The sequence below is a fragment of the Panulirus ornatus genome, chromosome 43 (genome assembly GCF_036320965.1).
Source record: "Panulirus ornatus isolate Po-2019 chromosome 43, ASM3632096v1, whole genome shotgun sequence".
Lineage (NCBI taxonomy): Eukaryota > Metazoa > Arthropoda > Malacostraca > Decapoda > Palinuridae > Panulirus > Panulirus ornatus.
The window spans coordinates 30,825,757-30,933,256 of record NC_092266.1 but is presented as its reverse complement, the minus strand read 5'-3'; the positions used below and the strand labels follow the sequence as shown (position 1 = coordinate 30,933,256).

At 39.8% G+C, this 107,500-nt stretch overlaps 3 protein-coding genes across 14 annotated transcripts; all 3 read right to left on the bottom strand.

The window, feature by feature from the left end:
- Positions 1–18,289: 18,289 nt before the first annotated feature.
- On the bottom strand, positions 18,290–49,527 carry Gpb5 (Glycoprotein hormone beta 5). Its single transcript, XM_071687478.1, has 5 exons — positions 49,309–49,527; positions 29,015–29,203; positions 27,458–27,541; positions 21,006–21,080; positions 18,290–20,083 (listed from the first exon to the last, which is right to left on the bottom strand). Exons 2-5 carry the CDS (start codon positions 29,195–29,197, stop codon positions 19,913–19,915), a joined length of 513 nt encoding a protein of 170 aa, XP_071543579.1. The 5' UTR covers positions 29,198–29,203; positions 49,309–49,527; the 3' UTR covers positions 18,290–19,912.
- Positions 49,528–50,482: 955 nt separating this feature from the next.
- On the bottom strand, positions 50,483–82,205 carry LOC139762501 (leukocyte receptor cluster member 8 homolog). Of its 10 annotated transcripts, XM_071687476.1 has the most exons (13): positions 82,101–82,205; positions 80,400–80,451; positions 79,365–79,584; positions 77,840–78,819; positions 77,469–77,586; positions 75,386–75,579; positions 74,313–74,573; positions 72,972–73,251; positions 72,639–72,806; positions 71,135–71,300; positions 69,634–69,841; positions 53,315–53,406; positions 50,483–50,624 (listed from the first exon to the last, which is right to left on the bottom strand). In XM_071687476.1, the coding sequence occupies exons 3-12, from the start codon at positions 79,560–79,562 to the stop codon at positions 53,358–53,360; spliced, it is 2,622 nt and encodes an 873-aa protein (XP_071543577.1). In that variant the 5' UTR covers positions 79,563–79,584; positions 80,400–80,451; positions 82,101–82,205; the 3' UTR covers positions 50,483–50,624; positions 53,315–53,357. The 10 variants fall into 10 exon arrangements, with proteins under 10 accessions (XP_071543577.1, XP_071543568.1, XP_071543573.1 ...); XM_071687467.1 differs by lacking the exons at positions 50,483–50,624; positions 53,315–53,406 and adding an exon at positions 56,537–59,426; XM_071687472.1 differs by lacking the exons at positions 50,483–50,624; positions 53,315–53,406 and adding an exon at positions 56,537–59,426 and having other exon boundaries at positions 74,313–74,534.
- A 7,755-nt stretch (positions 82,206–89,960) lies between these two features.
- Positions 89,961–100,108, bottom strand: LOC139762500 (uncharacterized). Of its 3 annotated transcripts, XM_071687464.1 has the most exons (8): positions 99,071–99,215; positions 98,822–98,935; positions 98,499–98,679; positions 97,243–97,406; positions 96,685–96,758; positions 95,427–95,627; positions 93,509–93,623; positions 89,961–91,319 (listed from the first exon to the last, which is right to left on the bottom strand). In XM_071687464.1, exons 2-8 carry the CDS (start codon positions 98,918–98,920, stop codon positions 91,143–91,145), a joined length of 1,011 nt encoding a protein of 336 aa, XP_071543565.1. In that variant the 5' UTR covers positions 98,921–98,935; positions 99,071–99,215; the 3' UTR covers positions 89,961–91,142. The 3 variants fall into 3 exon arrangements, with proteins under 3 accessions (XP_071543565.1, XP_071543566.1, XP_071543567.1); XM_071687465.1 differs by lacking the exons at positions 98,822–98,935; positions 99,071–99,215 and adding an exon at positions 100,018–100,108; XM_071687466.1 differs by lacking the exon at positions 99,071–99,215 and having other exon boundaries at positions 98,793–98,928.
- Between the last annotated feature and the right edge of the window lie 7,392 nt (positions 100,109–107,500).

Below are 107,500 nucleotides of genomic sequence, written 5' to 3'. Positions count from 1 at the left end.
TGTTCCCGTAACTCTATGTCCCTCTCTCCCCTCCTATATTATCACAGGTGTTACAGCGGTTCCCGGTGGGGGAGTTACAGACTGAGTTACACCGGCGCTGGAGGAGTTACGTACGCGAAAGATTCGGAGTTACAGAACATCGAGATGGGAGGAGTTACAGAGCTTACACAGACGTTACAAAAAAGACTTAGGCCAGTTATATAAGATGCCTAGATATGTTACAGAAACTTTAGAGAAGTTACAGAACTATGACACACACACACACACACACAGACACACACACACACACACACACACACCCACGCACACACACACACACACACAGACACACACACACACCCACACACACACTCACACACACCCACACACACACAGACACACACACACACCCACACACACACACACACACACACACCCACACACACACACACACACACACACACACACACACACACACACACAGACACACACATACGCAGACACACACAGACACACCCACACACACGCACACAGACACACCCACACACCCACACACCCACACACACACGCACACAGACACACCCACACACCCACACACACACACACACACGCACACAGACACACACACACTCACACATACGCAGACACACACAGACACACCCACACACACACACACACACACACACACACACACACACACACACACACAGACACACACATACGCAGACACACACAGACACACCCACACACCCACACACACACGCACACAGACACACCCACACACACACACACACACACACACACACACACACACACACACACACACACACACACACACACACGTCCTGTATAAGATGTTGTGTTGTGGACTTCCGACACCGGAATTAACTCGACTCTTAGAGCCGGGTCATGTTACCGAGGCCGCCATGACGGTAGGGAAAAAAATTCTCTCTCTCTCTCTCTCTCTCTCTCTCTCTCTCTCTCTCTCTCTCTCTCTCTCTCTCTCTCTCTCAGTCGTCTCTGACTTTCGCTATCTTCTCTTTGCTTGAGAGGCAATTGTGTTAGAATATATCTACGTATAACTTTAGTGGACATTATTGTATATATATATATATATATATATATATATATATATATATATATATATATATATATATATATATACAATATATATACAATATATACAATATATATACAATATATACAATATACCGATGAGAGGCAGAGAGAGAGAGAGAGAGAGAGAGAGAGAGAGAGAGAGAGAGAGAGAGAGAGAGAGAGAGAGAGAGAGAGAGAGAGACATATGCACAGGTTGAGGCACAGAGACAGGGCGGACCAGAAATAGTCACAGACGTGGACACAGACGGAGAGAGAGAGAGAGAGAGAGAGAGAGAGAGAGAGAGAGAGAGAGAGAGAGAGAGAGAGAGAGAGAGAGGCGAACCATGATCGGCCCTTCAATTTCACGCTGTATAAACTCAGGCGAGGTGTGGCGCCTGGTTCTGAGGGAGAGTCCGGACTCTCCCTCAGGACCCAGGACTCTCTCCCAGAACCCAGGACTCTCTCCCAGAACCCAGGACTCTCTCCCAGAACCCAGGACTCTCCCAGGACCCACAAGATTCTCCCAGGACCCAGGGGACTCAGTCAGGACCCAGGAGACTCTCCCAGGACCCAGAAGACTCTCCTAGGACCCAGGAGACTCTCCTAGGGCCCAGGAGACTCTCCCAGGACCCAGGAGACTCACTCAGAACCCAGGAGACTCTCCCAGGACCCAGAAGACTCTCCCAGGACCCAAGAGACTCACTCAGAACCCAGGAGACTCTCCCACAACCCAGGAGACTCTCCCACAACCCAGGAGACTCTCCCACAACCCAGGAGACTCTCCCACAACCCAGGAGACTCTCCCACAACCCAGGAGACTCTCCCAGGACCCTTGTCCCACAAATGGCACTCCAGACTCAGAGAAGTCCATCTAACTTCAAGTGTTGTTCATCAGGAAGAACATTCCCTCCTGAGAACAGGACATAACAACCCACGCGTACCACTCCCTGGGAACCACCGCGTCACCAGAGGTAGTTTAGGCTGAATTGCCTCGTTAGAAGGGAACTACCACCCTCGTAGCATAAAAGTAATTAATTCGGTAGTTAATAAAGTTTATGATGAAATACCTAATATACTTGTGAACAAAATAAGTTAAATTTTTGATAGAAATTTTGTTAGTAAGTTATTAAAATGGTTAGAGATGTTTATTGAAAAGAATCTATACAAATTGATGAAATAATGAAAATATAAACTTAGGAATTGATTCATTAATGTTTCTAGAGTTATATAGACATCTGTCTGCTTACATTACTCTGTCTCTCCCACTCTGTCTGTGTCTGTGTTTCTAAGCGCCTTTTTCTTTCTTTCTGTTAGTCTGTCTATTTCTGTGCCCCTGTCTTCTTTCCGTCCATTTCTCTGTCTGATTTTGTGCCTCTCTTTACCTCACAGTCAACACACCTCTCCATTTCTGTGTGTCTGGGGGTATCATATTCTCTCTCTCTCTCTCTCTCTCTCTCTCTCTCTCTCTCTCTCTCTCTCTCTCTCTCTCTCTCTCTCTCACACATTTCATCTAAACTACGTCTGCAGCCAAACCACCCACACAATCCCCTCTCCCCCCTTCCTCAAACAACCAATCTTTGAGTTTAAGTCATTAAGGATACCAATTAACCAGAGATTTTGTAGATCCACATGAAGCAAACATTATACAAATAATCCCGACCTGTGACTAAACACACGAGAACTAATGCAAGAAATTTTAATTGTGACACTTTCTTGACCTCTCAACAGTAACGACAATCAGGCAATCATCCCTATTGAAATTGGCCTCTCGTTAACAGGCACCCATTTGATGGGTATCTCATTCGCAAAAGAGAGTTTGCAACGACGCAGTTGAAATGGGGTCAGGAGATCCTGTGTTATTGATGTCAATGTTGCCCTAGAGAGAGAGAGAGAGAGAGAGAGAGAGAGAGAGAGAGAGAGAGAGAGAGAGAGAGAGTTCGTGTTCGTGTGTGTGTGTGTGTGTGTGTGTGTGTGTGTGTGTGTGATGTCGAACAGCAATCACGACTGCATTACGTTGTGTCGCTTAATGACCATTGCTTTGCCTAATAGCTGTGGTTAATGACCATTGACCCATCCCCATCCCATCCCTCCTTCCCTCCCTGAGCCTAATGGACCCCACTTATCGCTATCATCGCTAACCCCTTTTATCACAACGTCGGCCATGAACGTATGACGTACGGTCTTGAAGATAAACATTTTCGCTATACAACAGTGAACGAATGACATCATACCTCACTGTATGGCTTCGTTATATCACCGTTGACGACAGGCAGAGGGCGTCCTTGTCCCACACACACACACACACACACACACACACACACTTATTGCCATCTGTTCTAACGCGAGTGCGAATCGCTATGGTGGTTAGAATTTAGATTTAGACACACGAGTCTTACTTTAGAATTCTTAGATGGGTTTTCTTTTTTTTTTCCTCCAACCGAAGGTCAATATCCATTCTCAGAATTTATGGCCAGTGAGCCAAAAATAACATGATCGAGAACTCAATCTTCAGTGTTTGAACTTAACTTCGAAAGAATGTAAGACTTATAGCTCTGAATATAGCTCTGAAAGCTATACAGACGTATATATAGCTCTGAAAGCTATACAGATGTATATATAGCTCTGAAAGCTATACAGATGTATATATAGCTCTGAAAGCTATACAGATGTATATATAGCTCTGAAAGCTATACAGATGTATATATAGCTCTGAAAGCTATACAGATGTATATATAGCTCTGAAAGCTATACAGATGTATATATAGCTCTGAAAGCTATACAGATGTATATATAGCTCTGAAAGCTATACAGATGTATATAAAAAAAAGATACTTTGAACGAGGCCACAGACCACGAAAGACCATCTGAAGACCCCAAGCCCTGACAGATGGCTTCTGACAACGGGCTTGCCTATCTTGTTATTGTTGTCACAGCTGGTGTAACCAATCCAGGTGGTGACTGTCACCCAATATAACAACAACAGGGCCTTGAAACAACCCCCCGCCCCCCACACGTCCTCCCCAGGCTGACGGATTTGCATACAAATTAGCCTTGTGCGCGAGGGACCCCCTCTTGCCTTCTGCACACTGAGTCGAGTTTACTCATGTCTTGCAAGACCACAGGATGTGATCCGACTTTTCCAGGGTCGTGATTCAGTCAGATATGCATCAAGGGAAGGATCCACTCCTGTTTATCTATACTCTATGCATGTGGGTAAGTTCATATGCATTGCAAAACACACACACACACACACACACACACACACACACACACACACACACACACACACACAAAGCATGAAATTTATATATATCCTCTACACACAATGTATCTGCTCCACCCTAAACTACGCCTCACCTGCTTGGCCTTTCACCTTTTCTTAAAAAAAAAGCCAATATAACAAAGCAGTGAACCACGCCAAACAGAGCACCCAGAACAATCACTGGCTCGTTAGCAATGCCAGACAATCAACTCTCACACGATGAAACAATGATCTTCCTAATAAAGTTCTACTTCAACTTGCCAGAAATTAATTCTTTGCAACGTCATTAGACCCCTATCATGCACACCACTCCATAATTCATCTTCAAACTGCAACTAGACTATATAAAACACTTCCCTTACCTCACATGTTAGGAACCTCTGGTCGCGGGTCCCCTTCCCCCACACACCACACATCAGACATAACAGACTAAACATATATATACACACACACACACACACATACATATATATATATATATATATATATACATATATATATATATATATATATATATATATATATATATATATATATATATATATATATATATATATATATATATATATATATATATGCAACGCCTACCCTTCCAGCTCAGCTTGAAAGACTTACCCCACCTGATACATCCTTGTGAATCTACAACCCCCCAGACATACACGAGTTATTCTTTCTCGTCAACGATCTGGACATCATCCATCCTCACAACACTACAAACTACCACAACGACGACATCCCATAACACTTTCAATAACTTCTCACCCTAAAGAAATCCAAATTTCCCTGCTACGGGACAAAGCGCAGCCTTGGGATACAGAAGCCACTTGAATAATGACCTGCCTAACAACAGGACTCTCACGGAAAACTAGATCCTGTTGTAATTACAATCAGATATGTATCACAACCATCCCTGCACCTCTCCAGCCCCTGTGTATATAGCACCTTATTCCCCCATCGCCCAAGTGTATCAGACCCGAACAACCAAAAGACCCTCAACCACCTTGGAAGGTGATGGATTTTGGCATATTTCGTCTGTTTCCATTTCACGGATGTAAACACAGTCAAGATGCAGGAATTGTGACATGCGCAAGACGCTCTGAGCCGCTGCGCCACTTCATAAACTCTTCCGGGTCAGTAATCCCTTAAAAATACATATGTACATATGTACATATGTACTAAACCTTATATGTATATACACTTACTTGATTGCCGTTTCCCATTTTAGTGAGGTAGCGCCGGGAACAGACGAAGAAAGGCCACATCCACTCGCATTCATTCTCTAGCCGTCATGTGCAATGCATCGAAACCACATCTCCCTAGACCCACCCAAATTCCAAAGACCTTTCCATGGTTTACCCTCCGTCCATTGATAGCACGTCGACCCTAGTATATCACAGCGTTCCAATTCACTCTATCCCGTCCACGCTTCTAATGCTAAAATTGGACACTGCAAATGTTCTAACATGTTAAAAGACAGTTAAATCCACTTACTTCCTTTGTATGTGGTGTGTGTGTGTGTGTGTGTGTGTGTAATATAGCCCAGTGTAGTGAACAAAGAATAAAACGTGTGATGGAAGCAAGCAGTAAATATGATTCGCGACAAAATAATAGAAACCCCAGAAAATAACACATGGCTCACAGAGACTGTCACATAACTGCTTAGTGAACGGGGAACACGTAAAGCGAAATTGCCCACCACCACCCCGCACTGGCAGCGAACTAATGGAAAGTGCCAATTGTGTCTACTTTTAGCTCAGTAACCCCTCACCAGGCCCCCCCCCCCCCCGCCAGGACGAGTTTAAGCTTAGAGAAGGAGAGAGGAAAGCTTTGAACAAAGAAAAAAAAGCTTGAAAAAAAAAAGATTATAAATCAGTATAGATTCTCTCTTTTTTTTTTTTTTTTTAAGGGGGAGTTACAGAACAGTGTGTGGGTGATATTTAGAAAATGGGGAAGAACTAATGGGTGGAAATGGTGGGTTGGAAGGCACACCCCTTAACCATGAAGCTAACTGTGGATAATGGTAAGCATGCATGCAAACACACGAAGGGAGGAGAGGCTTGCATGACTACACAGATCCACGTTGGCAACACTGCCACATGGGGGAGGGGGTGATGACGTGTACACACACACACACACACACACACGCACACACAAGTACACATCAAACTAAAACGCACATAACTATCTATATTACTGAGCTATACATCCACAAACAACACTTTAGCAATATAGAAATAGAAGAGTAGATAGAAACGGATAGAAACAGCCCATCAGGATAGAAAAGAAACCTTTTTTGATGGAATTAGGTCGATGGTGCATTGCATTCAGAATACGAAGATCGTCCCTGTGTTCACAAGATAAAGGAAAAAAAAAAAGACACTCATTAAAGAAAATGTTATGCCTGTACTGTTTCCCATTTTCTAATCTCACAGTGGCGAAAACGAGCTGATGTCACTCATACGGACGGACAATATGGCTTTTAATTTAATGGAAGACTTCGTGATGTTCGCCTCAAGTGACACAACCTCTCTGGGCTCAACAAGGCGTTTGATTGGATCGTCTGTTATAAGGTGTTAGCTTAATAATCACTAATGCCCTTCTTACTTTCAAGACACGTCTTCATTAACTTGGACAATTTCTAGTTACTTAACCAGATTAGTAAACAATTTCAGAGGATGTTGGAAACAATCTATGATATATATATATATATATATATATATATATATATATATATATATATATATATATATATATTTATATAAATCTTGAGACGATTAATCATATCTACTTGCGTCTCTATTTCAAAATCACTTTTGAATCCCACACTACTTTTTATATCGACTTTCCTTCGTTCGTCTATTACACAAACCTAACACGAGAGAGAGAGAGAGAGAGAGAGAGAGAGAGAGAGAGAGAGAGAGAGAGAGAGAGAGAGAGAGAGAGAGAGAGAGAGATCATGAGAGTATGACCAGTGCTTTTAAGCAAATCATATCAACAAAAACACATACAAAACGTACACCCGTAAGGACCCACAAAAAACAAACAAACAAGCAAACAAACAGAAACAAACCCATCTTTGCTGAGGGAAAACAAATTAAAAAAAAAGTTAGAAGAAAGTACCTTGTAAACACTTGAAAAAACAATTAAAGAAGTCGAGGAAATAATTTCCTTCCAAATCAGCTGAACTCGACAACAACATTACGAGTCCTACCCACGTGACACACGATCAGCTGATCACCCAAACAACACCACGTGACACACGATCAGCTGATCACCCAAACAACACCACGTGACGGACGATCAGCTGATCACCCAAACACCACCACGTGACGGACGATCATAGACAGACGACGTTTATATAATAGTAAGAAAGGGGGGGGTTTAACCCCTCCCCCTTCCCCCAAATACCCCCTATTCCACCCCCCTCGTCATGAGAACCTGATAAATATATGCCAGCGATGTGGCAACACTTTTCCCGGAATGTTTCCATCACGTGTTCAGATAATTTTTAAAAAAAAAGTTTTCCTACTTCCAGTTGAATTTCAGATTAACGGTCAGGATTTCCTTTTAATTTTCATCATTTAAATTCTTTATGTCCCTGAAAAGTTTTCGCCAGTGATATGATTTGTTCGGAAAATAATTTAAATAATTTATTTTGAATTCCGGAGCGTTGGAAGTGGCGGGAAAAAACACGTTCGCGAGTACTTGAAAAGTTTGGCTACTCCACCTCTCTAATATAAACCGGGTATAATATATATATTCTAATATTTCCCGTATTTCCCAAGACTTTAGGTAAATTAAAAAAACAAATGCATTCAAATCAGAGAGAAACACACGACAGGTTAATCAAGAATTTTTTTGTCTTGCTCTCAGACTCGAATTTCACACGTCCATCATGGCGACCCGGAGCATGAAGACGCCTGTATCTCCTGTGATGACAGACAAGGCGATACAACCCCACAGACTTGCACCATAAGGACGGGAAATAGAGACCTACATCGCACACTCTCCCCTGCACGTCCCCGGATGTCTGGCGGGTGCTGGAAAACGTCAGAGAACCCGTAATTGGGGGTCGGAAAAAAAGAGCGAGGGAGGAGGAGGAAGAAGGAGGAGGAGGAGGGAGCGCGCCTGGGAGACGCCATACGACAGCGTGCGCGCGTTCAGGGGCGGCTGGATGTAGAGTAGTCCCTTCTGAAGGAGGACGGGCAGGTGAGGAAGCGAGGCCCCTGACTTCGGGGAGTGAGTGGGGGCAGGGCGGCGTGATGTAGGTCGTCTTGGGAAAAATATTTGGGAGAAACGAAGTGAAGGGAAAGTGTTTTTTTTTGGACGGCTTTGAAAACAAATGGCGCTGACGCACGGAGGGGGAAACGTACGTGCTTGTGTGGGAGTGGGGGTAGGTAGGGCCACACGTGCTTGAAGGGGATAGTAACGTGCTTGGAGAAGCACGCCCGAGCAAGCCCCGAGGGGGGGGGGGGGAGGATGATGCTTGGGATTCGCTGTGGGCCGAGTGCCGCGCCCAGGCATTCGAACCCATGTAAGTCTAACCCCCGGCAAGGGCCTCGCTGACTCATGGTCAGCAACGCTAATCACCACACCACAGAGGCCAGTGTGTGTGTGTGTGTGTGTGTGTGTGTGTGTGTGTGTGTGTCGCCTCTCGACAGGAAGGATCGAACCCTTTCTCCAGTCTCCCGCAACACCTGCACTCAGATTCGAACCCTCTCCTCTCGATGCTCACTTAAGAAACTATCAAATCCATCACTTTTTATTTTTTTAATTAGGAGACAAACATCAACATTAAAAATTCCTTTCCCTCAGTTGATTATTTGGATAATTCGTCTCCTAGATAATTTCATGATAACTGATGCGTTATCAGTAAAGAGATAAAGAATCGTAACTGATAAATGTAATCTACAACATAGATAAAGCATCTCTGAAATGTAATTATACACAAAATTATGTATATTGAATTATTAATTAATGGTCATACCCTTAAAAAATTAATCCTATATTCAACTATTTAAATGTTTTTTTTTGTTTGTTTTTTTGGTAAATTCCTGAACACCTAGAAAGAATCATCATTAAATTACAATTTATATGACTTAACCATCTAAGGCAATTTATACCCAAATACGAAGCAATAAATTATGAGCATATTTAATCACACAATAATTGCCTACCTCACAATCCTACCACATTAGCTTCAATCTTGGGTAACAAGATGAACGTCGACAATTCCCAACATGAAGGAAAAATAATTTAGTTCCCCCCTCATCCCTCGATAACCATCATCGCCAACAAAAAACGGGGGAAGGTCCTTATTATTGTACTGTAATATATTGGTCAGGCTAACCCAGTGTGAGGCACACACGAGAAGTGGAATGGCTAACAAACAGGGAAAATATATAATTATGATTATAATCATAATTCTATTAATATATTTACAATTACCCAAGGGAGACAATTTCTGTGAAAAAACAAAGAAAATCGGGTGTGACCCAAGACCTTTCTAAACATTCCCGCAGCCCAATACGGCGCTACTTGTCGAAGCAGGGAAACATAGTCTCTTTTGCAGTGAAAAATTATTTATTGAAGATGTACTCCAATTGATATAGCCTCATTAATTACCCTCATCATCACTTAGGAATTAATGTTCTAGGTTAATTGTGGATGTCATACGTTTTGGCAAAGTTCTTCTGTTTTTAGGGTGTTAAATGTTAAATGTTAAATGTTAAATGTTAAATTGCTTCATCTCCCACAAACAACAATGATACAGAGTGATTATCAAGGAAGGAGGATCATAATACATATATATGAGGAAATGTTAAAAGTTATATATACATTGCATCCTCTGTCATACAATACAACTATCAATTAATCAAATCTATCAAACTGATAATTCTACTTTAATTGGTTTAGAGATTATCATAAGTATATTTCAAATAACATCGATTTATCATAAGACTAAAACAAATAATTAAGATAATTCCTTTTGATAACTTTAGATAAATACGTGTCAGTTTATATTAACACCAGTGAAGCCAATCCTTTATCAAATCAATTTTAAGATATGTTAATCATATTACTATTAGACTAATATTGTTACAAGTAGATTCCCTGTCAGCTTAATGCTAATAAGGTAATTCCCCATCAAATTAAACCATTTAAAAGTGAATTCCTACGGGAGAGAGAGAGAGAGAGAGAGAGAGAGAGAGAGAGAGAGAGAGAGAGAGAGAGAGAGAGAGAGAGAGTGTGTAGGGGGGGGGGTTGTTAACTCTGGCTTCACCTAATGACCCTGAAGCTGTCAGTACCTTTATAAATTACCAGTTTGGAATCCAATAAAGTAACCATCTGACGTAATATATCATCTGTTATGAGTCTACTGGTAAACACCATTTGTATGGATGGCTTTTAAGATACGTTCTGATGTGGTGTGTGTGTGTGTGTGTGTGTGTGTGTGTGTGTGTGTGTGGGTGTGTGTGTGTGTGTGTGTGTGTGTGTGTGAGTGGGTGTGTGGGTGGGTGCGTGTGTGGGTGTGTGTGTGTGTGTGAGTGGTTGTGTGGTGGTTTTGGAACCTTCTAAATGACAATACCATCCAACTTAGGGACTTGGTCAACAGTAGAGAGAGAGATTAAATAGTGAAAAAAACACAAAAACATTCGCTTACCTATCTCAGATCTCTCTCTCTCTCTCTCTCTCTCTCTCTCTCTCTCTCTCTCTCTCTCTCTCTCTCTCTCTCTCTCTCTCTCTCCCAGGACTTCACAGGGAATGACTCCCTCCCCTTTTGTGCAAAATCAGTAACTATACACACACACATATATGCACTCCCAGCCACCCTACACGTGCACATACATTGACATTTTACCAGTTTTCGTAAATCTGCCGCCCACTACATGCCGCCCACTGCATGCCGCCCACTATATACCACCCACTACATGCCGCCCACTACATGCCGCCCACTGCATGTCGCCCGGCATGTTTTACATCACGCTGCCGTAGACACACACGAAGCTGAGATGAGACAAACCTGGCCAGCATAACACGCCTTCTGTCCAGGGTTAACTAATGAACGTCTAACGTCTCGCACCTTCTATATGGAGGGTTGAATCCTCTAAATACCTTCCATAAGGAGGGTTGAATCCTCTAAATACCTTCCATAAGGAGGGTTGAATCCTCTAAATACCTTCCATAAGGAGGGTTGAATCCTGTAAACACCTTCCATGTGGAGGGTTGAATCCTCTAAATACCTTCCATAAGGAGGGTTGAATCCTCTAAATACCTTCCATAAGGAGGGTTGAATCCTCTAAATACCTTCCATAAGGAGGGTTGAATCCTGTAAACACCTTCCATGTGGAGGGTTGAATCCTTTAAATACCTTCCATAAGGAGGGTTGAATCCTGTAAACACCTTCCATGTGGAGGGTTGAATCCTCTAAATACCTTCCATAAGGAGAGTTGAATCATTTATATATCTTCTATCTGGAGAGTTGAATCCTCTAAATACCTTCCACCTTCTAACCTATAGCTTCCAAAAGAGGACTCAACCCTTCTACATTAGACCTTTCCCACACTATCCAATACCAAGCTTCACGAAATAAGCTTCAATGTTAAGTCTGATGAAGAGCTTAATGTTGCAACGACAGGAAACGCCTTAAATAACCTTAAATACCCCAGTATGGATGATGATAACAGGGAGATACCGTGTCCTTGAACCATCTCTCTCTCTCTCTCTCTCTCTCTCTCTCTCTCTCTCTCTCTCACACACACACACACACACACACACACAGTTACCCTCACGGCAGCGGACGTATGCATGTGACATGTTGAACTCAAAGTAATCACACAACACGTTAGGGTGTAATGAGAAACGAGGAATATGTAATGAGGGAGACTGCCATGGTTAGACGGACGTGTGAGGTGCCCACTTACGACTGGCGTGGGTGATTAAGTCGTTACATTTCTCGACTTTTCTAACTTCATTAGATTACCCTTGACGCGGGTGCCACAAATGTCGAATGTTCTTGCAATCTATTTCAAAATAATTGGGTCTGATCCCCTGCCTCACTTTGCCCCGCTCCGTGCGTTCATATTTTCCCTACGCCTTTATGAAAATCTTTGTGTTTATGAAGACTTGATCACTATTCCGTATAAAGTGTATATTATCAGAACATATCCCTGAGGATGGGGGAGAAAGATCACTACCTATATATCTCCTACGTGTAGAAATAAAAAGAAAAAAAAGAAAAAAAAGAGAGTATAAGATGCAATTGTATGCCACAGATATACATACATACATTCATATCGATGATCCATACATAGAATCATAAGTAAATGCGTACATGAATAGACATACACAATCAGACATACACACATTAACAAATACAAGCGAAACTTTGAAGAAAAAAAATTGAATTGGTGAAGGCAGAGGATAATTCATCTTTCCCTAATTCATCAAGATTAATTAATTCAATTTAAAAAGAACTAATCAAGCGAAGGGATTCCGAGACAAGAATTATACAGGATGAGGTCAGGGTGTGCGACGAGCAACTGAATTAAAAGTTCAAAAGCTGTTTTTCACACTGGCAGACATTACAGCCCCAACACCCGTGAGATGGAGTGAGAAAGGGGGTCTTGGAAGGCTTTGAAATATCAAGGAAAGACTTACAGGGAATATTAATGAGCCTTACGCTATACGAAGCTCAAGATGAAATGTCTCCATACGTGCGGAGACACACCCGGAAAACCATTTGAAATGTGATTAAAGAGGTCGCTGAAGAGTAGTACCAAGGGAGTGGAAGGGGTCAACGATCATATCTGTCATTCAGAAAGGGGGCCTGAAAGAGGCGCTGAACTATACAGACCAGTCAGTCGCCTGATTAATGTGGTCCGACAAGGTACTGGCAGACAGGGTAATGTGGTCCCTTAAAGTACTTGCAGACAGGGTAATGTGGTCCCTTAAAGTGCTTGCAGACAGGGTAATGAGGTCCCTCAAGGTACTGGCAGACAGGGTAATGTAGTCCCTCAAGGTACTGGCAGACAAGATAATCAGATTGTAACACAGACGACTTTCCATGAAGTAGGAAGTGACTAAATGAGAGACAACATTTAGAAGTATGGGGGGTTGTTGGCATCGAGTCGTCTGCTCGCAAATATGACAACTTCGTTCGTGTTTATGGATCGGCCAGATACCCAGCAAGATGTCTGACATCGTGGGCCAAGACGAGAATACCTTCCTCTGGATTGAGTCACCACATTAGAACAAGCACAAAGAACTCACGGAGAAGGTCGAAAACACAACCACAAAGACTGGACCAGAGTTGATATCGAGTTACAGTGAGAGGCCAGAGGTCATAAAGCTGTCCACCATGGAAAAAGGAGGAGTTAGGGGTGACCTGATCACAACTTTATGGTTTTTAAACCAGAATGTTCACGTTGACAGTGAACAGTTCTTCGAAAGATACAAGGACAGAACAATCAGAGAACATAACTTGAAATTGAGCTGGAAACGTTTCAGAAAAGACATAAAGATGTACTTCCGTAGGAAAAAAAAAAAAGAGAAAACAGAGAATGGAATAAACTGAATGAAGAAACTTAAAAAAGTGGACAGCAAATTGACGTATGAAAAAATAATCACGTGACACTATACAATGTTCGAGATGTGGGGCCCCACGAGTGTGGAGATCCCCCTCTGAACGATACATATAGGTAATTACACACACACACACACATACACACACACACACACACGAGGGACGGGCGTTCACCCCTGAGCAAAAAGAGAAAAGCCATTTATTTTCAGAACCTTTTCAATGGCCGGAGGTGATTGAGTGGGACAATTTCGATTCGCATTGTACTGAAGACGCCTCCTTTATTCCCAGGTATCTGGAAAATGGTTTATATACACAGGAGGAATTGAGGGAACATTGTGTTCATGATAGATGTATCAATTCTCCACTCACTCCATCAACTCGTATATACCGAAAGGCACAAGACAGAGTAGCTAATGAGGACGCTCAAGATGGGTTTTTTTTTTGTATTGGCGAAGAAGATAGACAGACCCTTGCTTTTCATGCAATCGCCAATAGATTTATAACTATTTGATTATCTGATGGGAATTGCCACATGCTGTACCTGGACCTGATGGACAGTGCCACAAGGTGTTGTACCTGGACCTGACGGACAGTGCCACAAACGGAGCCTGGACCTGATAGGCAGTGCCACAAGCGGGACCTGAACCGGGATGGCAGTGCCACAAGCGGTTCCTGGACCTGATAGGCAGTGCCACAAGCTATTCCTGGACCTGATGGGCAGTGCCACAAGCGGTTCCTGGACCTGGAGGCCGACAGTACAAGGAGGAACACGATAACTCTACACCCAGCTGTGCTGATGACCACAGTGAGGAAGAAAAAACAAAGTCTTCTTTTTATAATAATCTCTTGGTAAGGCAAGATGTGTACCTTAAGGCATATGGACGTCATATATATATATATATATATATATATATATATATATATATATATATATATATATATATATACCCTAGCCTGAGCCAGGTAACCATTTCATCGACCTAATCCCTAGGGATGGATGAACAGCTGGGTTGACTGTGGACCCAATGCCGCAAACAGGATTCGAACCTATACGCACGACCCTTGGACTGCCTGTCCTTGAATGCGTCACGGTCAGGCACGCTAACCCCATATTCACTGCACCAAATATACCACAGTGTCCCCCCCCCATCCCTGTGTACTACCACACAACCACGAATCACTGCCATACCCTCTCCATCAACCACTAATTATTCCCTCTAACCACCACTAGATTACAGACGAAACACCCATGAAAGTCGCGAGGGTGAAAATTGCTAGAAGCAAAACCCACAGAAAACGGATGAGAGGGGGTTGACTTTGCTACATATATTTCACTACTACGCTCCTTAAAATTACTCGTAAAAATCAAAAGGTTTGAAATTACTCAACAAAGTCAATATGAGTTTTAGCTCTCCATTATAAACCATATTTACTTACATACAAACCAACCGTACAGTCCAATTAAGATGATATGACTAACATCAACTATCACTCTTTTTCATCAAATAATCTCTCCGACGTTTGAAAAGGTGGGAACCCTCAACTTCTTTTCATTAGACAGAACTTCTTCTTTTTTTTCTTTTTCCTCTGTCTTTCTTTCCCGCAAAGGAGGCTTTTCATCTTCAGTTGCTGCCAGGCGCCCTCGAGATCATGAATAAGTGAATGGCGCGTGTGTGTGTGTGTGTGTGTGTGTGTGTGTGGTGGAGCCGCCACCTTCTGTGGCCACCTGACCAAACACGCGAGTAATGTGGTCTTTGTTGGACGCTCAACTCCGGAGACGTTGGAGAAACATCAGCAAGGGTGTCCAGAAACTGGGATTTCCCTCCTGGCTGAAGGCTGGAGGTGTATACATATCGGCCGCTGGGGTCGAGGGACAACATGTCCTCTTCTTCTGAGACCCCAAAGTAATGTATGCATTACTGATGGTAGAGATGACTATAGATGAATATAGATAGTAGAGATAACTATAGATGAATATAGATAGTAGAGATAACTATAGATGAATATAGATAGTAGAGATAACTATAGATGAATATAGATAGTATAGATAACTATAGATGAATATAGATAGTAGAGATAACTATAGATGAATATAGATAGTAGAGATAACTATAGATGAATATAGATAGTAGAGATAACTATAGATGAATATAGATAGTAGAGATAAATATAGATAAACTGTATTAAGATATGCCACTCTTCCTATTACCATAAAACATCATGACATTAAGGTTTTCACATGTGCAAATATCCCAGCACGATTTTGATATGCGAATGTTCGCTTGAGAGAGAGAGAGAGAGAGAGAGAGAGAGAGAGAGAGAGAGAGGTGCGGGAAATACCGTTCATCTTTTCACTTTCAGAAAAAAAAAAAAAGTGTAAAATTTCTCACAACTGTGTACAAACTCCAAAGATTCAAATTCCATTAACTCGAAGCTAAACCTCCGATATATTTCCCCATCACTTGAAACAGAATTGTCAGAACCAATCCAATGATTAGGTTCGGCGACTGATTGGAAAGCGTGGGACTCCGTATTTCCAATCGCCTTCGCTGATCAATAAATCTGACTCAACTTTACGACTAGGTTCGATCTCACTCAGCTTGTTAGTAATAATCTAACAAGGTTGTTAGGAAACGATGCAAATACTGTCAACTGGTAAGTAAGATTGTGTTTCGAACGTACACAACTAAATACACAGCTAAAAGACAAACACAAACACACAAAATAGTAAAAGCTTACACACACACACACACACACACACACACACACGTTACTAACCATCTATCAGTACGGGCCAACCCGATGTCGGATCCACATGGGTTCGATTCCTGTGCGTGACAGTCGTCACACATCCAACCCAGGTGCTCATCCACCCCTTGGAGCTGTTCGATAAATGGGTACCTGGCTTAGGCTGAAGTGTGTGTGTGTGTGTGTGTGTGTGTGTACAGGTAATTGTTTACCGATACTGGTGGAAATTCCATTAAGTCAACCTCAAAAAAAAAAAATGAATTCAAGGTCATTTACCCAGAAACAGTCCTTCAAAATACCCTAACCACACAAACTGCTCGTTTGATAACTATCCATTCTAATGACACAAACGACCCACTACAGATCTACGAGATATAGAATAGTTATAAAAGAAACAACTTGTACCCATAGTTGACGTCATGTCGCCATTTAACATACGACATCACGGTAGATCACATAACCTTTTAATAGACAATGGGCGAATGTATGTATCCAAGAAATGTATTTCATACACTCGTAAAATATTCCCCCACGTCACCTACGTTCGATATTAGACCATTTCCCGTAGTCCTAAAAACCATATTACCAAAAAAAAAAGAGGTACAATCTATCTACCTAAAGAACTACAGTTGATCCCATACCTCACACCTCCCTGGAGGCTCCGAGGATCCTGCCCTCCTCCTCCTCCTTCGTCGTCCACCTCCTCCCACAGCCAGCGGGAGGGAAGCGCCCTTCGGAGCCCTCGGACACGGCAGCAGGAGCCGGGCGCCGTGGCGTGACGTGTGGACGACATCCGAGGGTTAACGAACTATCCCTTACGTCTTCTTCGTAGCGAATGATGATGATAATCACCTCGCCTCTTGCTGTAACGCCTCTCGCAGCCGGCTCAAATCCTGGCCAATCAGAGAGCAAGTAGTTCCCAAGTGTTGTGAACGACCGAAGCACCATCATGCCTTCGAGAGTGAGTCACGAGACAAAGAGGGAAAATGGCCTTTATTCCCGCATTGAATAAGGGTCAAAACATCGGTGGTGTATCGCATCAATGTTTGGTAGAGTGATATATACATAATAACCCAACGAGCACGTCTCTCATAAGGCTTATTTACCTGTATGGTATGGCCATAAATTCACCCTTAATGGCGTGCGCGTGGAGGTATGAAATTAGCTTTGTCTTGAGGAAGTAACATAAAGGCGTAATCCGTTAGCATTACCCTTGTTACAGCACCATCAATTACATTTCCCTCTTGTTTATCCCATTTTCTCTCATTTCCATCTTTTGATTGGCTTTAGCAAAGTATATATAGACATATAGCCGTTGCAGGAACCTGTCAGATAGATAGATAAATATGATAGATGTAAGATAGTTGGCAACCCTCTCATTTTAGGCCAGTAAATCACATTTGATAAGTGGCCCGTAGATCACATGTTCTATTGTGCACATAAAAGAATCCAGTGGGTTACGTACTTCTGTCACATGTGTGTGTGTGTGTGTGTGTGTGTGTGTGTGTGTCGTCAACCCAGTTTGACATAAATTTACAAATTACCTCGTGTGTCATTTACACTTTCAAAAGGAGAAAGTTTTACTGCTACTCCGGGTGTCAAAGAAAAGAGAAGGGGGTCATTGTGGATTTATTTACAAAAATAGCTAATACTTTCTTAAAGACATTTATTGAGAGTCTCGTGTCTGTAAGCATGGTAAATATATTCCCATCCAGAAGTCAATACATAACGCCATCACCAGAGGAAAATGGGGGGTGGGGACAATGAGATCGGGAGGACTAACTTAAAATATATTATAACAACATATGAAATACCAGCCCTCCCTCAGTTGTTGTGTTAAATAAAAAGTATAGATACAATATATCGTAACGAGATAAACACAAATTCGTTCATATGTTTGTATATGTATATATATACACTTATTCGAAGAAACTATCACATAAAATCATTGTACAGTACTAAATAATTTTACATAAAATTGTTGACTGAAGAACAACCTGACAACCGTTTTCTATATGGACTGAAATTTTTACCATCATTGCCAAGCATAATTAGCTTGGGGAATATCAGTTTCTTTCAGCACTCCACAGCGATAAACCAAAGACATATGTTAAACCAAATACAGAATTCTTACTGGATAAAACATGCTACATAGAGATACATAGCAGACTACAGGTGTAAATAAGTACAGAAAACAGGCTTACATATGTGTAACTTAAATTATCGAATATTTAACATACCCAAATTAGCCAAGGAGAATATCAAATAATAATTTTTCTCCTCGACAAGTTTGATTAAGCCGCCAATGCCTCTGGATATTATGAATAAATCAAATATGACGTGTTCTTTGAAAAGAATCATCCCCCATTTTTTTTCTTTTCCTCACTTCATCACAAGTGTCTTTCCACACACATACACACAAAAGAGTCATTCCTAACCCTCATATTATTGCCAAAATCGAATCTATTACACATGTGTAATCAGTCTGATCACCGTAACATAACATCTAATGATATGCCATTGAAACCGGGTTTCAAAAAAAAGGAGGTGGATTTTTCCATATTACTCGTTTTCTTTCAGCGTCTGTACAGTATGCTCACTACCGGGCTTTTGTTGACACGGGGCCCTAAAGTAAGGATAACAAGTGAGAATGAAGTCAGGAAAATTATTACGACTCGTTTATCATCAATATTTATGCCTGTTAATGCATTTAAGACTCCATGCCTGCTCAACATAAGTGTTATATCTTAACACCTGAAGTTCAAGTATATATATATATATATATATATATATATATATATATATATATATATATATATATATATATAAAGAAGTCTTTTGGCGTATTGTCGGAAGTTGTGATCGTATAGAGCGGTAGCCATCTTGGATTCTCTCAGACCCTAACCACTACGACCCCCAGTTCGATACTCTCTTAAAGAAAACGTGATACGAGATTCCCTGTAAATATATATATAGACCCCCACCCATTTTCTAAATATACATATATATATATTTCCCCGTTTTTCATCTTCTTTTCTAAGATATCCTCATCCACTGCGGGTAATCAGACTGTGTGAGAGAGAGAGACAAGGGGTCATTAATAATGCTCCCTGATTTCCCTTTTTCTTTTCTTTTCTAAACAGCCGTTGTGCCAGTGGAGTACCCTCATCATCCTGTCGGCCGTAGTGGCTAGGGGGGTCTTGACAATCCTGCGTCTTCTCCCTTCGTCAGGAGGGCTCTCAGCCCCGGGGGACGTTGATGCGTGGGGCTCTGCGGGCGCCCCTGTAGCGGAGGCCTTCGCAAGACGCCTCAGACGACTTGCAGACGGAACAGGAGCATCGCGTGGCCTCGTAATACTTGTAGGTCTCGGTGCCTGGCGCTGCCCCTTCGTCGCAGTGTCGGAGTGTCTTCTGCAGGAGCGCGAGACGCAGGGGCGAGAGAGAGACGGGAGGTCAGTTAGATGTCAGTGAGGAAGAAGGAGAAAGAGGAGGAGGAGCAGGAGGAGGAGGAGGAGGAGGTGTGTGTGTGTGTGTGTGTGTGAAGGGTGGTGTCAGGAGTGGAGGAAGGTCACACAGCAGGGGGGTGTTAAGGAGAGGTCACACAGCAGCAGGTGTTAGAAAAGGTCACATGGCGGTGTTAGGAGTGGTTAGAGGGCACACAGCAGGTGTCTGGGAGAGGTGACACAGCAGGTGTTCAGGAGCGAGGAGAGGTCACACAGCAGGTGTTCAGGAGCGAGGAGAGGTCACACATCAGGTGTCAGGAGTGAGGAGAGGTCACACAGCAGGTGTTGGGAGGTCATTTCAGATATGAGGTAGGTCGTATACTATGACAGGTGTGAGGGAGGGTTATTACAGAGGTAAGAAAGGTCATGATGGCAGGTGTGAGGGAGGTCATGACAGATGTGATGGGGGCTATGACAGGGGTGTTGAGGACATGACAGATGTGCAGGAGATGATAACTTGTGGGGCAGGAAATAAAGACGTGAGGGTTAATGGTTCCTGACAGATGTAGAGTTTACACAGAAGTTCCCCCACAGATGTGAAGGCAGTGAAACACACTAATAATGAGAATAAGGCAGCTACAAGACAAATGTTCATGAGAAATCAGATCAAACATACAAGACATGAGACAGGTGTGAATGAGACACCTCATGAATATAAATCAGATCAAGACAAATATGAACAATATGGAGTCACTCATTTACGAGTGTGTGTGAATGTGTGTGTGTGTGTGTGTGTGTGTGTGTGTGTGTGTGTGTGTGTGTGTGTGTGTGTGTATGTGTGTGTGTGTGTGTGTGTGTGTGTGTGTGTGTGTGTGTTTGTGTTTACTCACCTCAGACAGCCTGGTCTCCTCGTGTATACAGACAGGGTGATGCGATCTCTTATATGGGAACTTCCAGTCAGCAATCTGTGGTCCAGAGAGAAGAAACACGTATGTTAGAGAGACAACATTTCCATCACATGGCGGGTGGGGGTCGGGGGAAGACAGGCAGAAGATAACCAAAAATCATCGTCCACAACACCAGGAAATGTAACATTACTAAATGTAATTGTACAAATGTAACCCCAATGTATTCTAGTCCCAACATACAGTACTGGTTGCTGGCGATGTCTTTACGTCGATGATGTAGTTATAAACAGTCGACGGTCATATTCTACCGACTGGGGGGGTCAAAACCCCCCCATCAACCCTTCGAATGTACTTCTAACACCTCCTTAAAGCTGCCTTCTCCAATGGAACACTCTCCTGAAGAGGACCTGGTGAAAGTGGGTCGAGGTGGAGCCTTATATAATGTCTTCAACACCAGCAGCCAGCTCCTCCTCCTCCCTCGTCACCCACACTAGCCCACACTCTAACCTTTCGGCGGCGCCCGTCTTGTCAGATGTCCAACATCCTTAAATAGGAGGCATCAGCGATGCCTCACGAAGAAGCGTATTAATTAACGAGTCCAGCACAGTCCAGCCCGCCCGCCCAGGCAGGCAGGTAGGTAGGCGGGCGCCAAAAGAAGACAGATTTTCCAGGGCGCTCCAGTTTTGCCCTGGGAAGGAGTCCCCCTGGCACACACTGGGATGCGAAAAAGGGGCATCGGCGTGGGAGAGAGGCGTAGCTTATTACCAGTGGGCTCACAGAGCCGTCGGGAGGCATGTGTTGAGTGGAGGCGTCAAAGGACGTTTTCCAGGCAGCGCAAGAATCCTGTCACTCTGGAAAACGTAAGGGGAAGGTTGTGCTGCTCGGCGGTGGCCGGTCATGGCGTCCAGGAATAGAGGGGGGGGGGAGGGGGGAGGAGGAGGAAATGACCGGGGTTCGGAACCTGAAGGAGGACGTCCTCAATCTCGACGAGGAACTATAAGTGTCTGCGAAGAGTGAGGGTGTGTGTGTGTGTGTGTGTGTGTGTGTGTGTGTGTGTGTGTGTGTGTGTGTGTTGTTTGTTTAGCTAGGAGACACGAGTCCTCATAGATGGAGAAGGTCTTCCAGGATGAGAGAGAGGGAGGGAGGGAGGGAGCGGGGAGGGGGAGGCGCAGGCAGGCAGGAATGAAGTTCTATTCATCCTCACAACTGGTCCCCGTCCACCATTACTACAACCTCCACCTGAAGGCACGAAGCTCCTGACGAAGGCCCTGCATCATCCTGCCAGGGTGAGCAGACGAGTTAGCACCTGCCACACGTGCCTCACTCCACCTTAACTCCCTCCTTAGGAAGCGAATGACAACACTGTCGATATAGACACACAACGGAAACTCACGGAACGCTTCGTTCGCTCCGGATATATTCTACTGTTGTGTGATGACCCCACTCCCACCTCTCTCTCTCTCTCTCTCTCTCTCTCTCTCTCTCTCTCTCTCTCCTCCCCCACAGTGGCCATCAATAGCGAGTGTGCGGGTGTATGGCCTGGAGGTAGGGGAGGGAAAGAAGGGGGTCTATCTGGGGTCTCAAGAGCCAACACACACACAGAGGGAGGGACGGAACGTCAAGATGGTCTCTGCAGCTTTGGACGCTAGAGTAAGACGAGGAGGGAGACACTTGCCAATATTTCCAAAAGGAAGCATTTACCTCTCTCTCTCTCTCTCTCTCTCTCTCTCTCTCTCTCTCTCTCTCTCTCTCTCTCTCTCTCTCTCACCATCCCTCCCATTCTCACGGAGTCTCTCGTCCAAGCACCTCCTCTCAGTGGGTCGTGAGCGATGTCGTGGGCAGGGCGACCAAACTGTAGGACCAAACGTGAGCGTCTGGCGTGGAGGACTCAAGACAAGGTTCACAAACAGACGAACGAGGGAAATGATGTCGGATATTATCGCCATGTTTTGACTCGCGTCCTAACTACACCTGACTTTGGCCAATTACCACTTCTTCTTCTTCTTCTTCTTCTTCTCCTCCTTTCCTTCTTCTTCTTCTTCTTCTTCTTCTTCTCCTTTACTTCTTCTTCTTCTTCTCCTCCTTTCCTTCTTCTTCTTCTTCTTCTTCTTCTTCTTCTCCTCCTTTCCTTCTTCTTCTTCTTCTTCTCCTTTCCTTCTTCTTCTTCTTCTTCTTCTTCTTCTTCTCCTCCTTTCCTTCTTCTTCTTCTTCTTCTTCTCCTTTCCTTCTTCTTCTTCTTCTTCTTCTCCTCCTTTCCTTCTTCTTCTTCTCCTTTCCTTCTTCTTCTCCTTTCCTTCTTCTTCCTTCTCCTCCTCCTACTCGCCATCCTCCTCTTCCTTGGAGACGTGAGGAAAGAGAGAACTAAGATGGTTATGGTACACAGCTGGCTGGCTTTGATAACGGGTCGCGTGATTGTACGTGGTAAGGTGTATGGTAGAGAGGCGAGTAAGAGCAGGGTGACATGTACAGGGGTATCAGACTAGGGAGGAACACACTTGATGCAGGAATGAGTGGAGGTTATTCTTTCTTAACTTTTCCAAAATAGAGGACCAGAGAAGGGGGGCCAAGGGAGGATATTCTCTCTAAGGGTCAGTCCTCTGTTCTTAACGCTACCTCATTAACGTGAGAAATGGCGAATATATATATATATATATATATATATATATATATATATATATATATATATATATATATATATATATGCTTACGGAACTTGTTTCATAAAAAGTAATTCCAGGTTTGTAAAGACTAACAGTAACACAAAAGACAAAAAATTAAAACAAAACAGAACAAAAAAACCCCACCCACCGTCGACAAAGAACACCCACCACCAACAAACAAACAAACAAACAAACAAACCAGCGATGTGGGATTCCCAAGCAAGCAACACGACTGTCAAAAGAAACGACCTAGGAAAAGAGTCAAGGTATTCAAGTAATTACTTTCCACACACACACACACACACACACAGCAATCAGAGAGAGAGAGAGAGAGAGAGAGAGAGAGAGAGAGAGAGCCAGTAATAGAGAGGCAATTACAACCTAACAACCGGTAGGGCAATTCCCCTCAATTGAAGTGTAAGCAAGGGATCAAATTGTGTAATTGTTGTGGGATGTGGGGAGGGACCCGGACCAGATATCACAACACAAAGGCCTGTAAACTCATAGCATCTCTTATCTAACAAGACCTTTGGCTCTAGGTAATGATACTGTAGGATTATCACACACACACACACACAAAAAAGGACAAAGCAGGGACAACCTTCCTGACGAGATAAGCTAATGGCAACGGTTGGGTAATTAAGAGTAATTACGAAGGGGGGGGAGTGGGTCATCAGTTGCCATGGAAGTCATCACACTTATGTCTTGCAGATAAAGCGTTCCAATTGTTTTGTCTTTCGTTTCTATTTTTGGTCGAGGTTTGGAACACGACCATGCACACCTCACACGACGGGACGACCCCTGGCCACGACGGGGCGACCCTTGAGCACGACGGTACGATCCTTGAGCACGACGGGACGGCCCTTGAGCACGACGGTACGACCCTTGAGCACGACGGTACGACCCTTGAGCACGACGGTACGACCCTTGAGCACGACGGTACGGCCCTTGAGCACGACGGTACGGCCCTTAAGCACGACGGTACGACCCTTGAGCACGACGGTACGACCCTTGAGCACGACGGGACGACCCTTGAGCACGACGGTACGACCCTTGAGCACGACGGTACGGCCCTTGAGCACGACGGTACGGCCCTTCAGCACGACGGGACGACCTTTGAGCAAGACGGTACGACCCTTGAGCACGACGGTACGACCCTTGAGAAAATATATCGCCCCCCCCCCAAAAAAAAATACATATACTTGTCCTTAATATTTCTCTGGTCATCTGAGTGAAAGATGATGATATAAGAAATCTTTTTCTTATAACTACATCAAGATCTTAATAGTCTTATACAGAAGATTGTCTTCTTCAACTGGATTTTGATATCTTTCAATCGTTGAATTTCAGCGTGTCTTTCACTTCAGTCCTTCTTTCAAATCATTTCATTCACTCGGCAATTAAAAACTTTTTAAAGTGTCTAAAGTATTTACTTCACTTAAGAGATTATCTTCCATCATGAAGGGAAAAGCTCACTACATGATATCTTTCTAATCTGATAAGTGTATGTAATTTCACTCAAATTACCTTTTTCCTCACTCTCAAAAAAAAAAATTATGTTTATTCCTATATATATATTCCTTGTATAAATCGCAGTGTGAATTGTGTGCATGTGTATATATGTAGGAGTCTCTGTGTGTATATATATGTGTACATTGAGATGTATAGGTATGTATATTTGCGTGTGTGGACGTGTATGTATATACATGTGTATGGGGGTGGGTTGGGCCATTTCTTTCGTCTGTTTCCTTGCGCTACCTCGCAAACGCGGGAGACAGCGACAAAGCAAAATAAATGAATAATAATAATGATAATAAATCGCAATGAATATGAAGCAACCAGAGGAGGAAGCTTTAATCTCTGAAGTAACCAGATGGTGGTGGATTAACCAAGTTCTTGTTTACCAGACACCATAGTGGATTACCCAGAGAGAGAGAGAGAGGGGATTAATTAATTAGCGAGCAGTCGCTTCACTATAAAGCGGTGGATTAACCAGAAACCATGGGGTTAATTAGAGAACAATGGATAAGCGAGACCAGTGGATTAACTAGAGACCAGTGGATTAACTAGAGATCAGTGAATTACTCGAGAAGAGTGAATTAACCAGGTACCAATGGATTACCCAAAGAGCAGTGGATTAGCCAGAGGTCAGAGGATTAATCAAAGGGTAGCGACTTGAGATCAACGGCTTAACCAGACGGCGGCGGAGTAACAGGGCAGCGGATTAACCAGAAGGCAGTGGATTAACCAGACAAACACTGATTCAGCTAAAGATCAGTAGATTTACCTCGTACAGCTTAAAAAGTTAAAAAAAAAAGAAGTAAAAATCTCTTTCTTCAAGCTAACCCCCCCTCTCTCTCTCTCTCTCTCTCTCTCTCTCTCTCTCTCTCTCTCTCTCTCTCTCTCTCTCTCTCTCTGTTTCTGAGCAAGATTTGCATCCCGTTCTTCTTAAGCAGGGAGGTGGATGCGTGATGCATCTCTCCGTGGGCGGGGGCGCAGTGTGTGTGTGTGTGTGTGTGTGTGTGTGTGTGTGTGTGTGTGGTGTGTGTGTGTGTGTGTGTGTGTGTGTGTGTGTGTGTGTGTGTGTGCGCTCTCCTCCTCCTCCTCCTCCTCCTCGAAGTGGTTGGGAGGATTCTAAAAGTATTCCTATGATGTTTAGAGAACACTCCAACAGCCTAAGTAGTATAGAGAAATCCTGACACTCCACCGAGCAAAAACGTCTCCCAGAAACCTTTCCTCAGGCTTAGCTGGGCCAGGAAATGCATTTAAAGTCCTCAAGTTCTCGAGGGGGAGTGCGTAAACTTTACCCCTACGTGACCAGAATATGATCAAGAGATATTCTAAAAATTTTCATAAACATTTCTTCCTTTTTTTTCCTTAGAAATCCTACCTGTTCTAAGAGATTCGAACTGTTATCCCTTGAAAAGGTTTTCCAAGACATGTGGACTGCACAGATATGTATATCTTGAAGAATAATATGATATTTCTTGAATTAAAATTAATGGATTGTGTATTAGAGGTGGGGAATGCAATTACTTAAACTTTCACCAATTTCTAGTAAAGCAAAACACAACAATTCACCAAGAACAAGAAAATGTACGCCGGCTGAACCTCTGAACTCTTGTTGAATAATACAATACTTTGAGATGCCTCTCTCTGCAACACTTTCTCGCATTTCTCTCTCTCTCTCTCTCTCTCTCTCTCTCTCTCTCTCTCTCTCTCTCTCTCTCTCTCTCTCTCTCTCTCTGCAACACTTGTAACCCCAAAGAAATACCACAGACGAACACCCGTCCCTCGCCAGCAACACACCTCTCGTCCCTCAAATCACATGTAGCCAGCAGTAACGACACCTCTCCTCGCTAACCCAACCAGCCTTTTCCCACTCCTCAAAAAGGAACACCACTCACGGAAAGCTGTCCATAAAATTCCACAGCAACATTCCACAGAATCCAATCCCCTTCTCCCCCCCCCACCAACCCCCTTGCAATGACCCACTTCGTTTCTTCTGTAAACTCTAACATCAAGTCCAACCCCCCTCCCCCTCCTCCAAAGCAAGTCCCCGGCAAAATCCCACGGCAATTCTCCGCCAACATTCCACAAAGGGTCGTCTACCAAACTCCTCCAGCAACGTCCTACAGCAAGTCGTCCACTCCACCCCCACCTCACGCCACTCTTCCTCGTTGCGTTACTCACTCCTCCCTCCTCTAGCATCCACTACTCACCTCTTCCTCCTTGCTTTACTCACTCCTCCCTCCTCTAACATCCAGTACTCACCTCATTCGAATCGCATCGCCCCCAGCAACTCATCACGTTGATGTAGTCCCAACACACAAGGCCATTATCATCAGTCTTGTGAACCTGTGGAAGGAGAAGTAATATTCTTCAAGCTTACGGTTATTCCATGTATAGAAAACGACACATCGCGAAGCTTTATGTAAGCTAAGCTTTTAACACCAGATTACATCAGATTTAAAGATAAGGAACAAATCTCTAAACAGAAAATGCTGCCAAAAGTAAACATCTGATAAGAAATCTAATATTTATCACCTGATGAAATCACACTCACACTAATTACTATAACATACAATTCTCTATATTCAGTTTCAATAAAACCAAATAATAAATGAATTATATAAACTTGGCTTATCGCCACCTACGTGCGAATTGAGACTTTGCTGGCTGCTCAGTAAAGTAAATTCTTCCGTGTTATTCTTGCTCAGGACAATGATTGTAAGCAAACACAACAATGTCTTACAAGGGACAGAACCAATACAGGCCAGACATACACACACACGCCTAGCTCGGCTAGCACTGAGAACAATACATGGGCTGGCAGAGGAAAACGCATTCTTGTTCTAATTTATGTAAATATATTATAATTGTAAAATTATTACTAAATCGAGTCTACTGAAATTTGATCTTTTTATATTCCTAGAGCAACTTTAAAAGTAAAAAAGGGAAAACTACATCATAATGAGGGGAAACAATCCTTTAACTATAAATATTCCCGATCTATTTACTTCCTCTTTCAGCTCCGAATGGAAATGGACCAGAGACGCTTAGAACCAATCTCTCTGTCTCTCTCAGGCGCAGTAAGGGAAAACCAATACAACTTTGCCTCCTCAAGCTAGTGCCCATTTACCCGTTCCAATGTTCCTGTGTCTGTATCGCAGGGGAATACAGGAGCTAACAGGAGACGACCTTCTCTACAACAAGAAACTTTTGCAACAGAAAACGGTAACGATTATAATCGTAGAGTTTAATGATAGGATGATTTGACATATGTTCTGTTGCTGTTTGATGATTCGCTCTCATTATATACATCATTAGATACTTAATAACTTATTATTTACTCAAGTTATACAAGCAGTTATCTCGGTAATCTATTGTTCAATATGTCTAAACTTTTATGTATTGCTTATCAAACCTGTCAAAATTAGGTGTTCAAACATTTCAGCTAAATTACTGGATTATTAACAGCTTTCGTACTGAACAATGTGCATTATATTGTCCATTGATCTGCTGGTCATTCTTTAGCGATTTTTGCTTTCCTATTTCTACCATTATTTTTAAGAATCGCAATGAATTACCCTATTATAGACCAGCGACTATCTTCTTACCTGTCCTTCCCGTGTGCTCACTCCTTCCCTCCCTCCCTCCATCTATACTCCCTCACTCCTTCCAACTATACTCCCTCCTCCCTCCCTCCATCTATACTTTCCCCCTCTCCCTCCATGTACACTTCCTCCCTCCCTCCATTTATACCCCCTTCACTCCTTCCATCTATACTCCCTCCCTCCCTCCCTCCATCTCTACTCCCTCCCTCCTTACCTTGTAACTATACTCTCGCCTGTGACACTCGAGTGTGGACTGGGGGTTAATGGCAACGGTCGGCATCACCAACACCAACACGGTCGCCAACACCGCCGCCATCGCCACCACTCGCCTCCCCCCAACACTCCCTCTTCCTCCAACACCGCTCACGCTCCCGCTGCCGCCAGTGCTGCTCACCATGGCACACTGTTGGGGAAGAGAAGGGAAGAGGGGATTGTTGAAGATGGAAGACTGCTGGGGAAGGACTGTTGGAGGAGAAAGGAGGAAAACTGGTGAAGTAGGAAGACTGTTGGAGAAGAGAGGCTATTGATGCAGAAAGTCTTAGAGACAAAGGAAGGGTGTTGGAGGGGAAGAAAGACTGTTGGAGTAAAAGGGGAAAGCTGTTGGAATAGAAGACAAACTGTTGGAGAAGAAAGAAGAGGCACTTAAAGTCGCACATCAGAACACTGATTCAGCAAGCTGTTGAGATCTGCTAAATGTTAGAGAGAGAGAGAGAGAGAGAGAGAGAGAGAGAGAGAGAGAGAGAGAGAGAGAGAGAGAGAGAGGTGCAAAATTGTAAAGATGACGAAATGCAGGAAGGTGATCACACAACGGGTTACATATACATAAATTACATATTTAAATCACATACACAAGGTATTTCGTGTATATATGTATATATGTGTATGCCTATGGGTATGGATATGTATGTATCTGTCCAGCCCAGTGGACGTGGACAACTTCATGAGCGCTGCAGCAGCTCTAGTGGAGGGGATTCCTAATTCATATAAAGTAAAACTAAGACACACACACACGTACACATTATAATCATGTTCAAGGGTCGTACTGTCGTGTTCAAGGGTCGTACCGTCGTGCTCAAGGGTCATACCGTTGTGCTCAAGGGTCGTACCGTTGTGATCAAGGGTCATACCGTCGTGCTCAAGGGTCATACCGTCGTGCTCAAGGGTCATACCGTTGTGCTCAAGGGTCGTACCGTTGTGATCAAGGGTCATACCGTCGTGTTCAAGGGTCGTACCGTCGTGCTCAAGGGTCATACCGTCGTGTTCAAGTAGTTCAAGTAATTACCATGAACAGGCAGTTAAGAGGCAGTTATGCGTGAAAGGTATAACTGGCTCAGGGTCATGACGGAAATAACTACATGTTGAAGTGAAGACAATTTTGAGACGGAGCAGCAGATGGACTTAGACCAGCTGTGTGTGTGTGTGTGTGTGTGTGTGTGTGTGTGTGTATGTGTGTGTGAGTTTTGCTTTTCTTGTTTCATCTCGTTAAAACAATATCAACTTTCCCCAATGAAATAAAAGGGAAGTACCTCTCTCTCTCTCTCTCTCTCTCTCTCTCTCTCTCTCTCTCTCTCTCTCTCTCTCTCTCTCTCTCCAAAATAAAAACTCAACTTTTCATCTCACAATACAAGTTTTCAAGTTGGTGTTTTAATCAAGTTGACGTAACAGTGAAGGACTGAGCTTCATACAGGCCAGTGTTCCTTCAATGTTCCCTTTATTCTCCCTTTAATACTCCCTTTATAGTCTTTATTTATACTTTCTGTATACTCCCTTCATACTATTTTTACACTCCCTCGACCACTTCGCTTAACTGCCCGCTACCCCTAGGTGGACGTAGTTACGGGGATGGAGAAGGTGAGGGGGGGGGATGGGGGGTAAAGGGGACTGGCAAAGATGTAATAAATGAAAGGGGGAAGAGGAGAGCCAGGAAGAAGAGGAAGAAGGACAAGAAGAAGAAGGACAAGAAGAGGAAGAAGAAGAAGAAGGACAAGAAAAGAAGAAGGACAAGAAGAAGAAGGAGAAGAAGAAGAAGAAGAAGAAGAAGGACAAGATGAACAAGAAGAAGAAGAAGAAGAAGAAATGCTTGATGGAAATAGGTTAATATCCTCTCGTACCGTTAATGGCGTCTAGGTTTCAAGAGTCATTATGCCTCATGAATGTGCAACACCTCATTAACCCGTGTTGCAGGTACTCTCCATAACTCGTGCAGGCTCATGTTGCAATTTCTAAATGCCCATATAATACGACGTGCGATCTTATCATCCCACGAGTAAATGAATGCTAGAGGTATGTTCATATCACTACGATTAGAAATGCCTGCGATATATATATATATTTTTTTTCCAAAATCTACCCCAAAATTATCCATAAAAAGTTAGATAAAAACTAACAAAATGGGTACTACCTTATAGTGAAATTGAAAAAATTCGCGATATATATATATATATATATATATATATATATATATATATATATATATATATATATATATATATATATATATATATATATATTACGACTGCAGCCTTGAACTTTCTGAACTATGTAAAATGTTAATAAAATCTCTAAGTCTGACCAACGTAACATTTCCCTAACCAACCAAAATCCTAACTAAAACTTCTTTTTTTCTCTTCAGACATGAGAAAGATCAAACATGGCGACCTAGCTATTCACACATTCTCTTTACTTCGCATTGTCGGGTAACTGAAGGTCAGATATGTGAGAGATTGTCAGAATCTTTCTAAGAGGGGAATATTTTCGTCTGAATTCTTAATTTTCTTATCAGGGTACCTATTACGATGGTGTGTGTGTGTGTGTGTGTGTGTGTGTGTGTGTGAGTAAAGAGATGCTATATACAAGGTTAAGAGATTATCTTTTAAAACCTCAAGATGGTCTAAGGAATTCCTCCTTTTTTTACATCTACATATAGTGACGTCGACGCTTAAATTGATCCCGGCAGTTCATAGACCTGAAACCCAATTAACCAATAAGCTTGAATAAGAAACAATGGTAGTATACGTGTTGTGAACGCTCGTTTGGTTTTTGAATCACCTTGAATACATGTAAGTGGTGTTGTGAACTTTTTAAACTGGGTTTTATAACTTCAGTTGATGGTGTTAATTTACCCTCTCTTCCTTCTTTGACCTCCACGAACACCTCTTGCCAAAACATTGCCCAGTGCTTCACCTTTTGAACAACAAAATTGTAGGAAAAACAATTAAGAAAAATATATACACTTAACCTTAAGAAATACATATATGGAAAACTGAATATCCTAAAAGAAACATGAATGTGAAATTCTACTAATCCTTTAAGAAAGTACGGTTGTACGTAAGGAAATTCATGAGTACTTAACAATCGCACTTAAAACAAAGAAAAAAAATGCCCAGTATTTTCAGTCCCTTACAAAAGCATTTAAGCAAAAACGAAACAAAAAAAGAAAAAATTCGACCTGTATCTTACCCACCCGTTTAAAACATTCCTCACTCTTCTTCTTCCTTCCCCTATAAACGCCAGGGGGGTTATATATAGAGAGAGCAGTTAGCTGCAATGCTATTTTAGAAAAAAACGCCTCAAGCCAGTGCGACGTGATCCGATTGCCCGTCGTTTAATCTTGTAAAAGTAAATTTCTGGGAGTGGCGTGTCTGGTCAGGTCACAGTGGCGGGTATACGGGGGGACGAGAGAGAGAGAGAGAGAGAGAGAGAGAGAGAGAGAGAGAGAGAGAGAGACCACGATTAATATCTCTACCATGAGACAGGAATAGCGCGTGGTGACCATTTCAGAAAACGGGCGTAAGACATTAGTGATAAGACATGTAATGATTAGGATAAAAATGGAAAAATGAGAGAAAATATATATATATATATATATATATATATATATATATATATATATATATATATATATATATATATATATATATATATATATATATAACCCGGGAAACGATGATAAGAGAGACATTTAAAGAATTATTGACCCAAACAAGGCTGTTGCCCAACCGAGGTGCAGCCTGATTGGCCGAGAGCGGTGATTGGTTGGTGTGTGATTGTGCCAATCGTTACACTTGTGTTGCCAACTTGTAGACTATCCAATGAAGAGTTTCCCCCCCAAAAAAAATTCGTTGAACCGGCAAAAAAAAAAAAAATGGAAAAATGAAATGAAGTAAAAGATACAAAAATTAACACAATTCTGAAAACAAATTCTGTACATTTGAATCTTTTAAAAAAAGATAATCCCATTTTTTACCCTCAGATTAAAACATCCACAACGCTGAGAAAATATGATATACACGAATGAAATAATTATACAACGGAGAGTATGGGTAAACACGTATATAAATAAGGCACGAAAACAGATATTTACTATAATAATAAACATCACGTCAATAATACACCACAAATATACATTACAGACGAGAGACTGGATACATGCAAAAAAATAAAGCCATTGTTTTCTGAGTTCCTGACACCCATCTCAACGGGAAGGACTATTAAATATGGAAAATATCAATAATAATAATATCTTCCGCATATCTATGACTTCGAGGTCTCTCTCTCTCTCTCTCTCTCTCTCTCTCTCTCTCTCTCTCTCTCTCTCTCTCTCTCTCTCTCGTTTACTATGTAAGAGGTGAGAGACTTCCCTTATCCCAAAGGCAATAGGAACTTTTTCCTTCCAGTCTGATAACCCACGTCACGCCAGCAGTCCCACTGCTCTGGAGTCCAGACTGCCAATCCTTGAAAAAGAAAATAAAAAGAAACGATTTTCTACACCCCACACTCAACATACCTTAACAATAACCCGACAATTCACCACGACTATCTCGCCAACGCACCAAACCTCACCTCGCACACCTCCTCACGACAACCAACTCATAGAAAACAAACCTCATCACGACCACCAAACCTCAACAACACTCACAGACAACACCACTACGACCACCATCCTCATGACACCACTCACTACAACACAACCACACTACCAACCACCTCACTCAACACACAACTCACTCACACCAACAACCCACCAGACACCAACCTCATCTGACCAATCCACCACTCACGACCAACACCCACCAGACACTACCACTCACGCAACTCAACTACTCATGACCACCACCACTCACATGACCACCAACTCCAGACACAACCTCACTCACGAGCAACCAACCTCACTCACGACCACCAGCACTCTGACAACCACTCACTCACGACAACAAACTCACTCATGACCAACCAACCTCACTCATGACCACACTCACAACACAACTCCGACCACCAACCATCTGACCACCAACCTCACTCTCGACCAACCAACCTCACTCATGACCAACCAAACCTCACTCACGACCAACCAACCTCACTCACGACCAACCAAACCTCACTCACGACCAACCAACCTCACTCATGACCAACCTCACTCACATCTCATTTGAACATATGTATGTACTCTATTTCCTCTAACGAAGTGGTATTTCTCGTTCAAACATTTTGTTCCTTCGCGTTTCCCCCTCAGAGTAGCCGACATGTTCTCTCTCTCTCTCTCTCTCTCTCTCTCTCTCTCTCTCTCTCTCTCTCTCTCTCTCTCTCTCTCTCATACACACACACAGCCCCCCCCCGGGTCCCTCCCTTCACACCCCTCCACCCTCCTCTATACACCCACCATTACCACCTCTCCCTCCGGTCGTGTCATTACCATTACACACGCGACCCCTACATGAAACACCCACCCCAGTAACCGGCGCTATGTTTTCTGGCTTCCAGGCGATTCTTCTCCCGTTTTCTTGTTACCTGAAGATCATCATCATCGTCATTATCATCTTGTCCCTCTAGGAGGGAGGGGGGAGGATGAAGGAGGGGGGTGAGAGATGGTCTTTGCTGGAGAGAGAGAGAGAGAGAGAGAGAGAGAGAGAGAGAGAGAGAGAGAGAGAGAGAGAGAGAGACCCCGCCACTCCACTACCTCCTTGTTTACACTGATGGTTTGTCTAACATTCTCTCTCTCTCTCTCTCTCTCTCTCTCTCTCTCTCTCTCTCTCTCTCTCTCTCTCTCTGCACCGCCACCTGTTGAAGCCCCCTCTCCCAAAACTGTCCACAACTCATCGTCGCATCTCACCGCCACCTACCCTCGCCTCTCACAACCCACTAACACTTGAAATACCTCCTCCTCCTCCTCTCAGATTCGTGGGTCCTTACATGTGTACACCCTTCCCCCATTTTCTTCCGTGCACGAACTCCTCGTTTTCTTTAACACACATTCCTCCTTTTCTTTCCCTATACAATCTTGTAGTCTCAGCATAGAATTTCTCTTCTCCTCCCCTTGGATCCACCGTCTGGGATCACCACCTTCTCAAATCATCCACACACTCTCCCAACACCATATATATATATATATATATATATATATATATATATATATATATATATATATACGTGTGTGTGTGTGTGAGTTGATGTTAAAGTTTTAGACACTCTTGACATTCAAATGAGGGAAGCTTTTTATAATTACCAGCTTGAAATGCTGTTCGCCACGTCAACAACAGAAAACGAACACAGACGCGTTACGAATTACTGCCTTGGCTATGTATAGTTTAGAGAAAAAAAAATTAAATTCCTAATTATACATCATGTGTCATGTAGTTTTTAGATAAAGCTTCATACCAAAAATTTTCCTTTTTAAAAAGCAATATTCCTATCTATTTTCAGACATGGAGTAGATGTATTCTGTCCAGCTTTAGTATTCAGCCACGGGAATATTCTTTCCTTGACATTCCTATCGATATTCACAGTTGTCAGACTTTACACAATTCAATTCGCTAGTGGTTCCCTGGACTATACTGTTCTTTTACCTACGTTTCTACATAGTATCAGTCTCTCTCTTTCTGTCTATATAATATATATATATATATATATATATATATATATATATATACACACGAGGTGATAATCATCTCCCAAGGAACTGTCAATTATATCAATTATCGCCTAATTTCCACAATCACTTATCGCCCGCTAGAGGGAGCTTCCGCGCCGACTCTTTTAAACACCAGGCGATAAATAACGCGCGATATATGTGTATATATATATATATATATATATATATATATATATATATATATATATATATATATATATGACCAACGATATATTCGTCATGCGACAAATCGCCAAGTCGAAAGTTCAGCTTGGAGTGTCCGTGTTCACCGCTGGGTGAACATTCCTCTGTTCATCGCCTTCAATGTGCCTTTGTTCAACGCTGCAGATTTTCTGGGGTTTTTTTTTTACGATTATACTCACGGCTTGGGATAGGCCTACAGGAACGAGGAGAAATCATAATGCAAATGACATAATTACATTTGAGAACCGATGTAATTACATTTCAAATAATCTTTGAAAATTCATGCCTTGGGAATCGCCTATTAGTAAAGCAATGTGTGTGTGTTTTATTACTAATGCACGAATATAAAATTTATATATGTACACGAATTGATTATTAAGCAAATAGATACGAAAAACCAGATAGATAGATGGATGAACAGGTGGATAACTGATATTCGATTCGGACATTAGAAATCGTTGCAAAAAAATATCAATATTCTTCATAGTGACCACCCATACGAATAACGATATTCAGAGTTCTGAACGATTCCTTTCCATATTCTTTTTTTTTTTTCTCCTTTCCATCATACCCCCTCCCCCCCACCACCAAAAACAAAAACAAAAAAATATAAAATGTCATTTTCTAAGTTTTACATTCTTGAAAGATCACTGTGTCCAATCCCCCGTGTGGAATAAATTAGAGAAATTTCTTTTTTTCTCTTTGGTCCCTCCTGTTAAAAGAAAATGGGAAGAGCAAGGAGGAGTTAGGGATTGAGGAGGGGAAATGGTAACAGAAGAAACGGATGGATCAAACAGAAGAAGGAAAAGGTGAATAAGGCAGGGAGTTTTAGAAAACGGGAAACCGAGCCCTTGAATTGTTTTTTTGGTGAAAAACGGTTGAATCAATGGGTAAAGGGGGATTAAAGGGGTAAGAAATGGGGGTCTAGGGTAATAGAGGGAAGGAGCAAAGGCGATCTGTGAGACGCGTTTCTCAGAAGCGACTAACGAGGCTTAAAGGCCTCAGTAATTCTATTATAATCACATCGTACAAGATGCCTCGCTATCCCATCCACTCCCTCAGCTTAATGTTACGTGGAGATTCGGGGGCTACTTCCTGCTGCTACTTCAGCTGGTCTTGATGCTACTTTTATACTACTAATACTACCAATTACGCAATTACAACCATTGCTACTACTCACAACACTAGCGCCATCATTACCAGTACAACCATAACTACAACTCTTAACAACGTAACTCATTGTTAGTGTACAACATACAGTAGCCACATATGATTTGCTGAAACCACAAATTCTATTTTGAAACCTATATTTTGAAGGGATCGAATCCCATATCACTTGGCTGAGTAGACTATATTTACCGCCCTCGGTGCTGTACGATAGTTTCACCCACCCCCACCGGCAGCAGACCCATGCCTCCTGCCTACGGCATTCCAGCACACAATCGGGCTTTCAGACTGACAAACAACGAGAATATAATACTTTTCTTTTGGTCTTTTGAGCTCAAAGGTGAACAAGGAAAAGTTTACCTTCCTTTTTCTTTTAATAATCTTAAATAAATATAAGACACACACACACACACACACACACACACACACACACACACACACACACACGGACGGACGAGGCATGACGGTCACTCATAAGAACAGAAATTTTAAGACATAAGAACAGAGGGAAGAAAATGAGATACCTGAAGTTTATGCCTACTGCACGACCATGAAATGTCAGTTTTGAACATTCATCGAGTGACTCTAGTCAATTTCTGTCGTCTCCTACCTCATGTATATATATATATATATATATATATATATATATATATATATATATATATATATATATATATATATATATATATACATATTTTTTTTTTTTTTTTTTGCTTTGTCGCTGTCTCCCGCGTTTGCGAGGTAGCGCAAGGAAACAGACGAAAGAAATGGCCCAACCCACCCCCATACACACGTACATACACACGTCCACACACGCAAATATACATACCTACACAGCTTTCCATGGTTTACCCCAGACGCTTCACATGCCTTGATTCAATCCACCGACAGCACGTCAACCCCGGTATACCACATCGCTCCAATTCACTCTATTCCTTGCCCTCCTTTCACCCTCCTGCATGTTCAGGCCCCGATCACACAAAATCTTTTTCACTCCATCTTTCCACCTCCAATTTGGTCTCCCTCTTCTCCTCGTTCCCTCCACCTCCGACACATATATCCTCTTGGTCAATCTTTCCTCACTCATTCTCTCCGTGTGCCCAAACCATTTCAAAACACCCTCTTCTGCTCTCTCAACCACGCTCTTTTTATTTCCACACATCTCTCTTACCCTTACGTCACTTACTCGATCAAACCACCTCACACCACACATTGTCCTCAAACATCTCATTTCCAGCACATCCATCCTCCTGCGCACAACTCTATCCATAGCCCACGCCTCGCAACCATACAACATTGTTGGAACCACTATTCCTTCAAACATACCCATTTTTGCTTTCCGAGATAATGTTCTCGACTTCCACACATTCTTCAAGGCTCCCAGAATTTTCGCCCCCTCCCCCACCCTATGATCCACTTCCGCTTCCATGGTTCCATCCGCTGCCAGTGAATGATAATGGGGAAGGAGACAGACTTCAACATACAACAATAAACACATCATGAAATAAATGAAAAGCATATGATAAAAGTACAGTGAAGGAATAAAAACAGAAAAGTCTATTAAATTGATGTCATGCCAACCAATCCAGACAGACAGCGGGAACCCCGGGCGTCACACCCTCCAGGTACAGAAGTGATGGTGAGTCTCTTTCCTTCCCCGCATGACAGTGACATGACAGTGACATGACAGGAAGTACTGAGACGGGTCAAAAAATATTCAGCAAACTAGTAGGTTCTGTCACCGTCAACAGACGGGAGAGGAGCAGAGATTCTTTTGAGGAAGTTCTTCTCGTCCACAAATGAAGGAACCCACCTTACCATGCTTCCCCTTGGAGAGCAGCTTTGATGATGCTATATATATATATATATATATATATATATATATATATATATATATGTCTAATGTGTTGTGTTTGTTTCTTACTGTGTCTGTGTTACGATATACAAATAACCCCTCAACATTAACCAGTCTTAATAATCTGTATTTGTGACTCTAAAACTAATCATCTCTGACACTGACGCCAATCCTAATCATCTCTTTCAGATCACTCCAATCCTAATCATCTCTTACCATGAAGCCAATCCTAATCATGTCTTAAGATCACTCCAATGCTAACCCCAATCATCTCTTACCATGACGCCAATACTAATCATCTCTTCAGATCACTCCAATGCTAATCATCTCTAATAATGACTCCAATCCTAATCATCTCTAACAGTAAGTCCAATCCTCGTCATTCGACACTGTCAGTCCACTTCACGTACAGAAAAGTCTAGTGTATAGCCTTACTATCGGCCGACCACAGTCTGGCTAGTCTAACTAACGAGAGCAAAGCTTCCATTTCATCCCTTCTTTCCAATGTCTAAGACCCCGATCGCAGACCACGGTCCGCAACGAGGCCAGGCCTATGAATGAAATAGAAAACGCGATGTGATACAGAGGTAAAGAAGAAAAGAAAAGAAAAAAAAAACGTTAAAACATGTAGAGAAGGTTGAAGTCCTTCCTTTTTTTAAAGACTGGATGGTTTGGAGCTATTAAGGAGACATGATAAGGGCAAGAGTTCCAAAGTTTAGCGGTGTTGGGGAAAAAACAGATATCAAAACGGCCCACCACCCTCCTCGAGTAGTATATTTTCGTCAAAGGAATTGGTCGACCCATTTCTCATCCTTTTACCAGAAGAGAACGAAAAAAAAAAAAAAATCCTCCTCCTTACCCCAAGGGGTACAAACAACAAAGACATGAAATATCGTAGGAACGCTGGCTAAAGAAATCCCAACGTCTTTGATAGTGTTCAGAAAAATTATTCCATTTCAAAAACTCTTGAAATAGAACTGGTATGTTATTTTCCGTTGGCCATCTGTGCTTTAGGCCTACCGACTGCCGTGATCAGTAAGGCCTGTTAACGTCAAATTAAAACTATCAATCGAGAAGACCATACATGATGTCAATGTGAAATATATGGTACTTGGCTCTTGCGATTTGAAGATAATGATTAATAATAATAACAATAATAATAATAATAATAATAATAATAATAATAATAATAATAATAATGACTTATAATTTCATCCCTGGGGATAGGGGAGAAAGAATACTTCCCACGTATTCCCTGCGTGTCGTAGAAGGCGACTAAAAGGGGAGGGAGCGGGGGGGCTGGAAATCCTCCCCTCTCTTTTTTTTTTTTTTAATTTTCCAAAAGAAGGAACAGAGAAGGGGGCCAGGTGAGGATATTCCCTCAAAGGCCCAGTCCTCTGTTCTTAACGCTACCTCGCTAATGCGGGAAATGGCGAATAGTTCGAAAGAAAAGAAAGAAAATAATTATACTATTTAGGATAATCTGAAGCAGACTTAAAGCATAATTACATAAAATGTCTGGGGACGGCTTGGCTGGCTGAACACTAGGGGCAAAAATATCACCCCGCCTCTAGAGGCCGTTGGTGTCTCAACCATTGTCTGCAACATCTTCCCTAGATTGCTATTAAGCCTTCAAAAAATCATTTTTAACCCCCTTGAATGAGATCGTGGGCCCCGCTCTTCCTTCTATCCGTTTCTAGAAAAAAAAAAATTATTCTGGACTCTCAAAGCAGAAATGGCAGTCTATTTGAGCCATTAGGGTAAAACCCTAGCGAGAAGGAGTTGTAATGGTACAGAAAACGGCATTTGTCCGGGAACCTAATCTAATCTGTTGTCTTACGTCCCTCCATTGTTATTTTATGTTAACTGTTATTTCTCCTGCGAAACGAGTGCCGTGGAAATGGAGTGGTATATTTTCTGTCGTGTGTGTCGAGCTCCCACAGCACTCAAGAGGCACCTGGAAGGACCAAAGATGGAGTGGGATGCGTCCATATCTCTGTGTGAGGTGAGTACTGGAGAATATTTTTGGGTGGAGGGATGTCTTCAGCGTCATCAGTATGGAAGGTGCATTCTGGGTATGAGGGAGTCATGTGATACACTGAACCGGTGTTTGTAATGTTCTTTGTAATGAGACAGTGTGACTCGTATGTGTCTAGGGAGTGTGGTTTCAAATGAGTGTACTTCCAGTGGGGCTGGGTTCAAGACAGGATATATATATATATATATATATATATATATATATATATATATATATATATATATATATATATATACACCAAATTGTTATGCATGTATAGCTGTTAACTAATTAAAGTATTAACCTCTGGGGTCCTCCCCTTAAACCCAAATGATAACAGGTAGCTCTTGTTTTCTTCATCAACTAATAACTTTGTTCAGTGGAGGGAGAAAGGAAAAATTTATAACAATTTAATCTGCTTAGTGAAATTGGAAGCGGGTGTTGTGTGATATCTGGGGGTGTACTGAGGGATCAGTCTCTGGGGGGGTTAGAGTAATGAAGGGGTATTGTAAGGGAGGAACAAGATGATAAGAAATCTCCTGGGGTTAATTTAGAAGAAAACATGAGTGGGGGAGGCGGACCTAAAGAAAGAAAATGGAGAGAGAGAGAGAGAGAGAGAGAGAGAGAGAGAGAGAGAGAGAGAGAGAGAGAGAGAGAGAGAGTCCTAAGTGAAGGGAAGGGAAAAGTGATGAAGGAACAGGAAGGAGGGAAGTCGTCCAACGTGATGGAAGAGGAGAACGGTCCAAACGGAAAGGAAGGAAGGAGGGAGGTTTGTGTGGGTGTCGGCGCCGCCCAACAGAGATGGAAAAGTGGGATGGAGCATGGAAGTGGCTTAAGGGGATGGAAGATGGAGATTATCCAATGGGACAGATGACAAAGATACTCCATCACGTCAGAACAGGCAAACAGTCCAGAAATTTCCCCGACACCAACGGTGCGTTTTCTTTCTTTCTTTCTTTCTTTCTTCCTTCATTCTTCTTTCACCTGCCGTACGTGTATAGTTCATGTACGCATTTCATATACACCAAAGTACGCACACATTTGAGGACACAGGTACCCCTCTTAGCACACAAGCACATATGAACATGTATGTACGTATAGCCACATGGAAACCCGACTATACAGCGCCAATTAGGCATATTACCCTCTTGCCCCCAAGACGGTGCGAGCTATTGTGGGTTAAATCCCGTAATTAAATGCGGTGGAACATGACCCCAATCTACCGACCCCATTGATTTGGTCAACACACCTCGAAAAAAAAAAAAAATGGGCGGGCCTGTCTATACAGATCTCATTTTCTATATCAAAATCAATGCTCTAGTCTCGAGGGCCCTGGAATAAGCACCGAATTATACCACAACTGTGAAAATGAATCAAGATGTAAATAATGATAAAGGTATATGTAAATCATGATGAATGATGAAGGTATATTAATGTAAACATAAAGTTCAATCCCTCCGAGTATGAATTAAAAGATCTTGATTGGAATCCATCTATATAATATACATTGAAGCGTAACCTAATCACACAACGTGAGCTGATTGGATTCAATTATTAGAAAACGAGATTTGGGTACCAATTATGAAATTAACCACTCAAGAAATCACTGAAGTCTAAGTTGAAAAGTGTGATTGGATTTAGCATTGAGAGGTCAGTCGTAGATCTGACCTGAGTTGACCTCTGTGTTACCATTACTATTGTAAATGTTAGTAGTAGGGTAACTCAGAACCACTTTGGAAATAAATAGGGTATTTCACTATTCATGTAAACCACCTCAAATGCTAATCAACTTTAAGTTGTAATAAAAGTAACAGAAGATATGCTATCCATAAATTCGCTGGATTGAAAGATATCTGATCTAGGTTAAAGAAATGATCAACCCAACACCATATATAAATCCTACATATCGATTTTGGAAAGCTATGACTAATATAAACTTTAGGAATATGTATTAAAACACATCTACCTACTAGTACTAGATATTCTACGAGTTTATACCTAAATGATATATATTAGGCATATAATTCTTGGGAATCAAAATTAAATTATACTAATGAAATAAATCCTCGAGATTCAAATTAGTAAAATATGCCGGCAATCTAATTCCAGGAATTTATAATAAAATTGTTGCTTAAAATAGATCTGAGCAGACCAGTCATCTATATCTTATGGATTAATATCAAAACGGATTAATATTAGGATTAAGGGAACTGAAGGATAGATTAACATGCTGATAATTAGCGGTGTTTGGGTCTGTCCTACAGGTATATATATATATATATATATATATATATATATATATATATATATATATATATATATATATATATTTTATATATATAGATGGAAGGACTGGCAGAGATGGTGCAACAAAGATGGAGATAGACAACGGGGGAAAAGACAGTGCTATCCCACCTTAATTAGTCCAAACCCCTTCCCCTTCATTACATCAAGCTAATGATCATGACCAGGGTCATGTCGGGAGAGGTTTACTTAATCTAAATTCCTTGTAACTTGTCCTCTCTCTCTCTCTCTCTCTCTCTCTCTCTCTCTCTCTCTCTCTCTCTCTCTCTCTCTCTCTCTCTCTCTCTCTCTCTCTCAAACTTTTCTTCTTCTTCTTTCTTTCTTTCACAAACTCGTACCCAAGGAGCCAACCCACAATGCACCATACATCAGTTACTACCCACACTGCCTCATTCATCACACACCCACAATGCAACTTTGCATAACCCAGACCACGTTTTCCAAAACTTGGTCGGCTAACCCTGTGATATACACATATGCCCTTAACGAGCGCGAACTACTTCATCACACAAAGATACTGAGGGTTTGCAAAAACCAAAATAGTCAATATTAAAGAAAAATTCTGTAAGCATTCGATTTGTAACATTTTAAAAACATACCACGTTATTGTTATTCTCTCCTTTTTTTTTTCCATCTGCCTCTCTCTCTCTCTCTCTCTCTCTCTCTCTCTCTCTCTCTCTCTCTCTCTCTCTCTCTCTCTCTCCTCTCTCTTCAATTCCAACTCTGAAAGGTCACCTTTTCGACCATACGTCTTGCAAACACTTGCAAACCTCTACACGCAAGCCTCGATTTTCTTTCAGTCTTACAAATTTTACAACTTAATTTTCATTGATTTATCCATAATCTAAAATTTCAGATTTTTTTTCACAAATTTTACACACTGAAATTATTTTTCTTTACGGTAAGCACAATTCATTCAACTTTAAAGTCTATATCTAATACAATATCACTGGTACATACTAACGAGTAACTATAAATTTTTAAATTACCAACCAATGAATAATTTTTAATGGTTTACAACAGAAGTCTTCATCATCTCCGTGGTGTAGTGGTCAGCGTTACGGATCTCCAGTCAGCACGAGCCAGCCTGGGGTCGGACACGCTTGGGTTCGAATCCTCAGCGTGGCAGTCGGCCCCCACCCAACCCAGGTGTTCATCCCCTCCTTGAGGCTGATTGATAAATAGGTAAGCTGGCTTAGGTTGGTGTGTGTGTGTGTGTGTGTGTGTACATAGGACTAAGAACATAGTACATATGTGCAAGGCAAGGACGGGGGACACACAAGTGTACAACTCTCTCCCCCGTAACACAAAAATAGTAATCACACACACACACACACACACACACACACACACACACACACACGTCTTGTATAATACCGGTGTGTATTGATTTCTTGACACGCAAGAGGAAAAGGAATGTCTGATTACATGTGTGTGTGTGTGTGTGTGTGTGTGTGTGCGAGCGCGCGTTTTAGCCTCCACATCTGACCCTATGCAACAGTCGGTCGCCTCATTTCTAACAACCTCGTTTAACCCCACAACATCAACGACGCCCAACTCACACAACAACCTCACACAAATCCTTCAGCATTCACAACCCCCTCACACTACTTAACTCTACCCTTCCCTCACTCTCTCTCACTCTCTCTCTCTCTCTCTCTCTCTCTCTCTCTCTCTCTCTCTCTCTCTCTCTCTCTGCTTTGATGTTTAATGAGCCCAGACAGCCTTAAGGGTAGCCCACTTTCTGAGGAGACACTTTTATGATATAAAATTCATCTCCTTCACCAGCATCTTCATCCCACAGCCCATTTTTTTTTTTTTAAGGCCCCCGAACGAAGAGTCGTTTATCATAACGCCTGAATATCTTCTCTACTCAAACCTAATGGTTCTCCACCACCTCATTATCCCCATATGTCATAATGACACATGGGAACAGGACCACCCCCCCGCCCCCCCATATATATATATATATATATATATATATATATATATATATATATATATATATATATATATATATATACATATATATATATATATATATATATATATATATTTATATATATATATATATATATATATATATATATATATATATATATGTATATATATATATATATATATATATATATATATATATATATATATATATATATATATATAGCCCATCTCCTACAGTAGGTGTTCCCTGGACCTCCTCCCAGTATACGTTTAACGTCTTGAGCACGACGGAACGACCCATGAGCACGTTGGTACGAACCTTGAGCACGTCGGTACGACCCCTGAGCACGATGGTACGACCCCTGAGCACGACGACCTGCCCTTTGACCAGACGGTAAGGTCAAAGGCCAGTGACTCGCCAGAACGGAATGATAGGAGTAAATTCAATACATAGTTTCATGACGCAAAAAATCTGCACACACACACACACACACACACACACACACACTTGATCTTCTAAGTGTATGATGAATGGACACGTATGAGGCGTGGATAGGCGTGTGTAATGTACATGAATGCTGTATGATGATTCTTTCTCTCTCTCTCTCTCTCTCTCTCTCTCTCTCTCTCTCTCTCTCTCTCTCTCTCTCTCTCTCTCTCGCCAGACCCAGATCACCCAAAATGGTTTTTGAAACCAATCCAGAAGAGAGGCTTTGGCTTCCTTCTCTTTTTTTTTTTTTATAAGGGAGTAGAGGGGGGAGGATGGGGAGAGGGTGGTTGGAGAGCGGGAAGGAGGGAGGAGGGTGGGTGAGGTGAGGTGGGGTGTGTGGGGTGTGGGGGAGTAAGGTGAGGTGGGGTGTGTGGGGGAGCTCACTCCCACTCCTCCCCCACCACCCCGTCTCAAGCGTTCGTCTCGTATGGAAATATCAATCACTCGAGATCCGAGACACTCACTTCTGCCCAGGAAATATGAATTTATGTCCAAAATCAAGAATCCAAAATCGAGTGTCTTTTTTTTTTCTGTACAATTATGAACCCCCTTGAGCACGACGGTACGATCCCTTGAGCACGACGGTACGATCCCTTGAGCACGACGGTACGATCCCTTGAGCACGACGGTACGATCCCTTGAGCACGACGGTACGATCCTTGAGCACGACGGTTCGATCCTTGAGCACGACGGGACGACCCTTGAGCACGACGGTACGACCCTTGAGCACGACGGTACGACCCCTTGAGCACGACGGTACGATCCCTTGAGCACGACGGTACGACCCTTTGAGTACGACGGGACGACCCTTGAGCACGACGACGGTACGACCCCTTGAGCACGACGGTACGATCCCTTGAGCACGACGGTTTGATCCTTGAGCACGACGACGACCCTGAGCACACGACGGTACGACCCCTTGAGCACGACGGTTTGATCCTTGAGCACGACGGGACGACCCTTGAGCACGACGACGGTACGACCCTTGAGTTTGATGACCTGGCTTGGTTAAGTGACACTCGGACAGTGTTGGAAATAAATGCAAAACATAAGTTTCATGATGCATAAAATCTGCACACACACACACACACACACGACCTGTGCCAGTAATGGCACTACGAGCACTGAGAGTCACCGAGGGTTGGCATGGCTTGACACTGAACCATGGCCGTGCACCACACACACACACACACGGGAGTGTGTACGGTGTGTGTGTTATGATCAGCCTCAGAACCTGATGAATGAGTACATGACATTTCCACTGGTGATTTAGCTCGACCTTAACGATCTAAATGACCCCTGGCAGTTAATAGGCCTAATGACCAAACAACCTAGATCAAGGAAGGCATACGTCAGTGTTCTTAACCACTGGATACATAGCTAGGACAAAATACACAAGTCGTTTCTTCATTGTTTTTCGTTTAACTTGACACATATTAAGACGCTATTCCATTCCATTACGTTAAAAAAAAAAAAAGAAATACATATCTACATACGCTAATAGCCAGGCAGGTGCGAAATGACGTTATTCCCAAAGCGTTGTTTTAAAAGAATGATGAGCCTTTTTATGCTCCAGTCAAAATCACTCTTTTCAAAATACTCGATTTTCCTCGCTCATCAGATAGCGATATCAGACGGACGTGATCAATACCAGAGATGAGCACGTCAAAACTACACACCAGGTCATCAGGTCACACTCGCCAAACGACTGGTGACCTCATGACCTGAATTATCCCTATTCCACATCTCGTTTTTTACCCTATATATTGTCGCGATACCGTTGAGGATTTTAGACAAACAATGAAAAGAAAATGGGGGATCGGTTTTATGATTCATTCGTATTTGGTGATAACTATACGCGATACGACACAAAATGGAACTTATAGATTTAAGTAGCGAGTATGTCAGTATGATTAAAGGTGTACGTACACAATGTACAGGTGTACAACAGCCTTAAACACTCAATAAGAACGGTAGTGTACATTTTGTGTACATACGGAAAGTGATGTGTGTCTTGTCAGTTTACCGAAGACAGAGAGTGGCATCAAACTTTGCAACAATTATTAATGTTTCTTGACGTCAAAAGATGGATATTGAAACCCCTCAAGACATCTTTGGATATTCTCGGAATATTTATATATAAATATATCCAGCAATGATTCATAATGACCTACGTCTTTCAATCTCATTTTGTGGCTGAAATTTTTTTATAATGGTATAACGTGTATAACAAGGTTCTTAGCTTCTTATAACCTCAGTCCCTTACACTAAACCAACCTCACTCACACACACACTTACACACACACACACACACCCCTATGCTAGCCTTCATACTTCCCTTAAACCCGTAACCCCTTATTACCTTTCCCTTACCTATAGATAATCCCCAAAAGTCTTCAGCATGCGAAAATAAGGAGAAATGAACAGACTATCAACATGATGTTAACAACACTAACAACCCAGGCAATCTATAAAAGTATAAATAGGTCGGAACAACCAACTCCTTAACAACGAAGAAAATGTATCACGGTTTTCATATTTTCATAACTGATACGTGACGATGAATTTTTTTTTTTTTCCGCTTTGCATAATGACCAATCAGAGGTCAGAGGTTATGGCCCCCCAGAAAAAACAGTAATATCACGACTGAAATTCAATCATCATTACAGATAACGAAGGGGGAGGCAAGGGGGAAGGGGGAGGGAATGGGGGAAGGGGGGAAGGGGGGACCGAAGTAAACACGTCGCTCTGGCCTCGTTTAAGTTATGACTTTAGTATTCTGTGATGAGCTTCCACTCTCCCCCGGTAACAGACTGAACCAATCAGAGAAACAGTCCATAACTGGCGTACGACAGAATTACACGAACAGTTTATTTTTGTCTTGGTTTACGTAAGTCTGTGCAGGATAGTACATAGGTGGAGGCAAGACAGACACACACACACACACACACACAGACGTAATACAGCCAAATTCACTAGTGAACGTCTGGCGTGTCTGTAATATCCCTTCCTCCCTCTCCCCCCCCCCCCCAAGCATGATAACTTAACCTTTGACCTGACCAGGTCAGGCCTCTTAACCCCACAGTCAGTCAGTCGTACCGTCGTGTTAGCTGGGCCGTACCGTCGTGCTCAAGGATCGTACCGTCACGTGCAAGTTTTGATGTCGAAGTTATATATATGGTGTCAACACCCACAACTCTCTCTCTCTCTCTCTCTCTCTCTCTCTCTCTCTCTCTCTCTCTCTCTCTCTCTCTCTCTCTCTCTCTCTCAATAGCCTTTAACCCCCCTGTTATGTGTCGTCTGTTTGTTTACCTCACCTGTACTCGTCTGATTGACCTGTGTCACGCCTGTCATTACCCTGAGCTACAAATCCTTCCATACTTGAAAGAAAAAAAGACTAGTGTATTTAACTGCCACAGGTGGACTTAAATATCAAACTAGCGTGTATAACAACCACTAAACTACTACTAGTAGTAATAGTTTGACCTCTTTCGAAGTAATTGCCTTCATTAAAAAGGCACCTGGCTTTAAAATCCTACGCAACTGGGTAATAATAATCTGACCCCTCCAGACCCATGGATCAAAGTGACACATTTTCAATACGACCAAACATATAAACTTACCTGGATTTTCTGTGAGCGTGTGTCTGGTTAAGCTCGCTTCTTACCGGAGGTTAGGAACCACCTGACCACCTCCCGCCAGTCGTGCCAGAGGAGCAAGTAATATTAAGTCGGCGCGCCTCTCCCCCTGTGGACTTGCAACCTGGTGTCGGTAAAGTGCCCGACCGTCTACATGTTACACGGTCTCGGCAACCCTGAAGACTTCTCAATGAAATCCCTCTCCACCAACCACGGCCGCCTGTGGGTGTAAGGCCGCCGGTGATTGGTCGGAAAGTGGCGGCGCATGAGGCGCCCACTCGATGACGTCAAGGGTGGGCGGAGTCTACTTTGGCGGGAGGGATTCTTTTTTTTTTTTTTAATGGGGAAGGGGAGGGAGGGAAGGGGAGGGAGGGGGAGGGGGGATTTGGCGCACGCATGTCCCCTTCCCCCCCTGAACTGCTTTTAATACGGCTAATGTAGTCTAGATAGTGTATAAATATATGAGGAAATGTGTTCTCATGGCCAGCCCGAGTGTAAAATACTGGTTATGAATCATTACGCGCCGGTGAAATATGGGAAACAAAAATCTACCGTTCTTTTAAGAAATTCAGAAATGCAAGCGTAACCCACACACTTTACCTTGTTTTACACAATCTTTCTGATATGACAGATTCGTTACGGTAAATAATGAATTTATGTCGACAGAATTTCGGATGAAAAAGGTATTCAATATTATCATAATTATTAATCTTTAAACGGAAATCCACTTAACACAGTGTGTCTATCCCTAAAAAAAACTATTTATTCCAATACGTTTCATAAGTATAGAATTTACTAATTATTTATTTTCCGTTTTTCTACAAATTAAAAATTCCACTGTAGTATAGGTAGGTTAACTAGTACATTTTAATGTAATTTATGTAAATTACAATAACATTAATTCCCCCCATTCTTTCTGCCTAGAATTAAATAATTGGAAAACAATAATGTTATATACCTTAATGGGATTGAATCGCACTTTCCCTCGTTAACTAGAGATAATTATGACAGTGGTTGGATAAAAAAAAAGGTAGTTTTTTTTCTTGTCTACATTGGCGTGTTATATTACCGTTAAAAGATATGAAACAATTTTACATAGTGTTACATTGTTAAATGGTCATTATCAATGCAAACCTTATATTTTCATCCCGTTTTCTTTTTCTAAATGTCTTCTTTCTAACCATCAGATGGTTCACCAATTGGCCCACACGATGAACTGTGTAATTTCCTTTAAGACATCTCGAGTGATGAACTTAATGGTCATTTTGTATTTACCAATCACTTTATCTTTTTTTCCAGTTCTAAGGGGAAAAAAATGGTTTATAAGTCCTGAGATTTTGATATTTGCTTTCTAAGATGACAGGGTAATATATCAAACTATACATGGGTAATATATTTCCAGATATAACAAGGCAAATTAAAATTCTAATGACTCATTCACACAATGTCATACAGACGTCTCTTCTTGACACCCTATGTGAGAGAGGCCCGACGTTGCCCAGGACCCCTTTCCAAAGAAGCCCCTGGAGCTCCAAGGCTGCGCTACTTCCAGCGGCAGGGAAATGTAGACTCCTTTGGAGTTTTGAAGTTCTTTCAAACGACTTTTCACTCGAGCTGTAACCTCACGCACGTATCCCTGTAATATATATATATATATATATATATATATATATATATATATATAATATATATATATATATATATATATATATATATATATATATATATATATATATATATTCCTGGGGATAGGGGAGAAAGAATACTTCCCACGTATTCCCTGCATGTCGTAGAAGGCGACTAAAAGGGAATGGAGCGGGGGGCTGGAAATCCTCCCCTCTCGTTTTTAATTTTCCAAAAGAAGGAACAGAGAAGGAGGCCAAGTGAGGATGTTTCCTCAGAGGCCCAGTCCTTCGTTCTTAACGCTACCTCGCTAACGCGGGAAATGGCGAATACTATACATATAATAAAAAATTATATATATATATATATATATATATATATATATATATATATATATATATATATACGGCTGGCAGTTGGCCGAAATTACGCTTGTCTCTCATCCTTTTAGAAGATTATGGCAGAGTATCATCACCATGTCACCTGCAATGTTAAATCCCCTCAGTAAGCCAGCTTACCTCACACAGTACTGGGCGACTCACCTAAGCACCCGGGCAGAGGAACTGAGTGAGCTTTCGTCCGTCATCATTAACGTGAGGCAACGCTTTAGTTGTGCTTACAGTCGCTAGATGGTGTTGATATCAATGTGGCCTGGGACGAAACTCTACCACCATTATGTATCTATTACCATGACTTTCCGATCTTGTTAATTCTTGTACGTGGTGCTGTGTTGAAGCGTGCTACGAAATCACGCTTAATGACCTACAGATGTTTATAGGCATTGAATAAAATGTATATACATATATATACAGTATGACTACTACCCATGTACCTTCTGCGATCGGATAGGATCGGGTGGGGGTGGGTGAAAAATTTGGAAATCATCCCCTCTTGTATTATCACATCTAAAAAGTAGGAAGGAGCCAAGCGCGGAATTTTTCTCGAAGTCTCACTCATCTGTGCCTGACGCTACCTTGCTAAACTGGGAAACGTGAGTTAGTATGAGAAAAGGGAATTATGAAAGATAAATATCAACACTATAAGTCATGTTAATTGTGTTGGTATTGAACGAACACATGACATTTGCCTTGAAAAGTCCGGAAACACAGTTGTTCGAAACTGTTTGGTACGGCTTCGACTCCCTCTGTATGCCTGTTCGAGGCAGATGTTCGGTACAGATTCGAACAGGATTGTCCCAGAAGCACAATGACAGTTTGATGACCCTAAACACAAATCAAATGACGGAAAACATGGTGGTGTAAATCAAATTTAAATGCGCCGGCCAACAGCAAGAACAGATGACGCCACATTACCAACACACACAAACACACACACACACACACACACACACACGCGGGTGTAGAGCTCCCTCCCCTTACAATACACATAGGTAGTTACACACACACACACACGAAAGATACTAATTAATATCTACACTAGACAGCACACAGTCCGCTAACTACAGGTCTCCGCTACAAGATGTCAATCATATAAAGAACTTTTACTATAAACGCGGCAACGACACACACACACACACACACAACGAAGAGTACAGTGTTTTACGTCACACTTTTTTTTCTGAACGCTTCGTCAGTTCTCTTGGGCAGCGCAGACACACTCAACACGCAACCAAGTAATTTATGATAGTGTTACTTTATACGCTAGTACGCTAAACGCGTAATTTGGGTACGCGTGAGGCTATAAGTTGATGGTTTCCATGTTCGGTGGATATTAAGATGACATGCTTTTACTGAAGGTACATTTGACGGGTGGAACATCTTGGGTACAACTATGAAGGTAAGCAGCGGTGTGTCTGTGTGTGTGTGGGGGGGGGGGGGTAAAAGTTCTCTGGGTGCAATTCTAAGGTAGGAGTACAGTTATAGAATCATGGCCCATTATTACTAGAAACTGTTCAATCATGGCCTACGACTGAAAGTCATAGAATCATGGTGCATAAGGTGAAACTATTGAATCATGGCTTATGACTGAAAACTAAGGAATCCTAGTCCACTAATTGGTGTTGAATTTATTCACAAGTGTTTCCGAGCAACTATAAAAATTCATTACCAACATACTACCAACCCTCAATTAAAAATATAAAACACTTACCCCTGCATCACAACAAACACGGCACTGACAAAATACAAACGCATCGGAATGACCCTGACAAACCCTAAATATGGCCTTAAACTTTCCACGAAATATAAACCTATCTGAAGCTGTACTCCAAAAAGGTGCAAATTATTCTTTCTCCTCTGTGACCAGGAAAACTCACATTCAAACATGACAAACATCATCAACATCTCACAAAATTCCTCAAGCGCAACTTCCACGCTGAACACTTACTCCTCAATTGTATTGTGCTCACCTCAGAAAGACATAACACCATCGCTCTCGAAATGTGGTCTCGTTCAGTAGACTTGTTTCTTAAACGCAGCTTGAACCCCACCAATACAGTATCTGAAGCAGGAAAAATGAGCAAGGCTTCGTTACAAATCCTGAAATTACATTTTCTGAGAAAAACTAAACCAGTAATAGAAAGCAATTCAAGGGGATGGGAAACTAAACTTTATATCTTACTGAAAATTTTCCGCTTGAAAGGTTAGGGAGCCCACTGACGCATCAATTAGATGAAAGTTTACAGAACAATTGTTGAATACAAAAAGAGGAAGTTAATCTAGACAATTAATTTCGATTTTTTTTACAGTATTTCTTAAAAATATATAATTACTCGTGCAAAGGAATATTGATTTTCTTTGGGCATTTAAAAAACATGAAGAAAAATTTTCCCTATATTCATCGATTTAAACTTTTATCGGAATACTGTAATGTCTACGGCAACACCGAAGCTACTTTTCACCATATCTATACAAGGGGTTTCACATACCACAGAACATGGTTAGGATAATTAAACTGACCAAATGCCTAGTCATTCAGCACACATGTCGTTCACACTTTCATGATGGCTATATTAATCTGTTTCCTCTATCAACGAACTTTGTAGGAACACTAACGAGCTTCACACGACTTACAAGAGCCAAATAATGCTACTCAAGTAGAAAACTATCTTCAATAATGGATAATATACGATTGTGTTCAACTAAAACAAGATACACAAACAAACTACTCTTTCAATGTATATATAATACTCTGTGTAACTGAAAGCAGGCGGAGTCAAGCAGCACTATATATATTATCAAATGACGTTACCGGACTCTGCTTGTACATACACTAAGTAAAAAGTGAGATTGCGTATCCATTACTGTTAGAAGAGGACTACAGTCTAGTGATTTCCCTACTAAAGGATGTAGCCCAACATTGAAGCTGGGGAGCCCCGTGATCTAATTACAACCTTTGCCTTGTGGAGCACCTAATATATACTCTATGCTCATTCCATCTTAAAGTTCATAACAACCTGTTACAAAGTGTACTGCCATATTTCAGGAACCTTATCACATCTTCAGACAAAAAAAAGACGCCAGCTTCTGAGCCTCTAAAATGTCAGGTGGTGTTTTTAATCATGTTGGAGTGAAGGTTTGATCTTTTGTTGCTTGAAGCAGTAGGAAAAGCAAACAGCTTATGGGATGCTGTGTGCCTACTGACTCCCAACAAGTCCCGCAGCTCTGTAAGCTGTATAGCTGTAAATTCTGAGCATGTCAGGCTCAACTACAATTCTCATATCAAGAGATTTCATGATAATTGGCTTCTTGACTGGAGTTGTTGATTGTTGTCGTCAGCTCTCAGGGAATATATGGTTATATTGGAGCAACCTCTCTCAAATGCTTTCTTAAGTCTATACAATGAAGTGGAAGTTACACCAAATGCAACACATATTGTGGAACCAAGTATTACTCTTATTTTCTTATACGTGCCAGCTCCTTGTCGTAATGTTTTCATAATCAGGCTACTGATTTTCGTATTCCAACTTGATCAGCTTTATCATACTGTGGAACCAAGTATTACTCTTATTTTCTTATATGTGCCAGCTCCTTATCGTAATGTTTTCATAATCAGGCTACTGATTTTCGTATCCCAACTTGATCAGCTTTATCATATTACCACTGCTGACACTTGTGTCGTTCTCAGAAATATTCTGAGGAAATATCAAGTTTGTAGGAAGAACTTTGGTTGCAGAAGTATAGTTTGACTAATGCCATTATGGGTATTAGAGCTCGAGTTATTAAGGGTGTCAAAGCACTCCCCTTTACCTTAACTTCCAAGTCATTACTACTACTGTGACCACTACTATAGAGTACATGCCAAAATCAATAAAGTTCCTGGTGGAAGATTTCCCAGTTTCGTGAGTTCTAAGACACTCTTCTAATAAAGGACCTTATTAAAAAAATCTATAATGGTCAGGGTATTCATTATACAAATTTAGGCACTGTCTATAAGTAGGTTTTCTGCAAACTGCAGTGAAAATGTGCAGTCTTCAACAATGATCAAAGAATGGGATACAATTCTCCATGTCGAATCTATATGTGAATTTGGGTCCTCAAGTCCTCCATGATCTGTGGGTGTTCTAAATTACTCATAATGACAAATATGTCGACCACATAACAGTAGCAAATGGTAGAATTTCTACGATTACCTTGAAGCATACATTTTTCTAATGAAACACACGTACAAATTTCCACAGAGCTCCTCAGGGAAAACCCACTCGCAATCCTTCCATTTGGCAGTAGATGAAGCCACCAGTGCTTTGAAAAAGTGTTTTGGCCTTCAAATTCACAGTGACTGACTTTACTGTCAAAAATAATGACTAGATGCCAATGGGATGGCAGCAATGTGGCTATCAACATCAAGAGAAGCATCATAAAAACTCTTGCACCCATACAAGCTCTCCAAGTTCTGCGTAAGTCCACAAAGGAATTGGTCAAGAAGCTAACACAGGAGTTTAATGTATGAAGGTAATGCCAAATATGTTCTGAGGGTGTTTAACTTGCAAATGTCATTTGTATAAGTGGTACCTAGTATGGCTGCAGTTATGTCATGTGGAAGTCTTTCACCATTCATGTGTTAGGGAATGGTAGACATCTAGTTCATGTCTCTCTGGAGTTGTCTTAACTAGAATTGACTGGGAGAAAGCAAAGCAGCTAAGGAGTAAGTGCTTGGTGTCTACAGAGTTGACTGGTACTTACACTTTGAGCAGGAAGGTTCGTGTGTTGCACATGCATGATAAATGATATTAATGCTAAAGAGACAGATGGTGTATAACCCACATAATTGTGCTGGAAATTTCATGGAATTGACCTAATCATTGTTAACTATTTCATATTCTTATCAATGTCAAGTATACTAGAATTAACCAATTCAATCTAGTCCAGCTAAATTCGTTTTGCAAAAGATTTCTCAAATGAGACTGAAGTCTCTATTAGAAGTACCTCCTGCCTTCCAAGTCATTTGTTCATTATTGGAGGTCTACCTCTTCCCTTCATCTTAAGGCATGGATCTCCAACAATCCTCGTTAGAAAAGCATTTGACCACAATTACTATAATTACATCTGCTTAATTACACAAAAATTTTATAATTTCCAAACTACGTAATGGAAAGTACACACTTAGGCATATCAAAGTAAAGAAAACTCAATCAAATTTCATAATTTATTAACAATAGTAACTTCCTCGGTCTGTACAAAAAAAAATCGAAAAATAGGTATCTATTAAAAGTTCATATTTAAAGGAAATGCCAAATGATTAAGTATTATGAAATGTATATTGGTATTAACAAAACTGTTTAAGACTGCTATAAAGAATGCAATTTGGCAATACTAGATTACCATCTAAATTATCCTTATTTAAAACGGTACTGTACACAAAACTTTTTACATATATGATACAAAATAAACCTCTCTACTATGGACAGACTCAGTCATACTAACAACTTAAGTTATATCTACTGAAGTACCTCAAACACATATTGTAACAACAATGTGCAAAGATGCACATTACTTGTACTTTACCAAGCGCATTATCTGATCTTGACTGACTTACTGGCAAGGTAATGGGTGAAGACTGGTTTACTAAACATGAGATGGGACTTTGGTTTTTCATGACTGATGGGAAATATGCAATTCCTGATATTGTCATACTCTTATGACAGTAATTACACTGCTATATCATCACTTAACAGTGCTAACCTGCTGTTTCATTAAAAAAAATAGAAATAGTATGTTGCACAATTCAAAACATACATTTACTAACAAAAATAATCAAATGTTAAAATAGCAAGTTGGCTGGGTTGCAGAACGGCTGAACGATGATGACTGCAACACTCCCGGTCTGCTCTGGAACACTCCTCGTCGACTGCAACTGCAAACTGGAACACTGCTTATCTGCTGCAAAACGGAACTGCCCAACTTTGAAGTCTGGAACGCTGCTTTGAGATACTGTTGTGGCCAGGAACTGCTGTCTGCTGAAATACTGCTGGAGACTGGAACAATTCTGTGATGAATTTGGAACAAGATAATGTTCCACAATGATACCCTACAGGAGTGGAGGGTGCAGCAGCATTATAAACTACTGCTGCTGACAGGATTACTTGCAACTGGAGCAACCGTGTATCAAATCAGAAGATACGCTGCTGTCCCCAACACCCCATTGCCATGAAACCCATACTGCTGCAAACTGTTGCGACTTCAGTGTCAAACTACAAAACTTGCCTTGATGATCTCTCCTCTTGAGGTGTTTGAAGAAACTCCATACCTATAAATTCTGTGAAGATGGAATTACTACCACAGCAATATCAACCAATCTAGTCAAACTCAAGACTTTAAAACCCAAATTATCAAACCTGACAAATTTCTGAACGTTCACGGTCTTTTTGAATGTCCACTGTCGCTCTTCATTCCGTGTCAAAAGTTCTGAACAAGCTTGGCTTCCAATATGCAGAGTCCAATGGCACTCTTCCTGCCAGATACAAAGTTTCATAGCACTTTTTCCAGTCAATTTATCTGCACTTGCGAATCCTGCCACTTTGAACTGTACTGGAATGGCAACACCATCACCATAAGGGAAAAGAGCAAAGGTGATGAAAGGGGAACTTGATGAGGAAGATTTGGTAATGGGAAAGGAAACTCACATGAAACTGGAGTATATGAATCTTCTCTGAAGACGACGAAAATCACAGGTGTTCTTGTTCACATTTGTTACATCCCCTTCCCATGCTCCATCCTGGAAGTACCTGAAAATAGTATAAGTTAAGGTACAATTTATGGGAACTTTATGGCTATCCCATTACAAATTCCAAATCGGCCAGATGATCCTGAGTTGTCGTGAAGATCTTGTCATGAAGATCCTGAGTTGTCGTGAAGATCCCACTCAATCACTGAAGATCCTGTGTTGTATCAAAAATATTGTGCTCTCCCTCTGATCCTATGACAATCTGTGTATCGTGCTGGTGTCAGTAGGTGATTACTCTGATGATTCTGATGTTCTCCATTATCTGTTCAAATGTAGGTTATGCTCTGAACTCTTGTTGCTGCTTTCATCTTGATGGTGATGATGAGGATGATGATGATGATAATGATGATGATATGAAATGCTGCTTACAAACAATGAATGTCAAGAAATCTTCTCTCATCCATAAAAAACTTCATGGTATTCGGTAAGAGCAAAAAAAAAAAAAAACCATAACATCCATGTCAAGGTGGGGAGAAAGACAATTGATGATGTTAAGGGATATATATCTAAGCCAAACTGTAGCTGAAAAATTGGAGAACAGGATGGGTGAAGCATTCTCCAGTACAGTTCAAGTAACAGGATAATGCACGGGATCGGTTCACTTGTCTCGAAAAACTTGCTTTCCTAAATTCCAGGACAAATCTTTAGAGTCCATAGATGTCTCTATGGTTTTTCTTTAATTGTTTATGCCATGTTTATCAATTAAACGGTCACTCATAATTTTTTGTTTTAAACCTGTTCTGATATTCACTTTTCACAGTTACAACACAATAGGTCCAGTAGCAGGAATTGGTCCACAATCTTTATCCTTCAATTATAAGAAAAGGGGGTTCATGTTCGAATTTTCATCTGGTGTCTGTACGAGTACTTGTTATACTAATGTCTATGTGGTTTAACCAAGTTTTCAATAATCACATGAGGTAAAGTTGGAAAATATGTCCAAAATTCCACCTTGGTATCATTACATGAATACCAAAAACAACGACCACACACATTCAAGCCACCCACTCTCAATGCTGAAGTGATAAAGATAAAAAATTTAGTTTACTGTATCAGTTCTTAAAACACTTCCATCATGCTGAAAATTTAATATTTCACTGATTTAGTTCTCCTTGTACAGGGACATAACAATTTATGTCGCAATAACATCCGCAGTAGATTTTTTGCAGTCTATTTTCGTTTTTGACGCATCAGTATAGATCAAGCTTACGCTGCTCTCAAATTTCTGCCATTCCTCTTGTGTTCCGAGAGCCAACTCCGACCTAATAAAACTGACATCTAGACTACCCGGCCGATAGCTACAGGGAAACAAGAGGAGGGAATTAAGAAGCTGCACCATCACTTTTTCTTGCAGTTCATGCAGATAATAAGCAGACGAGCCTTCAGTATCTGCATTCAGAAGTTTCTGAAATTATAGCTGCTAAAGCACTCACTCTTCAAATCAAAAGGACTAATGGTTAATCTCTGAAAAGCAAATTTATGGCACCAAAGAACTGTGGTATAATAGCATCCTAATGAAATCAGATCATTAAAAATCTCATTACACTCAAATAGTTATCTACCTTTTTAAATATTATCATACAACCTCAGGCAACCCAATCCAAGGGCTCTTGCAGCTCCATGGCTTCACTACAATCAGTAGCAGGGATAGGATGGATTCCTTTGAAGAAGTTCTTTAACAAGTCTTCACTTTTGTAAAGTGACAAAGATACAGTCTCACCAAAGGTGACTTTCCTCTTCCAAATACCTTAAGAAGGCAGAGTCCAGTAACTACTATGCATATATATGTATAAAAAAGCATCTATTCATGCATTACTTCCTACAGGTCATCAGTTTCTGAACACTAACTTAACAACGTGGGAAAAAGCGAACATGTATAAGGATGTAGAATGTGTGTTTGTGCTGAGTAAGCTGGAGCAATGTGGTTCACAGGGGGTGATGTGCTTTCAATGGGCAGAAACAGGGGATATGAAGTGGTTGGGGAACGTCCTGGAATGGTTTGTGTGGTCTGACTGTGGCCAGGAGGTTCTAGTTTTGGTGCATCGTAAATCACAAAATATACATATGTATGTATATGCATGTGAATGATATCAACTTTCTAAGTGCCGCCAGAGCCTTATAAGAATAGAAGAGATTCTTGGTGTAGGAAGTAAGAATAACATTGCCTGCCTGGTTTTCCATCCTCTCTCAAGCAAATATAGCACAGCTGCAAACCACACAAAATAGTGCACTCCAAACAGTCACTGGCTGCCTAGCAACCACAAACATTCAAAACCTTCATAATGAAAAAGATCCTCCCAGCAGAAGTCCCACCCCCAACGAACATGATCAGAATTTAATGTTATGCAACAGCAATGGACCCTTCCCATCCAAACCACTATAACTAACCAACAACCACCCTAACAGAAATAAAAAGCTCAAAGGTCACGCCTGTCTCACAATTCATTAACTGCTACACACAGATCCCCCACAACCGACAAACATAATAATGACAAAACACACACAATGAAATAATCTCACAAGCACCAAACATCTGACCTCCCAGCTCAATCTTTAAACTCCAGCCCACCAGATATGCAACCAACAGAAATTACACTCCCCAGGCAAAAACACCAGTCACACTCCTGCCTCTGCTCTTGATGTCACCCACCACTACAATACTATAAACACCATTTCAACATATCCTAAGACCCTTTACACCCATGATGGAACTACATAAAGAAGACACCAAGCACTCCCAACTCAAGTGCCCTACATAGCAACAATTTCGGACCTGTGCAGAAGGAGCCTTAAAGGATAGAATAGACTCTTGTGGCAGGAAGCAAGCATATAGTATTATAATAATTATAATAATGTCACCATGTATGCTTGATCTGTTTATAGATAAGGATGGTGAGGAAGGTACATGCATGGTTCTTAGAGAGAAGGGTAGGTTTGCACTCTTGGGGTAGGGGGGGCCTGGGGGGTTTACTCAGCTAATGTCTGCTGCTGACAGGGCTCTGATGGAAGGCTAGAATGAGAAAATGCAGAATAGTGTGTGAAAGGATAAAGTTGAAAGTAAATGTGAATAACAGCAAGGCTATAAGATTTAGCAAAGGAAAGAACAACTTAGATGGAATGATAGCCTGAATGGGGAGAACCTGGAGGAAATGGGATGCTTAAGGAGAGGACATGGCAGTGAACTGAACAATGGAACTGCATGGATGGAAGGATTGGAGTCTAGATGAGAAAGTAAAAAAAAGGGTGAATATGATGGAAATGATATGTTCAAGGAAAATATATGAGGTAAGGTGGGTCGAGTAAGATATGATAAGGTATGAAAGACGTACCATAATATGAAGAGTAGGTTGAAAGTTGAAGGTAATGTGTTGGAATGGTTTGGACATAAAGAGTGGATGAATGAGGTGAGGTTGACAAAGAGGATACATGTGTCAGAAGTGGAGGGGACAAGGATGGAGTGAAAAAGATTTCGTTTGCTCAGAGCCTGAACATGCAGGAGAGTGCAGGTTGAGCATGGGATGGAGTAAGATGAAACAATGTGGCATAAAACTCCGCACTGTCAGAGTACATATCAGTTTTCTTATGTTTATGTGATGTGCCTATGGCAAATACAATGTTTTAATGTTGTAATCACCTAATTCATTGTATTTGTAGTTGATAATTCTAATGACATCAGCACATCTCGAAACGACTCCCTAGAATGAGATGATAATGGTACCAGTCTATATCTTCCTACTGATAATAAGGTTTCAAGGACAAAATCTATTGCTGATACTATACACACACACACACCTTTTTTTTCATACATATTAGCCATTTCCCGCATTAGTGAGGTTTCGGTGCATTACACATGACAGCTAGAGACTGAGAGTGAACAAATGAGGCTTTTTTTGTCTGTTTTCCTGGTTCTACCTCACTCAAGCAGGGGGTAGTGATGCTGTTTCCTGTGGGGTAGGGTAGTGCCAGGAATGGATGAAGGCAAGTGTATATATGTATATGTCTGTGTATGTATATGTATGTACATGTGTATATGTTGATATGTATATGTGCATGTATGGATATTCTTGTAAAGAAAAAAAGTGGAGTGCTGCCTCAAATGGGGTCCTGAGGTTGCATGATCAAAATTATATATACAAATAGATATATATCACATACAAAAATATAAAAAAAAATTCTCATTCACATATCTGTTATTGCATGAACCTAACGTAAGCTATTATCACTAGGACTAGCCTTATATTATGTTCAAATATACAACTGTAGAAATTTTAAACATCAAAGGAAATTCACACAGTTAGCTTTTATATATGTGGCATCATTTACATTCACACTTCATGAAAAAAAGAATATCAGATTATTGCAAACTTACCCAAAATTAGATGTACAACAATCAGTATCATTATATCACTCCATAAACAAAAAATAATGAAGTCACTGATTATTTCCCCTCTCTTTTCTTATCATATCGCCTCTGGCATTCATGGCCAAGTACTGCACACAGATTCTTCATCAACAACTTCAGGATTTAATCTCCATTCATCATGTGCGAATAACTCGAGAAGAATGGTTGAAACAGGTAACGGAAAAATTCTGCATTTTGACACAACAGAGGCAGTTGCCATCTACTTATCATCAAATGAAATAACACAAACAAAATGAAAGATGCCTTTAAAAGTATACAGAAGAAAAATGCATGAAGACAAGTAAAGCTATAAGTGAAGAAACAAGGATCTTGCAAATACTGTACTATGCCAATACTGGTGCATGCTATTCTCTTACCATCTATTTCATTACATTCTCATAAATAAGGAATGCATATAGTGCTAACAGCTTCACATATCACATATATAACATACATCAACTTACAGTGATGTATGTACTTCATAACAAGAAAATAAGTCTCATACAATTATTTCATTTCCCTGCTATTCATCATGCATGCATTACTTAGCAAAAGAGAAATTTACATCTCATCTTTTCACCTCAACAAACAATACATCTCGACTGTGTGGTAAGCAACGATTCTCCTGGCATCACTGCTCGATATGTGCCTAGCCCTTCAAAGGCCACACAGCAAACCTCTCAACTGTTAATCATTCTACTTGGTAAGGACTGCTTAAAAGGCAATCAAACGTATTTTTTTTATCATCTTCACAATTGTAATCTTTCATACGTGTGCCTTTCTAGCAATTCTTTAACCTATTACCGATGACCTAATTGTTTTCATTATTTGCTTAACTCTGACAATATCACACTGGTTAATCTACATTATTACTCTGGCTTATATTTATCTGTAACCTTGAAAACCATGACTTCATATCCATATAGGTGTACATGAAGAAGCAAATCCTAGATTCTGTAAGGTTCTAATACATTCTACATAACTTTCCATCCACCAAGGGCATCAGAGAACTTCAAAATTTCCTTGCATTACTCTCATACATTGGTGAATAAAATATGAAGATATTAATCACGATCATGTGTTCTTTGTTGACAGTGTCTGACCACTGAAAGATGGAAGGGCGAGTGAGCTTGGTAGAAGTATCTTCTTAATCTATGGAATACATATGGATGAGCATGCAAGAGTAGAATGCACTTGCAAATGCTTTGCATGCACATACACATGTATGCTTTGCCGAAGATTCTAAATGCTGACACACAGATAGGTACTCTTGTTAATTTTGCACTTGACAAAAAAAAGGGGTGGAGTTGGGGGGGGGGATGCACCAAACAGATGCAACACATACTGTGATGCACTTCAACTGTACCTATACAGTGTAAAAACAAATCCTGAATATCACAAAAGATTTGACAGATGTCAATATTTTCTATGATTAGTCTAATATGCTTTAAGTTATACCTAAAACACCAATTGTATAAAAAAAAAAAGTATTTCTACTCAAACAAAGACATGAAATAGCAGATGAAGAGGATCATGTTAACCCTTTGGCCATGTGATGAATTTTCAGCAGCATTTTTATCTGTCAATATCTTGGGCACCTGTTCCCTTTGCAAACTACCTCAAGGAGGTGTCCAAGGAAAGTCTCTACAACTGTTGAAAACCAGTTTTGCTTCTTCACCTTTAGTGCCTCACCCCTAACGGACCACTGGTAGAGGGCAACTGTAGTGCAGTGTTTTCAAAGGCTCCTACTTAATGTTCCCACCAACTGCTACTACATAATGTGTCTACATTAGCATCCCCTAAGTGTCAATTCTCCAGTAGCATATGAAAATGATAATTGACCCTTTTTCACTTCTTTTTTAAATGCAAAACCATAAAATTTCCATCTCTGACATTATCATTTATAAACATCTCAAAGCATGCGGGGTGGGAAAGGGAAAAAGAAAAAACTAAAATAAATTAATGGGTAATGCCTGCCGAATGATATGTTCCATATGGTCGCAATGATGGATTAACTGTAAAAGGCACAAAAAAACTAAATAGATTTAAAGTGACATGAAGCAGCACTGCATTGCAAACTCACAAGCGCTTTCTCAAAAAGAAAAAAGAAAAAATTAAGTCTAATGGGACACAAAGCAGCCCAGTGCTGCCGAATCATACACCCTTATCAAAAACATTGTATCCTATCATAATTTACGCATTAGAATACGTAACACCCTAACACCGCACACCTCAGCATCCATAAATTACCTAAAAGGGCAAAAACGAAGCAACTCAAGCCAGCCACCATGTGGTAGCAGCACATTATTTGACCCTGGCCACTATTTCTTGGTTGTGGAAATCTGTTAGTGAACAGCATGGGATGTACAAACCATTTTCTAACAGCTGTGGACTAAAGCCATATTTCACAGTAAGAAGGAACACTGTGTATCATGACAAATCATAACTTACAACCAAAGGGTTCATAAAAAAGGGGTATGAAGAGTACACTGATTACGGAAACTCTTTCGCCGCAGCCAACCCTTGAGTAGCAGCAAGATGAGCATTTCTTTTTAAGAAAATGAAGCAAATAAAATGAACATCATAAAAGCAATGACTATGACGAAAAATGGGTTTAGGAACGTGATACATAAAGACAACCAAAACAGACAAAATGCCTCGAAGTTCAAGCCACATCATCAATCACTAAAGGCCATGGGTGACTTAAAAGCCATGGATGACTAGGATGCAATTCTCAAAATATCAACTACACTCCACATAGATAAAAATCGGTTTTGCAATGGGTAAACAATTGCAAGTCTCAACTATATAAAAGTGCAAAATTTAGAAAAAATGAACCAATTCCAGAAGGCATATCAACCTAGAATGCTTTTTATGGATAAATGGTGAAACTATGGCACTAAACTAAAGAAGGGGATGGATGAAAACTATATTGTGGAAAAATTATCAGTGCTTGACTTTCCTAAGTGTGAGACCAGATATGACTACATAATACATTAAAGAAGCCTTTAGGGAGGTGGTTGGAGACCTGATGCACATTGCAAAAAACTATGCAGATGGTCTAACATTCATTTGAAGCAAAATGTCATTCACAAGACGGAGGAAGAGAGGCCAAGAACACTCCCTTAGGAGACCCCAGCAATAACATGAACAGAAGTCATGGCATAAGCATTCTACCATCCATGGAAAGCTGCAGCTGGATGAAAAAAGAAAACCATCAGGAAACACACAGGGATATCTGACAAAACGAATGAGGTAAAACACACAGAACCTTCAAAATACCTAGAATGAGGAATTTTTTTTAATCCTACAATTATCAATAACAGAATAAAAGCCAACACATGAAATCTTCAGCAGAAAAGTATGGGTGAAATCCATACTGTGTCTAAGTCCTATCGTTCTTTGTGTTGTTTAAGCTAAGACCATGACCTAAGACAATGGTAATGGATACTAGTTTCCAATTATATGGACTATTAGGTATATCTTTTAATCAATATCATTATCATCACTGGCTGTGTTCCTATAAGTTTGCTGGTGGAGGAAGCTGCTATTGAGATCAAATGTACAAAAAAGCAGCTAAGGAAGGTCTACTGCCCATTCTGGGGCTCACTTCGCAATGATAATAAAAAATGGAGACAAATTCAGGCCAGAAGTTTTGTGGGAGTTAAGATATGAGAGAGATGATGGAGAAAACAATGCAGCAGAATTCACAAGCTAACATAAGTGTCAAACTGGATGAAATGAACTAAAAATGAAATGTCAGAATTAAAAGTCCAAGTTCTTGCAAACAGGGAAAAATGCACTTTGCTGAACATATGTCAGTAGTTGGATCAAAGATATAAGATCGATGGGTTGGGAGAGTTAAATCTCCATCATCCCCTGAACTATATGATTCATCAGCTGCAGGTGGATTAGTTTTCCAGATCTTTTGAAAAAGATATCCAGCATTAACTGCTCAGGAAAGCTCTTTCTCTATCAATCCACTGTAGCTATGTAAAACATCTTTAAGCCCATTAGAGAATGTGAGGGAACACTGTATGGCTTGTTTCCATATCTTTATCATGGGCAACAACTTGTTCAAGTGTATAAACATTTCTGCCAACCATTCGGTTGGAAACTGGCATGTGGTACTGGAATCTCTTCTTCCCTTTCCTCTTGAAGTTTTCCTGCCTCCTACAGCATGAATTCCACAGAATGCAACTCAAGCTACTCAACAACATCTTCAACACTGTTAAAACAAGCATAGTTGTTGGCTTGGGTGACAAGTACCTGCATGATCTAAGGTACTGTTCCTACCTGCACATGCAGGATATTGTTTACCCTAAACACCATTCACTGTTCTGGGTATGACTTCCTCCCATGACCACAATACTGTTCACAGCATTCGAACTATTAGTTTATTCCACCATTTCCTGACTGAAGGTTAATTCTTCCAATCTGTACGTTCAAGGAGTTGGCAGAAAGTTCTCCTCAGGCAACATTCCTCGAATGTAGCAAACACATCACTGATACATGGGCTGAAGCAAGAAGTGGAGGAGCTTCACCCTAGCATTTGGGTTCACTTCAGTCAAGTGCTGAGGATGGCCTGGTGCAATACTTTAATTGCTAAATACTTATTGGCACAGTAGCACTTCACAGCTCGACAGATAGCGAGTAAACCAACACGGAAACTCTGTTTGTGAACCAAGCCTTGTCATTAGAATACTAGATCACAATTCGAAATTCGAATTTTACAAAACCCTTAATACCCCTGGTGTTTTCTGAATAAAACACATTACAAGGGCATAATCTGACAACTCCCTTTGTTTTTCCCTCCCAGTGACATTTCTGTGGATATTTGGATGCCTTAAACCCTGCAACACTATCATATTACTGGCTGACATCCTTTTCCAGAATAACTGTTTCACCAATGTCAAACATTTGCTGAGGTCTGTAACCTTCTTCCACAATAATATCCATCAAAAAATTTGAGTAAAGGTGTGCTGCCTCTTTATCAAAACTGGCAGCCTCACTAGTCATGTGGATGTTAAAAAAACTGTGACACTTGAGCCTATTAAACCACCCTCTACTTGCAATAAAAGTTTTTCTTGACTGATCTCACCAACTTCACTCGTCATCATTATATAATCACTTCACTGGCCTCTGGATAATCGTTGTAATCATGGTTATGGAGGTTTCTCATTCCGTCTATCACACCACTGCTCCTCTTACACACTATCATACACTCAATGGAGTGATAGAAAAAACATCTTATTTTTGCAATGGCCCCAATTAAGAGAGAGACCCATAGACTGGCTACAACCATGAGTTTCTTACCAGCATCAAACCTCTGAGGCATCTCTAATTTCACTTCAGTAGTGACAGCCTTACATTCTGTACTCCCCTTAAATGCATTTACATTCCTTAAATACATACTGAAATTGTTGCAAGTACTCTGGAGACAGAAAATAATGGTAAAGGGGAAGCAGTTTCCACACACAATGTCATGTGTCCAATTTTCTTGCTTACATTCAGACTGCCACCAAATAGGATACAAACATACAATGCCAGCTGGTGGGACAGAAACTGAATAGTGCTTATACAAAAAAAATGGAATTCAAATAGCAACAGAGCATTGTGCTCTCTTGTGGTTGTAAAGTCATTACAATAAGCATAATAAGTACAAAAATACTTTAAAATATCTAGACATCTATTATTAAAAATGATTATTGTACAATTACACGGATAAAAAATTCTTTTTCAAATCTGTCTCAAGTACAAGGTGCATGTCAAGTTGAAATGTACCCTAATCATCAAGCACAAAATGTCTGAAGCCAATCTATTGCAAGATAAGGGACAGTGGTAGTCCTGTATGTCTGGGATGAAGTTTCAGAATTAGGATTAGGGTTCCATTTTCATTTCTGCAAAACTTAACCCTGATAAAGACCAAGGCTGTATGCACCAAATTAATTCACGTATACAGATATGTACTTGAAAGATGACAGACTGGTATATAAACTTTCAGTATTCACCAGCCTTCTTTGGAAGAACAGCTGATCAAAGAAGCAGTTTGTGGTAAATATTTCAATATTTTCATGACATGAAAGTATTTAATGATTGTTCTGGATGTTAAACATACCTAAAGTTAAAATAACAGAAATAAGCATCATTAAGAAAGCTTCAGTAAAGTTTTGAGAACATGTAATAGCCTTAAAACATACTATATGATGATCCATTAACTCAGCAGAATGAGAAGGATCAGAAATAACAAAGATTACAGCAGCAGACATCTCCTCCTTACAAAATGAAAGCAAATGTAAAAATTCAGGCTGAATTCTGCTAGATCTTATTACTCTCACAAGATATACTGTTGTTTAAACTATATCATCTAACTTTATAGATGAGAGTAAAAGGACCAAGAATGATTATCAAAATACCACTGTCAGCAAAATGAAAGATGCAAGAGCATGTGGGTGTGTGTGTATTTGTGTGTCTCTCTGTGTGTAGCATATGCGTGCAAGTCTAGAAGCTTTGTGGAATTTCTGAATAGTGATTGACGAACTGCTATGAGCACTGATGGCAAAGAAATTGATAGACAATGACCACTGGCAGCTGAACACTCCAAACACTATACAAAAGAACTTAAATGATAATTTTCAATGTAACGTAGGTTCAGAAAACACATGCCAAGTTGCCCATGGGCTAAACTAAGAATGAAGCTACAGCAAAGAATCATCAGTGGGAGAAGAGAAGCTCTTCCTTCCCATGTCATGCACCCAATGGCAATCACAGCCGATATACAGGTTAAAACTTGTATGCTGCTACTAGGAGAACAAGAACTGCAGTTAATCATCTGAACCTTGAACTTCATTATTCATATAAAGATAAAAAATGTACCAACTTACCAACATATCCTATTTTGGTTATTAAGATAAATTTAAGACACTACAATGACACCATTTATTATGATAATTAAGTAGCTTACTTTACTAAGATCTGATATGGGAGGAAATCCAAAAAATCAATTTCTATCTTGAATCAAGGATGATAATTTTGGCTCACACTAACAAAGCACGTAAAAATAACAACAATAATATCTAATACCAGTATTAGTAAATACAAACCCTTTAATCATTGCCCTTAATGCCTGTTTTCTTTCTCTTTCAGTAAACCAATCAACTAAGTAGCCAGCCATCTTGGGAGCATTGCGATATAGGTGAAAGAAACGGTGGTAGTTCCCAAGTGACCAGGCCGCTCGTAGCTTCAGAGAGAAACTAATGCATTCATCTTCCTTCTGCTCAACTGTTAAACCAGCCATAAGGGAGGTAATATCTGGAAAATATAAGATGGGAGATGTATCCTTACTTATATAAAGCAATCCTGCCATTTAAGCTGAGCTGGCATTTTGTTAATCCATTAATTATTTGAACATGTGAGGGTACTTATGCTCTCCCAGTATTCTGACAAAGAGATGTGACATGTAATCTTTGTTAACTGTTTCCTTGGAGGGTTTGTTGACAGGTTAAGGTGAACAATAAGAAGACTGCAAACAGCACTAATAAAAAGGCCAGGGATGTTACTGTATGTTACAGTTTCAATTAAAGTTACAGCAATGATACCTCTAAATCTCTTTCACCCCTTCCATCTTCCCCTTGATCTCCACCTCCCCCTCTCCTTTCCACCCTCTGCTTGTGACAAAGAGATCTTAGTTTTTTGCTCACCCTAGCTGTATATTCTCACCCTTTCAACACATCCTGGTATGCTTTCTTAATCAGACTGCACTTAAGACCTCATCTCTCCATTAGTCATTCCTTACAAAATCAACCAGCTCCACACTACATTCCTCAACTCTCTCCCATTCTTTTACTTTTAGGGAACATATCACATCTATACATCACTTTTGGGACTACTACTAAACCTAAAAAATACCCATCTCTGTTCTAAAAGACAATGACCTTTCCCATGACAAATTTCTCAATACACCTGGGACCTGAGCCTCCTCTTCCCCAGCATGGAGAGTCAGGTGCTGCTTGCTGATGACACAGGTCTGGTGGACAATTTGAAGGACAACTTCATAAGTTGGAGTCCGAGTTTGGGAGAGGAGAATGTCAAGTGCTAAGATTAATAAGTTTGCTAACATTCACAATTACTCTCCCCTTTCTCATCCAGATGCTTTCCTAAACTCAGAAACCAATTTCTGCAGTTTCTCACTTGAATCTACTATCACTGTCATATCATCAGCAGCTGACCCACCTACCCCAGCCAGCCTGTAAACTATAAATCTCCCCTAGAAACTTCCATTCACTTCCCTCATCATCCCATCCATAAAAGGACTGATGAGACATGGTGACATTACACACCCCTGCCACTGACACATCCTCTCAATCAAATAACTCTTCACCTGTGTATCAAAATCAGTGAAAAAAAATTGTTTCATGCCCAACATGAAACATACACAAAGAGACAGTTCTGCACTAATCACAAAAAGACAAACACGTAACCATATTTCTTGACTTGTGGTCCTCCACAGTGGATGAGCACTACAAGTGTACAATAGAAAGAGGTCCAGGAGCAGGAAGATTTGGGAAAATATGTAACTGAAGATCACAGCATATAACAACTCACCTAATGTGTTTTTCGTGAAGATGTAGTACAGGAGTCTGTAGGCGATAAACTCGAGAGCATTTTCCCCGCCTACCTCGCTGTAAAGCTGCTTAAGTTGACTCTGGCATTGATTGAACTCTTCATGGTCACCCTTCTCTAAGGCTATTCGGGAATGTGTCTCATACACCTGTGATATGAATGTCTTTGTAATTCTTATCAAAGAGGCAAAAAAATCATTATCTACTTCACTAATCATAAATTTGTAGGGCTGTTCAGTAACATACAGATTCTTTAACATAAATAACACATGCTTCTAAATTTTTCACTTTACACCGAGCTGACTTGTCAAAAGTAACTGATGCTTTCCTTGAAAGAACCTTCAAAATTCTGTTCCTTTTCAAAATCAATTTTGAAGTAGGAATATCCCATTCTAAGCCAAATCATGACACCAAGCGTTTCCATCCAAGGATACACTAACTTGGGAAAACCTGATGCTGAATTGGTAAATTGAAGACCTTTCTTAAGTTGTACTTTACATTATGATCTGACTTGCTGTTGTGGAGTTTGTAAAGAGCTATAACCCATCGGTCATTCAACACAGCATGAGAAAGATATAGAAAAAACTTTTCATTATTAACATAAAAAGATACATTTTGCCTTCCTTTTAAAGATATCTAAAACTTAAAACCTATAAATGTAAAATTATAGTTTGGCATTCCTTAAAAAAAAAAAAAAGACATTGGCCTACAGTATCTATAATGACAAGTATCATTAATGATTTCTCTATCTATTTACTTTAAGTTAACGAAGATGGCACAGACAACCTGGATTAATAATCCTTTCTCAACTGGAAGGTACTGACCCATTATAACAGAAAGACAGCATGAGGAAGGCTTAGTTTAGTATTGTTTGCATGCAAAAGATTAATAATTCATTTTTTTTTTTTTAATTTTCCAAAACAAGGAACAGAGAAGGGGGCCAGGTGAGGATATTCCCTCCAAGGCCCAGTCCTCTGTTCTTAACGCTACCTCGCTAATGCGGGAAATGGTGAATAGTTTGAAAGAAAGAAAAAGAAAAAAGAATAAATCAAAGAAATTTCTATACAATAGAATAACATAGACCTTTAAATGATGTGTTAGACTACTTTAACAATAACTTAGGGTTATACTATACAAGTTTTGTAAATAGTCCCTTCGGTCCATAATATTTATTGTGAACAGATTTCAAAGTTTATCTACACACAACTAAAATCCTTGATAATGAGCATCATAGTTTTGTATGTTTGTTTCTATTCCAAGTTCCGTGAAACAAAACCAAATTCAGTGACAAGACTGTCTACATTTAAGACTGATTCCTTTGCAATTCATCCAAGTAATGAAATGAAAAAATAAAAAGCCTTTATGTGATATCACTAAAGATGCTTGTTTCAAGTCAGCACAATGGATATGGACTGATGTAAAGTTGACTGAAAAGCTGTACACACCATATCCACTACCACAACAGAGCCAAATTCATAAATACTAACCTGTACTGTAAAGTCATCTCTGACACCCTGGATAGTCAAGTCTTGTCGTAATGATTTAAGCTGGTCACAGGCATATCGATAATCCTGGTTACGCACCCACTGACGTTTGATATGTTCCAGTGATCGTTTTAAGGTATCCACTGTTCGAACCGTAGATGGATCAGGTGCCTGAAAGTATGCAAGAATAATCAAAATAGCTTCACAACAAACATTCTAAAAGCATCAACTTTGTACTGAAATGGTATGAATGCTTTCTTCTATAAAATGCAAAAGTTCCAATTCTGTATAAGTTTGAACACAAGTAAACTGCACAAATTATGCACATCCACTCACTGCTGTCAGTCGAAGATATGGTTTCTCTAAAGCAGTAGATGTTCCTACTATGTGCATGGAGGTCCAGTCAATATCATCTCCATCAACAGTAAATGTATTGCTAATTGTTTTTGTAATGTTGAGTTGTTTCTTCTTCCTTTGAGGTCCTGGGGCTGGAACTGGACCCACATTGCCTGGAGTACTGAAGCGAGCTGCTCTCTTCTGCAGTCGCTCATTGGTGCTGAACTCTGGATCAAGACTCATGCAGCCATGTTTAGAGTAAAAGTGGGACACAACTGCCCTGAAGAAGAATATTTTCAGTTAGGTTTTGATACACATTTGCATGTGGGAGTGTTCATTCTTTTTCTTCACACCTAACTACCACACAGTGTTTCAATAGGCAGCAACAAGAGCAACTGAACAATGGTCTCATGATTACATATCTAAAGCTATGAGTTACATACCAAAACTAGAGCCTACCATCCAAAGACAACCTCCCACACACTACCATATGGTTTTAACTTGACCACCTCACATGCTGAAGTTCAGCCCAGTGACATTCCATACCCCCCATACACCACATCAATCCAATTCATTCTAACCAGTGCATGCCACTTATTCCTAAATTTCCGGGGCCCAATATCTCAGAGCCTTCTTCACTCCATCCTTCCATCTTGCTTCCCCTTAGTCCAATGCTCCATCTACTTCTGACACACAGATCCTATTAATCAGTCTTTCTCCATTAATTATCTCCTATGCCAGTCGCTCCACAGCCAACCAAGTTGATCATCCACCCCAAAGGGGTGATTGATAAAATGGGTACATGGCTCATGCAAGGGCATATATATATGTGTGTGTAGCATTAATGGGGTGGCCCTGATTAGGTCCTCAGTTACCCATGCCATCTAAGCTAAGGAACAATGTGTCTACCACTTCAGCACACACCTGGTTGGCCCTCTCATGAATAAGCCTCTCTTATACACTAACCATTCCTTACACAATCTACCTGCCTCCCATCACATACTATGCATAAGCATTCCATTTACAACATGCCCACTGTCTTTTTTTATTCAGCATTCATGGCACAAGTAACACAAAACATCCTTTAAGCATAACCACCTTCACAAGTGCAAAACTCCCTTCCCATAATATAAAAAAAAAAAATGAAATCTCCATGCAATAGTCACTTCACTCCCAAGTATACCTTATCAAAGAATTACCATCCTAATTCTTCTCCTAACACTATTCTTTCCCATCCTAAGCAGCTCTATACTTATTGCAAAATCTTTACTAATGCTGGGGGAAAACACACTATACAGTATACTTAATCTAAGGCATATCTTACAATAAAAAGTCACTCACTTGTTCTTCGCCTTCACCTTCTTGTTGCCTTTGCCTCGAACACTCACTGGGCTTCTTCTCCTTTTAGCATTTAAGCGAATGAAACCCTTGTTATCTTCTTCTGAGCCTGAAGAGGAATGGCGACGTTTGCTATCACGTCTTCCTCTTCTGTACATGGGGGATCGAGACCTTGATCTTGAATAAGACCTTGATTGAGAGCGAGATCTCGATCGAGAGCGAGATCTTGATCGAGATACTGAATGAGACTTTGAACGATGTGACCTGTTTGTACCAAATAATTACCCAACATAAAACTCATAGACTACTGTTTTTTGTGGGAAATCATATCATTTCATACAAATTCAATTACTACACACAGTACTTAGCTTTGTTACATTAAGGTTCTCAATAGGCCACGACATACTCATTTCTTACAATATGGATATAAATGAATGAAAGTTATCATACTACATCCTTCATAGAATAAAATCTATATTAATAACCATTTACACACTTCCTGCTATAAAAACTGAGTGGCTGTGGGCATTACTGGTAGAACTTAAATCCAAATCCCATGGGCCCTGGAAATATTTAGATTTTGCATTTTTCCAGTTATAGGTACATTACCATACTTTCAGAGGAGTTTTTTCATATGCAGAAAATCTTTGTAAGTAATATATGTAAATAAATATTAAACATCCATAAACATCGATTCATTTCATCCATCAATAGCTGACACTCTCATATCTCATCAATCTTAACTAACATTATATGTACAACTAGGTTAAGTGTACAAATTACATAGAAACTGAATTTCAATGGGGTGAGCACCAAAAAGCAAAACTAAGTCTGGAAACTGATGCATCCTTCGAACAAGAATTTTCATTATATGGGCTTTCAACATTTAGATATTTTCAAATTTAAGATATTCTGATTAGACTTCTACCTGTATTACTACATCGCTAACCCTGAGACTGATACACAAATTGTGTTGTAACAATATATCAACAGATATATTACAAAATAACTCTGGGAGGATAGAATAAATATTGAAAAAAATGAAAAAAGAAAACTCAAAATCTGGTGGACATTACCTTACTCCCCGTGCAGAGTATCCTGGCGACATCATAGGTTTCTTATAGAGCACTTTCTTGTCCTGCTGCTTCACAGGGGTAGTGGAGCTTGTATCTGACCCACAATCACTGGCTGCACTCCAATTCTTCATATGTGGTATCAGGTTAGCAGTAGATTCACTGTGTATGCTGGGAAGTGATTCTTCATCCCAGTTCTGAGAAATAATTGCAAATGTGATCAAAATAACAAATAAGCTATATCTTACAAAGAATATAATACCAAAAAGTAAATCTTTTCAAGAGAAAGCATTTTTGACCCAACAGGTAATGTATGCACTACAGTGCTCATAAACTTTGCGTCTGGACCAATTCCACTTTTTGCACCTCCAGAAATCCTGCAGTCTGTCACATCCTTTTGCATCATCCTGTATGAAAAACTTAACAGTACTGTGCCAAAGTCTGTTATCAACTAACAGTAGTATCTATACAAACAAAATTTTGAAAAAAAATTTTCAACATTTTCCTGAATGAAGAACCCTCTAAGTAATACTTTCTGGGGCCCTAATATTCTCAATCTATTCCTTTGCCTTCTATATTAAAGTCTGTGACAAAAAGTAGCCAATTTCAGGTCAAAAGAGCTCAATTTAGGCACTCTTGGGTTCTGAGAGCCACATTTGAAAAACTGCCTTTCAACTTTTCACTTCAAAGTGAAGACCATCTACACTATTAATCCCACTTTCCTGATCAAAGATGTTCCTCCATTCTAACACCAAAAGTACAAAAAATAGACAAACATCTAAATTCAGTTTTGGCTGCAAGTCCTTAAACTTCTCCACATTCTCTATACCTGAACCTCAATCACCAAATTGTAATAATGTCTGAATCACCATAATCAATGGCAATTATTGCCAATAACTGTCATCTGTATTGTGCAAGAACACCAATTAAGTATACCCATATCCAATGCCCACACCAACCATTAATAGGAACATACCCATACAGGTCACTATTCATTATAAAACTGTTTTCTTTATGTTAAACATCAACTGCACTAACAACAAACATTATATGACAAGGATGTGTGAGAGTGTACATGCATTTGATCTATCTCAATGAGAATAAATATAAAACTAACATACACATATCAACTACTGTACTTCATAATCATGTTTAATTACACCACTCACCTACAACTGATTTAATAAGTATTCCCAACATTAGCATCAGCATAATTGCTTAATGCAATGCAGATATGGCTGAAAAGTATGCACCATAAAAAATTGAAAAAAGCAATAAGGAAATAACAGTTATACATCCTTTTCTCAAGATTCAACATGTTCCCTACTGTATACATAAAACAATGTGGATAAGAAAGTTGGCAATACATGAAGTTTATTACAAAGGAGTGTGTATTACTAATATGGTTTAAGATATGCAAAGATCAGGAACAACTCTATAAAGATTGCTAATTACGAAAATGAGCTTAATGTGTGGAAAACAGGAAAATGTAGTTCACTGGACATTCATAAGCAACACTCAGCACTTCAGAAAGACAGTATCCACTTAAGATACACCATAGGATGGACAGACATGTGGAGAATGTTGTTTTATGACTTGATAATGGAAAAAGTATGTATGGACGCCTTAGTTGAAACATCTAAGAAGTCAAGAAACAAAAATTTGCTCCAAGGAAAGCAGTCAACTGGCTTTATATAAAGTTTGTCCTTCACCTACATTTGGATATATACTACATATATGAAGGAATAACATAATATCAAGCCATTTCTTACACTAATTTTCCATGGTTTGCATATAAAAATTCCATCAATTCCTCAACTCGACAGGAAGTATCTATGGTATATGTATGAAGTTTCTATTATGTGTCGTTTAGGAGATATGCTAACAAGACTGTGCCCACAGACAAACATAGTGCTAAGACAATGACATAACATACTGCATACAACTGTGATGGGACTAACTTCCTGTTAACTTCTGCTACTTACAGTATCCTGCACAAATCACAAGACCATCAATTACTTAAAAGAAGGACAATTTGTTTAAAGTGGAAAATATGTTTAGCAGTATACTGCAGAAAAAGACTTACCTTGGTCCACAAGGTTCCATTATTGGCTGCCTGGGTAAGCTTTCCCTTAAGGCATATCTCCACTTGGTCCTTGTCCAACTCCGTGACACACCTAGCAAAACACCGCCCAACATAAGCCCTGTGAACACAACATAATATTTAACAAGACAATCACTGATGGTGATTGCTCCACCATCAAATTGCAATACAAAAATTCACTGACCTAGAAAACCTTTGATCAATATGAGAAACACTGAAATGGTTGTACCATTTAATAACTCCTCCAATTAACAGTATGCTTCCAGGAAAAATGAACAAGCATGAAATACACACACAAAAGCATGATCTAATATAAAGTGTGTATCATGATTACATACAAGACATTCACTTACTTCAGACTTTCAGGCCAGTCACCATTAGCTACCAGTCCTGTCATTCCTTTAATATCTTTGACCCCTTTTGTTTCCAGTGTCTTGTTTGACAAACCTTCACTTTCAACTTTAACCGCAACTTTGTTTAATGTGGACTGTGCATCGGCATTTTCTTTTCCACCCGAAGAACTTATGGGATGGTGCTGTTGTTGGTTATTCATATACTGCATCTTGTTCCACTGGTTATTCGACATGATCATATTATTCTTGTTCTTTTTATTTTTCTTCTTATTATGGCCTGTGTTATGTTGTTGATAATGCTGTTGCTGTTGATGTTGTTGCTGTTGTTGCTGCTGATGCTGCTGCTGCTGATGCTGCTGCTGCTGCTGCTGATGCTGCTGCTGCTGCTGATGTTGCTGCTGCTGCTGCTGCTGTTGCTGCTGTTGTTGCTGCTGCTGTGGCTGCTGCTGCTGCTGTGATGTCTGTGACTGCTGTAGTGCATTATAACCAAGTCCCTTCTTGCTTGGAAGGTTGAATTTCACAGGGCCACCAGAATTACCAGGTGAGTTTCCTCTGCCCATAGGTGGCTGATTGTAGTTTGGCGGGGGTCCTCTTGGTGGGGGTCCCGATGGACCATACCATCCACCACTATAACCATAGCTATCATAACCCTGACCATAAGGCTGACCATAGCTGTGATTATAACTATGACTGTAGTCCTGATTATTGTAACCTTGCGGTGGAGGGACGCTGTTATTTTGTTGATTATTGCCATCTTGATGTTTAACAGAATTATTAGAAGGTACATTTGAATTATTCATTTTGTTCTGATTATCACTTTCTGAATTCTGGCCACCTGGTGGAGGGCCTGGAGGTAGTGGAGGGTTGTTGCCACTGCCTGAACCACTGTTGTTCTTGTTATTGTTAGCAGTTGTGTCTGAATGCTGATGTGGAGGTGGGCCTGACATTCCCTGGGGTACACCATATCCCCATGGGGTTTGCTGTTAGAAAGATAAGGAAAATCTTATACATGACTGAAATATTTCATGTTATGCATATTGTGATATCCTTGTCATAATCTCAGTGCCCATTAATTCAACTCCTCCAACTAAATTCCCTGCTATAACTAAAAAAATTGGGAATTAATATTTCTCAAAGTGCACTTCCATTTCAACCTGAACCACATCATCAAAGACATTCCGATGATAAGCACACATTCTCTAGAAATTCCAACTGTCTGAAAATGAGTGTGGTAAAACTTGTGTTCTATGTGGTGAATTTGAAAAGTATTATTAGCATCTCATCGGACAAAATATCCTACAACACAAGAAAAATGAGCATCATTTCCAACCTAAATATACCATTCTCAGGGACATGACTTTTGCGATATCCTTTCACGTTACCTCTCGCTTTGATTTGAAGCCTGTTTAAGCAACAGTTGAATATCAAAGAAGCTACAAGATGAGATGGTTTTGGCATCATTTCAAGAGAGAAAGACAGCTAACTACAAACCGTCAACTTCAGTATAAAAATGAGTTGAACTTACATATCCACCGTATCCTCCATAGCCACCACCACCTCCAGGACCATAACTATTCCATCCAGGTGCTGGGGGTCCTGGTGGGCCACTGTAAGTCCCTCCATAACCTCCATAAGGTCCTTGTGGCCCACTATACCATCCTCCACCTTGTCCTTGGCCATTACCCCCATGCCAGGGGGCCATCCCATGAGGACCACTATTCATATTGAGATCAGTCAAGCACACACTGAAAAAGAAAATACTAGTATCTAAGTCTTTGTTACTGTACATATACTTAAATATTTACAACAGCCACAATAAGTATAGTATAATGATACATTCTGATGATTAGTGTTGGGCTTGTAACCTATGGCCAAGGAATTAATTTCCAGCTGCATCCCTAAGTTGTACGAATTCTCCAATATGATATGATAAAGGTAATTCATCCTTTTTAACACCTTTATTGGGGTGATTTTTCTCAAAAGCAACACCCGACAGCAGCAAAAAAAAAAAATGTGCAGAAAAATGAAAATAAAATGCAGTCACAATAACGATGGAGGTTAGGATCCACTCGAGACGAGTTCAGTTTGATAATAAAACTAATGTTTATGATGCCACTATATTTTCCCTATATCATAACATTATATACAGTACTCATCTTCAGAGTATTGGAGACTTGCAAGAGATATTTATACTGTACCTTTACATGAAAAAAATACACTGCAAATACAAATTACGTTAGTTGACTGGGTCTTCTAAAGTACTGCAGGCATTTCATGCTGACCCAACGGCAATCCTCTCGTATTTTGGTGTTGAGGAGTACTAGGAGGTTAGGTGAAGTTTTTACTGGTTCTATCGTACTTCTGCAAATGTTTTTCATACCTTTTCATTATGACCTTACAATTTCCCAATAACCATAACCATCATCTCTACCTCCTTTTAACACAATTGTAAAAACTCAGCAGATCTACTGAGAACTTCACCTAACCTCTCTAGCAGTCAAGATTTATTCTAAATTTCAATATCGAAATTGTAATGTACCACTCACTAATGAAAACGCACCGTCAATGTGGTGTCTGATGTCAACAGATGAAACCGCGAAAAACCATGCAATCTGCAGCAGGAGACAAATGTAACATTAAGGCATATTCTGACCTTTACTTTGAGTATTTAGATTTTCAAAGGTTCTGTAGATATCTAACAAAATTATCAACTTTTCTACATTAATCAACCCCATAGCTACCCTAATTTACCCATACGTTATTGCCTTATCTAATATTTTGTTAAAAAGCTATAAATTACACTCCTTAACTTTTACATTCTCAATGCAATAGCACTGCAGAAGACATTTAGTAAAAAATAAAAGCAAATAACAAAGTAAATCTTGACAATGACATATAAAAGTTCCTTAATATGAACTTCCAAATCCTTGGCCCTCAACTGGAACTTAACCATACAGCTCCTCAAGAATAAGATACCAACTTACAGGTTTAACAACATTCTCTAAATTTGTCATCACCACTGAAGAACAATATCACTTAACATTCAGGACCTTAATTTTGATGATTAATCTGCATGAGGGGTTAAATAATGTTTTACTGACAAATGCATTTATAATTCCTGTCATCACTCCTATTTAAACTGGACAATAGTTTTCAGATGGGATTACAGGATTAGTTTACAGTACCAATGCTTCATATCCTGGCACGACATCAAGCTACCTAATATCAACCTAATCCTAGCCTACGTAAGCCATACGTAACCTGTCGCAATCTATATATATCCTATCCAACCGTATCATACCTTCCTATCCTATACCTAAAGTATAATAATAACTTTACCATTATTAACCTACCTAATACAATCAAACCTAACCTAACCAACTTTACTAGAGTCATAACATGAGCATACGGGACCTCAATGCCACACCAGGAAATGGAATGTCGGTGATGTGAGTATATACCAACAATTCAGCAACTGACACAGCATCCACTTCAGCTTAAGTACAAGTGATGAGAAGGAAACAAACACATGCTATATCATTTATCGGAAAATTAACAGTATACCCTCCAAAGCCAAATTTTCGACAAAACTGCATTTATTCCACAGGTCGGCAAAATAGCGTTTACTCCATCGGTGCCAGAAAATAAGCGTCTAAATTAAAGAGACTGAAGCCAATTCCTCGACAATGAGGGCACTATATTACCATCAGGGTTTAAAGCTATTTTGCCGACGTAAGCATTTCACCCATTGCTGGTGTTGCGTATTTAACTAAGAATTTACCATATATGGCAATACTTCATGACATACATTTATATATATATATATATATATATATATATATATATATATATATATATATATATAATGACCTATACCTCTCAAAACACATACGCATCAGGTGCCAATTACGCCATGCGTAAGGTTCACCCAATTACCTTACATTACGCAGTGCACATACGCATGCGCATAACGGTAGGCGTAATCCTTGTAACACCTTTATATTATCATAAAGGCATCACAGACACAGACAGAACCTTAATAACAACCGTTTCTGAGCTACAACTACCACATAGAACCGATGAATTCCCAGCTGAGAGTTGTATGTAAACAAGTTTCTACTGGAGGGGGGAGGCATTCCCGCACTCCTCCGATTTTAATCATCAAATATACCGTCACAGACACACCTCACATAAGTAAAACACACATCTCTCTCATCTACAACAGCAGGTCAATTCCTCACAACTTATCACAAGTTCTTACGGGTGAAGACGTCAACGTTACGGGTAAAGATGTTCCACTTCTCTACTACTCGGTGTCAGAACAACAAAAATGGCGACTGAGGATAAACGTATTGCGACGGGGAGTAGTTCACGTTCTCAAGAGTATTTGTCATTAAGAGGAATTTCACTCGTCACTTTACTTTTATCATCTTGAGGTATCTTATACTTCACAGATAGGATACAATAATAAAGTCCCCTTCGATTTTTCCGTGAAAAAATGCGACTTATATGAAAATAAGTTCTGAGAGATACAACTATAGTTGACAGTGGAGTAACTTATTTTCACTTGGCTAATGTGTAACTTGATAAGAGCCAAAAGTTATGATGAAATCATTAATGAGACTAACCAAAATCGTCATGAAAATTAAGAAATTCCATCATATACATTTTTGGACTGAAGTTTCTTAATGAAGTATGCATCTAAAACGCGACATGATACCACTAAGGACCATCTATTTATAATATTTTCTCACTAACACTGATTAAAAATGTGCAGTTAAATATCACAATTGTAAATCAAAGGGAAACCAGGTTTCACACTCACCGTAAGGTGGGGTTCCATGCATACAAAAAGGTATCACTTCTACGGGTGCTAAGAAGACGCCATATACGGAAGTTGTAGCAGTATGGACAGAATATGCCCTAGACACACAGAAAAGGTGGGTCTACTGCTTACTAGCAGTTGGCAAGTGAAGGAGTTGCTGTTAGACAGCAACCAACCTCCCCCAAGAGAAATTAGTACCCAGAGTTTGGAGAAAGTGTGGGAAAGTTTAAGAAGAAAGTGGAGTACATGTGAACAAATGGAAGGTAATGAGATGCAACAGGGGCAGGAGACAGGTATAGTTTTTGAGTATAAGTCTCAACAGGGAGGAGCAGGAGAATATAATGTGCCTGAGAATGGGTATTGGCAGCGGCTAGAACCAAGGGAACAGAAGTTGGAGAGGAGACTTAGGTCCAGAGAGCGATAGGCGTGTGGAAGGAGAGGACATTGTTTGTTCTGGGGAAAATATGGAGATATTCTGAAAGTACAGTAGACCTAAAGGTGTTGTATGGATCGACCTTTGTCCTTGAACGCAAAAGAAAGGGAGCGGGTTGGGTAGATGTGTTCGGAATGGCGACGACATACGCCTAGTGTGTTAAATCCAGGTCATTGAAGCGTATGGCTTTGACTTGTGCATAATACATGACAGGATTTGACGGCTAGCGAGTGCATGTGTACAAATAAAGCTGTCATTTCTTTGTTCCTGAAATTAGGCGGGAGTGATAGATATAAAATTATCATCATAATCATATTCCATAAGCTGTGTGTGTGTGTAGGTCTTCACAGGCCAAAGTAGTAATTTGTACAGAAATTCCTGGAGCACTTTATACGTACCATGTTTCCGTCAGCATTGCAGATGAAACATCTATACAATTCTCTTGCATCAGACATGTAAGCAAAACACATAACAGTGAACAGTATGTGCGAAAGGAAAGAATTATTCATGACAGGTTTGTATCCATTGTCTAGATGAATCAAACCGATTAAGTATTTTCGAAGTCAGTCTAAGATGATGTTTCTCTATTCGGTTTCCAAAAGAATTGTTAGAGAGAGAGAGAGAGAGAGAGAGAGAGAGAGAGAGAGAGAGAGAGAGAGAGAGAGAGAGAGAGAGAGAGAGAGGAAATGATTAATGATTCATGGGAGCTTTGCCGGTGCCAAGCAAGGGTGGCTGGAGGAGGGAGAGAGAGAAATCTATTTAGACTGCAGTAACTATCGTTACGTCAGCTGTTACCCAAGCCAAGGCGGGCAGATGATAACAAGACATTAACGCTCTTTAACGAACTCTTTACCATTATGGATAAACAAATCCTTTACTTCCTGTTTATCTAACGTGTACAATTATCATCATAGCTTTCTCGGCAAGGGAAACAGAGATTCGTGTGGGTCATAAATTATGACCGGGAGTTAAAAATAAAATAAAGACTTAGGTTTATTGTGTTTGTCTCCGCGTATGTTCGAAGCCTGGCGACCATATTCCCAGGGGACGAGAATATTGCCAGCGCTTGTCTCTTAATCATTCATGACAGAACACATATAGGTGTTAATGGTGACTTAATTATGGCAAAACTTTGCACGCCTCTGTCCTGGCGATAAACAGTATCATCTGTTGTGAAACTTGATTTAGTTAGAGGTATTTCGAGGAAATTGCATGTAATGAGAATGAATCGAAGGTGAAGCGTTTTAATTATTAAGATGATAGGCTTTGTTATATTTCACAAGTACATGGACATTATAAGGGCAATATGGAAACATTTCCCTGCTTGGGAAATCGACAAGGAGGTGGAAGGATGGAGTGAGTGAAGCCTGATTACACATGAGGCGTGCATGTGATAAAGCGAATTGGAGCTATGTGGTATATAGGGGACGACGTGCTGTCAGAGCTGAACTGAAACGGTCGGGGGAAAGCGCGGGGAACTCTGTGGCGCTTGGTTGTTGACGGGGAAGTTTGGCTTCACTGGATTATAAATAGCTAGAGAGTGATTGTGAGCGAATGAGACCGTACTTCCTGTTCCTGTCGCTACCTCGCGAGACGCGCGAACATGAATATACCCTACCGAGTAACCCCTTTAAATACCCATCGTTCACCATTAATTCCATTGCCAATCTTCATTGAGGAGGGTCAGGTCAGGTACACTGTAGACTGAGATAACTCATACACATTACCAGCCAGCCGCTTGCACAGAACACACTAAAGCATTACTTACCTCAAACAAAAGGGAAAGTACTTCTGCCTTTTCAGTAGCGCAATCGTGTCCCACTGTTGAATTTTCTTCATGACTTTGGCTACAAACTGTAATGGGTATTGCCTCTTGATTTCTCTCCAAATGGGCGAAACTTCTGACTGTATAGTCCTCCCACTCTTATTGGGAAATGCCGACTTGTAAGAAGCTATGAGTCGATTATATAACTTCTCCCTCTCCATCTCCCTATTGTTGCCAGTGCACATTCTTCGATCCTGTCGAGGTTAATCCTGTAAGATTGGAGTCTGTACTGGTACTGTACGTAATCTTTACCCCTGAGAGTTGGTGACAATTTAAGAATTTATTTTTGATCGCATCAAAACGACTATATTCTTCCCCACGATGCAAGATGGTAATGGTGTAGTGGCATCAGCAGCATCCACAAGTACGAGTAGCTTATCATAAAACCAAATAAAATGGTGTACTTATAGTTGACTATCACTGAGCCAGAAAAACAGGTGTGAAAAATAAAAGCCATTGTTGGAAAGTTAGTTTGAAAAGCGACTGTGAAATGTGTCGTCAGGGGCAAACGATGATAGTTTTTTTTCCTTTTATATCTGCTCATTTTCAGAACGATTCGTCTACATTGCTGAAAAGACGTTAAGCTTCCCACAGCGTTGAAATATAGACGGGGGTTTCAATGGCGGTTTGAAGAGCAATTATCTCAATTCATTTTTAATTCTGAATACCAAGCATCATCTGTCAATCCTGAACTACGGAATTGCTAAGTGTTTACAGAGCTGACCAGTTTATTCCGCCTCATTTCATCACGGGGTATGAGTACATTTTATACACTTCAACAAAGTTAACACGGTCGTTGTCCAGCATATATGAATATAAGTTTATATCTGACAGCGAAACGGTCATATATCGTAGATAGACACAATATATAGCCGTAAAAATCATCAATGAAAACTGATTTTAATTTTTTTTTCTGGGGGGTGGGGCCTGCTGTACTTTTAACGTACATGTATTTTCATATATTTTTTTGTTATGGTTTACATGAAAAGGGAACTCACACTGAAAATGTTAATCAGACGTTCTTAACATGACATACATAAATATCCCAGTTTTAGGCTATCATGTAACAAGTCTGGAATAGCTAATTTCCTTAAGTACATAAAACTCTGGGGGCAGATGAAAAAGTAACTCCCAGGAGTAATACGTTACGTAACACGTCCTTGAGAGATGGTAACGCTTTCTAACGCTGGCCACTACTACTACGAAACCTTACATGAGTTCACAGGCGACGTAATACTTGCCTCCTAGAACGTTTTAAGTGGTTAATACTTTTAATAATTGCCGTCTAATGTCTACTTTTGGATTATCTATTCATTTAGATACTTAGAATACTTCCTTCCAACACAGATATTGGTATTTACATATTCCTAAGACAAGCAGGGAGTTCTACACCCGTGAGGACCCACCTTCAGAACTTTCTCTATCATTTAAATGTTTCAAACTTTTATGTAATATTCACATTTAGTTTTCCTTCATCTACATTACCACAAAAAAGTACCTACTTTCGTACCCCGATCCTTTCCTAGTTATCTAAAGGCACTCATTAATATCTATATCGACAAATTTATCTATTGCACACAGCTTAAATGATGTCTTACAACCTTTCTCTCTATCTTCAGACATTCCAAGTTTGTTACTGTAATCATTTTCCTGTACCTCAGCTCCTTCCATACTCACCAACTCAAATAGGGTGACCAGATGCAAACTCATAGCAGAACTTCTCTTTTTCGAGATCATCATATCCACATTTTTTAATTCAGTTGACACCTAGATTACGTTTATGTACTGTGTGAACTAAAAATCTGAACTCCTTGGTCGTCACTTGAAGCTAAGCTCCCAGGTATATATATGTATATATAGCTACTCAGGGGATGATTATATTTAACAACTGCACGCTTCTGCATAACAACGTGAACGTTTAATGGAATATTTACTTTAGAACCCCATTTAATAAGGCAATCCCGTTTTTGTAGGTGACAGAAAACGATATCCCTTTGTTTCAAGTTAAACGAATATTGGATTATCTGCCCCACAGTACTGCTCTCGTCTATCTTCTTCATTCTTATTCTCTCTACTAAAAGTAATATTATTCTCTTACCAGGCTTATCTTCACATTGTCCTGTAACTCAACGTTGCCATGTATTTCACTGATTTAGTACATTCTGTCTTGAGTTTCTCTTGCTTCTCAGGAACATGGGCACACTATCCTACATTATGATGTTCTTTTCACTTACCGTTGATCACCACATTATATTCATCTCTTCTGGTTTCTGTGAAATGTTCCATTCCTTTTAAACACCAAACCAAGATTTATTCTTTTCACCATCTCATAGACTCCTGTGAGTACGAATGGAGTAAATAACACAGATGAAATAACAATAAAATAAGTGACAAAGGGGATCTAAGGGTCATATGTGGATGGAGCAAGGGCTAACTTGAGACAAAGAAGGAAGCGGAAGGAAGAAGCAAACATATGGGAGGACAGAAGACAAATTTGGATAGAATGAATTGGACTGACATGGTATGTGGGGGTAAATAATTTGTCTGCACCTATAAAGCAGTTAAGATGAAGAAAAAATTGAATAAGTCTGTGGCCTGGCTGTGGAGTTATACTTTGTTTCCAGTGCATTTCAAATGGCAGAGAGTGCATTAGATGAATCTGTATGAGGTACAGTACTTATGAATCTGGAGAAAGCATGATAGGGTTGACAGAAAAGTCTTGTGGAAGATGTTACTAATATTTGGCATGGAAGGAAATTTAGTAAAAGCAGTACATAAATTTCATCATGGAGCAAGGAATTTGTGAGAGCATAAAGGGAGGAGGGTTAGTGGTTTCACAGAGTTCTCAGTTCTCAGGCACCTCAGCCTTGGGCCATACAAATGCTGATTAGCCTGACCAACCAATCAATAACATGATCTCCTCCTTTCTTAAGAAACATAAGTGCAATCTCATCCAAAGAAGTACATCAAATTTATTATTGCAGATGACCATCAAATTGAGAATATCTTGGTTGTGGAAGGATAATATATGATAACCTTAGATGCTGTGCAATGTACTTATTTCAGTAAACTGGACATTTGAGATAGAAACTGACTTTGCACAAATGAGGCCATCGTTCACTGGTTCCTGATGCACCCTCACTGAAGTGGAAAAGTCATTGAGGTATACAATATATATGTATGTGTATGTATAGGTGTGTATAATGATATGTATGCATATGTATGTATAAGTTTTGTGGGGCCTGGATGTGGAGGGTGGCTGTGGTTTCGGTGCATTACACATGACAGCAAGAGACTGAGTGAAAGAATGTGGCTTTGTAGTCTTTTCCTGGTGTTACCTTGTGCACACATGGGGGGAGGGGGTGCAATTTTATGAGTAGAAGGGTCTCTCTTTGTTTCCTGGAGCTACCTCGCTGGCAAAGGAAATGGCAATCAAGTATGATAATTATATATATTGCCAGAGCAATTCACCTGTGCCTATGATAGAAAACTGTTATCCAAGCCGGAATAGACTTTGAATGTACAGAAATATTCTGTGGCATACTGAAAACCATCTGAGTAATCAATCTTCCAAGGTTGTAATCAAAAGTTCTTCCTGCGAGCATATTACAAAAGCTATTATCATGCCTTAGAGTAGTGCAGTAGAATCACTTTTTTAGTATGTAAGGCATGTGTACGTGTAGGAAGAGAGGAAAGTGATTGGTTCTCAGTGAATGTAGGTTTGCGGCAGGGGTGTGTGATGTCTCCATGGTTGTTTAATTTGTTTATGGATGGGGTTGTTAGGGAGGTAAATGCAAGAGTTTTGGAAAGAGGGGCAAGTATGAAGTCTGTTGGGGATGAGAGAGCTTGGGAAGTGAGTCAGTTGTTGTTCGCTGATGATACAGCGCTGGTGGCTGATTCATGTGTGAAACTGCAGAAGCTGGTGACTGAGTTTGGTAAAGTGTGTGGAAGAAGAAAGTTAAGAGTAAATGTGAATAAGAGCAAGGTTATTAGGTACAGTAGGGTTGAGGGTCAAGTCAATTGGGAGGTGAGTTTGAATGGAGAAAAACTGGAGGAAGTGAAGTGTTTTAGATATCTGGGAGTGGATCTGGCAGCGGATGGAACCATGGAAGCGGAAGTGGATCATAGGGTGGGGGAGGGGGCGAAAATTCTGGGGGCCTTGAAGAATGTGTGGAAGTTGAGAACATTATCTCGGAAAGCAAAAATGGGTATGTTTGAAGGAATAGTGGTTCCAACAATGTTGTATGGTTGCGAGGCGTGGGCTATGGATAGAGTTGTGCGCAGGAGGATGGATGTGCTGGAAATGAGATGTTTGAGGACAATGTGTGGTGTGAGGTGGTTTGATCGAGTGAGTAACGTAAGGGTAAGAGAGATGTGTGGAAATAAAAAGAGCGTGGTTGAGAGAGCAGAAGAGGGTGTTTTGAAGTGGTTTGGGCACATGGAGAGGATGAGTGAGGAAAGATTGACCAAGAGGATATATGTGTCGGAGGTGGAGGGAACAAGGAGAAGAGGGAGACCAAATTGGAGGTGGAAAGATGGAGTGAAAAAGATTTTGTGTGATCGGGGCCTGAACATGCAGGAGGGTGAAAGGAGGGCAAGGAATAGAGTGAATTGGAGCGATGTGGTATACCGGGGTTGACGTGCTATCAGTGGATTGAATCAAGGCATGGAAAGCTGTGTAGGTATGTATATTTGCGTGTGTGGACGTATGTATATACATGTGTATGGGGGGGGGTTGGGCCATTTCTTTCGTCTGTTTCCTTGCGCTACCTCGCAAACGCGGGAGACAGCGACAAAGTATAAAAAAAAAAAAAAAAAAAAAAAAAAAAAAAATCTGATGACATCTTGTCTAATTCCAGAGGCATGTGCTTATGCAGAAGATTGCAAAGGATGCTTTACTGGTGATACAGACATATAATATATGGTAAATCCCATTAATGAAACCTTCAAACCATCTTGTCTGGAGGACACTGTTGACAAGGTACTTTTGCCCCTGATAAAAACTGACGATGGTCATATCACTATGAAACTAAATATATGATATTCTAGGGTTTATTAAAAGGAGTGACATTCGACTCATTTAGAAAATATACTACGAGTGTAGAATAATAAAATGCTGACCTTCACCAGTCATATAATACTAATGTTGCTAAATTTACAAGATCATCTGCTAGTCTACAGCATGCCATGCATTACATATATGCTAATGGATGTACATGTTTACAACTCACAAATTCATTTGGGTTTCTTGTCCATGATCTTACAAAACCCTATGGTTAAAATCTATTGGAGAAACATAATACCTCTCATCTAGTACCATACAGCCAAAGACTTCAATACACAAAAGATATGGCCAATCTACACATTATCTGAAAAATCCTCATAGCTTCATGACAGTTCCTTCCCTCAGGAATAAACTAACTAAAATGAGATGCTATACATGATTATGCAATGAAAGTCTTTTTTATACAAACTGAACAATTTCATAAGTTCTATCATCTTGAAGGTGCAAAATCATATAACTCCAGGACTCCCTTTATGGAGCTCCTAAACTTCAAAGTTTTGCTACAATTAGAAACAGGACTGATGGACTCTTGCAGTCAGAAATTCCTTAAAGAAACTGTACTCTTTTCCATCCATTGACAACAATATCCCTTTACTACAGAAGAATTTTTTAACTGTGCGAATAGCATTTGCTAGCAAAATTCAAGAGATAAGTAACATATATACAGTCACTACCAAAGTTAAAACACCTTTCAAATGAATGGTCAGTAAAAAATGGTATCTATGAATATATAAAAAAATAGAATAAAACTATTTACTGTTATACACAAGCATGGTACAGGTAGATATGAGATATGGAATGCTACAGATAACCGAACAGAAAAAGTGCAACTCTAGCTTAAAATGAAATTATTGGTCAACAAAACTGAAGTATCATAAAAATGACTATCATATGATAATGTTCAAATAAAGAATGTACAAGGTTTGTGAATATTTGTGACTGATGATGCAGAGGATATATGCACATGATCTACACCACTGAATTGGAAATGCCATAATGGTAATACATAGAAAGAAAACCATATCAAGTGGGTAAGTCAATTTTGTTCTTGCAGCATACCCTGTTCTTGAGTTAATCAATACCAATGTAAAATAATCAAGAAGTAAAATCCATTACAAAAGCAGAAAAATTTTAAAGTTCATACTGCCCTGATGGTCATATTGATTTTTTTTGCTTACTGTGTGTTGGAGTACTGGTGAAGTATATTTGCTTTTTAGGTTTCTTTTCCACATGTCCTTCCTTCAGTCCATGATATTTATTAATTTCTGCAATTGTTGCATTAAGTTCAACACTGTCTCCATGTGTGGATGCAATATCACAGAGGAGCAACACCTGCAGAGGCAGAAACAATTGTTACTTGGCACTTGAAAAATGAGGATATTTGAAATGCCATTTTACTTTACGTGAAAATGTGTCTGTATATATAAACAGATATGTAAGTTCTGAAGAGACAAAAGCTTCTCTCTGAAAGCCAAAATCAAAGGAGCCTCAGCACCATTCTAATAGAGATCTTCAGGATAATCAGGGTTTGGATTTTCCAACCCTCAGTCTTTCAAGTGAGCTAACCACCCAATCATGGCAGCTGAAGCTTACTCATTTTAGGCCTGACCTTGGTATATTGGAGACTGCAACAAAGATGATATTGTCAGCCTACTTGGTCCCAGCCACTAGCAGTCCAATCAATTTGTAGATCATGAAAATCTGTTAAAGCTGGAATACCTCCAAAAAGTATCAGTGCAGGATGTGAGTGAAGGCTACTGAAAACATACGTTTAACTTGTGACATGTTGGGAGGGTTGGTACGTGTATCCTCACAACCCCCCACTTGGTATCCAATACAGTGAGTGTTGCCATATGGGAACGAGTTTAAGTCAAATGACTACCACTACATAGTGCGAGGAGATTGGTGATACAGCTGGTGATCTACAACCTGCAGTTTAATATAGCAAAAAACTTCCAGAGATGACAACTAAATCCAAAAGTAAAAGAGAATACCCTTAATGGTGATTCAAAGGCATACTGGAATTTATCTCTCCTAAAGTAGGAATTTCTTGAGGCCTACAGGGTAGATCTATAGTGTCTAAACATAGTGCCAGCTGACAAAACTGGAAGAAGAGTGCCCAAGGCTACATTTCTTGATTTCCTCTAAAGAACAGGTTTCTGAAGAGGGCTTCAATAGAGGTCTCCTTCCTTACATCATGTGCTATTGCAAAAAGATCATGTAAGTAAATAAAATGTGCTTCTTAATCTATTTAGAGTTATCCTTCGGAGAGGAGATTTGATGTTTCAGGTTGCACAAATAAATGGCCCCCCTCTATAAACACTGGTGAAGTAAAAAAAGGTCAACAAAAAGCATGCAGTACACTTCCCTTCCAATAAAATAACTGTAAGAAAAAGAAGAAAAATGTGCTAATCTTTGGGATGGGAAAAGCCTATATGATAGCAAATATCAGGCACGTTGTTAAGATGAGATTTAATACAATTGTATGAGCTGCTAGTGAAGATGAAATGAGTTAATGACCTCATCTCTCTGGCAATCTGTAATTAGATGAGGGCAGGCCTGAAACAAGCAAGCTTCCACTACCACAATTGAATAGTTAGCAAAGGGTGGGTAAGGATCCATAATTGATAACACTGAGGGCTGGGGGTCAAAACCCTGATCACCCACAAGATATACAGCAGAATCTCTCTCATACTTGTGGGAAAAACCATAGAGGAGAGAAAAACACGTTAACTGTCATCTTATAATCTACGACATAATCATCTAACTTGCTTAAAAGAAGTTTATATTCAAAAGCATATGAATGTAGGGTATGTATATAAGTACCATACTTAAAAGCAAATGAAAAACAAGATGGTTAAGTTTGACAGTTGTTTGAGTAAAATATGAATAAATAGCAAAAAGACAAGTAAGTTACAACATATGAAGTAAATGGGATGCATTACCAAAAGTATGGGAACACAACAGCTTAGAAATCTGAGAAAAAATTAGAAGACAAGCACACAGTTGGTGCCATAAGGAAACTGAAAATATGAAGAACTTATGGCAGCAGCTGTATTGTCTTTTGGCAGTTCAACTTGAAAGAATGCCTTTCCAAACTTCATATTTACTGTACACTTTAAGATCTGTAACAGGTTTATAGTGATGTGTACCATTGGTAAGGTTTATAGACTGGCGCATTCACACCAGTAAGGCGATGGTAAGCTATTATAATGCCGAAGGAAGAGCTGTTTTTAGAAATGTGAGAATGGAGGTCAAAATGAGAAGGGTACATGAAATAGGGAAAAAGTTAACTTTGGGGGTAATGCTTGATAGAGTAAAAACAAGAATATCAAGATGGTATGGATATGAAAGTTCATGTCGAGAGGGGGGTGTACACAATCAAAGGTAGCAAGGATGAAAATAAGATCAAGAATGAGGGAATAACAGAATGGGGAATTTCATGTGGGGAAAATTATGGAAATGTGCTATGACTGTGAAGTATGGAGGTGGTTCCATTAAGACCAAACTGCTTATATTACCTGAATATAATAATTCTCAGCACCCCACATGAATCCACTGGTGCTGATCAAACCCTGAAGCATTGAGACCAATATCTGAAGCTTTGACTCACGTTCCTTCAGCTTGTTCTGAAACCTAGAGAGTAAAATGAGTAAAGATAATCACATATGACTTGATACAATCCAGGATTTTACACATGCACATATGACTGTAACTGGTCTATTGCCTGAGCCTAAAATACAATCAGATTTCAGCTAAGCTGATCTCTTCATTATAAGCTTCAGAGTAAAATAATCCACAAAACATGATCAGATGGTTTGTATCTCTCACTGCTGCAGTCAGTAGGGCAGCTTGAGCCAGGGCATCCCTCTGCTGGTTTATCTTTTTCTGCTGCTGGCTAGATCAAGAGTTCTGGGAATTTATCTGCACTCGTAAACTATTCCATCAAGGGTTGACTCCTCTACTGATACAGGATAATTTTTAGTCACATCACTGACATGAGGTCATTAGCACCTTAACTGGTAACAAGATCAAGGGTGAATCTTTGTTGCAGCCTTCTGATTGTCTCAATTAACACTTTGTTCTCTTCGTATGATTTATGTTCAGGTAAAAAAGAAAAATGAGGAAAGAGATAGTGCACAGAAGCAGAAAACAAAGACAAACAAAATTACTGGATTCATTGCTGAGGTATTCAAATTCAAGTCTGAGAAAATAATCTTCACTTTTCCCAATTCACTGGTGTGTACTTATCTTTCATATCAATCTTGGTCAACTTATTCAGAAAGACATAAAATAGAGAGGACAGCAGAAAGCTACCAATGGTTCCCAGACTGAGTAACAAATCATATAAGAGTAGCCTTATCTAGCTTAGAAAACAGAAAATGAAGAGGTGATTTGGTACAGACATTCAGAATCATCAGTCTTTGATAATCTAAATCTGAGAAGCTGTTTAAGCCTAGATTTTCATCCGATTTCACTCATTCTAACATATACAAATTCATGGGCAAACAATTCACTTCAAATGGGGTGAAGTAGTTTTTTTTTAACAGCAATGATTTACCAAAGTAGGTGAAAGCAATACCACAGAAATGTTTAAGAGACTTGACAAATATTTGTTCAGGTCCATGGCTGACTTACTATTCATACCTTTTTGCATGCCATTATTTTTGCCTCCTAAACTACATACACTCTACAGTTCTTATTTTCCCATTTCCCACATCAGCAAGGTAGCGACAAGAACAGAGGTCCGAGCCTTAGAGGGAAAATCTCACTTGACCCCCTTCTCTGTTCCTTCTCTTGGAAAAGTAAAAACTGGAGGGAAGGATTTCCAGTCACCCACTCCCACCCCTTTTAATTGCCTTCTACCATTCCAATCTCCAAGTTTCTGATCACTTCCACTCTCACAAACAGATTCAAAACAACCCAGTAGCCTGCTGCTGTTTTCATTTCTTTGTATAAACTCAGATTTAGAATCAGAATAACAACCGTACTTGAAAACAATACTGGAAACACTGTGCTATGTTATGGCATTTAATGATTATTATACAGTGGTACAACTGGTTCTAAGTATAGTAAGCTATTTTGATAGGCATCTATAGTCCAAGTTTCTCAAGAAAGCAAGAATACTTTTTTGAAACAATGAAATACAGTGACAAACAGAAGAGGTCAAAATATATTGAAAGAGGTTCTCAGTTAGCCAGAATGAAGTTGCACAAAATTTAGATGAGTGAAAACTAAGGCTTGGTGCCAACCTAGGGTGTGATGCGATTCATCCAGTGTTTGATGACATCGACAGCTGTATTACCTTTAAACTATCTTACTGATCTTAACCCCTGGTACAGCATACAAAACTGATCTAATCAACCAAAAGCAAAAACCAAGTTGCTATCTATGATAAGTCTCCTGAAGAAAAACATACACAAATACAAATGAACTTACTGTTCAACAGCCTCACTGTCATTTTGTGTTGGAACTGTAATGTCAAAAACTGCTTCCCACTTTTCCTTGATTTTCTTCAGAAGGTCAAGATAATTCATACGAAGTTCTAGTATCTCTCTTTCAATCTCTTCCTTCTCCTCTACAGCACTCACTAAAGATTTACAAGTGTCAAGGTTGCGACTGCAGTGTGACAGCAGAGCACTGAAAATACAACAAGTGGGCAGAACTGATAAGTAAATGAAAGGCAAATATCAAATAAACAAGCTTTAAAAAATCAATAAGGAGATATGACTTTATAAGGAAACTGTGAACACAGTAAAAGATGGAGTACGGAGTCGGTTTGCACATGAAACAAACAAATCTAACAATCTTATGTGAATCATAAGGGTTGCAACAAATAATGTTAACATGGAAAAGAAGAGGAAAGGATTATGTAAAAGAGTGAAATTGTTATACTGGCACTGGGCAAATGTACTTAGGTATGAAGAGCTCTAGTGTTCGAAGTTTATGGATGAGCAATCTTCCTGTATAATGCAGTCTATTATTTAAAGTCAAGTAGCCTACATCCTACAACTAAAGAATAAGTGCATCAATAAACAAAACAAACTTCTTATTCTATTGGAAAACAGAGGTGGAGAGAAACAACATAGAAGTCTGTGAGGAGGAGAGACAGAATACAGTAGTCTACACATAATTACAGTTGCAGTGAAACTGCAGCAATAGGAAGAAGTTTTATGAATTATGAAAACCTGTTCTGAATGCTGTACAATAGGCAGAAAATAAAGTCTCTCCCTACATCCTCATTTTTTTCACATCTGCAGTTTTATCTATGACATCACTACTCTGTCAAATACTGCAGTCGTATAACCTGTTCTGGATGCTAACCGACGAGCAGAAAATAAAGGCTTTTCCTGCATCCTCATTTATTTCACATATGTAGTTTTCTCTATAATATCACTGTGTTCTCTCAAACACCTCTGTATCTCCTCAAATTTTTCATATTCATAGTATTGTACATTCTTTTATTTACTAAATTTCAAATATCTTTGGACTATGCCATTTTTCTTTGCTATTTAGCATATCTATTCATTGCAGTGATATGACCAACACTTATGAAGGAAGACTACATCTATGGTGACCCTTCCCTCCTTGGACTTCACGTATTTTCAAGAATTCCCCTACAGTTCTGAATGTTTGACACGCTATTTCCCAAAATTTTTGTTTTGAAGATTTTATCAACAGCATTTCACTAACTAACCCCTTTTCTGGGAACTGGTCCACACGGTTCTCCACTTCCATAGTTCGCAGGCTTCTGTTGACTGTGTCCTGCATCTGAAACATCACACAGGACTTAATTATTATGAGATGTTTGCCTTGAAAAATCCAAGTTGACAAATAGTGGATGACATGGCTGTTTTATGTAACAAATTCTACAATTGACATCTGAATGGCATGAAAACAATGAATATGCTACATATCAAAAGACATATCGTTAATACCTAAAAGCTTAATAGGAACTTTCCTGCATGTCTGTAAAATCAACAAAATTTGGGTAACTGTTAACTTACAATGGTTGCTCCCTGAGACCTAGTGTAGCAGAAATGTTTCACTTACAAAGAAACATTAAGCTGTGGGTAGTGGTTGTGCAGCATGAAATGTATGAACAGAATGAAAAATATATAACTGGATCTATTGAATGGGAGGCCTACATTAAAGGCAGACCTGTTATAATGCATCATAAATAGTGATCTGAAGGAAAAAAAAATATGCAACAGTAGCTGTTACATGTTGATTAGGATAAAAATCAGTACATTACCTGGATATTGAAAGCTGCTTTTTGTAATACATCTCGGACAAGTGTGTGATTCACTAAAGCCTCGTGTAGTTCATCAGTCTCTGCCATATGCTGATTTCTCTCGTTGTCTGCTATTTGCCTTGTTGTGTCTTTCTCTGCTGCAACAGCATGCAATTCTTTGCTTGCTAAAATTGTGGAAGTTATCACTTAACATGCTGAAAGTTTGACTTCAAAAATAAAAATTGCTAACAAGCTAAAATCATTCTAAAAAATCTTATGGATCAAATCATAGAATGCATGAGATAGCCTGAACTAATGCTAATCAGTATATGCACAAGCAAATCTTTCATATGATTTCGTGCGAACTTTATACCTTTTATCAGTGAATCAATTCACCTTGAAAAAACATATAAGAATATGACATCCATAAAGAATAATTTGGAAACACTTGAGCTACTGAACTACTTTGCACTTAATAAATGATCAAAGATCAAAGATCCTACCTCTACTTCTTTATATGATCTGATTTTTATCTATGTATTTATAAACGTCCCACACCCAATTTCTATAAAAGAACCCTGATGTTCTCCAGAACTTTTCTTAGGGCTCCTGCAGTCCAAGGCTGCTCTACTTCCAGTAGCATGGAAAAGCAGACTCCTTTGAGAGACTGTGCTTCTAATATTACAACCTCACAAAATGTGACTTCTCACTTGCCATAACCTCGAGCAAGTAGAGTGAGGTAACACCAGATGATCTGATGAAATGACTATTTACCATACACATTTAGAATCACGGCCACATCTTTTGTAAACATGCTGGATGTATTGTCAAAAGATGATTCTCAATATTCAGCATATATCATGTTAATATATGTTTGTGTATGTGTATGTATATGTGTATATGATGATGTGTATATGTATATGTAAGTGTATGTATGGGCGTTTATGTATACACATGTGTAAATGAGTGGATGGGCCATTCTTCATCTGTTTCCTGGTGCTATCTCATTGATACGGGAAACACCAATTAAGTATAATAAAAGAAATAATGATAATAAAGCATCCATAAGATCAAAACTAAATACCAAAAGCATAATCAAATGGGATTCCTGAAGCACAGATTGGGACGGAAAAATGCACTTGCATGAAATAAATAGAATAAAGAAATTAATGTAGCTTGAGATATACAACACTTAGAAATACATAAACTTAATAGTACATTGCACACATCCTACTCTAATAGTAAATATATACACTAGCATAGTTTGGGAAACTCACCATATATCTTTGCAGCTACATGTTCATCTTTTTGACTCTTTAGGTTCATTATATGATCCAAAAGAGAAGAGAGTTCCATATTCTCTTTAGCTGTGACACGGTCCATAGCTTCTACCAACTCTGTTGGCATTTTCATGTCTTTATCCATAATTCTTTCAATACAGCACTCAGTACCCTGACACTGAAATGTGAAAGATAATCAGTAATTCATTACTTATAGTATTATTTGGACAATGCTGAGAATTAGATGTAATTGTATAACATGAGCATTCACTTTCAATTCACTCTTCTTACACTTAAAAGGTTCTATCAAGAATCTTTACTTCTTCAGTAGCTTCAGTATCATCAACAAAACATACAAGAAAATGTCCATTTTCCATCCCTTGCAAGTCTAACTTCTCTATCTTTTTTGTCAGTGACATTCTTGACACATCTAGCTGCAAAGGAGACATAAATCATTTATTTTTCATCTCAATACTGAACTGTCTTCTCAACTCTCACTTTGTCTGTCACGTCCCCCTGTCATTATACAAACACTTTAATGATTAAGCAACAGTCCTCTTTCTTCTAACCTTGTGAAATATTAATACAGACTATCTCTGTTTGCTTCATTCTTGCCTTTTCGAAAAATGTCTGTATGCTTTGAGACGACTCCTTATATTTTCAGTTATGATTCTCGTGTAAATATGTGATATGCCTTTTTCCTAGTATGATCCCATATCTTACCATACTTACACCTCATTCTGGATCTTCAGCCTGATTTCCAACTCTGTAGCTTGATCCGTGACCAAGTTTTCTGAAAGCAAGACCAGTGAATCGGGTAAATGGATGCTGCAGCCCTAATTATTATGCATGCCATCGAACTGTGCTCTCTTGTACAAATGATGGAATATCAGCTTTCGTGTCATCCTACGATAAACAGTGATTATGGTCATTTATATCTACTTAGGGTAACTTATTTTTAAGTTTGATTTAGCTTTACTGCCTGCTGCCTAGATATAAAATATTTGTCTTTTTCTTTATTAAATCTTAATAGAAGAGGAAAAAAAGGGTAAGACTATCAATCAGAATGTACGAGTTATAAAATCAAAGGCAGAGCAAACCACTGAAATGGATATCAAGTTTCTAAACTCATCAAATATCTGCAAAAATCTAACTGAACATATCTATAAATCTATAGTAACTCCAAATATTAATTTTCAGTAAACTGCTAGGATTTTTCAGACCACCGTATGATTTGTTAATCTAACTGTGCGAATGTGACATGGTTTTCTCGCTGCTTTATCTCAAACTTGAAGAGTACCATAAATAAGATGTTTCTCACTGCCTTACTACATTTTCTATTGGTTATAATGCGTATTTCATCCACATTAACTGACTGCAAGTTTTCCCTGACCTTCATAGCCCTTACTGGTTTCGACTTATCTACCGACGTCTCCATCATTACATCCTAACTAACCCTCCTCTCATGTAATCACTAACCTCTATATAAAATAAAATACATGAAACATATAATTACAGAACAAAATAAATGGAACACTCTTCATAAACGCAGCAGCAACCGTTCAAGTTTTCAAATTGTTTACATCTGAGGCGTTCGCATACGTTGCCCTGGATTTCGCGTGATGTTCCTTTAACTATTAATTTGTCAAAATTTTGCTATCTATCTATCTATCTATCTATCTATCTATCTATATATATATATATATGTATATATATATATATATATATATATATATATATATATATATATATATATATATATACACACACACACCACTTTCCTGTATATCAGAAACAGTAGAGAGGAGGAACCTTGCCTTACTTTTAAAGCTGATTCTTTATATTAGCTGTTAAAAGCCAGTGAGGCAAGCTATTTTCAGCTAAACTTTCATGATTGTTTTCCTTTCTCTGAAGCACATTACCCTACTCTATATATTTTTGTTATGCCAATAATAAGTCTCCCACAGAAAACGCGATTTAAACACATGAGACCCTAAGAATAAATGACAAATCATCATTGCATTTGCATACGTATGTAAACATTCCTATTATTCCGCTTTATGAGCCTCTTTGGGGTATTGAATAGCGTTACTGACTATGACGCACTCATGAGTCCCTCGGCGTCGAGCCTGCTTAGCTTCGAATCCCCAGCGATTGAACCAGGGCAGGTGAAGCATCCTGGGTAAAACATGGAACGGTCTGTGGGGCCTGGTTGTGGATAGAGAGATGTGGTTTCGATGCATTACCCATGATGGTTAGAGAATGAATGTACGCAAACGAGGTCATTCTTAATTAAGAGACAAGTAATTCGATTTGACTTATCTGATTTATGTATAATCATTTGAATATATATATATATATATATATATATATATATATATATATATATATATATATATATATATATATATATACACACGCCATCCATACTACTTCATTCACTCATCCATTATACTGTAAAGCATTTTCTCTATATCTTTTCTTAAGTTTCTTGTTTAATTTCGTGTTATGGTCTCTGGTTTTCCTAGCCTTAATGCAATTTTTGAAGAGCTGTACATCATCTACGTCATCATTCCGTTGTAACAGCTTAAGAGGCTGTGAACAAGTCTCCTTTTCCCTCCTTCCGCTTCCATGACGAGCAATTTTGAGACTTCTAACCTTTTCTCGTAACGTAGCTCTCTTGATTCTCCTACTATTTTTTATGACACTCCCGTGTGTGTGTGTGTGTGTGTGTGTGTGATTACCTATTCATAGAGGACATGTACACTCGTGGGATATTAACTGCATTGTTTCGAATGTTGCTTTCAAGCTTACGCTCTTAAAGGCCACAAATTAGTCCACCGAACAGAGCAGATCATAGTAAAACGAAAGAAAAAAAAGGTTTTATTTCTACCAACAAATAAAGAGCAGTAAATAACGCTTCGTTTTGAAAAAAGAAGAAAAAACACACCCCTCACATTTCACTGTTTTATATGCTTTCAAACGGCATATTCATTTTTCGTGTTATTCGATATTAATTCTTGTCCAACTCAAAAGCGAGTTGTTATAAATAAAAAAAAACAGTTTAATGTTGAAATCAACAGAATCCTCTCATATTCATTTAATAATTCATTACATAATCATATGTCAACATTTTATGTTCTGTAAACATTATCAAAACGCAAAAGACACGAGAAAGCAAAAAAAAGGAAGGGATAAAAATGGAATATTTTCAAATTTTTTTCATGGACAGATAAACAATAGACCATTTTGTTTTCGCTAGCAGCTGTGTGCTCAGCGTAACATGCTCCACCGATTTAGTCGCTGACCTTATTATTCGCTGGACGCAAGCGCTACCTTCATGATATCCTTATATCATTTATCCAATTATTTGTTATTGGCCCGGGACGCCCTTTCTTAGAAAGGATCCAGATGATTACTTTGGACCTCGTTCTAGGACGCTCCTTCACCTTTAACGCTGCGCCGCTAAAAGTAGCAGGGAAATGATGGACTCTTAAGGACTGGAAAGTTGGGGGTCACAGGAGGGGGAGGGCCATGTATGTGGGGGGGGGGGGGGTAGTAGTAGGAGGAGGTGGCGTTATATAATGGAGAAAGTGTTTTTGTGGACTACATCCAGGTACTGCACCATCATATACAGTGATTACAGCTTCTTCAGAGCTCAAAATGACTGAAGCTTCGAGGGGTCGAATCGGACCGAAGCTTCGAAGTTAAGTTCACTGCCGGCCTAAGACGCTGGTATATGAAGTTTATGTCTCCTTTTTCACCTTTTCGTTTTCCCCAAACTCTAGGCGTCCCCTAGAGGCGTGGCTGACTGCCGGGTGTACAAATTCACGAGAAATTTGGGTTTGGAAACCAAACATAGCAACTCACTCTCCCATGAGCAAAAACAAACACAAACACACACACACGCACACACATGGTATATGCGTGTTCTGTGCAAAACATAGACGTAATAAACTTAGTTTTGTGACTAAGAACAGGAGTTTTTTTTCTTTAACGAGCAGATACACCCTTGAACACGGTGGTACACGACCTATGAGCATGACGGTACGCGACCCTTAAATACGACGGTACACGACCCATGAACACGACGGTAGGATTCTTGACTATAACAGTACGACCAGAGTAAGACGTTACGACCATTCACTACAACGGTACGACCATTGGGCACGGCGTTACAACCCTTAAGGACAAAGGTATGACCCTACATTACGAAGGTACGACCCCTAAGCACAATGTTACGACCCTTTGTTTTTTTTCTCCTGGCTTTTAACCTCGCCCTTAAGAGTAATCGTACTCAAAGGGTTAAGTCGTACTCCTCAAAGGGTTAAGTCGTACTCCTCAAAGGGTTTAGTCGTCTTGCACAAAGGATTAAGTCGTCATACGCATGGGGTTAAGGCATCAAACTCGAGTCACTGTGCAACGCTTTTTTTCCTGGGTTTTAAGCTAGTTTTTAAAAGCATTACAGCATAGCCTTGCGTTATATATTCTCGGGATTTAGACCATTATATCATAGCCTTGAGCTATACACTTGTTAACAGAGCATCACAACAAAGAGATTAGGTCGTAAGCATCAGGTGCCAGGAATTATACACCAGGTGGCATATAATTCTAATCAGTTAGGCAACATATGTAGCCTGCTGGAACTACAATAATAAGTCCTTTTGCGTTTTCTAAGAAGTACAAACTCTTTCAGAACGACGGTACGACCCTAACGTACGTCGACACAACATTTGAGCAGAGCGATACGACCCTAGTAGGTTATAAATGACATGACCTTTGACGTTATAGGCCATGCCACACACCAATGGGTGCTCACAGGGTCGTTCCACAGTGTTTAAGGGTTGTACCGCCACGTTCAAGGGTCATTGCTCAATGGGAGTAAACTTGCAAGCAACAACCCTGTCTATTTTATTCTTGCCATTTAAAAACTCGACTCTACGACTTCGAGAATAATTTAGACAAGTTCGCTTTTAAATCCCTACCATGTATCCGTCAAGGTCAAAAGTTTAAGGATCATTGGGTTACTTAAGACCTCATTTGGGTACGGTTTATCTGCACTGACAACGGTTTAGCGATTCTATTCAGGCAAACAAATGCGAGGAGGAATGGCGACGTCTGGCAGTGCTAAGAATCCGGCTTGACGATCCGACTACACGAACGAAAACATTTTCGGAAAGAGGAAGGTAAGGGAATTATTCTTTTAGCTATTTTCTTTTAACAGTTCCGTGTGTGTAGGATTATTCGCCAGCGGGAAACAGAACTATTTCGTATCAAATGTAAAGAATGAAAATGTTCTGAGAATAGTTTAGAACCTGGATAATAATAATAATAATAATAATAATAATAATAATAATAATAATAATAATAATGATAATAAGAATAATAACAATTACGAACCTCAAGCTTTAAATGAAGATATCTTTATCATTTACCTTGATTTTCTTGATAGAAATTCGATTCACCAATGTATTACTTTCCCTATTTTCAGTGATGAGGAAAAATCACTCCTATACCTTACTAGTTCCTGAAAGAGAGAATGGCAGGACTTGTATGATCAATGTGAGTATAAATGAAAATGTAGAAAAAAAAATTCTTGTACTGTATACTTTGTAAATCGACCAGCACCTTTGACAGTAGATATTGTAAACCTTGTATGTTTTTGTTCAAGTAAAGTTTTGATGATTTGAGTTCAGATGGCCAGGGAATATTTAGAAAGCCATGTTTCTACTTTATGACAATTCTACTTTTTAGTCTCCTTAATGCAAGTCTTAATGAACTGTTAGAAAAAATATCCTCTTAAGTATAATAGCACAGATAGAAAGATAATCTCTTGAGTACGATACCTTCGTTGCGTCAGTACGATAACGTCTAAGTGAGGTTGCTAAGCTGTGATAACCGATCATTGTGCTGCCTCAGTACGATAGCCTTTGGAGTTCGATAGTTTACTTCAATACTATAACTTCTTCGTGCCGTAGTTTAACTGCTTTAGAGTAATAACTGCTTGAATACGGAAATGCACCTACTTCAATACGCAAACCTTTCAGCGCCGTAGTTTAATTGCTTCAGTATAATAACTTCTTAACGTAATTGTTTAGATGCTTTGGTACGATAACCACTTGAGTACGACAGTTTAACACCGGTACGATAATCTCTCAGCGCGGTAGTTTAGCTGCTTCAGTACGAGAATCTCTTAGCGGTGCGGTTTCACGTGAGTCTCCCATGATAAGATAACCAATTCTGTCTACTAAATCACTTCATTGAGCGAGTTCAGCTTATCATATTGAATTCCTACTGAAGGTACGATCAAGCAAGCCCCTTGATAAAATGTCTTTTCAACCTTACAGGTAAAACACAGACTATAAACCCTACAGTAAACACAATCACCAAATATATTATTCACTGATAACTAAGTTCATTAATCGTAATAAACTCTCTTGTACATGATAACTTTTTTAATTGCAATAACTAAATGAATTACCTGCGATAATGAAGTTTTATGAGTACAAAGTAGCAATATCCTCGGCCGATCCCACTTGTCTATCCATAATAAGCTCTGCGAGTCATGCATAGGCAGATAATGATATTTTTTTTTATACAGTTGATTTTGAGACACTGGGGACCTTGGGGATGAAATCTACACAGGTTTTTTGAATGAAGTTCATTGCTTCCCGGCTCATCGAATCAACCGACGACGAGAGAGCAACCAGCTTTCTAACTCAGCGCCTCAGCATAGCCTTATTCAGCAAAAAGAAAAATGTCGGGTTTTGCAGTTTAAAACCTCAGCGCAGCTATGCAACGAGAGATGGATGGGGTAGATAGATAAACAGAGAGAGAGAGAGAGAGAGAGAGAGAGAGAGAGAGAGAGAGAGAGAGAGAGAGAGAGAGAGAGAGCAGCCAGCTTTCTATTTCAGCGCCTCAGCATAGCCCATCCAGCTAGAGATGGGCAGACGAAGGAACATAGCATGCAGTTTCAACATATTTGTTTTGTATGTACACATTTTTCTAGTCTGAAGTTTTTAAGGATAGAAGAATCTAAAAAGTCAGCTGGGGCGATGTAAACCAATGGCTTCAGTTATTTGACTTGGATCTGACAGAGTTCGTAACAATTTGTAGTATATGTAAAAACATGAAAAAAATATTAGAAACGAAAAATAATACGGTGAAAATGTATCAAAAACATCGGGTCGAAAAGGAAAAAAGATATCAGGAAGGTAAACTAAAACAATAAAACGTACATGCGAGTGCAAGCGTGACTTACAATAAAAAAGAAATTAAAGTAAAAGAATGTTCTGAAGCCTCCGGAGTTTACATATACAACAATTTCTTGAACAATACGAAAACCAGTTCATAATCAAAGAGGTAAAATAAACATATCTATCTACAATATTTACACTATAAAAAATATGTATTTTGAGCGTCTAAGTTGAAATGAATTTACCGCAGATTTAGGGAGACTTGTAAGGTTCAAAAGTAAACATGCAACGCGGCAATAATCCGGCAAGTTATGCGAACGCTCAAAATATAAAGTATTTATGCAATTTTCTTTTGGTTCAGCTCTGACACGCTGTAAGATATTTTTAGACTTAATAGACTTTTGGTTGCATAATTCAATAATAATCTTGTCGCTTTTACATCTACAAAGGGCCAGCTAATTATAGGTCACTGACATAATCAGTGTGGAGAATATTTGTATCAATTTGATGATTCTTGGCAACTTCGACGCAATAAAATCTCACCACAATTTTATTCTGACATCAGTATATATATATATATATATATATATATATATATATATATATATATATATATATATATATATATATATATATATATATATATTGTGATGGACAATCGCATGTTTACCAAATGGCGTCCTAGCTTCGTTTCTTCGTTGTATATCAAGTGACAGTTATATTTCTCTCTTGTGTCTCCCATGATGATGTGATTATCACACGAAAGTGCACTTTGAATCTTATCGTGTTTCATTTTCCCCGGGGACTCATAGGAATATATATATATATATATATATATATATATATATATATATATATATATATATATATATATATATACATATATATAATTGCTCACATCAGGAATGCACTTTCAGCGTTGTTAACATTATTAAACATTTCCATTTCTGTATATCATTACCAGGTCTTATGTTCCACTCCTGTGGGGTGGAAAAAAGAAAAGAAAAAGGAAAGATCGGTGAAAGAACCGAGTGCATTTTCATGATATGCATTGGGGGGGTCACGGCCGACATGAAATCTGCTTTAAGGGGGGGAAATTCAAGAAAGAAAATTAGAGGAGAATTCAACAGTTAGGCTTCTTTTTAATGGCGCACTCGGTCAGCTTTTACGTGTAAGTAGAAATTTCTGGGATCGTCAGGTGAAGCTCCTTCTTCTCTTTGCTCGGCCCTGAATGGCTCCGGGTTCCCTGTGGCTTGTGGGCCACTCAGGGAGCATTGTCGCAGCCTTGAAAGGAACTTTTAAAGCTGTTCCTTTCACGAACTTCGAGGGCATTCCTTTAGCTTTTTGTCGATTTTTTTTTTTTTAGGATATAAATAATGATATATATCTTTTTTTTTCTTTTCAACTATTCGCCATTTCCCGCGTTAGCGAAGTAGCGTTAAGAACAGAGGACTGGGCCTTTGTGGGATATCCTCACCTGGCCCCCTTCTCTGTTCCTTCTTTTGGAAAATTAAAAAGAAAAACTGAGAGGGGAGGATTTCCAGCCCCCTGCTCCCTCCCCTTTTAGTCGCCCTCTACGACACGCAGGGAATACGTGGTAAGTATTCTTTCTCCCCTATCCCTAGGGATATATATATATATATATATATATATATATATATATATATATATATATATATATATATATATATATATATCCAGAATCTCTTGAAAATCTGACCGAACTTTTCAAAGGAGAAACACTTACTATAAATTCATTCTCGTATATGGAACGCATCATTACATACAAGTCTCGTTCGTATT

Excerpts from the sequence above, each read along its gene's own strand:
- Gpb5 (XM_071687478.1), bottom strand. The coding sequence starts at position 29,197 with ATGGTGAGCAGCACTGGCGGCAGCGGGAGCGTGAGCGGTGTTGGAGGA. Across the intron at positions 27,542-29,014 it reads GGCGAGAGTATAGTTACAAG|GTTCACAAGACTGATGATAA; the intron begins GTAAGGAGGGAG and ends CTCCTTCCACAG. Across the intron at positions 20,084-21,005 it reads AGGAGACCAGGCTGTCTGAG|AAGACACTCCGACACTGCGA; the intron begins GTGAGTAAACAC and ends GCGCTCCTGCAG.
- LOC139762501 (XM_071687467.1), bottom strand. The coding sequence starts at position 79,562 with ATGAATAGTGGTCCTCATGGGATGGCCCCCTGGCATGGGGGTAATGGC. Across the intron at positions 77,587-77,839 it reads GACTGGCCTGAAAGTCTGAA|GGCTTATGTTGGGCGGTGTT; the intron begins GTAAGTGAATGT and ends TTGTGTTCACAG. Across the intron at positions 75,580-77,468 it reads ATGGAACCTTGTGGACCAAG|AACTGGGATGAAGAATCACT; the intron begins GTAAGTCTTTTT and ends ATTATTTCTCAG.
- LOC139762500 (XM_071687464.1), bottom strand. The coding sequence starts at position 98,920 with ATGTCACTGACAAAAAAGATAGAGAAGTTAGACTTGCAAGGGATGGAA. Across the intron at positions 96,759-97,242 it reads AAGCAGCTTTCAATATCCAG|ATGCAGGACACAGTCAACAG; the intron begins GTAATGTACTGA and ends GTGATGTTTCAG. Across the intron at positions 95,628-96,684 it reads GACCAGTTCCCAGAAAAGGG|TGCTCTGCTGTCACACTGCA; the intron begins GTTAGTTAGTGA and ends TTGTATTTTCAG.